Here is a 138178-nt window from a genome sequence, read left to right as displayed (position 1 = left end):
AAACGTAAATATTAACTTGTAATGTATATATTTATTTAAAGTAAGAGTATGCTCCATTCTTGAATAAATAGACAGTTGATTTGATAATTTGGCACTAACAGTTTTTAAATTTAGAAGTGATATGAACTGCGACAAGTTTTATGTTAACTTTATAATAACGAAAAATGCTCTTGAAACTATAAATAGATTCATATCTTGGTAAGGCACTTACGATTTCGGATAAGTTATAAAATTGTGTTACTTAGTAATATAAATTTTGTACCCATTAGAACATGAATGTTCTAACTATGCCTCACGGAGCCCTTGGGCCCCACCATAGTTATCTGGGGCTTCGCGAGGAAATATCAGAATATTAATATTTTTCCTAAAATTAGAAAATTGAATCAGAATACGTTGTACAAAAAAGTAAAGTATATCTTTAATATAACACGTTTACCGCGTATTGGGCCTTTTAGTATTTTATTCTGCCTAACGCCAGATGATTTTATTTAACTTAAGGGGAGTTTTCGCGGTGAAAGTGTTAATACAATCTCAATTAATTTTAATAGTGGCACCACTGGTTGCTAGTAGATATGGAACCATTTCAAGATCACATGCGTCATTGGAGATGCAAGATTGCCTGGTAATTTTAGTACGAAACATCGGTCAATCCTGGAGAGCGATGCTGTCTTTTAAAAGCCCGATCTGGATTAGCGGCTAAATCCCGAACGAAATGAAACATGATGTCATAGCTGAAACTTGTCCAAATTTGAAACATTGTGATGAAATTAAATGCAGTATCAATTGTTTCAATTTCAAAGTATATTTATATGAAGTATAATTATATTTATGACAATTATAATTGGTAATTGTCAGGTGAGATTCGTTGTAGTTTCAGAAGACAAAACTTTGAACCAATGAGCTCTATGACGTCACATGCTTGTATCACGTCTTCTTTAATTTCGTTCAAGATTTAGATGCACGTCGGATCTGGCTTAAATTTTTCTGTTAAAAAACAAAATTGTAAAAATTAGAGGTTACCTTGTTCCTTTAGGAAAACATATTATTATAGCGGCCTAGCCTTTTTCCACAAATCTTTATTTCTGACTTCGTTATGGTAACACTGATCTTAGGTCAGCATGTCATTGTATGGTGATAAAACCCAAGTGCTCTAACGACTTTTCATTAAGAAGCTAATTTGTGTGTGTGAAAATTCCTTTGAACTTCCAAATATATAAAATACGTTTTGGACAAATTAATAATTAGTTGTCACCCCATAATGGATAAGTGGTTGAATATCAGTGATAAATCTGATACGAGTAAAAATCTTTCTAGGCCTAGGCCTAATACGAATTCATCGGCATGATCGTCGTGTGCAAGCATGTCAACGCAGGATGATGCAAGAAGTAGTGAAACAATAAAGAAAATAAAGTTTGTTTGGTTTTTTTTTAATTTCGCTCAAAGCTACTCGAGGGCTATCTGTGCTAGCCGTCCCTAATTTAGTAGTGTAAGACTAGAGGGAAGGCAGATAGTCATCACCACCCACCGCCAACTTTTGGGCTACTCTTTTACCAATGAATAGTGGGATTGACCGCACATTATAACGCCTTCACGACTGAAATGGCAAGCATGTTTGGTGCGACCGGGATTCGAACCTGTTCATGGCTTTTAGTAACTTATATGGTAAGGGTAAACGTGTTTAATTATTATTACATTAGTGAGAAAACCTGTAAATAAGTTAGTTTGTGAGCCAGGTATACATTAATATTATATTTAGGTAGAACAGTTTCTTCTCTCTCAACCCCTACTCCAGACTTGTTCCAAAGCCAACAATTATCTCTAAATTTAAAGCCAATAAACTTTAGGTATAATCTTACTCTCTGGTCGAGGAATGTTTTCTCCTGCCCCTGAAAACACATATATACAGCATGGGTGGCACAACCTTGAAAGAAAATGTTTTTATACATCAGCACAAAAATAAAAACAAAAACGCTTTAAGAAATAATTCAGTACTATATTTGTTCTTTATCAGTCATATAATTACACTTGACAAAAGTTCTCTTTAGCATTAATATACCATAGGTGTAGAAAAAATCCACTGTAAAAACATTTAACAAAAATGCATGACAGAAAATAAATGAAGCTATTTAACACTAATGAAACACATAACAATGACTTTCAACATAGAAATGGCCATATCATTTAAAACCACACACAATATCATTTGACGAAAATAAACGCATGAGTCAAGCATACTACATAACATTAAAACACCAGTACTTAATAAATGAAAAATAACCAATAACATAATGCATTAAATAAAAACACTTCAACATAGGTTAACCTGAATCAGTACAAACTGAGATATAAAGCAAACTAAAAAGAATCGATGTTACACGCATACATGAATACAAAAGTTACACAAGAGGCACAACGTCCGTTCAATTGAGTTTATGAGCTCCTAGATATCATCTCTAGTTTTACAAATTGGTTATATACTATGAATTTCATTTACTGACACCAGTTGTCCAAGTTTCATAATGATTGAGCTTAATCCTAGTGAGAGTAACCAGGAGACTATCAATAGCAGTGCAACAGATTCGTTGTGTTGTCTCTTGCTTTCAGATGTAGTTCTTCCTCGTATGATTCATCCTCAATATCTAGATAAATACCTCAGCTTTTTTCTCTTCCTCTTTATGGTTGGAGTTGTTATTTCATGTGCATTAAGTTGGGATTTTGTACACAATGGAGATAAGCCTTAAGCAAAGTAACGCTGTTATTTCAGATTTATCAGGTAATAATTTTGTATGCAAATAAATTAATCCTTAAATGAAAAACAAAACAAGAAAAAGAAAACTTATATTTCAGGTTATTTTATATTTTGTGTATTCGTTTTTAGTGTACAGTAAAACATTTATTCGAAACCTAAGATGTCATAATGGCAAACGATTGATATCAGATGTCTTACATGCAATTTAGTGTTTTGATATTACAAACGTGAAGTATCAAAGAAAAGCAAATTATTAGGAAAATAAACGAAGTTTCAATAAACAATTTAAAATATTCTCTACAATGCATATTTAATGGATCTAATGTTCATTATTTTGTATAATATTTATTAGCCTAATATACGTTATTCTGCATTATATTTCGTCAGTGAGATATTATGAAGTAGTTTATTTTGTCAATAAATATTTTATTATCGTTTATTTTCATTATGAGAGAGTTAAAAGTTGGGAGTTGGATTAGCAATTGATTTATGCTGAGAATATAGCGAACAGACGATTTAGTGGCAAACCTATAGATAATATGAGATGAGTGTGAAACAGCAGACAAAAGCTATAACAGAAGAGAGACATCCAGTGGCACAGAAGTGTGTTTTCGAACTTACAACGCTAGAGACTGGATTTCGAAACTCACGATGGGCAGAGCATACTAGCCCATTGTGTAGCTTTGTACTTAATTGTAAACAAATGAAGCAAAAGAGAGCACAGTCACGTCCAAGGAAAAGTTCGGCGTGAAGTTAATTACCGTAAAAGTGTTAGGCCTAATGATTACCATGAGTTAAGAGTAAAACTTACAGTTTTATAGGTACAAGAAGTATAGCTCATTCTGTCAAAGCGAATTCAAAGTAATTTAACCAAATTGAGTGCACTTTAACAAAAGGAACAGACGATATATGTAAGTATGAAGACCGGACAAATTATATATATATAATTATTGGAAGAACAGGGTAGGGCTGTGGTATCAGCGTAGGTGAATTTACAGACGGAATACTGTTACGATATTGCTTTAGAAGTAAGGTAGATGAAAATATCAAGATAGCTTTTGTTTGTTTGGAATTTCGCACAAAGCTACTCGAGGGCTATCTGTGCTAGCCGTCCCTAATTTAGCAGTGTAAGACTAGAGGGAAGGCAGCTAGTCATCACCACCCACCGCCAACTCTTGGGCTACTCTTTTACCAACGAAAAGTGGGATTGACCGTCACATTATAACGCCCCCACGGCTGGGACTCAGGCGCGAACCCGCGACCCTCAGATTACGAAGCGCACGCCTTAACGCGCTAGGCCATGCCAGGCCCATCAAGATAGCAGGAACAAAAGATAAAATCATATATGACTAAAACATTGTACATGTATTAATTAATCTGCTAAATAATTATATATAAATAAATGAATTAACACGCAAGGTCAACCACGATAAACTAAATTAAGATTAGTATATTTATGATGATTCCTGGAGAGAAGTGTTATTTTGTCTTTAAGAAGAAGCTTTTTTATTACTAACATGAATCTTGGAGTCATTGTCATTAGTGCATTATAAGGGTGACAGCAAATCTCCTTGCTCGATCACACAAGAATAGCCCACAAGGTCGCGGTTGGTCCTGCTGTACAAATTTCTTCCCAATAGAATAACAGTTTTAAATCAAGGTAGGCAATGAGAACATAGCTTTTATGAAGTTTTGCATGAAATACTGAAACAAATAAAAAAAACACCAAAACAACTTATCTGTATCCGTTATCGCCAGGACTGTGGTGAAATGTTAGTAATAATAATAAAAGATGGGTTTTTGTTAAAGGTGAATTTTCAACAAAATTAATGATTGCCTAAGAAACTGTACTTTGGTTAGGTATAATTCCTGTGTGGTTGCCATATTTTTAAACACTTTAGTTTTTGAGTAAAAAATGAAACAAAATATGCGGGTTCTCGAACTCAAGTTTCTCTCGGTTGTTCGGCTGTTTCCGTGACGTTTTACAACTATAACATAATAGTTGCCAAACACGCTTCGTTGCGCGCCGACCAATTTGTTCCTTTCAGTGCTGGTGTTTTATGTAAGTCTATCTACACCTTGCACAAACTTACAGAATATGTCATATAAATTATACATTTATGGTAAATATTAAATTAACTATTCAGATTGCTACATCTAGTTTGATTTCATAGACAGAATTATGACGTATAATTGAAATTCATTTTGTCACGAGTCATAAATACCCGGTACAATGATTGTGGAAGGGCCGAGTATTAGTTACCATAGTCGGCAAAGTATAAACAAATAAAACCCAGTCTGTATACCAATAATTTATAAACACCGGACAGGTTTCGAGATGCTTAAAATTGCACGTGAAATAATACAGACCATATTTGTTGTCATGACTTAGGCTTACCATTCTTCCACTGGAGGTATGAAACGACTAGCAACCGCCCTGGGCGCTATCAGTATCAATCACTGTTCCGCTACTCTAACTCGTGGAACTGTCCTCATCATTAGAACTTGTCAGATCTGTATCAAAAGTAACTGTTCTAGGTTCGTTCAGAGTAGGTTCGAATTGATATGGCGCTAATCGACACTGTTGAGAACACAAAGTCAAAACAAACTCCGCCTCTTTTTCTCCGTATGCACTGGCCATTTTTATTTACATTCAACACTGGCATTGGCGGTTTGTTTGGCAACTGTTACGTCACAGTACTTTTCCTAGCGGCAAACGTAAAAACTAAAACGTTCGGATTGCCGCTCGGAATGGGCTCTTTCTGCACCTATTGTATGTTTCATTTATTAGCACATATTTTTTTATAAAAATGTGAACCTGCAAAATTAATCAGTATGGGTAGTTCTTTTAACTGCAAAGTTTTCTTTTTTCTGTAAAATTCACCTTTAAAACAGAACATTACAATTTCCTTCCTCCTCCCAATCGGTAAAGGGTAGTCGAGCTATTATTCTATCCTTTCATCAATAAAAACAACATCTAACAGTGTTTTCCTGTTGCCTCAAATCACGTGTACTTATAAACATCACTTGTAAAAATAATGCCGTTCATTTATTATTCGTCATTTTATTTACGCACCTCAAGAGACTATGTCTTTAAACTCCTATATTTTTATTTAAAATTATCTTTCAGGTTTTTTACATTTTGTATTCATGAATTAATTTTGAATTTTTTCATCATTTGACAAGAATATTTCTATTTCTTACTTAGCAAACAAAACAAACATTAATAATATTATTATTTTCCTACAACTTAGAAAAAGTTGAATATAAAATAATTGTGTGAAAATTACTTTCCCTAGAAGCATAAACATTTCTATATTGTAACTTGTATACAGTATTATGTATCAGTTTTCTCTGTTCTCTATTATAACACTGAGTTTTGATTGTATTCTGTAACACAATAGTGACTCATATGACAATAGTATCATGTATCTGTTCTCACTGTTCTATACTGTAACTTGTATAATACTTTACTACAGTAAAGTTTGGTTGTATTCTGTAACACAAAAGTGACCTATATCTCAACAGTATTATGTATCACTTTTCACTGTTCTATACTGTAACTTGTATAATACTTTATTATGGTAAAGTTTGGTTGTATTCTGTAACACAAAAGTGACCTATATCACAATAGTATTATGTATCACTTCTCACTGTTCTATAATACAACTTTTTTACTACTTTATTGCAATAAGCTTTGGTTCTATTCTCTCACACAATAGTGACCTGTATGTCAAATGTATTATGTTTCATTTCTCACTGTTCTATACTGTAACTTGTATACAACTTTACTACACTAAGCTTTGTTTTTATTCACTCACAAAGTAGTGAACTGTATATCAACAGTATTATGTCTCATTTCTCACTGTTCTATACTGTAATTTGTATACTGCTTTACTACACTAAGCTTTGTTTTTATTCACTCTTCTACAAAGTAGTTTGAACTGTATATCAACAGTATTATGTCTCATATCTCACTCTTCTATACTATAACTTGTATACTGCTTTACTACACTAAGCTTTGGTTCTATTCTGTAACACAAAAGTAAGGTATATATCAACAGTTTTATGTATATCATCTCACTCTTCTATACTATAACTTGTATACTGCTTTACTACACTAAGGTTTGGTTCTATTCTGTAACACAAAAGTAAAGTATATATCAACAGTTTTATGTATATCAGTTCTCACTCTTCTATACTATAACTTGTATACTGCTTTACTACACTAAGCTTTGGTTCTATTCTGTAACACAAAAGTAAGGTATATATCAACAGTTTTATGTATATCAGTTCTCACTCTTCTATACTATAACTTGTATACTGCTTTACTACACTAAGCTTTGGTTCTATTCTGTAACACAAAAGTAAGGTATATATCAACAGTTTTATGTATCAGTTCTCACTCTTCTATACTATAACTTGTATACTGCTTTACTACACTAAGCTTTGGTTTTATTCTGTAACACAAAAGTAAGGTATATATCAACAGTTTTATGTATATCAGTTCTCACTGATCTATACTATAACTTGTATACTGCTTTACTACACTAAGCTTTGGTTCTATTCTGTAACACAAAAGTAAGGTATATATCAACAGTTTTATGTATATCAGTTCTCACTCTTCTATACTATAACTTGTATACTGCTTTACTACACTAAGCTTTGGTTCTATTCTGTAACACAAAAGTAAGGTATATATCAACAGTTTTATGTATCAGTTCTCACTCTTCTGTACTATAACTTGTATACTACTTTACTACACTAAGCTTTGGTTCTATTCTGTAACACAAAAGTAAGGTATATATCAACAGTTTTATGTATCAGTTCTCACTCTTCTATACTATAACTTGTATACTACTTTACTACACTAAGCTTTGGTTCTATTCTCTCACATGATATTGTTCTATATGACAACAGTATTATGTATCAGTTCTCCTTGTTTTATATTATAAGTTGTATAAACTTTACATTATTGTGTATTTTAACAGAATGATGTATCAGTTCTCACTGTTTTATAGCTTGTAATTTATATTGAATTGGCTATTTTTAATTCATCATTTTCATGTTCTCTCATGTAACACAACATGTTTGGTCATCTGTGTAGTTTTTGTGTTGCATTTCTCTTGTGTGACTTGTGGTATTTGATTATTATTATTAAGATAAAAAATGTTTTAATATTATTATTTTATATAATGAAGTTTTAGTATATACATTTGGAAAATGAAAATAGGCAAATTGGATTTATTTGACTTTAAAATAATCATAAGGTGTTACAAATATTTTAAAAGTCTTTTTCCTAAAATGAAAGTTTAAACGTATTACGGTAAGTACAAGTCATGAAATACCTTTTTATTTGTTGTTTTTGTATCCAATTACTATTTCATTGTACAGTCAGATTGTTGGGGAAATATTGTAAAAGTCATTTTTGGAATGTCTGATTCCAAAAACAGAATTTATTTTTCTAATTCATAAAAAGAAAGATGGTCGGCGTTGATTTATTAATTGAGGAATTATTTGAAATACTCTATGTCTAATATTAGACAGTATTTATTACAAACCCATCTGTGTTCCTTATGTGTCGACGGATTCCTTGTAACACACAAGGAATGTTGTTTTCATCTGGATTACAAAAAAAAACAAAAAAACTTCTTAAGTCATTCGTACGATTTGAACTGTGAATGCAGACTCAAACCACTCGAACCGAGTGATTAAAATATACAGTAGTGTGCAGGTGCTAACTTCTCTTAAGCCTTTCTACTCAGCAGGAATAAAAATAAGAGCTTTACCTGAGTTCATGATTATAAAGTCTTGGTTCTCCGCCAGAGCGGCGTTCTTTGAACCAACGTTGCCGGTGAAAATATTTCTGTAAGATGGCCTGGCAAGATTCTGTGATGTAATAACTTTTCGGCAGACGGAATGCTTGGAAGTGTCGTCTTGGTGACTGGTGGTTGTCAAGGCAGCTATAAAATACTCTATCTTTCATCACAAAACTGTCATACTGCAACATAAAGTTATCTCTGTCTTTTATTTTTCTTTAGAAACGCTTGGAACTTTTAAAATGCTATGAAATCAATACAACGTAAAACGTAATATGAGATCTGGCGAAAGGTTGAGTAATCCCACCTTTTTCCTAGTTCGGAAGGTATAGGTGGTTTATGCACCTAGGTTTTCGTGTTCTTCTTGACCTGTGTTGGATTCGAAAACATTTTACTGGCTACATTTCTCAGATAATTTACATAAAACATATAACAAGTTAAGTATCAAAATTTGAAAGTTTTCCTCTTCTCCAACATTTTATAGCGTTACTTCGTACTGGATGAGTCATACTTAAGAAAGCATACACCCGATGGTGACGAATGTGGCTTTGATAAGCATCTCCTCAGAGCACAACACACGATACTCGCGACGACCATGTTGGGTTTTCTACATATGCTTGCCACGGCAGCAACGGTTTACTCGTGCGAACCTGTGGAGATTCCCATGTGCCTGAACATGCCTTACAATATGACTCGTATGCCTAATCTGATGCATCACAGCACCCAAGAAAATGCCATGTTAGCATCAGAGCAGTTTGAAGTTCTGGTCAAGACACGATGCTCTCCGTACCTCCCGTTCTTCTTGTGTTCTCTCTACGCCCCCATCTGTACCATGGAGTTCTCCATTGAGGCAATTCCTCCTTGTCGCAGTGTTTGTGAGCGAGCACGTAAGGGATGCGAACCCTTGCTAAACAGATTCAATGTTTCTTGGCCCGACTATTTGGACTGCACAGAATTTCCAATCTATGAAAGAAGTGTTTGTATAACTCCAGAAGCTATATTTAATAACGGTAAGTTTTATCTGAAATAAAGTAACTGATTCAGAGCTATAACAACGCTATTGTAACTGTGATGTATGTGCAGTAGGATGGAAGGACTGCATAATACATGGTGGCCCAAACATTAGAAATGTTCCGTAAAATATAAACAGTAAATAAGTCGTTCAAACGTATTCCAACAACTAAATATTCTATTAATTAAATATTTTTAACAACAAAAAGATTGTAACAACTAAAATATATTGTAGCAATTTTAAATATTGTAACAACTACATATTCTAAAAACTAAAATATATTGTAGCAATTTTAAATATTCTAACAACTAAACTATTCTAACGACTAAAACATTGTATCAACTAAAATATTCTAAGAACTAAAATATTCTAACAACTGAACTATTGTAAAACTAAAATATTCTTAAACCTAAAATATTGTAACAACTAAATATTCTAATAACTAAAATATTGAACTAATCACCGAGTTGACAAAAATATATACCAAAAAGTAGGAACAATATAAAGAAATATATATGTAAAAACGGCTCGTTTGGGTTGAGAAAATTTTTTTACGAAGAAGAGTGAACAACGTTTCGACCTTCTTCGGTCACCGTCAAATTCACAAAGAAAGAAATAGGTAACTGACCGGAAGCTGACCACATGTTTCAAAGGGGTTGTGTAACTAAGTGTCGGAACGTAGAGGGTGGGCTTAGATGTTTGAATATATAATTTTATATTATTTATTTTTATTATTTATATTATTTTTTAATATAGGTATAAAGGTGTTCCTTTGTATTGGTTTATTTTGGGCTTAAGTTGTCGTATAAGTAAGGCTTCTTTAATTTTGCATTTCTTTATGTTTGTTTTTTTATTTACTATTTGAGTGTTTTCTATGGTTATGTTGTGTTTATTTGACTTGCAGTGTTCGAAAACGTGTGAAGGTGACTTTTTATGTTCTTTAAATCTGGTTTCCATTTTTCTGCTTGTTTCTCAATATACTCCATCAGTTATACTCTTTCTTTCTTTGTGAACCTGACGATGACCGAAGAAGGTCGAAACATTGTTCACTCTTCTATGTAAAATATTTTCTCAACGCAAACGAGCCCTTTTTACATATATATTTCTCTACAAGTGGGTTTTCTCGACATCACTGATGAAACATATATCAAAAAGTAAAAACTGTATAAACGAAACACCGTGTTAAGATATATATATGAAAAAGTTAAAACTCTATAAATGAAACACCGAGTTGAAAAACATATGTCAAAAAGTAAGAACACTATAAACAAAAACACCCAGTTGAAAAACATATATCAAAAGTAAAACTGTATAAAGAAAACATCGAGTTGAAAAACATACATGAAGAAGTAAAATTATAAACAAAACATTGAGTTCAGGCCCGGTATGGCCAGGTAGGTTAAGGCGATCGACTCGTAACCCGAGGGTCACTGGTTCGAATCCCGATCGCACCAAACCTGCTTGCCTTTTCAGCCGTGGGGGCATTGTAATGTGACGGTCAGTCTTACTATTTATTGATAAAAGAGTATCCCAAGAGCTGGCGGTGGATAGTAATGACTAGCTGCCTTCCTTCTAGTCTTACACTGCTAAATTAGGGACAGCTAGCGCAGATAGCCCTTGAATAGCTTTGCGCGAAATTCAAAACATATACCAAAAAGTAAAAATTATATAAACAGAACACCGAGGTCAGAAAACATATATCAAAAGACAAAACACTATAAAGAGAACACCCAGTTGAGAAAACTTATATGAAAATTAAAAACACTATAAACGAAACATCGTGTTGAAAAACATATATCAAAAATTGAAAACTCTATAAACAAAACGCCTAGTTGAAAACATGTATGAAAAAGTAAAATCTCTATAAAGAAAACATTGAGTTGAAAAAACATATATAAACAAGTAAAAACACTATAAACAAAACATGGAGTTGAGAAAACATATATCAAAACTTAAAAACTGTAAACAGAACAAAGTGTTGAAAACACATATCAAAAATCGAGTAAAAACACCATAAAGAAAAGATCGAGTTGAAAAACCATATATCAAAAGAAAACTCTATAAACAAAACATCGAGTTCAGAAAACATATATCGAAAATTAGAAACACTATAAACAAAACATGGAGTGGAAAAAAGATATATAAAGACTAAAAACTCTATAAACAAAACATCGAGTTCAGAAAACATATATCGAAAATTAGAAACACTATAAACAAAACATGGAGTGGAAAAAAGATATATAAAAGACTAAAAACTCTATAAACAAAACATCGAGTTCAGAAAACATATATCGAAAATTAGAAACACTATAAACAAAACATGGAGTGGAAAAAAGATATATAAAAGACTAAAACTCTATAAACAAAACATCGAGTTCAGAAAACATATATCGAAAATTAGAAACACTATAAACAAAACATGGAGTGGAAAAAATGATATATAAAAGACTAAAAACTCTATAAACAAAACATCGAGTTCAGAAAACATATATCGAAAATTAGAAACACTATAAACAAAACATGGAGTGGAAAAAAGATATATAAAAGACTAAAAACTCTATAAACAAAACATCGAGTTCAGAAAACATATATCGAAAATTAGAAACACTATAAACAAAACATGGAGTGGAAAAAGATATATAAAAGACTAAAAACTCTATAAACAAAACATCGAGTTCAGAAAACATATATCGAAAATTAGAAACACTATAAACAAAACATGGAGTGGAAAAAAAGATATATAAAAGACTAAAAACTCTATAAACAAAACATCGAGTTCAGAAAACATATATCGAAAATTAGAAACACTATAAACAAAACATGGAGTGGAAAAAAGATATATAAAGACTAAAAACTCTATAAACAAAACATCGAGTTCAGAAAACATATATCGAAAATTAGAAACACTATAAACAAAACATGGAGTGGAAAAAAGATATATAAAAGACTAAAAACTCTATAAACAAAACATCGAGTTCAGAAAACATATATCGAAAATTAGAAACACTATAAACAAAACATGGAGTGGAAAAAAGATATATAAAAGACTAAAAACTCTATAAACAAAACATAGAGTTCAGAAAAGATATATCGAAAAGTAGAAATTATAAACGAAACACCGTATTGAGAAACATATAACAAAAAGGAGAAACTCTATAAAGAAAATATCGACTTAAAAAACACATATCAAAAAATAAAAACACAATAAACGAAACATCAAATTGAAGGAACAAGAATAACAAAGTAAAAACACAATAAACAAAACATCAAATTGAAGGAAGAAGAATAACAAAGTAAAAACACAATAAACAAAACATAAAATTGAAGGAAGAAGAATAACAAAGTAAAAACACAATAAACAAAACATCAAACTGAAGGGAGAAAAATAACAAAGTAAAAACACAATAAACAAGACATCAAATTGAAGGAAGAAGAATAACAAAGTAAAAACACAATAAACAAGACATGAAATTGAAGGTTGAAAAATAACAAAGTAAAAACACAATAAACAAAACATCAAATTGAAGGAAGAAAAATAACAAAGTAAAAATACAATAAACAAAACATCAATTTGAAGGAAGAAGAATAACAAAGTAAAAACACAATAAACAAAACATCAAATTGAAGGAAGAAGAATAACAAAGTAAAAACACAATAAACAAAACATCAAACTGAAGGAAGAAAAATAACAAAGTAAAAATACAATAAACAAAACATCAAATTGAAGGAACAAGAATAACAAAGTAAAAACACAATAAACAAAACATCAAATTGAAGGAACAAGAATAATAAAGTAAAAACACAATAAACAAGACATCAAATTGAAGGAAGAAGAATAACAAAGTAAAAACACAATAAACAAAACATCAAATTGAAGGAACAAGAATAATAAAGTAAAAAACACAATAAACAAGACATCAAATTGAAGGAAGAAGAATAACAAAGTAAAACACAATAAACAAAACATCAAATTGAAGGAAGAAAAATAACAAAGTAAAAATACAATAAACAAAACATCAAATTGAAGGAAGAAGAATAACAAAGTAAAAACAATAAACAAGACATCAAATTGAAGGAAGAAGAATAACAAAGTAAAAACACAATAAACAAGACATCAAATTGAAGGAAGAAAAATAACAAAGTAAAAATACAATAAACAAAACATCAAATTGAAGGAACAAGAATAACAAAGTAAAAACACAATAAGCAAAATATCAAATTGAAGGAACAAGAATAATAAAGTAAAAAACACAATAAACAAGACATCAAATTGAAGGAAGAAGAATAACAAAGTAAAAACACAATAAACAAAACATCAAATTGAAGGAACAAGAATAACAAAGTAAAAACAACAAACAAGACATCAAATTGAAGGAAGAAGAATAACAAAGTAGAAACACTATAAACAAAACTCCGAGTTGAATAAACATATATTAAATAGTACAAACTCTGCAAACAACACATCGAGTTGAAGAAACATATATAAAGAGTAAAACTTTTTAAAGAAAACATCGAATTTACAAAGCACATATCAAAAAATAAAAAACACTATACACAAAACATCGAGTTCAGATAACATATATTAAAAATCAAAACACTATAAATAGAACACCGAGTTGAGAAAACATATCAAAAAGTAAAAACTATAAGCAAAACATCCAGTTGAAAAATCATATGTCAAAAAGTAAATATCCAATAAACAAAACATGGAGTCGAAAATCATATATCAAAGAGTAAAAATCTATAATAAAACATCAATTTGAAAAACATATATGAAAAAGTGAAACCACTCTAAACAAAACATCCAGTTCAAAAACATATATTAAAAAGTAGAAACGCTATAAACAACACAACATGTTGAAAAACATATCAAAAAGTAAAAACTCTATAAAGAAAACATCGAGTTGAAAAACAAGAATCAAAAAGTAAAAACTGTAAAAAATCCGTGTTGAAAAACATGTATCAAAAGTAAAAACTCTATAAACAAAACATCGAGTTGAGAAAACATAATTTAAAATTAAAAGCTCTATAAACAGAACATCGAATTGAAAAACATATATCAAAAGGTAAAAACTCTATAATCAAAACATCGAGTTGAAAAAACATAATTTAAAATGTAAAAACTCTATAAACAAAATATAGAGTTGAAAAAACATATTTTAAAATGTAAAAACTCTATAAACAAAACTTTGAGTTTAGAAAACATATATCAAAAATTAAAAACACTATAAACGAAACACCCTGTTCAAAAACATATGTCCAAAAGTAGAAACTCTATAAAAAACATCGAGTTGAACAACATACATCAAAAAGTAAAAACACTATAAAGAAAACACCGTATTGAGAAGCATATACCAAAATGTAAAAACTCCATAAACAAAAGATCAAGTTCACAAATCACATATCAGAAAGTAAAAACTCTACACGCAAAACTTCGAGATCTCAAAACACCTATAAAAAGTAAAAACACTATAAACAAAACACCGGTTTGAGAAAACATATATCAAAAATTGAAAACACCGTAAACGAAACACTGTGTTCAAAAACATATATCAAAAAGTAAAAACTATAAACCTAACACCGAGTTGAGAAAATATATATCAATAAGTAAAAACTGTATAAACTAAACACTGTGCAGAAAAACATATATCAAAAGTAAAAACTATAAACAAAACATCGAATTCAAAAAACATAAATCAAAAGTGAAATCCTATAAACAAAATATCGAGTTGAGAAAAACATATAACAAAAAGTAAAAACTCTGTGAAATAAAACACCAGTTGAAAAACATATAGCAAAAAGTGAAAACACTATAAGCAAAACATCGAGTTGAGAAAACATAAATCAAAAAGTAAAAACTTTTTTATACAATGATAAACCAATATTTACCTGGTAATGATAATATAGTAGTCACTTTTGTGTATGAAGTTAAACTAATATTTAGAAATGATAAACTATAATACACGTTTTTGTATAATGATAAAACTAATATTTACCTGGTAATAATAAACTAGTAATCACTTTTCTGTGTGATAGCCCTCGTGTAGCTTTGTGCGAAATTCCAAAACAACAAACAAACAAACTTTTATGTGTAATCATAAACTAACATTTCCCTGATATTGGTAAACTAATATAAACTTTTCTGTGTAATCATAAACTAACATTTCTCTGATATTGGAAAACTAATATAAACTTTTCTGTATAATGATAAACTAATATTTCCCTGATATTGGTAAATTAATATAAACTTTTCTGTATAATCATAAACTAACATTTCCCGATATTGGAAAACTAATATAAACTTTTCTGTATAATGATAAACTAATATTTCCCTGATATTGGTAAATTAATATAAACTTTTCTGTATAATGATAAACTAATATTTCCCTGATATTGGAAAACTAATATAAACTTTTCTGTGTAATCATAAACTAACATTTCCTGATATTGGAAAACTAATATAAACTTTTCTGTATAATGATAAACTAACATTTCCTTGATATTGGTAAACTAATTTAAACTTTTCTGTATAATGATAAACTAATATTTCCCTGATATTGGTAAACTAATATAAATTTTCTGTATAATGATAAACTAATATTTCCCTGATATTGGTAAACTAATGTAAACTTTTCTGTATAATGATAAACTAATATTTCCCTGATATTGGTAAACTAATATAAACTTTTCTGTATAATGATAAACTAATATTTCCCTGATATTGGTAAACTAATATAAACTTTTCTGTATAATGATAAACTAATATTTCCCTGATTGTGGTAAACTAATTTAAACTTTTCTGTATAATGATAAACTAACATTTCCCTGATATTGGTAAACTAATATAACCTTTTCTGTATAATGATAAACTAATATTTCCCTGATATTGGTAAACTAATGTAAACTTTTCTGTATAATGATAAACTAATATTTCCCTGATATTGGTAAACTAATATAAACTTTTCTGTATAATGACAAACTAACATTTCCCTGATATTGGTAAACTAATATAAACTTTTCTGTATAATGACAAACTAACATTTCCCTGATATTGGTAAACTAATGTAATCTTTTCAGTATAATGATAAACTAATATTTCCCTGATATTGGTAAACTAATATAAACTTTTCTGTAGAATGATAAACTAACATTTCCCTGATTGTGGTAAACTAATATAAACTTTTCTGTAGAATGATAAACTAACATTTCCCTGATTGTGGTAAACTAATGTAATCTTTTCAGTATAATGATAAACTAATATTTCCCTGATATTGGTAAACTAATATAAACTTTTCTGTTGAATGATAAACTAACATTTCCCTGATTGTGGTAAACTAATGTAATCTTTTCAGTATAATGATAAACTAACATTTCCCTGATATTGGTAAACTAATATAAACTTTTCTGTATAATGACAAACTAACATTTCCCTGATTGTGGTAAACTAATGTAATCTTTTCAGTATAATGATAAACTAATATTTCCCTGATATTGGAAAACTAATATAAACTTTTCTGTATAATGATAAACTAATATTTCCCTGATATTGGTAAACTAATATAAACTTTTCTGTAGAATGATAAACTAACATTTCCCTGATTGTGGTAAACTAATGTAATCTTTTCAGTATAATGATAAACTAATATTTCCCTGATTGTGGTAAACTAATATAATATTTTCTGTATAATGATAAACTAACATTTCCCTGATTGTGGTAAACTAATATAAACTTTTCTGTAGAATGATAAACTAACATTTCCCTGATTGTGGTAAACTAATGTAATCTTTTCAGTATAATGATAAACTAATATTTCCCTGATATTGGAAAACTAATATAAACTTTTCTGTATAATGATAAACTAATATTTCCCTGATATTGGTAAACTAATATAAACTTTTCTGTAGAATGATAAACTAACATTTCCCTGATTGTGGTAAACTAATATAATATTTTCTGTATAATGATAAACTAACATTTCCCTGATTGTGGTAAACTAATGTAAACTTTTCTGTATAATGATAAACTAATATTTCCCTGATATTGGTAAACTAATATAAACTTTTCTGTAGAATGATAAACTAACATTTCCCTGATTGTGGTAAACTAATATAATATTTTCTGTATAATGATAAACTAACATTTCCCTGATTGTGGTAAACTAATGTAAACTTTTCTGTATAATGGTAAACTAATATTTACCTTACTTTTATTCTGTTTAGAACAGGCTGATTGAACTACGTCATTCGTGTTTGTTTTTTTAAAACTTTTCGTCACGTGAGTGTCATGTAGGAATTAATGTCTAGACATTTTCTTTAGTCTTACATGCTTTCCAAACATAGACGTGGTTTCCATAGCAACCGATTTAGCAGGACTCTGAAGCATATTTCGTATAAATACCAATTTGTAAACTAATTCCGGAATGAGCAAGTTTCTCATATTTTCCAGTCTGTTTAGTGATTAATGAAGTTCCTGGTTAGACCACGCTCATGACTTTATCCTTTATTTTGTTCTCTATAAAGTTGGACGAATTACTTTAATACAATCTAGTTTAGTAAATATTACAGTCTTGCTTCAAATATATCCTATAAATTAGTTATACGGAATTTTGTTGTTTTTACATTCAATTCTTATATTCACTCCATATTTATCATACGTAACAGAGATATTACGAAATTAGTGTATGCAATAGTCAGCTATACAACATTAAGGACATTATAATATGTAATTTGTTGTATTCTAGGAACATTTAAATGAATAATAACTATGCTTAATTTTGTTCAGCTTTAATTTAAATTAAAACATTCTTATTATGGCTGTGTTAATCGTAATTACCTGTGTTATGTTACCACCAACCTTATATGTTGTTATGGTAACTCTTACATGTTGATATAGTCACTTTAGCCTTATGTAATTTTACGGTAACTAACCTTTTTTGTTGTTATGACGATAGTTAATTCGTTTGTTGTTATGGTGACTGTTTTATTACTTTGGTTTAACATCATAGAGATATTTTTATAAATTATAATTTTAAACTTATAATATTTCCTATTTGTTAGTGCAGTATTTATTTGCATTTATTGCATAACTAAACGCTCTGACATAGCCGAATGGTTACCATGGCTGTAATCAGAATTCAATCATTTCGGGTTAGCCTCACGTGCTTATCAGAATTATCGAGCAAAGTGACAGAAGAGCTGTCTGTCATAACTAAACGCTCTGACATAGCCGAATGGTTACCATGGCTGTAATCAGAATTCAATCATTTCGGGTTAGCCTCACGTGCTTATCTGAATTATCGAGCAAAGTGACAGAAGAACTGTCTGTTCACTGACGTCTATAATTTTTAACTGATCAACTGAACTTAATTAATAACACCCGCAGCCATTTCCTGAGCTATTTCAATCAGACCGAAGTGAAAAGAAAATACGTCTATGTGCCTTCAATATCTGGAAACATAAGCCACTAAGCCTTATCCAGCTCAGAAACATTTGACATACGTGCTTGTTATCTTCCCAGTATTAATTCTACATGTTGGTATACTTATAACGTTAATATTTCTTTTATATGTCTAACATTAGTTTTATTTCGGATCTTAACATTATATGTTTGTTGTAGTATTAATATAAATAAATTATACCATATACATATTATAAAGTACGTATTGTTTTAACGTATTCTATTTTTATAAAACGCTCTGCCGTTGTAACGAGTTCTTTTGTTATAACCTGCTCCAATGTTGTAACGAGTTCTTTTGTTATAACCTGCTCCAATGTTGTAACGAGTTCTTTTGTTATAACCTGCTCCAATGTTGTAACGTGATCTATCATTATAATGAGTTTTGCTCTTGTAACCCTCCTCTGTTATCGTAACGTGTTGTATCTTTGCAATCAGTTTTATCGTTTTTACGTGCTATATTGTTGCAACGTGAACTCTTGATGTAACTTGTTTTATCGTTGTAAGGTGCTCTACTGTTGTAACTTGTTCTGTTGGGTATTTCTTTTGATTGTTCGGTAGAAGTAATGTGAAATCTAGTCCACATAACAATAACAACTTGGTTTTAATTAATCACTTTTATATATTGCTAGACCTAACTACATAAACGTTTCAATAGAAACGTCTAGATCTGATTAATTCTAACTCACAAATACACTTCATAAATCGCTTACAAAATACCCTCTCTAATTGTAACAATAAATTATTGATTAGATCATACACAAAGAGACATTACTGTTTTCAATACAAACGTGCAGGTTTGTCATTCATACATTGGATGTGTGTTTGTAAAATGTCCAACATAAACGTACATGTTTGTTATGTCTTCAGTATTAACGCGCGTGTTTGCTATTCTGTAATATATTAAAATGTGTGTTTACCATGTCTTTAATATTAACGTACATGTTTGTTATGTCTTCAGTATTAACGCGCGTGTTTGCTATTCTGTAATATATTAAAATGTGTGTTTACCATGTCTTTAATATTAACGTACATGTTTGTTATGTCTTCGGTATTAACGCGCGTGTTTGCTATTCTGTAATATATTAAAATGTGTGTTTACCATGTCTTTAATATTAACGTACATGCTTCTTATTCCACAATGTATTGACATATGTGTTTCTTATGTGTTGAATATACTTGTTCACGCTATGCAATGTTAATGCATATTTTGTTATATTTACAGAGCAAAAGAAACAACAACACAAGAAAACCCAAACAGAAGTAAGTTCCTGTTTTTCTTCAAACAACCTTCGGTTTTAACAACACAAGGAAAGATTCAAACTTTAATTCTAGCTAAGTAATTTTGATTAGCGGAGACAACTCTTAAACTATTAGATGGAACATTGGTAGTTAAGTAGGATATTAGTTGTTACAATAGCAGAGAAAGGTTTGGATCTCAATTTAGATAGATAGGATATCGGTTCTCATGACAGCTAAGAAATACTTCGGTTTTTGCGGATCAAGATGTAATATTGGTTGTCACGATAACCAGATAAATATTTGTTTTCACGCTAGTTACACAGGATACCAGTTCTTACAGTACCAGACAGAATATTTTAACGCTACTTTAGGATATTTGTTTTAACAATAGTTATATATGATATCAGTTGTTATGGTACTACGTAGGATATTTGTTTTAACAATAGTTATATATGATATCAGTTGTTATGGTACTAGGTAGGATATTTGTTTTAACAATAATTTTATATGATATCAGTTGTTATGGTACCAGGTAGGATATTTGTTTTAACAATAGTTATATATGATATCAGTTATGGTACTAGGAAGGATATTTGTTTTAACAATAGTTATATATGATATCAGTTGTTATGGTACTAGGTAGGATATTTGTTTTAACACTACTTAAGTAGGATATCAGTTCTTACGGTACTAGATAAGATATTTCTTTACATTAGTTATGTGGGATATCAGTTCTTACGATACTAGATAGGATATTTCTTTTCACGTTTTTAGAATGGTATCAGTTTCTAGTTAGTAGATAGGATATTTTTTCACTCTAGTTATATAGGATTCCAATTTTTAGGGTACTAGATATGATATTTGTTTTCACACTAGTTATTAAGGTATCAGTTCTTACGGTACTAAAGATGATATTTGGTTTTACTCCAGATGTGTGGAAGATCAGTTCTTATGGTACTGGAGAGGTTACTTGTTTTCACGGTCTTTATGTAGGTTATCAGTTGTTACGGTTCTTGATAGGGTATCTGTTTTAACGCTAGTAATGTAGGGTATCAGCTCTTATGTTACTGGAGGAGATATTTTTCTAACGTTACTTATGTATTACTTCATTTCTTATGGTACTAGACAGGATATTTGTTTTCACGTCAGTTATTAAGGTATCAGTTCTTGTGGTACCAGATAGTATATTTGTTTTCACGTTAGTTATGTAGGATATCAGTTCTAACTGTACTAGATAGGATATTTATTTTAATTCTTGTAATGTATTGTATCAGTTCTTACGGTACTAGATGGGATATCGTATTAATGCTAATTATGTAGGATATCAGTTCTTACGGTACTAAATACCGCATTTGATTTCAAGCTAGTGATGTAGGATATCACTTGCTAGTGTACTACGTAGGATATTTGTTTTCACGCTCGTTATATACGATATCAGTTCTTATGGTGCTATATATGATATTTGTTATGACGTTAGTGATATAGGATATTAATTGTTACAGTACTACATAGGATATTTTTTTCATGTTAGTTATGTAGGATATCACTTCTAACGGTACTGGGTAGGATATTTGTTTTAACGCTAGTTATGTAAGATATCAGTTGTTACTGTACCAGATAGGATATTTGTTTTAACACCAATAATGTAGGGTATCAGTTCTTACTTTACAGGATTACATATTATTTTAATGCTAGTTATATAGGATATCAGTTCTTACGGTACTAGATAAGATATTTGTTTACACGCTTGTTATGTAGGATATCAGCTAGGTAGGATATTTGTTTTAACGCTTGTAATGTAGAATATCAGCTCGGTAGGATATTTGTTTTAACGCTAGTTATGAAGATATCAGTTGTTACTGTACTACATAGGATATTTGTTTTCACGCTAGTCACATAGGATATCAGTTCTGACGGTACAAGATAGGATATTTGTCTTCACGTTTGTTATGTAGAATATGTGTTGTTATGGTACTAGATATGATATTTGTTTCACGCTAGTTGTATAGGATATTTGTTTTCACTCTGGTTATGTGGAATATCAGTTGTTATGGTACTAGATAGGATATTGATTTTCACGCAAGTTAAGTGGGATATCAGTTCTTACGGTACTAGATATTAGTTTGTGTTAATGCTAGTTTTGTAGGATCATAGTTCTTAAGGTACTGAGTAGGATCATTGTTTTCGCGCTAGTTATGTGTGATATCAGTTCTTACGGTAGTACTAGATATTATTTTGTGTTAATGCTAGTTTTGTAGGATCATAGTTCTTAAGGTACTGAGTAGAATCATTGTTTTCACGCTAGTTATGTGTGATATCAGTTCTTACGGTAGTACTAGATATTATTTTGTGTTAATGCTAGTTTTGTAGGATCATAGTTCTTAAGGTACTGAGTAGGATCATTGATTTTCACGCAAGTTAAGTGGGATATCAGTTCTTACGGTACTAGATATTAGTTTGTGTTAATGCTAGTTTTGTAGGATCATAGTTCTTAAGGTACTGAGTAGGATCATTGTTTTCGCGCTAGTTATGTGTGATATCAGTTCTTACGGTAGTACTAGATATTATTTTGTGTTAATGCTAGTTTTGTAGGATCATAGTTCTTAAGGTACTGAGTAGAATCATTGTTTTCACGCTAGTTATGTGTGATATCAGTTCTTACGGTAGTACTAGATATTATTTTGTGTTAATGCTAGTTTTGTAGGATCATAGTTCTTAAGGTACTGAGTAGGATCATTGTTTTCACGCTAGTTATGTGTGATATCAGTTCTTACGGTAGTACTAGATATTATTTTGTGTTAATGCTAGTTTTGTAGGATCATAGTTCTTAAGGTACTGAGTAGGATCATTGTTTTCGCGCTAGTTATGTGTGATATCAGTTCTTACGGTAGTACTAGATATTATTTTGTGTTAATGCTAGTTTTGTAGGATCATAGTTCTTAAGGTACTGAGTAGGATCATTGTTTTCACGCTAGTTATGTGTGATATCAGTTCTTACGGTAGTACTAGATATTATTTTGTGTTAATGCTAGTTTTGTAGGATCATAGTTCTTAAGGTACTGAGTAGGATCATTGTTTTCGCGCTAGTTATGTGTGATATCAGTTCTTACGGTAGTACTAGATATTATTTTGTGTTAATGCTAGTTTTGTAGGATCAGTTCTTAAGGTACTGAGTAGGATCATTGTTTTCACGCTAGTTATGTGTGATATCAGTTCTTACGGTAGTACTAGATATTATTTTATGTTAATGCTAGTTTTGTAGGATCAGTTCTTAAGGTACTGAGTAGGATCATTGTTTTCATGCTAGTTATGTGTGATATCAGTTCTTACGGTAGTTCTAGATATTATTTTGTGTTAATGCTAGTTTTGTAGGATCATAGTTCTTAAGGTACTGAGTAGAATCATTGTTTTCACGCTAGTTATGTGTGATATCAGTTCTTACGGTAGTACTAGATATTATTTTGTGTTAATGCTAGTTTTGTGGGATCATAGTTCTTAAGGTACTGAGTAGGATCATTGTTTTAACGCTAGTTATGTGTGATATTAGTAGTTTCTTTTCCACATACGATGTTTAACGTTATCTGGGTGTCAGGTCTTATGGTACCAGAGGGGATATTGTGTTCATGCTTGCTATGCAGAATGCCAGTTGTTACGGTACTAAATAGGAAAATTATTTTCTCGCTAGTTATGTAGGATATCAGTAATTACTGTACTATATAGGACATTTGTTTTAATGCTAATTATATAGGATATAAGTTCTTACAGTACTAGATATGATATTTGTGTTAACGCTAGTTATGTAGGATATCAGTTCTAACGTTTGCTAGGAACGGTATTTATTTTGTACTTGTATAGTTATAACGCAGTTACACAACCGGTTCTGTTGTATAATTGACCTAAAATCATAGAAGTGGTGTTGTTGTTCAGTAATAAGCATTCCTCAGAACCACAGCTGATGTATAGTTAATAAATATCCGCAGAACCACTGTTCTTGTACATTTAATACGAAATCATTGAACTGGTGTTGTTGTGTGGATAATATATAATCTTAGACCTAGTCTTATCGTATATTTATTACATAATCTGAGAACTTTTGTTATTGTGTAGTTAATAGGTAATCATAGAGCCACAGTTTCTGTTTAGTTAATCATAGAACTAGTCTTGCGTAGTTAATACATACATGCTGTATTTTTAAGTGCTTTGTTTTAATAAAAGGTCTTTGTGGGCAGTTATCGAATCGCGATACTCACCAACATGTTTGTTTTATTTTTTAATTACAACCAGAATAATTATCATTGAATTTCCAGATATAAACAAATGATTGAAAAGCCAGAATAAGAAAATATTAAACGAAACTGATTCGTTAAAGTGATTTTTATTCTTCGTTTAAAAATTGGTTTTGAAAATTTGTTCTAAATATAACACAGGAAATTGAAAATGGTGAAGCGCCCTCTACTGAGAAGAAACTCTTGTCAAGCTTTTTGTTCTTTTTCGCAACATCAGTGAAAAGATTTCTCAAGTGTTATAAATATCTCAGAACTGTATAAGCTGACACTCGGCGTTCATATTGTAAATTTCTTCATTTATGAACTTGGCAAACATGTAATGTAAATTTTAGACGCTTGATACGATAAGTAAAGTCAACAAACTTAACATTCCAAACACCCACTAAGGTATTGACTTCAAACTCGACCGCTAGAGATGAATATGAATCTATACAAACCTTAACCACTAAAATGAAACAGCGGTATCTTTCAAGGTATTTTTATTTGTGATTTGAATGACATGTACAAAAGTAAAATAACATGTCTGTAGTTTCTGAGGTATTGGAGGATCCTGGAGTCGAATGGACGTCTATCTTCTGCAACGTCAAAGATACAATAACCAGAATAGAAACATTTCAACCATATTTTTATTAACATTCTCTCTTGTGGAAATTATTCTGTTCATCAACATACTAAAACTGTTTTGTATGTCGAGAATAAGGTATTACTTGTATGTATCACATTAAAGAGATTACTCTGTACCTTAAAATAACGAAATTGTTGGGTCAAATTAACGTATTCGTGTGTATCAAATTAAGATAAATCATGTGTGTCAAGTTCAGGAAGTTGATTTTTATCAACTTGCCAACATGTTTTGTCTGTGTCAACTGAAGGAGATTCCTATAAGTATGAATTTAACGTAGTTTTGTGTATCACTTTAGAAAATTGTTGTGTAGCCTTAAAAAGACTTGAGTATAACAATTTACGATGTATGTATCAACTTGAGTTGTACGTATATAAAGTGTTTATAGTTCCTCAACTGTTATTGCTAACATTTAAATATTAAACCTTTCTCGAGTACTTCCATATATATTTAAAATTTGAGTATCTCTTGATTATTATATTTTTAATACAACTTGACCCTTCCTTAGACAACTTAATAAAGCCTGTAGTTTTTATAAATATTAAATTTACAATTGACTTACCTAGTTTCTACTTCTCAGTAATTGAATCAGTATTATGTGTTATTTTATCCTAGATAAAACAACCACATTGACTGGTGACTTTATTACGACTTCTATACTTATTACCTGGTTATAGTGCACTGACTGGTGAATTTATCAAAACTACCATATACTAAACATCTGGTTAGATCATTGACTACTGACCTTATTATAACCACCATACTTATTATCTGGTTGGAGTGCACTGACTGGTGAATTTATTACAACCACCATATACAAAACATCTGGTTAGAACATTGACTGGTGACTTTATTATAACCACCATACGTATTATCTGGTTAGAGTGCACTGACTGGTGAATTTATTACAACCACTATATACTAAACATCTGGTTAGAACATTGACTTTATTATAACTATTATATCTATCATCAGATTAAACCACACTTATTTATTATGTGGTTAGACCACAATATCTGTTAACTTCGTTACCACTTTGACATTTATCAAATGAATAAGCCACACTGCGATTTCTTTATTAACTCCCTACATTTATTCTTCTTGAACTGCCTTTCTTCACACTAAAGTCTCTTCGTCGTGTTCCAGAGACTGTTGAAGACACCACCAAAATATTTTTTGAACTTAAGCCCATTTATTAAGAATAATGATATATTAATAACACCCTCTGATGTCAACTGGTGGTTGTTTACAAACAAATAGAATTTTCTTGATCAATCAACATGATGTCTAACAAAACAGTTTGGCTGTAAATAAATATGTTTAATCATCTTAAAAAATCTACTTAATGTGATAACCAGGATATATTACATAAGTCACAATGTTCTCACTAGTATGAAGGCCGCGACAGACTTTACAAGTCACAACATTAGTTAGAACATCGTAAATTGTGTAGTTTTATCCTGACCAGAATACATTACATATCTTACGATGTTTTAGTAAGTGTGATAGCCAGGAGAGACTACACAAGTCACGAAATTGTAACTAGTGTGATACCCAGGACAGATTACAGAAGTCACGATTTTCTAATTATTGTGATATTCAGGACAGAGTACACAAGTAACGATGCTCTAACTAGTCTCAGAGCAAGAATAGATTATTCAAGTGATGATGTTTTAACATCTGCGATACCTCGAAAAGATTGCACAAGCCACGAAATTCTAACTAGTGTGATAGCCAGGATAGACTACACAACCCACGATGTTCTAACTAGTGTGAGAGCCAGGATAGACTACACTACCCACGATGTTCTAACTAGTGTGATGGCTGGATCCACTACACAAGTCACTATGTTCTAACTTTTCTGATGATCAGGATAAACTACACAAGTCACTATGTTATAAGTACTGTGATAATCAGGATGGATTACACAAGTCACAATGTTCAAACCAGTGTAATGGCCAGTATAGATTCCACAAGTAACAATGTTCTAACTAGTGTGATAGCAAAAGCAAACTATACACCGTAAGATGTTCTACCTGCTGTGATGGCTAGGATAAACTACACAACCCACGATGTTCTAACTAGTGTGATAGCAAGAGCAAACTACACACTTTAAGATGTTCTACCTGCTGTGATGGCTAGGATAAACTACACAACCCACGATGTTTTAACTAGTGTGATAGCAAGAGCAAACTACACACTTTAAGATGTTCTACCTGCTGTGATGGCTAGGATAAACTACACAACCCACGATGTTTTAACTAGTGTGATAGCAAGAGCAAACTACACACCGTAAGATGTTCTACCTGCTGTGATGGCTAGGATAAACTACACAACCCACGATGTTCTAACTAGTGTGATGGCGAGAGCAAACTACACACTTTAAGATGTTCTACCTGCTGTGATGGCTAGGATAAACTACACAACCCACGATGTTCTAATAAGTGTGATAGCAAGAGCAAACTACACACTTTAAGATGTTCTACCTGCTGTGATGGCTAGGATAAACTACACAATTCACAATGTTCTAATTAGTGTGATAGCCAGAACAGACAACACAAGTCACGATGTTCTAACTAGTTGAAGGACAGGACAAACTACAGAAGTCACGATGTTCTAGCTGGTGTGATGGCCATGACAGACTACAGAAGTCACGATGTTCTAACTGAAGTCATGGCCAGGATAAGATTACACACCTAACGACGTTCTATCTAGGGTGATGGCCGGGACAGACTTCACAAGTCACAACGTTAAAACCAGTGTGATAGTCAGGATAAACTACACAAATTACAATGTTTTAAGTAGTACGAAAGCCAGGATAAATTACACAAGTCACGATGTACTAACTAGTCTGATAGATAGGGCAACCTACACACCTCAGGATGTTCTAACTAGTGTGATAGACAGAATAGATTACACAAGTCACGATGTTCTATCTAGTGTGATAGCTGGGATAGACTACACAAGTCACGTAGTGTGATAGCCATATAGATTACACAAGTCACGATGTACTAACTAGTCTGATAGATAGGGCAACCTACACACCTCAGGATGTTCTAACTAGTGTGATAGACAGAATAGATTACACAAGTCACGATGTTCTATCTAGTGTGATAGCTGGGATAGACTACACAAGTCACGTAGTGTGATAGCCATATAGATTACACAAGTCACGATGTACTAACTAGTCTGATAGACAGGGCAACCTACACACCTCAGGATGTTCTAACTAGTGTGATAGACAGAATAGATTACACAAATCACGATGTTCTATCTAGTGTGATAGCCGGGACAGACTACACAAGTCACAATGTTTTAAGTAGTACGAAATCCAGGATAAATTACACAAGTCACGATGTACTAACTAGTCTGATAGATAGGGCAACCTACACACCTCAGGATGTTCTAACTAGTGTGATAGACAGAATAGATTACACAAGTCACGATGTTCTATCTAGTGTTATAGCTGGGATAGACTACACAAGTCACGTAGTGTGATAGCCATATAGATTACACACGTCACGTAGTGTAATAGCCATATAGATTACACAAGTCACGATGTTTTAACTAGAGTGATGGCCGGGACAGTCTTAATTAGTCTCAACATTCTAAGTAATGTGAAGGCCAGGATAAATTACACAAGTCGCAATGTTCTAACTAGTGTGACGGTCAAGATAAAGTACACAACTCACAACGTTGTAACTAATGTAATGAACAGAATGGATTACACAAGTCACAATGTTCTAACTAGTGTCATGGACAGGATATATTACACAAGCCACGATGTTCTAATTAGTGTGATGAATAGGATAGATCACAAAAGCATTATGTTCTAACTAGTGTGATGGCCAGAACATATTACAAAAGTCATGATGTTCTAACTAGTGTAATAGCTAGGAAAGACAACATAGGTCACGATATTCTAACTAGTGTGTTAGGTAGGATAGGCTACACACATCACATTGTTCTAGCTATTGCGAAGACTAGGACAGATTACTCAAGTAACGATGTTCTAACTAGATTGATAACTAGGATAAACTGCACAAGCCACGATGATCCAATCAGATTGATAGCCAGGATATACTACACAAGTAACGATGTTCTAACTAGTGTTATAGGTAAGATTACTCAAGTGAGGATGTTCTAACTAGTGTGATAGCCAGGATATATTACACATGTCAAGACGTTTAAACTAGGGTAACGGCCAGGATAAACTACGCAAGTCACGATGTTTTAATTAATATGTCAACCAGGACAGACTGCAGAAGACACGATGTTCTAACTAATGTCATGGCCAGGATAGATTACACACCTTACGATGTTCTAACTAGTGTGTTAGCCAGGATAGACTACACAAGTCAGATCGTTCTAATTGCTGTGATGGCCAGGATAAATTACACAAGTCACAATGTTGTAACTAGTGTCATGGCCATTATAAACTAAATACGTCACAATATTCAAACTAGTGGGACGGTCAGAATAACCCACACGAGTAACAATGTTCTAACTAGTGAGATAGCCAGGATAGATTGCGGAAGTCACGATGTTCTAACTTTTCTGATGGTCATGACAGATAACATAAGTCACAACGTTTTAACTACTGTGACGGCCAGGATAAATTACATAAGTCACAATGTGCTAACTAGTGCGATGGCCAGTATAAACTACACAAGACACAATACTCAAACTGGTGTGATAGCCAGGGCAAACTACACACCTCAGGATGTTCTAACAAGTATGATAGCCAAGACAGACTACACGAGTCACGATGTTCTAACTTGTGTTATAATCATTATAAACCACAAAACTCGCGATGTTCTAACTAGTGTTATAGCCATTATAAACTACACAAGTCATGATATTCTAACTAGTGTGATGTTCAGGATAGATTACACAAGTCATGATGTTCTAACTAGTGTGATGGCCAGGATAGATTACACAAGTCACGATGTCCTAACTAGTGTGATGGCTAGGACAGACAACACAGGTCACGATGTTCAAACTAGTGTGATGGCCAGGATAGATTACACAAGTCATGATGTTCTAACTAATGTGATGGCTAGGACAGACAACACAGGTCACGATGTTCTAACTAGCGTGAGAGCCAGGGAAAACTACACACCTCAGGATGTTCTAACTAGCCTCATAGCCAGGATAAACTACACAAGTCACGATGGTCTAATTAATGTAACAACCAGGCATAAGTCACAATGTTTAAACAAGTGCAATATCTAGAATGTTCTAACTATTGTTATATCCATGACAGACTAAACAAGTTACAAAGTTCTAACTACTGTAATGGCTAGGATAAATTACAAGAGTCATAATATTTTAACTAGTGTGTTTCCCAGGAAAAACTACACAAGCCACAGTATTCTAACTTGTGTGATAGCCACTTTAGTTTACATAAGTAACGACATTCTAACCAGTGTGGTGGCCAGGATAAAACTACACAAGTTACGATGTTCTAACTTGTGTGATAGCCATTTTAGTTTACATAAGTAACGACATTCTAACCAGTGTGTTTCCCAGGAAAAACTACACAAGCCACAGTATTCTAACTTGTGTGATAGCCACTTTAGTTTACATAAGTAACGACATTCTAACCAGTGTGGTGGCCAGGATAAAACTACACAAGCCACAGTATTCTAACTTGTGTGATAGCCACTTTAGTTTACATAAGTAACGACATTCTAACCAGTGTGTTTCCAGGAAAAAACTACACAAGCCACAGTATTCTAACTTGTGTGATAGCCATTTTAGTTTACATTAGTAACGACATTCTAACCAGTGTGGTGGCCAGGATAAAACTACACAAGCCACAGTATTCTAACTTGTGTGATAGCCACTTTAGTTTACATAAGTAACGACATTCTAACCAGTGTGTTTCCCAGGAAAAACTACACAAGCCACAGTATTCTAACTTGTGTGATAGCCATTTTAGTTTACATTAGTATCGACATTCTAACCAGTGTGGTGGCCAGGATAAAACTACACAAGCCACAGTATTCTAACTTGTGTGATAGCCACTTTAGTTTACATAAGTAACGACATTCTAACCAGTGTGGTGGCCAGAATAAAACTACACAAGCCACAGTATTCTAACTAGTGTGATAGCCACTTTAGTTTACATAAGTAACGACATTCTAACCAGTGTGATGGCCAGGATAAAACTACACAAGCCACAGTATTCTAACTTGTGTGATAGCCACTTTAGTTTACATAAGTAACGACATTCTAACCAGTGTGGTGGCCAGGATAAAACTACACAAGCCACAGTATTCTAACTTGTGTGATAGCCATTTTAGTTTACATAAGTAACGACATTCTAACCAGTGTGTTTCCCAGGAAAAACTACACAAGCCACAGTATTCTAACTTGTGTGATAGCCATTTTAGTTTACATAAGTAACGACATTCTAACCAGTGTGTTTCCCAGGAAAAACTACACAAGCCACAGTATTCTAACTTGTGTGATAGCCACTTTAGTTTACATAAGTAACGACATTCTAACCAGTGTGTTTCCCAGGAAAAACTACACAAGCCACAGTATTCTAACTTGTGTGATAGCCATTTTAGTTTACATAAGTAACGACATTCTAACCAGTGTGTTTCCCAGGAAAAACTACACAAGCCACAGTATTCTAACTTGTGTGATAGCCATTTTAGTTTACATAAGTAACGACATTCTAACCAGTGTGTTTCCCAGGAAAAACTACACAAGCCACAGTATTCTAACTTGTGTGATAGCCACTTTAGTTTACATAAGTAACGACATTCTAACCAGTGTGTTTCCCAGGAAAAACTACACAAGCCACAGTATTCTAACTTGTGTGATAGCCATTTTAGTTTACATTAGTAACGACATTCTAACCAGTGTGATGGCCAGGATAAAACTACACAAGCCACAGTATTCTAATTTGTGTGATAGCCACTTTAGTTTACATAAGTAACGACATTCTAACCAGTGTAGTGGCCAGGATAAAACTACACAAGCTACAGTATTCTAACTTGTGTGATAGCCACTTTAGTTTACATAAGTAACGACATTCTAACCAGTGTGTTTCCAGGAAAAACTACACAAGCCACAGTATTCTAACTTGTGTGATAGCCACTTTAGTTTACATAAGTAGCGACATTCTAACCAGTGTGGTGGCCAGGATAAAACTACACAAGCCACAGTATTCTAACTTGTGTGATAGCCACTTTAGTTTACATATGTAACGACATTCTAACCAGTGTGGTGGCCAGGATAAAACTACACAAGCCACAGTATTCTAACTAGTGTGATAGCCATTTTAGTTTACATTAGTAACGACATTCTAAACTGTGTGTTTCCCATGAAAAACTACACAAGCCACAGTATTCTAACTTGTGTGATAGCCATTTTAGTTTACATTAGTAACGACATTCTAACCAGTGTGTTTCCCAGGAAAAAACTACACAAGCCACAGTATTCTAACTTGTGTGATAGCCATTTTAGTTTACATTAGTAACGACATTCTAACCAGTGTGGTGGCCAGGATAAAACTACACAAGCCACAGTATTCTAACTTGTGTGATAGCCACTTTAGTTTACATAAGTAACGACATTCTAACCAGTGTGGTGGCCAGGATAAAACTACACAAGCCACAGTATTCTAACTAGTGTGATAGCCATTTTAGTTTACATTAGTAACGACATTCTAACCTGTGTATTTCCCATGAAAAACTACACAAGCCACAGTATTCTAACTTGTGTGATAGCCACTTTAGTTTACATTAGTAACGACATTCTAACCAGTGTGTTTCCCAGGAAAAACTACACAAGCCACAGTATTCTAACTTGTGTGATAGCCACTTTAGTTTACATAAGTAACGACATTCTAACCAGTGTGGTGGCCAGGATAAAACTACACAAGTTACGATGTTCTAACTTGTGTGATAGCCCGGATAGACTACACAAGCTTCGATGCTCTAAATAAAGTTATGGCCGTGATAGACTTCACAAGACACAACTTTTTAACTAGTGCGATAGCAAGGATAACTTTACAAGTCACGATGTTGTATGCAACAAGTGTGTTGGTCCGGACAGTCTTCACAAGTCACGATCTTGTAAGAAGTGTGTTGGTCAGGACAGTCTTCACAAGTCACGATGTTGTAACAAGTGTGTTGGTCGGGACAGTCTTCACAAGTCACGATGTTGTAACAAGTGTGTTGGTCGGGACAGTCTTCACAAGTCACGATGTTGTAACAAGTGTGTTGGTCGGGACAGTTTTCACAAGTCACGATGTTGTAACAAGTGTGTTGGTCGGGACAGTCTTCACAAGTCACGATGTTGTAACAAGTGTGTTGGTCGGGACAGTTTTCACAAGTCACGACATTCCAACTACTGTGTTAGCCAGGATAAACTACACAAGTCACGATTTTCTAACTAGTCGGATAGCCTGGACATACTACACAAGTCACGATGTTTTATCTAGTTTCATGACCAGGATAGCCTATACAAACCACGATGTTCTAATTAGTGTGATGGCCAAGTCCACTAAAGAAGTCACAGTGTTCTAACTTTTCTAATGGTGAGGTTACCCTACACGAGTCATGACGTTCTAACTAGTGTGATGACCAGAACAGACTACTCAAGTCACGATGTTCTAAAAAGTCTGATAGACTAGAGAGTTACACAAGTCATGATGTTCTAACTAGTGTAATAGTCAGGGCAAACGACACACCCACTATGTCCTCACTTGTCTAGTCATGATGTTCTAACTAGTGTAATAGTCAGGGCAAACGACACACCTCACTATGTCCTCACTTGTCTAGTCATGATGTTCTAGCTAGTGTAATAGTCAGGGCAAACGACACACCTCACTATGTCCTCACTTGTCTAGTCATGATGTTCTAACTAGTGTAATAGTCAGGGCAAACGACACACCTCACTATGTCCTCTCTTGTCTAATGGCCAGTATGAACTACACAATTTACAATACTCTAATTAGTGTGATAGTCAGGATAGATTACACAAGTCAAACAAGATGTTATAACTATTGTGATAGCCAGGACATTGTAAACAATTCACGATTTTCCAGCTAGACTCATAGCCGGAATAGATTACTCAACTCACAATGTTCTAGATAGTATGATGGCCGGGACACACTTCACAAGTCACAACCTTCTAACTACTGTGATGGACAGGATAAATTACACAAGTCACATGATAAATTACACGAGTTACGATGTTTTAACTAGTGTGGTAGCCCGGGTAGATTATACAAGTCACAATGTTCTTACTAAAGTGATAGCCAAGGCAAATTACACACGGCAGGATGTTCTAACAAGTGTGATGGCCAGGATCAACTATACAAGTCACAATATTCTAATTAGTGTGATAATCACAACAGAGTATACAAGTCACGAGGTTTTAACTAATGTCATGATGAGGATAGATTACACACCTCAAGATGTTCTAACTAGTGTTATAGCCAGTACAGACTATACAAGTCACAATGTTCTAACTAGTGTTATAGCCAGTACAGACTACACAATATTCTAATGAGTGTGATAATCACAACAGAGTACACAAGTCACGAGGTTTTAACTAATGTCATGATGAGGATACATTACACACCTCAAGATGTTCTAACTAGTGTTATAGCCAGTACAGACTACACAATATTCTAATGAGTGTGATAATCACAACAGAGTACACAAGTCACGAAGTTTTAACTAATGTCATGATGAGGATAGATTACACACCTCAAGATGTTCTAACTAGTGTTATAGCCAGTACAGACTACACAATATTCTAATGAATGTGATAATAACAACATAGTACACAAGTCACGAGGTTTTAACTAATGTCATGATGAGGATAGATTACACACCTCAAGATGTTCTAACTAGTGTTATAGCCAGTACAGACAATACAAGTCACAATGTTCTAACTAGTGTGATAACCAGGATAAACTACACAAGTCACAATATTCTAATGAGTGTGATAATCACAACAGAGTACACAAGTCACGATGTTTTAACTAATGTCATGATGAAGATAGATTACACACCTCAAGATGTTCTAACTAGTGTTATAGCCAGTACAGACTATACAAGTCACAATATTCTAATGAGTGTGATAATCACAACAGAGTACACAAGTCACGATGTTTTAACTAATGTCATGATGAAGATAGATTACACACCTCAAGATGTTCTAACTAGTGTTATAGCCAGTACAGACTACACAATATTCTAATGAATGTGATAATCACAACAGAGTACACAAGTCACGAGGTTTTAACTAATGTCATGATGAGGATAGATTACACACCTCAAGATGTTCTAACTAGTGTTATAGCCAGTACAGACAATACAAGTCACAATGTTCTAACTAGTGTGATAACCAGGATAAACTACACAAGTCACAATATTCTAATGGGTGTGATAATCACAACAGAGTACACAAGTCACGATGTTTTAACTAATGTCATGATGAGGATAGATTACACACCTCAAGATGTTCTAACTAGTGTTATAGCCAGTAGAGACTATACAAATCACAATATTCTAATGAGTGTGATAATTACAACAGAGTACACAAGTCACTATGTTTTAACTAATGTCATGATGAAGATAGATTACACACCTCAAGATGTTCTAACTAGTGTTATAGCCAGTACAGACTACACAATATTCTAATGAATGTGATAATCACAACAGAGTACACAAGTCACGAGGTTTTAACTAATGTCATGATGAGGATAAATTACACACTTCAAGATGTTCTAACTGGTGTTATAGCCAGTACAGACTACACAATATTCTAATGAATGTGATAATCACAACAGAGTACACAAGTCACGAGGTTTTAACTAATGTCATGATGAGGATAGATTACACACCTCAAGATGTTCTAACTAATGTTATAGCCAGTACAGACTATACAAGTCACAATGTTCTAACTAGTGTGATAACCAGGATAAACTACACAAGTCACAATATTCTAATGAGTGTGATAATCACAACAGAGTACACAAGAAACGATGTTTTAACTAATGTCATGATGAGGATACATTACACACCTCAAGATGTTCCAACTAGTGTTATAGCCAGTACAGACTATACAAGTCACAATGTTCTAACTAGTGTGATAGCCACTTTAGTTTACATAAGTAACGACATTCTAACCAGTGTGGTGGCCAGGATAAAACTACACAAGCCACAGTATTCTAACTAGTGTGATAGCCACTTTAGTTTACATAAGTAACGACATTCTAACCAGTGTGATGGCCAGGATAAAACTACACAAGCCACAGTATTCTAACTTGTGTGATAGCCACTTTAGTTTACATAAGTAACGACATTCTAACCAGTGTGGTGGCCAGGATAAAACTACACAAGCCACAGTATTCTAACTTGTGTGATAGCCATTTTAGTTTACATAAGTAACGACATTCTAACCAGTGTGTTTCCCAGGAAAAAACTACACAAGCCACAGTATTCTAACTTGTGTGATAGCCATTTTAGTTTACATAAGTAACGACATTCTAACCAGTGTGTTTCCCAGGAAAAACTACACAAGCCACAGTATTCTAACTTGTGTGATAGCCACTTTAGTTTACATAAGTAACGACATTCTAACCAGTGTGTTTCCCAGGAAAAACTACACAAGCCACAGTATTCTAACTTGTGTGATAGCCATTTTAGTTTACATAAGTAACGACATTCTAACCAGTGTGTTTCCCAGGAAAAACTACACAAGCCACAGTATTCTAACTTGTGTGATAGCCATTTTAGTTTACATAAGTAACGACATTCTAACCAGTGTGTTTCCCAGGAAAAAACTACACAAGCCACAGTATTCTAACTTGTGTGATAGCCACTTTAGTTTACATAAGTAACGACATTCTAACCAGTGTGTTTCCCAGGAAAAACTACACAAGCCACAGTATTCTAACTTGTGTGATAGCCATTTTAGTTTACATTAGTAACGACATTCTAACCAGTGTGATGGCCAGGATAAAACTACACAAGCCACAGTATTCTAATTTGTGTGATAGCCACTTTAGTTTACATAAGTAACGACATTCTAACCAGTGTAGTGGCCAGGATAAAACTACACAAGCTACAGTATTCTAACTTGTGTGATAGCCACTTTAGTTTACATAAGTAACGACATTCTAACCAGTGTGTTTCCCAGGAAAAACTACACAAGCCACAGTATTCTAACTTGTGTGATAGCCACTTTAGTTTACATAAGTAGCGACATTCTAACCAGTGTGGTGGCCAGGATAAAACTACACAAGCCACAGTATTCTAACTTGTGTGATAGCCACTTTAGTTTACATATGTAACGACATTCTAACCAGTGTGGTGGCCAGGATAAAACTACACAGGCCACAGTATTCTAACTAGTGTGATAGCCACTTTAGTTTACATAAGTAACGACTTTCTAACCAGTGTGGTGGCCAGGATAAAACTACACAAGCCACAGTATTCTAACTTGTGTGATAGCCACTTTAGTTTACATAAGTAACGACATTCTAACCAGTGTGGTGGCCAGGATAAAACTACACAAGCCACAGTATTCTAACTAGTGTGATAGCCATTTTAGTTTACATTAGTAACGACATTCTAACCTGTGTGTTTCCCATGAAAAACTACACAAGCCACAGTATTCTAACTTGTGTGATAGCCATTTTAGTTTACATTAGTAACGACATTCTAACCAGTGTGTTTCCCAGGAAAAAACTACACAAGCCACAGTATTCTAACTTGTGTGATAGCCATTTTAGTTTACATTAGTAACGACATTCTAACCAGTGTGGTGGCCAGGATAAAACTACACAAGCCACAGTATTCTAACTTGTGTGATAGCCACTTTAGTTTACATAAGTAACGACATTCTAACCAGTGTGGTGGCCAGGATAAAACTACACAAGCCACAGTATTCTAACTAGTGTGATAGCCATTTTAGTTTACATTAGTAACGACATTCTAACCTGTGTATTTCCCATGAAAAACTACACAAGCCACAGTATTCTAACTTGTGTGATAGCCACTTTAGTTTACATTAGTAACGACATTCTAACCAGTGTGTTTCCCAGGAAAAACTACACAAGCCACAGTATTCTAACTTGTGTGATAGCCACTTTAGTTTACATAAGTAACGACATTCTAACCAGTGTGGTGGCCAGGATAAAACTACACAAGTTACGATGTTCTAACTTGTGTGATAGCCCGGATAGACTACACAAGCTTCGATGCTCTAAATAAAGTTATGGCCGTGATAGACTTCACAAGACACAACTTTTTTAACTAGTGCGATAGCAAGGATAACTTTACAAGTCACGATGTTGTATGCAACAAGTGTGTTGGTCCGGACAGTCTTCACAAGTCACGATCTTGTAAGAAGTGTGTTGGTCAGGACAGTCTTCACAAGTCACGATGTTGTAACAAGTGTGTTGGTCGGGACAGTCTTCACAAGTCACGATGTTGTAACAAGTGTGTTGGTCGGGACAGTCTTCACAAGTCACGATGTTGTAACAAGTGTGTTGGTCGGGACAGTTTTCACAAGTCACGATGTTGTAACAAGTGTGTTGGTCGGGACAGTCTTCACAAGTCACGATGTTGTAACAAGTGTGTTGGTCGGGACAGTTTTCACAAGTCACGACATTCCAACTACTGTGTTAGCCAGGATAAACTACACAAGTCACGATTTTCTAACTAGTCGGATAGCCTGGACATACTACACAAGTCACGATGTTTTATCTAGTTTCATGACCAGGATAGCCTATACAAACCACGATGTTCTAATTAGTGTGATGGCCAAGTCCACTAAAGAAGTCACAGTGTTCTAACTTTTCTAATGGTGAGGTTACCCTACACGAGTCATGACGTTCTAACTAGTGTGATGACCAGAACAGACTACTCAAGTCACGATGTTCTAAAAAGTCTGATAGACTAGAGAGTTACACAAGTCATGATGTTCTAACTAGTGTAATAGTCAGGGCAAACGACACACCCCACTATGTCCTCACTTGTCTAGTCATGATGTTCTAACTAGTGTAATAGTCAGGGCAAACGACACACCTCACTATGTCCTCACTTGTCTAGTCATGATGTTCTAGCTAGTGTAATAGTCAGGGCAAACGACACACCTCACTATGTCCTCACTTGTCTAGTCATGATGTTCTAACTAGTGTAATAGTCAGGGCAAACGACACACCTCACTATGTCCTCTCTTGTCTAATGGCCAGTATGAACTACACAATTTACAATACTCTAATTAGTGTGATAGTCAGGATAGATTACACAAGTCAAACAAGATGTTATAACTATTGTGATAGCCAGGACATTGTAAACAATTCACGATTTTCCAGCTAGACTCATAGCCGGAATAGATTACTCAACTCACAATGTTCTAGATAGTATGATGGCCGGGACACACTTCACAAGTCACAACCTTCTAACTACTGTGATGGACAGGATAAATTACACAAGTCACATGATAAATTACACGAGTTACGATGTTTTAACTAGTGTGGTAGCCCGGGTAGATTATACAAGTCACAATGTTCTTACTAAAGTGATAGCCAAGGCAAATTACACACGGCAGGATGTTCTAACAAGTGTGATGGCCAGGATCAACTACACAAGTCACAATATTCTAATTAGTGTGATAATCACAACAGAGTATACAAGTCACGAGGTTTTAACTAATGTCATGATGAGGATAGATTACACACCTCAAGATGTTCTAACTAGTGTTATAGCCAGTACAGACTATACAAGTCACAATGTTCTAACTAGTGTTATAGCCAGTACAGACTACACAATATTCTAATGAGTGTGATAATCACAACAGAGTACACAAGTCACGAGGTTTTAACTAATGTCATGATGAGGATACATTACACACCTCAAGATGTTCTAACTAGTGTTATAGCCAGTACAGACTACACAATATTCTAATGAGTGTGATAATCACAACAGAGTACACAAGTCACGAAGTTTTAACTAATGTCATGATGAGGATAGATTACACACCTCAAGATGTTCTAACTAGTGTTATAGCCAGTACAGACTACACAATATTCTAATGAATGTGATAATAACAACATAGTACACAAGTCACGAGGTTTTAACTAATGTCATGATGAGGATAGATTACACACCTCAAGATGTTCTAACTAGTGTTATAGCCAGTACAGACAATACAAGTCACAATGTTCTAACTAGTGTGATAACCAGGATAAACTACACAAGTCACAATATTCTAATGAGTGTGATAATCACAACAGAGTACACAAGTCACGATGTTTTAACTAATGTCATGATGAAGATAGATTACACACCTCAAGATGTTCTAACTAGTGTTATAGCCAGTACAGACTATACAAGTCACAATATTCTAATGAGTGTGATAATCACAACAGAGTACACAAGTCACGATGTTTTAACTAATGTCATGATGAAGATAGATTACACACCTCAAGATGTTCTAACTAGTGTTATAGCCAGTACAGACTACACAATATTCTAATGAATGTGATAATCACAACAGAGTACACAAGTCACGAGGTTTTAACTAATGTCATGATGAGGATAGATTACACACCTCAAGATGTTCTAACTAGTGTTATAGCCAGTACAGACAATACAAGTCACAATGTTCTAACTAGTGTGATAACCAGGATAAACTACACAAGTCACAATATTCTAATGGGTGTGATAATCACAACAGAGTACACAAGTCACGATGTTTTAACTAATGTCATGATGAGGATAGATTACACACCTCAAGATGTTCTAACTAGTGTTATAGCCAGTAAAGACTATACAAATCACAATATTCTAATGAGTGTGATAATTACAACAGAGTACACAAGTCACTATGTTTTAACTAATGTCATGATGAAGATAGATTACACACCTCAAGATGTTCTAACTAGTGTTATAGCCAGTACAGACTACACAATATTCTAATGAATGTGATAATCACAACAGAGTACACAAGTCACGAGGTTTTAACTAATGTCATGATGAGGATAAATTACACACTTCAAGATGTTCTAACTGGTGTTATAGCCAGTACAGACTACACAATATTCTAATGAATGTGATAATCACAACAGAGTACACAAGTCACGAGGTTTTAACTAATGTCATGATGAGGATAGATTACACACCTCAAGATGTTCTAACTAATGTTATAGCCAGTACAGACTATACAAGTCACAATGTTCTAACTAGTGTGATAACCAGGATAAACTACACAAGTCACAATATTCTAATGAGTGTGATAATCACAACAGAGTACACAAGAAACGATGTTTTAACTAATGTCATGATGAGGATACATTACACACCTCAAGATGTTCCAACTAGTGTTATAGCCAGTACAGACTATACAAGTCACAATGTTCTAACTAGTGTTATAGCCAATACAGACTATACAAGTCACAATATTCTAATGAATGTGATAATCACAACAGAGTACACAAGTCACGATGCTTTAACTAATGTCATGATGAGGATAGATTACACACCTCAAGATGTGCTAACTAGTGTTATAGCCAGTACAGACTATACAAGTTACAATGTTCTAACTAGTGGGATAACCAGGATAAACTACACAAGTCACAATGTTCTAATGGGTGTTATAATCACAACAGAGTACACAAGTCACGATGTTTTAACTACTGTCATGATGAGGATAGATTACACACCTCAAGATGTTCTAACTAGTGTTATAGCCAGTACAGACTATACAAGTCACAATGTTCTAACTAGTGTGATAACCAGGATAAACTACACAAGTCACAATATTCTAATGAGTGTGATAATCACAACAGAGTATACAAGTCACGATGTTTTAACTAATGTCATGATGAGGACAGATTACACACCTCAAGATGTGCTAACTAGTGTTATAGCCAGTACAGACTATACAAGTCACAATGTTCTAACTAGTGGGATAACCAGGATAAATTACACAAGTCACAATGTTCTAATGAGTGTGATAATCACAACAGAGTACACAAGTCACGATGTTTTAACTAATGTCATGATGAGGATAGATTACACACCTCAAGATGTTCTAACTAGTGTTATAGCCAGTACAGACTACACAATATTCTAATGAATGTGATAATCACAACAGAGTACACAAGTCACGATGTTTTAACTAATGTCATGATGAGGATAGATTACATACCTCAAGATGTTCTAACTAGTGTTATAGCCAGTACAGACTATACAAGTCACAATGTTCTAACTATTGGGATAAACAGGATAGAGTACACAAGTCACGAGGTTTTAATTAATGTCATGATGAGGATAGATTACACGTCTCAAGATGTTCTAACTAGTGTTATAGCCAGTACAGACTATAGAAGTCACAATGTTCTAACTAGTGTTATAGCCAGTACAGACTATACAAGTCACAATGTTCTAATGAGTGTGATAATCACAACAGAGTACACAAGTCACGAGGTTTTAACTAATGTCATGATGAGGATAGATTACATACCTCAAGATGTTCTAACAAGTGTTATAGCCAGTACAGGCCATACAAGTCACAGTGTTCTAACTAGTGGGATAACCAGGATAGAGTACACAAGTCACGATGTTCTAACTAGTGTGATGGTTGGGACAAACGACACAAGTCACGACGTTATATCTAATGCAAGGGACAGGATAGATTACACAACTTACGATGTATTAACTAGTGGGATAGCCAAAAGAGATTACACATGCCACAATGTTCTAACTAGTGTGATTGCCGGGATAGATTACACAAGTCATGATGCTCTAACTAGTGTGAGAGGCAGGATGGATTATATAATTCACGACGTTCTAACTAGTGTCATTGACAGTAGAGATTACACAAGTCAGAGTGTTCTAACAGAGTGTTATAGCCGGGATAGGCTACCCAAATCACGATGTTGTAACTAATGTCACGTCCAGGAGAGATTACACATCTCACGATGTTCTAATTAGTGTAATAGCCAGGATATATGACACATCTCACGATGTTCTAATTAGTGTAATAGCCAGGATATATGACACACCTTACTATGTTCTAGCTAGTGTGATAGTTAGGACACATTAAACATGTCAGGATGTTCTAACTAGTGTGATGACCAGGATACACTACACACGTTACGACGTTCTATCTAGTGTGATAGACAGAATAGATTACGCAATTCACTATGTTCTAACTAGTGTGATGTCCAGGACAGACTACACAAATCACGATGCTCTAACTAATATGATAGCCAAGATAGAAGATATAAGTCACGAATTTTAAGTAGTGTGATATCCGTGACAAACATAGAAGTCATGACTTTCTAACTAGTGTGATTGCCAGTGTGGATTACCCAAGTCATGATGTTTTAACCAGTGTGATGGCCTGGAGAGACTACAGAAGTCACGATGTTTTAACTTGTATTATCACCAGGAGAGACTGTACAAGTTACGTTTTTCTAACTTATGTAATGGCCCGATTAATCTATAAAATTATGTTATAACCATATGTTTGATAAAGTGTATTGAATATGTTTAGGTGGCTTATAAGATTACGGTAAACTCCAATGTTAAGCATTGTTATAAGAAAACTAAATAGCCCGACCTCTAGAAGGGAGATTTTCCCTACACCATTACACTTCCTCTCGCAGTTTGAAGTGGTGGAATAACATAACTGAATCATATGCTTGACGTAGTGTATTCCTTTATTTTTGAAATAATCAAAAGAAGAAACACGATTTATCAGATACCTTTTGGTATTTCACTGTCCACAGTTTCTACTCTAATCATCACTGAATATCTACATTGTTGTTTGCACTTGAGTTAAATTACTTTCGGACTGATTTAGAACTTCTGTGTGGTAATTTTTGTTACGTTCATCGCATAATAATTGTTAACTCAGTCAATCAATATTTTGTCTTTTACCAGTTTGTATATTCATCGGACTACATCAGCTCTCAAAAAACACAATGTTATCTATAATGACAGCCGCTTATCTTTCGATTGCTTATGTTTATATACTCTAATTATGGAAAAAATATTTTATCCCATCACTCTAAATGTCGACAAGTTCCTTGTTTTTATTTATTATCTCGTAAACTTATCATAATATAGTTGTTTAGAAGGAAATAATATTATACTTGTATAATAATAAATTAACAAACAAGGATTTGTTGAAACAAAAATATTTATTGAAGAAAACGTACATGTTTAGACAGTACCTTAGACTTTCATCTCTGAACTTATAGAAGTCAACAGTCGTCTGACACATGAAACAAATTAGTCAGGTTTCCACACGTAAATAAAATTGTTCTACAAATTTGTCTGTGTGTGTGGTTTTAACGAAGCAGTGAGGGAGCTTTTCTTTGGACTAGGAAAATCTGTTTATTATCAGTTTATTGCTGTTTGATTAATAATATAAGTTTTGTAAACTTCATGTTTTTTAGAAACCAACTGTGAACTGATCAGGATGTAGTACAGTGGTTAGTAATCAGGATGTTACACAATGGTTAGTAATCAGGATGTGATACAGTGGTTAGTAATCATGATGTGACACAGTGGTTAGTATTCCAGGATGTGGTACAGTGAACAGTAGTCAGGATATTGCACAGTGGTTAGTAATCATTATGTGACACAGTGGTTAGTAGTCACTATGTGGCACAGTAGTTAGTTATTGGCATGTGACACAGTGGTTGGTATCCCAGGATGTGACATAGTGATTATTAATCAGGATGTGGTGCAGTGGTTACTAATCAGAATGTGGCACAGTAAATACTGGTCAGGATGTGGCACAGTGGTTAGTAATCAGTATGTGGCACAGTGGTCAGTAATCAGGACGTGGCACAGTAGATAGTAATCAAGATGTGGCACAGTAGTTAGTATCTCATGTGACGATATAGTGATTAGTAATCGGAATGTGGCGCAGTGATTAGTATCTCATGATATGATATAGTGATTAGTAATTGGGATGTGGCACAGTGGTTACTAATCAGGATGTAGTACAGTGGCTAATAAACAGGATGTGACACTGATTAGTAATCAGGATGTGGCACAGTGGTTACTAATCAGAATGTAGCACAGTGGCTAATAAACAGGATGTGGCACAGTGGTTAGTAGTCAGGATGTGGCACAGTATTTAATAATCAGAATTTGACAAAGGGTGGGATTTTTAATTGGGTTTCTTTGTTCTTTTATACCAAATGAACTGTTTGAATATGAAAATAAACTGGGTATCAAAATTTATAAAATGATGTATGTTTTCGTAGGAATCTAATTAGTCGAGGCAATTAATATTTCTACCATTGGGTATAGGATATCGAATTTTTTTCACGAAAATGCATAAAAATATTATTCCACAATGTACAAACCTTAAAATATAATATGTATAATTTCTTTCAGGAATATGCAAATGTGGAAAAAGAAGAAAATTAAAAAGAAAGACGTTCATGAAGAAACGTTTTCAATACGGTGGGTATCTTTAAAAATAGTGGAGAGACTACAGGAGAGACTATAGGAGAGAACAAGTATCTCTAAAAATAGTGGAGAGACTACAGGAGAAACTATAGGAGAGACTATAGAACAGGAGAAACTACAGGACAAACAATAAATATACTACAAGAGAGACTACAGGAGAAACTACAGGACAAACAACAAATATACTACAAGAGAGACTACAGGAGAAACTATAGGACAGCAGAGACTATAAGAGAAAGTGTGGGAAAGATTACAAGACAGACTATAGCAGAGAGTACAGAACAAACTATAGGAGAGACTATTCACTTACCGTCACTTTTATATTTTACATATTTTTGTTTGTTACAACTATCAAGAGAGACCATTTACTTACTGTGACTTTTATTATTTTCATATTTAGGTTGGTTACCAGCAACAGGAGCAACTATTCACTTATTGTGACTTTTATACTTTTCATATTTTTCTTGTTTACCAGCTTATGGAGAGACTATTCACTTACCGTGCCTTTAAAGTTTATATATTTGTCTTGGTTACCAGCACCAGTAGAGACTCTTTGCTTACTGTGCCTTTTATATTTTATATATTTGTATTGGATAGCAGCACCAATAGAGATTGTTTACTTACTGTGAGTTTTATATTTTACATATTTTTGTTGATTATCAGCATCATGAGAGACTATTCACTTTCTATGAACCTTATACTTTTCATATTTATGTTGATTATCAGCATCACGAGAGACTATTCACTTACCGTCACTTTTATATTTTACATATTTTTGTTTGTTACAACTATCAGGAGAGACCATTTACTTACCGTGACTTTTATACTTTTCATATTTAGGTTGGTTACCAGCAACAGGAGAGACTATTCACTTATTGTGACTTTTATACTTTTCATATTTAGGTTGGTTACCAGCAACAGGAGCAACTATTCACTTATTGTGACTTTTATACTTTTCATATTTAGGTTGGTTACCAGCAACAGGAGCAACTATTCACTTATTGTGACTTTTATACTTTTCATATTTAGGTTGGTTACCAGCAACAGGAGAGACTATTCACTTATTGTGACTTTTATACTTTTCATATTTAGGTTGGTTACCAGCAACAGGAGAGACTATTCACTTATTGTGACTTTTATACTTTTCATATTTAGGTTGGTTACCAGCAACAGGAGAGACTATTCACTTATTGTGACTTTTATACTTTTCATATTTAGGTTGGTTACCAGCAACAGGAGCAACTATTCACTTATTGTGACTTTTATACTTTTCATATTTAGGTTGGTTACCAGCAACAGGAGAGACTATTCACTTATTGTGACTTTTATACTTTTCATATTTAGGTTGGTTACCAGCAACAGGAGCAACTATTCACTTATTGTGACTTTTATACTTTTCATATTTAGGTTGGTTACCAGCAACAGGAGCAACTATTCACTTATTGTGACTTTTATACTTTTCATATTTAGGTTGGTTACCAGCAACAGGAGCAACTATTCACTTATTGTGACTTTTATACTTTTTCATATTTAGGTTGGTTACCAGCAACAGGAGAGACTATTCACTTATTGTGACTTTTATACTTTTCATATTTAGGTTGGTTACCAGCAACAGGAGCAACTATTCACTTATTGTGACTTTTATACTTTTCCTATTTTTCTTGTTTACCAGCTTATGGAGAGACTATTCACTTACCGTGCCTTTAAATTTTATATATTTGTCTTGATTACCAGCACCAGTAGAGACTCTTTGCCCACTGTGCCTTTTATATTTTATATATTTGTATTGGATAGCAGCACCAATAGAGATTGTTTACTTACTGTGAGTTTTATATTTTACATATTTATGTTGGTTATCAGCATCATGAGAGACCATTTACATACTGTGACTTTATATTCTACATATTTTCATTTGTTATGAGTTTCATGAAATTTACTGTGATTTTGATATGTTACATATTCCTTGTGGTTATCAACACCAGGAGACACTATTCACTTACTGTTACTTTTATATTTTACATGTTTATGTTACTTACCAGCATCAGGAGTGACTATTCACTTACTTTGAATTTCATATTTTACATATTTGCTTTGGTTACTAGCATGAGGAAACACATCACTTATTGTGACTTTTATATTTTACATATAATTATGTTGGTTACCAGCGTCAGGAGAAACTATTCACTTTTTGTGACTTTTATACTATTCATATTTCTGATGGTTACCAGCATCAAGAGAAACTTGTAACTTACTGTAACTTTTACATTTTACATATTTGTTTTGGTTACTAGCATCAGGAAACACTATTCATTTACAATGAATTTTATAATTTACATATTTATATTGGTTACCAGCATTAGGAGAGACTATTCACTTACAATGAATTTTATAATTTACATATTTATATTGGTTACCAGCATTAGGAGAGACTATTCACTTACAATGAATTTTATAATTTACATATTTATATTGGTTACCAGCATTAGGAGAGACTATTCACTTACAATGAATTTTATAATTTACATATTTATATTGGTTACCAGCATTAGGAGAGACTATTCACTTACAATGAATTTTATACTTTACATATTTATATTGGTTACCAGCATTAGGAGAGACTATTCACTTACAATGAATTTTATAATTTACATATTTATATTGGTTACCAGCATTAGGAGAGACTATTCACTTACAATGAATTTTATAATTTACATATTTATATTGGTTACCAGCATTAGGAGAGACTATTCACTTACAATGAATTTTATAATTTACATATTTATATTGGTTACCAGCATTAGGAGAGACTATTCACTTATTGGGACTTATACTTTTGATATTTATCTTGATTACCACCATGAGGAAAGACTATTTACTTAGAGCGACTTATATATTTGACATATTTATATTGGTTACCAACAACATTAGAGACCATTCAATTCTTCTGATTTTTATACTATACATATTTCTGTTGGTTACCAGCATCAAGAGAAACTTTTCACTTACAATGACTTGTAGATTTTACATATTTTTGTTTGTTACAAGCATCAAGAGAAACTTTTCACTTACAATGACTTGTAGATTTTACATATTTTTGTTTGTTACAAGCATCAGGAGAAATTTTTCACTTTTTGTGATTTTGATATGTTACATATTTCTGTTGGTTACCAGCATCAGGAGAGACTATTCACTTACTGTGACTTTTATACTTTTCATATTTTTGTTGGTTACCAGCGTCAGGAGAGACTATTCACCTTCTGTGATTTTTATGTTACATATTTTTGATGGTTACTTCCATCTCGAGAGACAATTCACTTTCTCTGCCCTTTATATTTGATATATTTGTCTTGGTTACCAGCATGAGTGGAGACTGTTCACTTACTGTAACTTTTATATTTTACATATTTTTGGCTAGAAGCATCAGTAGAATCTATTCAATTTCTGTGACTTTTATATTTTACATATTTCTTTTGGTTACCAGCATCAGGATAGACCATTGACCTACTGTTATTTTTATATTTTACATATTTATTTTGGTTACAAGCATCAGGAGAGATTATTCAATTTCTATGACTTTTATAAATTACATATTTATGTTGGTTACCAGCATCAAGAAAGACAGTTCAGTTATTTTGACTTTTGTATTTTACATGTTTATGTTGGTTATTAATATCAGGAGAGACTATTCACTTTCTGTGACTTTTATATTTTACATATTTCTTTTGATTATCAGCATCATGTGAGACTATTCATTTACTGTGACTTTTATATTTTATATATTGATGTTGGTTACCAGCATCAGGAGAGACTATTCACTTTGTGTGAATTACATATTTTGTTTGGTTACTAGCATTATGAGAGACTATTCACTTTGTGTGAATTACATATTTTGTTTGGTTGCAAGCATTATGAGAGACTATTCACTTTGTGTGAATTACATATTTTGTTTGGTTGCCAGCATTATGAGAGACTATTCTCTTAATTCCTATATGATTTATAGGTCATCACATCATCCGAAAATTTAATGCAGGAAGTGCATCATCATTTCTGTCTTTGTTAAAGGCTTTAATGACTAAAATATGTAGTAGGACGTGTATAAAAATGTTCAGACAAATAAAAGAAAGTAACCCAACTCCACCTTTTCAGATTATTAATGAAATAAATCCTTATGAAGATGGATGTATCTGAGGTGCTCATTACGCATATAATGCTTCATGAAAAAGGTAATAGTGCAGCAGAAACTACACGAAACATTCTAGGTATTTAAGGTGCAGGGGCTCTCAATGAATGAAAGTGTCGAAGGTGGTTTTAGAAGTTCAGATCAGGTGACTACAGCTTAAGTGATGTGCCATGTTCAGGTTGGCCTGTTGAGTTTAATGATAACTTGCTGCTTGCTTTACTTGATGAAGATTGTGCTGTAGCAGTTGAAGAACTAGCATAGAAGCTTATTTCAACCTATTCAACAGTTCACTGTCATCTGAAAGAGCTTGGAAAAGTGTCACGTCTTTTGCACAGGTTAATGACTGAAGATGAAAGTGGATATATTATAAAAGTATTAAGCGCCGCAAACAATGGCTCAATGCAGATACACTGGCTAAAGCACAGCCCAAAATGGATCTCCATCCCAGAAAAATCTTTTTAAGTGTTTGGTGGGATATTGTTGGTGTGATCCACTTTGTAATGTGACGATCACATCAGACTTCTATTGTCAACCATTAGAGCGCTTGAATGTTGCTCTGAAAGAAAAGAGCCCTGATTTGATCAATCGCAAAGTTGTTGTGTTACACCAGGATAATTCACGGTCTCATACAGCAAGGATCACATCTGCAAAGATTGAAGAGCTAGACTGGGAGAAACTTCCACATCCTCCTTATTCTCCAGACCTTGCCCCATCTGATTATCATTTATTCTGAAGTTTACAGAACTATCTTGGTGGAAAAAAGCTTGGAACACAGGAAGATGTCAAAACTACCTTCCCTACATTCTTTTCCTCCAAACCCCAAGAATTTTATAGAAGTGACATTCAGAAGCTTATGAATCGTTGCTAGGAAGTAATCGATAATAATGAAACATACATTATTTATTAAATAACATTAAAAGTGTTTGAAATTCTTTCGCTTCTTCTAAACTTAAAATCGGACTTTACTTAAGGGATGACCTGATACATTGATTTTTATTTCTTTGTTATCTTTAGTTTTGTACCTGTTGTATTCCTGTTGTTTTTTGTTCCATTCTGTCCCTGTTATACATAGTGTCTTTTTCCTTTCTATTTTTGTTTCACATCTTCATCTTGTCCTCTTCTGTCTATCATATATTTATATTATTGGCCTTCTTTCTTTTATCCCTTCTATTTCTCTTCTATGTTCGCTTTAGTTTTTATTTGTTTCACTTCTGGATTTTCTCATATCCATTCTCAGTCTCATTTATTTATATTACAAACTTAGCTCTCTGTTGTATGTCTTTGTATTTCATCACATTTCATTCGGTATCATAACTTTACGTAAAATATTTCTTTCTAATTACTATATTCAATGTGATACAGTCAAATTCACGAAGTAAACAACTGTTTTGTTGTTGTGTTTTATCTGATGAATTCACAAAGTAAATATATATAGGGAGACAGATCTTACGACTTTACTGATGCTGGTCGTAACACTGATCAATGTGTGTCACCTCTAATTATAATATTGACCAATAGGTGTCACTACTAAGTATCACCAGCTGTCTCCTGATTCGTGTTCCTTTTCTGATCAATGTCTATATATGTGAAAACGGCTGGTATGTATAGAGAAAACTATGTAGAGGGCGGTGTTAGATATTTGAATATGTAATTTTATATTATTTATTATATTATTTTTAATATAGGTATAAAGGTGTTCCTTTGTAACTGGTTTCCATTTTTCTACTTGTTTCTCCAATATAAAAGTCATGGCAATTATCACGTTGTATTTTATAAATAATGTTGGTATGGTGTTTGTCAGTGTAGATTTTACATTGTATAGACCTCAGTTTCGTGCCTGGTTTTTGAATAAATTTCGTATTAATTGGAATGTCATATTTTGTTACTAGTTTTTGCCAAATGTTGGTTATTTTTCTGTTGATGTTGGGAATATATGGTATGCAGCAGTATATGGTTTCGTGATTTTTTGATTCGTGAGATATATATATTTACTTTTGTTGGTTGATTTTGCTTTCTGTCTAGGTGTGTGCGTATAATGTTTTCTACGGTTTGTGGAGGAAACTTATTGATGTTGATGAAGTATTAGATTCAAAGAACATAAAAAGTCACCTTCACACGTTTTCGAACACTGCAAGTCAATTAAACACAACATAACCATAGAAAACACTCAAATACTAAATAAAGAAACAAACATAAACAAAGGCAAAATTAAAGAAGCCTTACTTATACAACAACTCAAAATAAACCAATACAAAGGAACACCTTTATACCTATATTAAACATAATATAATAAATAATGTAAAATTATATATTCAAACACCTAAGCATGTCCTCTACATTCCTACACTCAGTTACCCAACCCCTTCAAACATGTGGTCAGCTGTCAGTCAATTACCTCTTCCTTTCTTTGTGAACCTGACGATGACCGAAGAAGGTATAAACGTTGTTCGCTCCTCTACATAGAGTTTTCTCTATTCAAACCAGCCGTTTTTACATATATATATTTCTTTACAAGTGGGTTTTCTCGTCATCACGGATTAATCAATGTCTACGTTTTACATCAGTATCATTGTAACGAGAAGGAAACATTTATAAACGACGCCTGTGTCTAAGATCTGTTTACAATTAAAAGTAATAAAACGTTAAAATGTTACCCAATAAATAATTATTAAAAACAGAAATTTGCCCTAAGATTATCTATATATGTTTCAGTGTCTATATGACACTACCTTAAGGAGTAATGTTAGAAGTAAGGATGGGACTTATATACCCACATAATTATTTGCATATTAAAGCGCCGTCTATATCCAAACTATCCAGAGTTATAACACATCTGTTCACTAGTTTATGATTTCCAACACCTTGACCAGTTTAATATCTTCGTTGTTTTGTGTTTTTCATTTCTGTAGTTTCGCATATATTTAGTTCTAATTGAAATTCTACTTGTCTTATTAAATTAATATTGTTCCAGTCTATTACATGATAAGTTTGTTCCATATTTTTTACTGATATCCATTCATTCACCTTCATTACCCGGTTTTTTACTTCTTGTTTCTACATTTCTACACGTTTGGCCAATTTGAACTTTAGGTATAATTATTTTTATTCTAAGTTTTGTACTCAGGAGACTATTTGACTGAAAACACACGGATAATGGTACACAACATTATATTCATGTCGATAAAAAAACTGAACACGACAAACAAATACTCAAGTTATTTATCTTACTTTTCTCTTCTAGCCTTCTAAATGTTAACATTATTACTTTATTGACATGTTTGTCAATAATTTCGAATGTATATCGTGTTTCTTTGGGTACGTCTTTCAAAAAACTTAACAGCTTTCACATCACAATCATAAGTACATATGATAGTATTTGTGTCCATGAGTGAGACGATCTATTGTATGCAGGCACCAATATGAATTACTTTCAATAGAGGTTGAGAGCCGACTGTTGTCCAGGATAACGATCATGTCTAAAGTATGTAGTAGATAGGACAATTTGCTATTTTTAACAATTATTTATTGTGTAAGATTTTGACCTTGTGTTGCTTCTAATTGTTAATACAACATGAAATGTTAAAACACTAAGTTATAAATGAATAATATTGGTTTATGTTTAGTAACTAGATCGTTGAATAGAAGGAAATACAATAAAAATTATTTAATGAAAACTTTTAGTGTGCTCACCACACTGTGTAACCAAATCTGACTCATCAACGTGGTGAAAAGGCTAGCTACCCTGACCGTGGCTCTCACCAAGTCAATAACAACAAAAGGAATAACAGCTCTGCAACTTGGGCCGTGTGTGCGATATAAAAATAGCTATCAGATTATGAAGCTCAGAAACAAGCGATAGACGCTGTTAACTACCTGTCTTTCCTGTCGTCTCTGAGTATATAATTAGTTGCAGATATGTTTTGTATACTTCTCTTCCAAACAACACCTTCTATCTAATAAGTACTACGCACTTTTCACTCTAACAATTGTTTCATCATTAATAAATGTCACTGTTTCATTCTCAGCCATTGTGGCAAGCATGCTGTTCTCAGAGGTCATTGGAGAGTTAACCCTAACTAAAGTGAGAATCCAGAATGTCATAAAGTACACCAAAGTACCTATCCAGCCTCACACTGAAACCTTGCTGTGGACAAACAGTTCTTGTGCATGCCCGAAACTAAAACATAACGAATATATCATTATCGGATGGGAAGATTCCGCAATGAGCAGATTACTGTATGTGGATGGAACTATTGTTGTCCGAAGTCGAAAGTCTTACATAACTAGGATAAAGGTAAGACAGTACCTGTTATCGTGTCTACAGGATCAAGATAAGACAGTGCCTGTTATCGTGTCTACATGATCAAGGTAAGACAGTGCCTGTTATCGTGTCTACAGGATCAAGGTAAGACAGTGCATGTTATCGTGTATTCTCTACAGGATCAAGGTAAGACAGTGCATGTTATCGTGTCTACCGAATCAAGGTAAGACAGTACCTGTTATCGTGTATTATCTACAGTATCAAGGTAAGACAGTGCACGTTATCGTGTATTGTCTACAGGATCAAGGTAAGACAGTGCCTGTTATCGTGTATTATCTACAGGATCAAGGTAAGACAGTACCTGTTATCGTGTATTATCTACAGGATCAAGGTAAGACAGTGCACGTTATCGTGTATTGTCTACAGGATAAAGGTAAGACAGTGCATGTTATCGTGTATTGTCTACAGGATCAAGGTAAGACAGCGCCTGTTATCGTGTCTACAGGATCAAGGTAAGACAGTACCTGTTATCGTGTATTATCTACAGGATCAAGGTAAGACAGTGCACGTTATCGTGTATTGTCTACAGGATCAAGGTAAAACAGTGCATGTTATCGTGTCTACAGGATCAAGGTAAGACAGTACCTGTTATCGTGTTTACATGATCAAGGTAAGACAGTACCTGTTATCGTGTATTATCTACAGGATCAAGGTAAGACAGTACCTGTTATCGTGTCTACATGATCAAGGTAAGACAGTACCTGTTATCGTGTCTACATGATCAAGGTAAGACAGTGCCTGTTATCGTGTATTATCTACAGGATCAAGGTAAGACAGTGCATGTTATCGTGTCTACAGGATCAAGGTAAGACAGTACCTGTTATTGTGTATTGTCTACAGGATCAAGGTAAGACAGTGCATGTTATCCTGCATTATCTACAGGATCAAGGTAAGACAGTGCATGTTATCGTGTATTATCTACAGGATCAAGGTAAGACAGTGCCTGTTATTGTGTATTGTCTACAGGATCAAGGTAAGACAATGCATGCTATCGTGTATTATCTACAGGATTAAGGTAAGACAGTGCATGTTATCGTGTCTACAGGATCAAGGTAAGACAGTGCATGTTATCCTGCATTATCTACAGGATCAAGGTAAGACAGTGCATGTTATCGTGTATTATCTACAGGATCAAGGTAAGACAGTGCCTGTTGTTGTGTATTGTCTACAGGATCAAGGTAAGACAGTGCATGCTATCGTGTATTATCTACAGGATTAAGGTAAGACAGTGCATGTTATCGTGTCTACAGGATCAAGGTAAGACAGTGCATGTTATCCTGCATTATCTACAGGATCAAGGTAAGACAGTGCATGTTATCGTGTATTATCTACAGGATCAAGGTAAGACAGTGCCTGTTGTTGTGTATTGTCTACAGGATCAAGGTAAGACAGTGCATGTTATCGTGTCTACAGGATCAAGGTAAGACAGTGCATGTTATCGTGTCTACAGGATCAAGGTAAGACAGTACCTGTTATCGTGTATTATCTACAGGATCAAGGTAAGACAGTGCATGTTATCGTGTACTGTCTACAGGATCAAGGTAAGACAGTACCTGTTATCGTGTATTATCTACAGGATCAAGGTAAGACAATGCATGTTATCGTGCATTATCTACAGGATCAAGGTAAGAAAGTGCATGTTATCGTGTATTATCTACAGGATCAAGGTAAGACAGTGCATGTTATCGTGTATTGTCTACAGGATCAAGGTAAGACAGTGCATGTTATCGTGTACTGTCTACAGGATCAAGGTAAGACAGTACCTGTTATCGTGTATTATCTACAGGATCAAGGTAAGACAATGCATGTTATCGTGCATTATCTACAGGATCAAGGTAAGAAAGTGCATGTTATCGTGTATTATCTACAGGATCAAGGTAAGACAGTGCATGTTATCGTGTATTGTCTACAGGATCAAGGTAAGACAGTGCATGTTATCGTGTCTACAGGATCAAAGTAAGACAGTACCTGTTATCGTGTATTATCTACAGGAGCAAGGTAAGACAGTGCATGTTATCGTGTATTGTCTACAGGATCAAGGTAACACAGTACCTGCTATCGTGTATTGTCTACAGGATCAAAGTAAGACAGTACATGTTATCGTGTATTATCTACAGGATCAAGGTAAGACAGTGCCTGTCATCGTGTCTGCGGGATCAAGGTAAGACAGTGCCTGTTATCGTGTCTACAGGATCAAGGTAAGACAGTGCCTGTTATCGTGTATTGTCTAAGGATCAAGGTAAGACAGTGCATGTTATCGTGTCTACAGGATCAACGTAGGACAGTGCCTGTTATCGTGTATTGTCTACAGGATCAAGGTAAGACAGTGCATGGTATCGTGTATTGTCTACAGGTTCAAGGTAAGACAGTACCTGTTATCGTGTATTGTCTACAGGATCAAGGTAAGACAGTGCGTGTTATCGTGTATTATCTACAGGATCAAGGTAAGACAGTGCATGTTATCGTGTATTATCTACAGGATCAAGGTAAGACAGTACCTGTTATCGTGTATTGTCTACAGGATCAAGGTAAGACAGTGCCTGTTATCGTGTATTGTCTACAGGATCAAGGTAAGACAGTGCATGTTATCGTGTATTGTCTACAGGATCAAGGTAAGACAGTGCATGTTATCGTGTCTACAGGATCAACGTAGGACAGTGCCTGTTATCGTGTATTGTCTACAGGATCAAGGTAAGACAGTGCATGGTATCGTGTATTGTCTACAGGTTCAAGGTAAGACAGTACCTGTTATCGTGTATTGTCTACAGGATCAAGGTAAGACAGTGCGTGTTATCGTGTATTATCTACAGGATCAAGGTAAGACAGTGCATGTTATCGTGTATTATCTACAGGATCAAGGTAAGACAGTACCTGTTATCGTGTATTGTCTACAGGATCAAGGTAAGACAGTGCATGGTATCGTGTATTGTCTACAGGTTCAAGGTAAGACAGTACCTGTTATCGTGTATTGTCTACAGGATCAAGGTAAGACAGTGCATGTTATCGTGTATTATCTACAGGATCAAGGTAAGACAGTGCATGTTATCGTGTATTGTCTACAGGATCAAGGTAAGACAGCGCCTGTTATCGTGTCTACAGGATCAAGGTAAGACAGTACCTGTTATCGTGTATTATCTACAGGATCAAGGTAAGACAGTGCACGTTATCGTGTATTGTCTACAGGATCAAGGTAAAACAGTGCATGTTATCGTGTCTACAGGATCAAGGTAAGACAGTACCTGTTATCGTGTTTACATGATCAAGGTAAGACAGTACCTGTTATCGTGTATTATCTACAGGATCAAGGTAAGACAGTACCTGTTATCGTGTCTACATGATCAAGGTAAGACAGTACCTGTTATCGTGTCTACATGATCAAGGTAAGACAGTGCCTGTTATCGTGTATTATCTACAGGATCAAGGTAAGACAGTGCATGTTATCGTGTCTACAGGATCAAGGTAAGACAGTGGATGTTATCGTGTATTGTCTACAGGGTCAAGGTAAGACAGTGCATGTTATCGTGTCTACAGGATCAAGGTAAGACAGTACCTGTTATTGTGTATTGTCTACAGGATCAAGGTAAGACAGTGCATGTTATCCTGCATTATCTACAGGATCAAGGTAAGACAGTGCATGTTATCGTGCATTATCTACAGGATCAAGGTAAGACAGTGCCTGTTGTTGTGTATTGTCTACAGGATCAAGGTAAGACAGTGCATGCTATCGTGTATTATCTACAGGATTAAGGTAAGACAGTGCATGTTATCGTGTCTACAGGATCAAGGTAAGACAGTGCATGTTATCCTGCATTATCTACAGGATCAAGGTAAGACAGTGCATGTTATCGTGTATTATCTACAGGATCAAGGTAAGACAGTGCCTGTTGTTGTGTATTGTCTACAGGATCAAGGTAAGACAGTGCATGTTATCGTGTCTACAGGATCAAGGTAAGACAGTGCATGTTATCGTGTCTACAGGATCAAGGTAAGACAGTACCTGTTATCGTGTATTATCTACAGGATCAAGGTAAGACAGTGCATGTTATCGTGTACTGTCTACAGGATCAAGGTAAGACAGTACCTGTTATCGTGTATTATCTACAGGATCAAGGTAAGACAATGCATGTTATCGTGCATTATCTACAGGATCAAGGTACGAAAGTGCATGTTATCGTGTATTATCTACAGGATCAAGGTAAGACAGTGCATGTTATCGTGTATTGTCTACAGGATCAAGGTAAGACAGTGCATGTTATCGTGTCTACAGGATCAAAGTAAGACAGTACCTGTTATCGTGTATTATCTACAGGAGCAAGGTAAGACAGTGCATGTTATCGTGTATTGTCTACAGGATCAAGGTAACACAGTACCTGCTATCGTGTATTGTCTACAGGATCAAAGTAAGACAGTACATGTTATCGTGTATTATCTACAGGATCAAGGTAAGACAGTGCCTGTCATCGTGTCTGCAGGATCAAGGTAAGACAGTGCCTGTTATCGTGTCTACAGGATCAAGGTAAGACAGTGCCTGTTATCGTGTATTGTCTAAGGATCAAGGTAAGACAGTGCATGTTATCGTGTATTGTCTACAGGATCAAGGTAAGACAGTGCATGTTATCGTGTCTACAGGATCAAGGTACGAAAGTGCATGTTATCGTGTATTATCTACAGGATCAAGGTAAGACAGTGCGTGTTATCGTGTATTATCTACAGGATCAAGGTAAGACAGTGCATGTTATCGTGTATTATCTACAGGATCAAGGTAAGACAGTACCTGTTATCGTGTATTGTCTACAGGATCAAGGTAAGACAGTGCCTGTTATCGTGTATTGTCTACAGGATCAAGGTAAGACAGTGCATGTTATCGTGTATTGTCTACAGGATCAAGGTAAGACAGTGCATGTTATCGTGTCTACAGGATCAACGTAGGACAGTGCCTGTTATCGTGTATTGTCTACAGGATCAAGGTAAGACAGTGCATGGTATCGTGTATTGTCTACAGGTTCAAGGTAAGACAGTACCTGTTATCGTGTATTGTCTACAGGATCAAGGTAAGACAGTGCGTGTTATCGTGTATTATCTACAGGATCAAGGTAAGACAGTGCATGTTATCGTGTATTATCTACAGGATCAAGGTAAGACAGTACCTGTTATCGTGTATTGTCTACAGGATCAAGGTAAGACAGTGCATGGTATCGTGTATTGTCTACAGGTTCAAGGTAAGACAGTACCTGTTATCGTGTATTGTCTACAGGATCAAGGTAAGACAGTGCATGTTATCGTGTATTATCTACAGGATCAAGGTAAGACAGTGCATGTTATCGTGTATTATCTACAGGATCAAGGTAAGACAGTGCCTGTTATCGTGTATTGTCTACAGGATCAAGGTAAGACAGTGCATGTTATCGTGTATTATCTACAGGATCAAGGTAAGACAGTGCCTGTTATCGTGCATTGTCTACAGGATCAAGGTAAGACAGTGCATGTTATCGTGTATTGTCTGCAGGATCAAGGTAAGACAGTGCATGTTATCGTGTCTACAGGATCAAGGTAAGACAGTGCCTGTTATCGTGTATTATCTACAGGATCAAGGTAAGACAGTGCATGTTATCGTGTATTGTCTACAGGATCAAGGTAAGACAGTGCATGTTATCGTATATTGTTCACAGGATCAATAAAAGACAGTAACTCTTTTCGTGTATTATTGACAGGAGAAAGATAAGACAATACCTGATATTGTGTATTGTCCACAGGATCAATGTAAGACAATACCTTATATCGTGTATTGTCCACAGGATCAATGTAACCCAATATCTCATATCGTGTATTGTCCACGGGATCAATGTAAGACAATACCTGATATAGTGTATTGTCCACAGGATCAATGTAAGACAATACCTTATATCGTGTATTGTCCACAGGATCAATGTAACCCAATATCTCATATCTTGTATTGTCCACAGGATCAATGTAAGACAATATCTCATATCGTGTATTGTCCACAGGATCAATGTAACCCAATACTTGTTATCGTGTATTGTCCACAGGATCAATGTAACCCAATACTTGTTATCGTGTATTGTCCACAGGATCAATGTAACCCAATAACTCATATCGTGTATCGTCTACAGTATCAATGCAACACAATACTTGTTATCGTGTATTGTCTACAGGATCAATGTAAGACAACACCTGTTATCATATATTATCTGCAGGATAAAGATAAGACAATACCTGTTATAGTGTATCATCGATAGGATCAATGTGAGAAAATATCTCAAGTAAGGTTATTATTAATTATAGTCTAGTGTGACATTCACTTATAGTTACGACAAAAAGTGTTCGTACCCCTGCGTCCCGAGTGGTTTTTTGCTCATAACTTAAAAAGTATCACGTGTAGGCTAATAGAAGTATAATATATTATAAATAGTATACTAACACACATCTACATAAATTTGTATTTACATTAAACGACAAATAAACTGTTTATAAACCTATAACCAAAAATAGGAGGGGCAGAAAGTGTTCGTGCGTCTAATTTAATGGTCAGTTGTGTAGCCTTTCAGGTGAATTACTTGGCGCAATCTCTCCTCATAGTCCTCCATGATCGTTTGACAGTACTCGACTGGTATTTTCTTCCATTCTTCTTTACAGAAGGCCTCCAACTCTTGCAAGTTTTTCGGATCACGCTGATGAACCCTGTCAACTCATGCCAAACGTTTTTAATTGGGTTGAGATCGGGTGACTGCGATGGCTACTCCAGAACGCTTATATTTTTCCTCTGCAATCAGGATTGCACATATTTCGATGTGTGCTTAGGGTCATTGTTGTGCTGGAAGATCCAACGACGCCCAAGCCACAAGTTCCGAGCATCATTTTTGATATAAGTGCCTAATATATCAACGTACTCTTCTTTTTTCATGATTCCGTTGACGAAGTGAAGACTGCTACACCAGAAGAGCTGAAGGATCCCCATAGCATGATCGAGCCACCTCCGTGTTTAACTCTAGGGACGGTATTCTTTGGAAGATTTTTCATTTCCCCTTCTTATGGAAAATATTGCGAACATCATTGTGGCCGAAAAGCTCGATTTTAGTCTCGTCTAACCAAAGAATACTCTTCCAATAGGTAAAGGGTTTATCTACATGCTTTCTTGCATACCTCAATCATTCTTCTAAATGAACAGGTTTTAAATATGGAGTTCTACGAGGACGGCATGCTTTGAACCTAGAAGAGCGTAACATGTTCGTAACTGTAGAGGTGCTTACTTCAACCCCAGTTTGCCTTACTAGTTTCTGTATGTCATTACGTGTTAAACGAGGGTTCCTACTAACTTCTCTGAGAACCTTCCTCTTGGTTTTCTCTGGAATTTTGGTGGGGCATCCAGAATGAGGGAGGTTAGCAGTTGATCCTGTGAGCTTAAACTTGGCAATTATGTTTTGTACAGTAGATTTCAGCACATTACGTTGTATAGCAATGCCGGAAAGAGACACACGAGACTTGTATTTTACAATAATTCGGTTTTTAAATCACAGGACAGTTGTTTCCTGTTCACCATGATGACCAAGCAGATAATGACGGAGACGGCGCTAAATTGCCGGAAGTACATTTTTTGCTGGTTAAATTCCAATAATTATGAACCCAGTGCCTAGTTCTGGAATTGTATAATGTAGTTTATTCGCCAAACTAAATAAACTTTTTACGAGAATATCAGTTTTTTCACACGTTCTGAAATGTACGAACACTTTCTGCTATTTTTAGTTATTCGTTTATAAACAGTTTATTTGTCGTTTAATCTACATAGAAATGTATGTAGATGTGTGTTAGTATAATATTTATAATATAATATACGTCCATTTGCCTAATTGTGATACTTTTTATGTTATGAGCAAAAAAACTACTCTGGACGCAGGGGTACGAACATTTTCTGTCGTAACTGTAAGTAAGTTTGTTGGGTAAACTTAGTTAAGAGTGTGTCTTTATTTATTAACAATGTTCAATAACTGTAGTGTATTATGTTTATTTTATCTAAATAAAATAGTTCATTAAAGTGTACTATAGTGTGTACCTCTGTTCAAGTAAGATTCTTATTAAATTATAGTCTAGTGTGTTTCTTTGTTCAATTAAAATTGTTAATAAACTATAGTCTGGTGTGCGTTTTTCTCCAAGTAATAGTGTTAATGAACTGAACTCTAGTGTGTATATTTGTTGAATTAATAGCTTTAATAGACTTTATTCCAGTGTGTACCTATGTTGAATTAATAGTGTGTTTTAGTGTCAGTAAACTGTGGTCTAGCGTGTACCTATGTTGAATTAATAGTGTGTTTTAGTGTTAGTAAACTGTAGTCTAGTGTGTATTTTTATTGAATTAATAGTGTGTGTTAGTGTTAGTAAACTGTAGTCTAGTGTGTACCTATGTTGAATTAATAGTGTTTTCGTGTTAGTAAACTGTAGTCTAGTGTGTACCTATGTTGAATTAATAGTGTGTTTTAGTGTTAGTAAACTGTAGTCTAGCGTGTACCTATGTTGAATTAATAGTGTGTTTTAGTGTTAGTAAACTGTAGTCTAGTGTGTATTTTTATTGAATTAATAGTGTGTTTAGTGTTAGTAAACTGTAGTCTAGTGTGTACCTATGTTGAATTAATAGTGTTTTTAGTGTTAGTAAACTGTAGTCTAGTGTGTACCTATGTTGAATTAATAGTGTTTTCGTTTAGTAAACTGTAGTGTGTGTACCTATGTTGAATTACCTGTTTTAGTGTTAGTAAACTGTAGTCTAGTGTGTACCTATGTTGAATTAATAGTGTGTTTTAGTGTTAGTAAACTGTAGTCTAGCGTGTACATTTGTTGAATTAATAGCTTCAATAGACTTTATTCCAGCGTGTACCTATGTTGAATTAATAGTGTGTTTTAGTGTCAGTAAACTGTGGTCTAGCGTGTACCTATGTTGAATTAATAGTGTGTTTTAGTGTTAGTAAACTGTAGTCTAGTGTGTATTTTTATTGAATTAATAGTGTGTGTTAGTGTTAGTAAACTGTAGTCTAGTGTGTACCTAGGTTGAATTAATAGTGTTTTCGTGTTAGTAAACTGTAGTCTAGTGTGTACCTATGTAGAATTAATAGTGTGTTTTAGTGTTAGTAAACTGTAGTCTAGTGTGTACCTATGTTGAATTAATAGTGTGTTTTAGTGTTAGTAAACTGTAGTCTAGTGTGTATATTTGTTGAATTAATAGTGTGTTTTAGTGTTAGTAAACTGTAGTCTAGTGTGTACCTTTGTTGAATTAATAGTGTGTTTTAGTGTTAGTAAACTGTAGTCTAGTGTGTACCTATGTTGAATTAATAGTGTGTTTTAGTGTTAGTAAACTGTAGTCTAGTGTGTACCTATGTTGAATTAATAGTGTGTTTTAGTGTTAGTAAACTGTAGTCTAGTGTGTACCTATGTTGAATTAATAGTGTGTTTTAGTGTTAGTAAACTGTAGTCTAGCGTGTACATTTGTTGAATTAATAGCTTCAGTAGACTTTATTCCAGCGTGTACCTATGTTGAATTAATAGTGTGTTTTAGTGTCAGTAAACTGTGGTCTAGCGTGTACCTATGTTGAATTAATAGTGTGTTTTAGTGTTAGTAAACTGTAGTCTAGTGTGTATTTTTATTGAATTAATAGTGTGTGTTAGTGTTAGTAAACTGTAGTCTAGTGTGTACCTATGTTGAATTAATAGTGTTTTCGTGTTAGTAAACTGTAGTCTAGTGTGTACCTATGTTGAATTAATAGTGTGTTTTAGTGTTAGTAAACTGTAGTCTAGTGTGTACCTATGTTGAATTAATAGTGTGTTTTAGTGTTAGTAAACTGTAGTCTAGTGTGTATATTTGTTGAATTAATAGTGTGTTTTAGTGTTAGTAAACTGTAGTCTAGTGTGTACCTTTGTTGAATTAATAGTGTGTTTTAGTGTTAGTAAACTGTAGTCTAGTGTGTACCTATGTTGAATTAATAGTGTGTTTTAGTGTTAGTAAACTGTAGTCTAGTGTGTACCTATGTTGAATTAATAGTGTGTTTTAGTGTTAGTAAACTGTAGTCTAGTGTGTATTTGTTGAATTAATAGTGTGTTTTAGTGTTAGTAAACCGTAGTCTAGTGTGTACCTATGTTGAATGTTGAATTAATAGTGTGTTTTAGTGTTAGTAAACTGTAGTCTAGTGTGTACCTATGTTGAATTAATAGTGTGTTTTAGTGTTAGTAAACTGCAGTCTAGTGTGTATTTTTATTGAATTAATAGTGTGTTTTCGTGTTAGTAAACTGTAGTCTAGTGTGTACCTATGTTGAATTAATAGTGTGTTTTAGTGTTAGTAAACTGTAGTCTAACGTGTACCTATGTTGAATTAATAGTGTGTTTTAGTGTTAGTAAACTGTAGTCTAGCGTGTACCTATGTTGAATTAATAGTGTGTTTTAGTGGTAGTAAACTGTAGTCTAGCGTGTACCTATGTTGAATTAATAGTGTGTTTTAGTGTTAGTAAACTGTAGTCTAGTGTGAACCTATGTTGAATTAATAGTGTGTTTTGGCGTTAGTAAACTGTAGTCTAGTGTGTATTTTTATTGAATTAATAGTGTGTGTTAGTGTTAGTAAACTGTAGTCTAGTGTGTACCTATGTTGAATTAATAGTGTGTTTTAATGTTAGTAAACTGTAGTCTAGTGTGTATATTTGTTGAATTAATAGTGTGTTTTAGTGTTAGTAAACTGTAGTCTAGTGTGTACCTATGTTGAATTAATAGTGTGTTTTAGTGTTAGTAAACTGTAGTCTAGTGTGTATATTTGTTGAATTAATAGTGTGTTTTAATTAATAGTGTGTTTTAGTGTTAGTAAACTGTAGTCTAGTGTGTTTTACCTTTGTTGAATTAATAGTGTGTTTTAGTGTTAGTAAACTGTAGTCTAGTGTGTACCTGTAGTCTATGTTGAATTAATAGTGTGTTTTAGTGTTAGTAAACTGTAGTCTAGTGTGTACCTATGTTGAATTAATAGTGTGTTTTAGTGTTAGTAAACTGTAGTCTAGTGTGTACCTATGTTGAATTAATAGTGTGTTTTAGTGTTAGTAAACTGTAGTCTAGTGTGTACCTGTGTTGAATTAATAGTGTGTTTTAATGTTAGTAAACTGTAGTCTAGTGTGTACCTATGTTGAATTAATAGTGTGTTTTAGTGTTAGTAAACTGTAGTCTAGTGTGTATATTTGTTGAATTAATAGTGTGTTTTAGTGTCAGTAAACTGTAGTCTAGTGTGTACCTATGTTGAATTAATAGTGTGTTTTAGTGTTAGTAAACTGTAGTTTAGTGTGTATTTTTATTGAATTAATAGTGTGTTTTAGTGTTAGTAAACTGTAGTTTAGTGTGTATTTTTATTGAATTAATAGTGTGTTTTAGTGTTAGTAAACTGTAGTTTAGTGTGTACCTATGTTGAATTAATAGTGTGTTTTAGTGTTAGTAAAGTGTAGTCTAGTGTGTACCTATGTTGAATTAATAGTGTTTTTAGTGTTAGTAAAGTGTAGTCTAGTGTGTACCTATGTTGAATTAATAGTGTGTTTTAGTGTTAGTAAAGTGTAGTCTAGTGTGTACCTATGTTGAATTAATAGTGTTTTCGTGTTAGTAAACTGTAGTCTAGTGTGTACCTATGTTGAATTAATAGTGTGTGTTAGTGTCACTAAACTGTAGTCTAGTGTGTGCATTTGTTAAAATTAAACGGATTTTGTGGTTATTTTTTTTAAGTTCAGTTCATCAAAACTGCTTATTGTTTAATAAAATTGATAAATGTTTCGTAGAACTTTGAGTAAACGTTCAAAATACATTTCGTTTTTCAACTAAAAGAAGTGGAATACAAAACTACTTAAACGAGAGAAGAAACGACGCAGGAAAAGAAAGAAAATTCAAAGATCTGGTGGTCGCTTGAAAACCATCAGAAGAGAAGACTTGTTACGGAGAAGACGACGTCTGAGGAGAAGACGCTGGAAGCTCCAACAGAGACCCGCCCGTGAGATTAAAGACAGTTACTTGTGACGAACTATAATACCCGGCTCTTAAACAGGCGTGAGAACTGTTTAACCGAACGTTTCTACGTCTAATTTACATTTGTTAGTTGCTTTATTAATTCTGTGATACTTTAATATTATTTAACTCGTGAGTTTAAATAGGTCTTTGATATAAGCAAAACTGTTTTAATATTCGTACAAATAACGTTTTTTATGCTTACATAAACAATTAGTTTTGGACTGAAAGCTGTGTTGTTCATTCAAAGAGAAATATGTTTAAATTGGACCTAAAATGTGTTATTTGTGGACTTTTTAAACTACGAATTTTTAACTCAGAAAGGTGTTAATCTTGTAGGTATAAGTTTGATAACGTTGTTTTTAAAGTAACTTTATATTCTGTGTTTTAAGAACATTTCATTTGAACTCTAATAAAGAAAATTCAAACTTTCTCCTCAAATATCAAAGACAAAATCCTTCTATACATCCTACAACAGATTTCACTGGTAAATATGAGCCATTTAGAATAAAATGAACTTTTACATTTCATTTGGAAAAAGTACACTTTTTTAAAGGTCATTACAACTAAAGTCATGTGCTGTAACATTGCTACATGTGTATTATATGTGTCAATAAAATGTTACTGTACTTAAAAAAACTGACACAAGTTATGTCATAAGTACCTGTCTTTCACATATAATACACGACTGTCACAGAGAAATATTTGTCAATAAACACATAATCCAAACAAAACTGGCTGTCCAAATACCAAAAGAAATTCGAATCAGCTTTAGTTTGAATTTCATCATCTTCCAGAAGTTCATATCAAGTCGTAGTTAATATATTCATTCTATATCACTACCAGTATCACCTTATCTTCTTGACAACCGTAGTTCATACCTTCATTTTCTATCATTAAGAGTAACTTACATCATCTTATCTTAGAGATCAAACGTAGTTCATATCTTCCTTCTTTATAATTAGCAGTAACTTGCATCATGGTATCTTCCAGATCACCCGTAGTTTATACCTTCCTTCTCTATCACTAACAGTAACTTATATCATCTCTTATTCCAGATCAGCCGTAGTTCATAACTTCATTCTCCATCATTAAGAGTTACTTAAATAAATTCGAGATCAGCCGTAGTTCATACCTTTCTCTGTGTAATTAGCAGTAATTCACATCATCACCTCTTCTATATCAGACGTAATTCATATTTTCCTTCTCTATAGCTGGCAGTAACGTACATCATATCATCTTTCAGATCAGATGTTTCTCATACCTTTGTTTTTTATCATTAACAGTAACTTACATAATCTCATTCTCCAGATCATCATCAGTTCATATCTTCATTCTCTATAATTAGTAGTAATTTAAATAATTTCATCTTCCTGAACAGTCGTAGTTCATACCTTCCTTCTCTATAATTAGCAGTAACGTACATGATCACATCTACCAGATCAGCCATAGTTCATACCTTCTTTCTTTATAATTAGAAGTAACGTACATGATCACATCTACCAGATCAGCCGTAGTTCATACCTTCTTTCTTTATAATTAGAAGTAACGTACATGATCACATCTACCAGATCAGCCATAGTTCGTACCTTCCTTCTCTATAATTAGCAGTCACGTACATCACATCTACCAGATCAGCCATAGTTCATACCTTCTTTCTTTATAATTAACAGTAACGTACAGGATCACATCTACCAGATCAGCCATAGTTCATACCTTCTTTCTTTATAATTAACAGTAACGTACAGGATCACATCTACCAGATCAGCCATAGTTCATACCTTCATTCTCTATAATTAGTAGTAATTTAAATAATTTCATCTTCCTGAACAGTCGTAGTTCATATCTTCCTTCTGTATTATTAAGAGTAACTTACATCATCTCATCTTCGAGATCAGCCATAGTTCATACCTTACTTATCTATAATTAGCAGTAACTTACATTATCTCATCTTCCAGCTTAACCGTATCTCATATCTTCCTTCTCTCTCATTAACAGTAAGTTATGTTATCACATCTTCTCTATCATTAACAGTAGTTTACATCATCTTATTTTCCAGATTAGTCGTAGTTCATACCTTCCTTCTCTATAATTAGCAGTAACGTACATGATCACATCTACCAGATCAGCCATAGTTCATACCTTCTTTCTTTATAATTAGCATTAACGTACATGATCTCATCTTCCAGATCAGCCGTAGTTTATACTTTCCTTCTCTATAATTAGCAGTAATTTAAATAATTTCATCTTTCAAATAAGCCGTAGTTCATATCTTCCTTCTGTATCATTGACAGTAACTTACGTCATCTCATCTTCCTGAACAGGTGTAGTTCATACCTCCATTACATTTACGTAATTTAATCAGTTGTGGTTAATTGTCTAGAGTAGTTAAACTTTAATATATTATAATAATTCTCTTCCATACATTTATGATAATCTAATCAAAGTTGTTTGTTTATTTTTAACACAAACATCCTATGGCGATTTAAAATCAACATAAAATTCTTTAACCCGATGTATTTATGTTGTTTAGTGAGGTTTTGTTTTACGTTACTGAAGGAGTTTATTGTTCTCAACACCTAAAGTATCCCTAAATGCATTTCACGGTACACTTACTGACGATATGAGGAAACAGCTTATTCACTATATTTTAAATAAACATGAAAGAATATGTCTTTCCTTGCTGAGCCCATCGCTGTTTTACAAAGAAGAATTTCGCACAAAGCTACTCGAGGGCTATCTGTCCTTAAATTTGTAGTGCAAGACTAGAGGGAAGGCAGCTAGTCATCACCACCCACTCTTGGGCTACTGTTTTACCGGGCCTATGACAATTTCAAAATTCATTCTAGAATTGTTTAGAAATATTATTTAGTCAGTTAACATGTAAGGTTATTATCTAATCATAAGTATAACATTAATTGGATTGTAAGTCACAATTTTAAATGTATGCCACAATCATCAGTACAATTTAGATGGCTGATACACAATGCAAAATGATCCGAGAGGACACAACACTGTTGCTTCATAGTTTTGACCTATACACAATACACTTATATATGCATACTGTTTTACTTTTCAAAAAAATAAATGAAATTAATGGGTAAATCTCTGTGAAACCTTTGGTTTATTAAGTAAAATCCCTGATGATCCGTTGTAACTTGAAATCAACGTGGTTGTCTAATCTTCGTCAAAGCTCAAGATAGAATGGCATTACACAGGGAGCAGCAATACGACACGAGTTTCAGTGCATTTAGTACGTTGCTATGGGACGCATGACACATACTTCCGTCTCAATGAAGACGTTGAGTTCTACAGATCTATGTCTCTGATGTTAATTGTTAAGCAACAACGACGATTGTGTTTTCCATATTTTATGAATATACATAGGTAACAATATTGGGGGGCTCAAGCCTAGAGAAACGTCTACCAGCGATTAAACACCATCTCAGTTGTACACGTATAACCCTCAGAAAAGACTTGATGTTTGGACAACTTAGTATACTGTTTTATTCGAATTATGGCCAACTTAAAGAATTTATTCCGTAAAATTTATTTAAGTAATAAAGACTATGTTAAACGAAGTTATTGGTCCACAGATTGTACTTGTTATAATGTTATAAAGAACATGACAACGACCTGCATGACGACTATAAATGTTAAGTGTCTCTAATTTACAAGTAACATTATGCGCAATCAGTAACAATAACTACTAACTCTTGTCAGATGAAATAGTGGCTCTTGACAGACATTATTATAATGCATTTAAAATCGCAACATGATCTATTTTCGGGTACAAACCAGTTTTATCACCTTCACTGACCACTGTGTTCAGAACTTTTCCATAGGTGTCTACGTTTAACACATCTACAACTGTCACACAGTTGTTCTATACAGGTACTCCAGTGTTTAACACATCTACAACTGTCACACAGTTGTTCTATACAGGTACTCCAGTGTTTAACATGTATACAACTATAACAGTTGTTCTATACAGTTCTCAGTTACAATTTAATAGCATATAACACAGTGTACCTGTATTAATATTGAACAGTATCACTGTTCCTAATATAAGAATAAATACAAATTAATCACATAAAAGGTACTTAGTTCACGCTGTGTGTACTACACATTGTTAATTTAACAAACTTCACACCACTAATCAGGTACTACACATTGTTAGTTTAACAAACTTCACACCACTAATCAGGTACTACACATTGTTAGTTTAACAAACTTCACACCACTAATCAGGTACTACACATTGTTAGTTTAACAAACTTCACACCACTAATCAGGTACTACACATTGTTAGTTTAACAAACTTCACACCACTAATCAGGTACTACACATTGTTAGTTTAACAAACTTCACACCACTAATCAGGTACTACACATTGTTAGTTTAACAAACTTCACACCACTAATCAGGTACTACACATTGTTAGTTTAACAAACTTCACACCACTAATCAGGTACTACACATTGTTAGTTTAACAAACTTCACACCACTAATCAGGTACTACACATTGTTAGTTTAACAAACTTCACACCACTAATCAGGTACTACACATTGTTAGTTTAACAAACTTCACACCACTAATCAGGTACTACACATTGTTAGTTTAACAAACTTCACACCACTAATCAGGTACTACACATTGTTAGTTTAACAAACTTCACACCACTAATCAGGTACTACACATTGTTAGTTTAACAAACTTCACACCACTAATCAGGTACTACACATTGTTAGTTTAACAAACTTCACACCACTAATCAGGTACTACACATTGTTAGTTTAACAAACTTCACACCACTAATCAGGTACTACACATTGTTAATTTAACAAACTTCACACCACTAATCAGGTACTACACATTGTTAATTTAACAAACTTCACACCACTAATCAGGTACTACACATTGTTAATTTAACAAACTTCACACCACTAATCCACTTACAAAACCTCCATAGTTATACTTGGATATTTAGTAATGTTTTATTTCATATGGTTTAGTGTAGACATGGTAAAACCAGTATACACTTCTCATTGCTAATACTTGATTATTTGTTTACTCTTCTTCTAAATCAGTGCACAGAAAACAAGGCTAAAGACTTTCTTTTATTATGGATCTCTGGTTACATAAACATTACATCATTCTCAGCAACAACAAGACAAAATTACCAATGAAAACTTCTCAAAATCAAGTTACAGGGAGAAATATGTCACATTTTTGGAATCATGGTTGCATTTCACAAATTTCAATGGCAAGAATGATAAGTATTTGAATTGTAATGTAAAAATGGAAATGATGCGAGTGAAAAACTGGATGTTTACTTTAAGGACATGTACAAGTTTCACATATCTTTATTCAGAAAGAATACACACATAGATGTGTGAAATATGTTCTACACGTCTTCTCACCACCACAGTTACTTCCCAAATTGGTGATCTTAACCTCAGTTTACAAATAGCAAATATCAGCTGGAATCATAATGACTTGATTAATTCTATGGGTACAAATGATCAGTCTTCAGGGAAGTCGCTCAAGCTTCAATTGAACAGCTTTAAAATCTGAACTTAGAGCCTGGACACTGGGGTCAGCACTATTGCATGACTGAAGGTCCACTAGGTAGCCAGCCACTGCATCAAGACATTTTGTAGTGAAGGCTCGTCTATGAAAGATAAAAAATTTAACTAGAAACCATCTTTAATGTTGAGTTATTTAGTGACATCTGTAACTTGTCAAACTTCAGCACAACTAAACAAGTAGATTACAGTGAATTATAGACCTTTACTTGTGTTTCCTGTATCCAGGAGCAGATGAGACAATATATCAAAACAGCACACTAAACAACAAACCCAAGATTAAAGATGACACAAGTCTAACCACCTGAGGAGACACAAGTTGAAACAGAAGTCAAAAGAAGCAGAAGACAACAAGCCTCACATAAAGTTATCGAACAAAGCACGTGTTAACAGCATCATACTAAAATGTGTTAACAGGTTTAACTTGTCAGTAGAATAATTTGATTGTATGGGAAAGCGAAATGACGTGAAACAAACCCAAAATCATCCTTAAAAAGGAGTGACCATGTTGGATTTGAAGATACGAGAAAAACAATAAAACATTAAGTGAAGTATTGTGATTACTACTGTAAAGTTTCTAACAGTTTTGAAAGAGACAAGTAAGTTTACCATTACACAAAACAATTACCTTTCATTCAGATGAACAAGAGATGGCCTTTCAACAAAAGCTGCTATTAAAGAAACAATAACTTTTAGTAAATGGAAAGGCTTCCTAGCTGTCTTCCAGCACAGATCTTTTGAACGATACAGCTTATAGTAAGTTTCATGCAGCTGGGGAAGATCCACTCCCACTTCCAGCAATGTTGAGAAGAGCCAATTTTGAGTGAAATCCTCATTACATGTCTTCAGTTCCAGGTATTTCACCAGAAATGCTTTTATACAAAACATGTCAGCACATTTTATCAACTTTCACATTCAAAATGTCCAAGGTAAAGCAAACTAAAATAATTCAAGGATGTAATAAATAACAAAACCACATCTAACCATTATTTTAATTACTAAATAACTTATGACATTATGTAAATTATTGGTTATCATAGTTTACTTTGCATACAAATGTTTTTCAGAAATGGCATAGCTGGGTGACTGTTTCATATTTTATTCAGTCTAACCTACAGAAGAAAGCTTTCTCAGTTTATTGAATACACAGAAATAATTCATGGTAATGAGAAACCCACTTGCAGTAAATATATAGTAGAGACAGCTGATATGGGTACATAAAATTTATATTTACAACAAATAACATTTCAACCTCCTTAGACCATCATCAGGTCAAGAATAAATGTTCAATAAGTGACCACTGTTGATGACGTCAAGGATAGGACAGTAACTATAGATATAATATTGTAGGGGTGCTGTATATACTTAATCTATTATATATGGTAATTAGTTGTCTCATTTTGTGGGAGCATATTCAAGGTAATAATTTTAGTGTTTCTATGGTAATACTGTTTTTATTTGAAACATTCCATTCAAAAACACAGGAGGGTGTTCTATCTTGAACACTGTATCACAAATAAATACAGTGTGATCATAAAAACACTGCAATGTTATACAAACAACTATTAAATAACTCATCTAACTTACTAAACCAATACCAAGGTACACTTCTCAACCTGTATAAATTATTTCCATGCAATATTAAACTGTTAATCACCACATAATAGATTAAATGTACACAAATCCCTTATGATTTTACACCTGTCACTGTTTGTTCCTCTAACATATGGTAAATTAGGGTCATTTCTCTGGAAGCTATTCTTAGTGTGATGACCCGAGGTGGTCAAAATGTTACTTGTTTTTAGTTCACAAACCAACCATCTCTACTGTACATACAAATAACATCCACAAAGATAAACAATTATTAAATACAATTTTAATGCATCATCTACATGTTTTATGAACAAATAGTGGAATGTATAATCTCAATGATGTCACTCAGGCTTAAAAAAAGAGGAAAAAAAAAATCAAAGAAATTTATTTAATTCAGAGCTAAGTCACACTTACTTAATGGGAAGTATTTCTGAGCACTGATGTACAATTTCCCTAAACTTTTCACTTTGATACTCAAGCTAGCCATCCTTGTGGCAGGTGAAGCTCTGGCCATACAAGACAGTTCTATAAAAGAAAAAAATCAAGTGTTAAAAAACAAACGTTTTGTGACTTGCACAGGTTTATACAATTTCTCCTCACCTGGCTGAAGAAAATCTCATGAAAATTCATGATTATTGAACTTGCATTGTTGAAATAAGAGCAGTTTCTTACATAATGAAGTTGGTAATATATTTTGTAAGTTAACTATTAATTAAACCACTTTGGTTTACAAACATATCTGAACTATGTTCCACACAATTATCAACTCTATTAATAACAAGTTTTGATGTGATAATAGTGTTAGTGCAGTGGGTTAAACACAAGTCAGGTTTCTTCCATTATTACAGAGCAGATGTTCTCTCTATATATAGATAAAGTTTCTAGTGATGGCTGTATTATAATAAGAACAAGTGATCTAATATTTAATAAGAAAAAATAATCATTGCTAAACCACATTTAAATCATAAAGAGCTGTCACTTACTTTACATAAACTAACCATCTATTAACTAATGTTAAACATGTCAACTGTTAATTAACAATGAACACATCATTCATTAGCTATTACTAAAACATGTCAGCCGTTCATTAAACACATCAGCAATTAACAAATACTAAACACATCTTTTAACATTATCAATATGGGTCAAAGGCCATGTCATTGAGTTTGTTGGCTCACATTCAAAAGTTTATCAACCTACTGTTTTATCAATAAGTTTGAAATCAAACTGTAGATATAATTTTAAACGTTAGTACTATACATTGGATTTTTTAATTCAAAAGTAGATATTAAAAAACCCTAAATATGGAAAGTTTGGTCCAGATGTTTGCTAGTTCAGTATAAAGTAATTTTCATATTAAAGTTAAAAATAATTTTCTTCATCTAAAAATTGATAAGTTTAATTTGCATAGTCTATAAAATCTTCTAATAAAACAAACATTTATAACAGTAAAACTTTATATTTTATCTGTAATTTACTTTATCTAACTATACACATTTAGCCAATTTGATCATACTCAACCACAATAAAAGATGTGAATCTAAATGAACATTTTTTCTTCCTAAAATGATTGTAAATTGTTAGGGGAAGCTGCATTTGTTTATCCTAAATCGTTTAAGGATAGAGGCAGTATACACCTGTTTCTACTTAAAGTTTAGTAATTTATTACCCTTTTGAACTGAATTTAACTACTAACCCTGGTCACAAATTATAGACAACTTAGTGAACTCGTGTCCATTACCATTTCAAATTACATAATGTACAAGTTACCTTGTGAAAATTTATAATTATTATCACAATTTCATTATTCATCTTACCTAATCATACCAATAAAGTTAAACATTTTTAAATTTTACTTTTATAATAATAAATAAAGAATGCATATGAACATGAGTTGTCAACTATCAATGTAACTTAAAGATTACTATTTTATTCCAAATGGTACTACTACATTAAAAATTTTATTTAATTAAATAATGCACTAAGTAATAACACTCAAAAGATAAACAATGTGCTACACCTATTATAAACTTTGTGGCTTTCTAACAATGATAATAACAGTCTTTATAAAAATTCAGATCAATACAGTTTCAACAAGAACAAAGTAGGCAGTGTTCTTTACAAATAATACATTGTTTATCTACTGGTTGTAAATAATATTAAACATCAGAAACATGTACTGACATGGAAAGAGAGGATGTGACAGGTGGGTCTGATTTTCTGTTATTACTTCATAAACAGGTTGTAAATAATATTAAACATCAGAAACATGTACTGACATGGAAAGAGAGGATGTGACAGGTGGGTCTGATTTTCTGTTATTACTTCATAAACTGGTTGTAAATAATATTAAACATCAGAAACATGTACTGACATGGAAAGAGAGGATGTGACAGGTGGGTCTGATTTTCTGTTATTACTTCATAAACTGGTTGTAAATAATATTAAACATCAGAAACATGTACTGACATGGAAAGAGAGGATGTGACAGGTGGGTCTGATTTTCTGTTATTACTTCATAAACTGGTTGTAAATAATATTAAACATCAGAAACATGTACTGACATGGAAAGAGAGGATGTGACAAGTGGGTCTGATTTTCTGTTATTACTTCATAAACAAACAAGACTAAAGAAATTACACCTGTCTTTAGTAATACCTATATTATAACAAGTAATTTACATTAAATTACATATTTCTTGGAAGTGTGGTTAATAAATTAGAGATGATGGAACCTAGAAAACAAACATCAGAATTCTCATACTAGAAGAGATTGAAGAACCTAAAACTTGTATTAAAATGTGATTTATTAGCTAGTTTTGTTTGTAAATTATTAGAATAAAATAGTTTAATTAAATGTTCAATGTAACTCTGAAATGTTATGACATGACCTTTGACCTGCTCATGGTGAGAGGGTTGTCATATTTTCTTGGTTTATTGATTCCTTCTAGTTATGGATTCAGGTTCCATAAACATCAATTGAAACTGAATAACATGTTATTTTATATACACACAAAAATATTACCTCACGAGTCCATGCACTGATCAAATGGTCTGTTCACCACTGGACATACATGTGTATATGTATACACATATACACACATCTGACAAGTGGTCTGTTTACCATTGGATATATGTTATATTCCACAACATTACCTTTATCCATTACATTCCACAACATTATACCCTTATGTATTATATTCCACAATCTTACCTTTATCTATTATATTCTGCCACAAACTTTCAATCAAGGTGGGATCATAATGACCAGCACAATGTACAATAGCTAGTTTACACTCGGGCAGGTCATAAACTTCAGCAAAATCTTCATACAGCTAAATGAAAATAACATTATGTCATATACAGAAATTACTTAGGTTATATTAATTTAACAAAACCTTCAAATTTCAATTAATACACTAGAATACCAGTCACAGTTAATATTCAACAGAGGCAAATAAAGTATAAAAAATTAATAATTATTACCCAGTATTTTTATATTTAAGAACTGAATAAACTTATCTATATCTATGTTCATATCCAACAAAAGAGAACCTTTGATACCACCCTTTCTTCTATCCACGTTCTTTATATTAGGTACTGACACCACCCTTTCTTCTGTCCACGTTCTTTATATTAGGTACTGACACCACCCTTTCTTCTGTCCACGTTCTTTATATTAGGTACTGACACCACCCTTTCTTCTGTCCACGTTCTTTATATTAGGTACTGATACCACCCTTTCTTCTGTCCACGTTCTTTATATTAGGTACTGATACCACCCTTTCTTCTATCCACGTTCTTTATATTAGGTACTGATACCACCCTTTCTTCTATCCACGTTCTTTATATTAGGTACTGATACCACCCTTTCTTCTATCCACGTTCTTTATATTAGGTACTGATACCACCCTTTCTTCTATCCACGTTCTTTATATTAGGTACTGATACCACCCTTTCTTCTATCCACGTTCTTTATATTAGGTACTGATACCACCCTTTCTTCTATCCACGTTCTTTATAGTAAAGTACTGGGACCTTTGTCTCCTCTTTAATAAATGTACTAACCTGTTCAGTGCCGTAGACGAGATAACTCGTCCAATCCAATCGGTAACATAGTGCCACGGACAAGTTAATTCATTCTCAATAATACCCAACTTCAACATTAGATGTCAGCATCATACATGCATTTGACCTACTTACAAATGGTTTCACTTTTGATCCAAAATGAAGAAGCATTAGAGTTGTATTTTGAACTTTTCGCAGTTTGAAGATAGCAGTGGCGATTCAGAAGATTCGAATTTTGAAGATTCTTTGAAAAATACAGAAATACAACGCTCAGATGTTAGTGAAGATGATAACTGGCCATCAACCAGCACTGGTAAACAAGCAATAGCACCAGGGAGTAAACGTAAAATTGCAAGTCGTGGTAAGAACAGTTCCAAGAAAAAGTGCCCTAATGACAATGATTAAAATGCTGAATCCTTTGCTGCTCCAGTTATAAACCCCTTCTCAGGAAATCATGGTGTCCAGTACGACAATTTGAGCCAATATTCAAAGCCCTTTCATTGTTTTCAAAAGTTCTTCCCTCCCACAATTGTTAACCATATTGTAACGGAGACAATAAATATGCAGAAACTATGATGGCCTGCACTGATTTGAAGGAACATTCTAGAGTAAAATCATGGAAGCCAACTAATGAGAAGGAAATGTATGAATTTATGGGTCTGATAATGCTAATGGACATAGAAAACTATTTCCATGTACTGACCCTGTGCTTGCCACACCCATTTCTGGTCAGTGCATGTCATAAAACCGGTTTCTTTTGCTGCTATCGATGCTACTCTTTGCTGACAATACCCTGGAAAATATTGTTGACCAACGATAGCACAAGATACAGCCCATTACTGACCATTTATGGGAAAAATTTAGAACCTCACATGTTTGTATTGACGAATCTTTGATACTATGGAAGGGTCAACTGGTATTTTGACAGTACATTCCATCTAAAAGGGCTAGGTTTGGAGTCAAAAGTTGTGAGCTATGTGAAAGTGTAACAGGCTATGTTTGGGACTTTTTCATCTACATTGGTGCTACAACACAGTACAGCACTACAGAGGGCAGACAGGGCAAACGTGCTGTATGCACATTGATGGAACCATTGTTTGGACAAAATTATAAGCTTTATTTGGATTGTTTTTTTGTTGTTGTTGTTGTTTTTTTTTTACAAGTCCCACTTTAGCAAAGTCACTGCTTGATAGTGACACCTATTTGTGTGGGACAGTAATGAAAAGTTGAATTGGGATGCCAAAATGTTTCACAAATATCCAAAAGGGGAGAAATGGACATGACACAAAAAGACAGCATTGGTGTTTTTCACTAGAAGGATAAGAGGGACATTTTCATGTTGAGTACAATACATGACAATACCATGCAAAACATTGGAAAGGTCAACAGTGCTACTGGTGCAGCTATTGTAAAACTAAAATGTGTCCTTGATTACAATCGTTATATGGTTGACTTGTGTGTGTTGCATGCTTATCCGAGTATGAGCAAGGCTGTCAAGTGGCACAAAAAAGTATTTTTTCACATGATTGATGTACCAGTGTACAATGCTTCGGTAGTTTACAAATCACTGGGAAACAACCCGTCTTTCCTGGAGTTTAGACTCGGTGTCATCCATACCCCGGTTGAAGATTACCACGCCCAGCACCCAAAATCCACTGGAGGCCTACCTTCCTTGGAAAACCCCCTTCACCTCACAGAATGTCACTTCCCAACACTTATTTCCCAAACAGAAAAGAAAAAGTACCACACTAGAAAGTGTAAAGTGTGCTCTCACAAATACATGAGGATGGAAAGCAGATATGAATGTACTGATTGCAAAATGGCTGTTCGTGTTGACTCCTGCTTCAAAACCTTTCACACAAAAGTGAATTATTAAATGTGTCATGTATTTCAACACCCAAAAATGACATTTTGTGCATTGTTGTATCATGTTTTGTACATATTTCTTCATTTTGTGCACTACTGTAAGTTTGGCTTAGAGAAAAAATAGTATTTGTTGCTTATTTGTTTTAAAAATTACTCAATTTTGCTGAAAGAAACCCGGCATAGGAGCTGCCATAGCAGCTGAAACACTTGGCAGTCGACAGGTTACAACAGCTGACATATTGTTTTTCAACTATTAGAAACTATGTTCAATGTAACAGAATAAGTAGTTTCAGGTTAGAGGAAGATAAAATACAGAAAATTACAAAAATGGTTATTTTTCTTCTTCACAGCATCAGTTTTATTTGAATATTAGGAAAACACAGCCTTATCTACTCTAAGTTTCCATTACAAACTCAGACAAGTTGTAAAAGAAGAATCCACTGCTTGACAGCAGGGCCATCAGCAGATTTGAAACACATTAAGCCATGTTCTATTAATGTCAGTCAGTAGAGACTGCATCTGTAATTTGTTTAACTGCTTCTTAATTATTATTATTTTTTTAATGAGCTCATGAGACATTTTTTCATTTAGCTCTTTAATACCTACATTTAGATATCAATTAAAACAAAGTTATTATAAGAGCTGTTATTTTATTTCTGTATTTATCCATGACTTACATTATTTCAATAAACTACATTAAAGAATAGGAATGCTTCTGATATAGAGTTCAGAATAAATACAATAGAGGTCAGCACAAACAATATTTACAATACTATCTTCCATCAATCATTTATTATTTGGGCAAATAAAAACAATATGGTCCAAACTAGTTTGCCCAAATTAACTTAAAGATATTTTTGAAACATACAGAGTGTCTAAATCGTGGAAGTTATTAAAGACCACACAACTTTTTTAGTTAAATTATAAATGTAGAAGGTTCAATTTTACATAATACAGCTAAATAAATCCTTTCACAATAGAGTAAGTATAATATACACAAGTTTGTATACACGTTAAGTATCTACAAAATAAAACTTTCAATGCAGTGTGTACCTTCATAAAATTTGGTAGGTTTTTTTTTTTATTTATTTATTAAAGATTGTAAATTTTTTGTATACAAAAAATCACATTTTTATGAAGTATTTTTAATAAATATTTGCTTGTGAAAATAGTGTTTCGTTATTTGTCTGTGTGCGATTTCATGCCACGTTTGAAAAAAAAATATTCTTCACCCCAAAAAATCTCGTTATTTGTGTAACCTCTAAAATCTAAATACATTTCAAATGTTTGTTTTCAGTAAGACTTATCTTGTTTGTTGTTTTATCTACCGTAACTGTATAGGGTCTGTAAATTTGACCAACCTTGTAACCACAATAAACAAATTACAAAATAAATATAAATTACGCTTTTTTTGTTCTAGAATGGCTACACAAGAACACCAGTGTTTAGACTAAATAGATTAAATCTTAAATATTACATGTTTATGTATATACAGATATTTTATTTTTTAAATCACACTGACCTTGTGTCTGGCTAACATTATTAACTTGCATTGATGCAGTGCATATACAATCATGTTACCATATCCAGTAATATAAAGCGGATCTATAATCTTTATAAAGTGACCTGATGTGTTTTAGTGAACTAGTAATGTTTTGTGATATTTCAATTATTATACATTACATACGCAAATAGATTATTATTTAGAAATAAGCTATTAAAAACGTATTTTTCTTAAAATACAGAACAGTAAAACAAAATTCTCTTCTAGCTACAACCTTTCCACCATGTTGATGCTTGACGTAGGTTCTTAAACCTTTTAAAATTTTGAAGATATGAAATATATTGTTTTATATATGAAGTTGAAAAACCAAACAATCATCACTTACTATGTTGATACTATAGGATTCCACTATAATCTTTCAAACTTAGTAAGTGATGATTGTTTGGTTTTTATAGCTTAGTTACTATGTTGATACTATAGGATTCCACTATAATCTTTCAAACTTAGTAAGTAAGCTATAATTACGTCTACAAAATTAAATTTTGAGCAGACTAAAGACACAACCTACCTTCTTGAAAACTTAGTTCACAAGAAAGTAGTCTTTTCACAGATTAAAATGACAAAAAAAACACTAGGGGACATTCAAAAGGTGTTGAATGTCCCCTACATATCATACATTGAATATATAAGGAATTGTTTTGAAAACTGGGGACAGCTATGTTGGATTCAGTACATAAGCCATATCTAAGCAAAACATCAGGTTCTTATTTTATATTATAGCTTGTCAATATTGGTAATTTGAGTTCATAATTTATATGAAACTATAGACTTAGTATTTTATCATCACAAACATCTAATTTAAACAAGTGCTCCATTCAATGTACAGCTCAAAAAACAAAATCAATATTTGCATGTTTTAATATTTATTTTTAAATTAATAAATTATCTAATATACAATTCTAAAATTTGTATTATAATATACAATTTGACACCAAACTTATTTACATAAATTCATAAAATAGTTCAATTAAAATTTGATTGCAAGTCAACAAACACGAGAACATGGCCGAGATAATAGGTTAAAAGAGCACAACTGAGTGTTTCTGTCATAAAGTTCATGTTACAATGTTTCCTAGAATATAGATTAATTGCACGTACCTGTGTTATATCCAGAAGATCAGAATTCAACCTAGATATAGCATCTTGTATGGCTGGTACTTGAACTGACTTTTTTGTTAACGCCTCTAAAACTTGTAACTGAATCCGTGCAACCTGAATAAAACATTGTATTGAAGATTAGGCTGTTTGATTAAGTTTTAATTCAGTATGTAACTTGTGAATCTACAAAGATCTCTCTGCTTCATGCACTCCCCAAGATGCTGAAGTGTTTCGAATTAACATTTACATTGCAGTCCTGTAATCAGTGATGAATAATAAATAACTGATTACATACAGTATGTGCATGATCTTTTGAGCTCAAACTACATAGTGTAGAGCCCATGCAGCCAAAGATACACTTTAGAGATGTAAACATATGTGATACAAGTGTAATGCACAATTGGGATTCTGTCTTTATATTTCAAATAATTACTTCAATGAAAACTACGGTTTAAACACTACACTTAATGTGAGACTATGATATTATTCAACATGGATAACTACGGTTTAAACACTATTCTACACTTAATGTGAGACTATGATATTATTCAACATGGATAACTACGGTTTAAACACTATTCTACACTTAATGTGAGACTATGATATTATTCAGCATGGATAACTACGGTTTAAACACTATTCTACACTTAATGTGAGACTATGATATTATTCAACATGGATTTGATATTTTTATTTCATTCTACTTCATTTTCTGTTTGTTTACTAGTCTGAATAATCAAAATAAAAATATTAGATTTGCAGTCAAAGAACAGACAGATGACAGTTTAGACTAGCAAGACTGTTAATTCACATTGATGTTTGGACACTATGAGCTATCATAAGGCAACCTTTCACATGTCAATATTTTCATTTTTACGTTTTCACCTTTTGAATTTAACAAGAGCCTACTTTGTAACTTTATTCATTGAGCTTATAACACAGTGAGTAATCTTTGTTCTTTGGAAGAAGAAATATTAAACTTAAAGGTTGTTTTACAAACAAAATAGTTTTTCTATACAATTAGTTGACAGTGTTATTAAAAGTTTTGTACATTACAAAACTTAATAAACACACCGTGCACATAATAAAAGGTACAAATTAAAGTTTGTGGATTCACAAGACCTCATGCGAGTAAAACACAAACAATAAATATTTTCTGTTCGGTATGTAGATCTGGTGTTCATGTGGCCCATGAGACTTGTGTTTGGGTAACAAGTGACTAAATACTTCATCTATTATTCACTTGTCTTGTTTGAAAGTGATGTTGATGGATAACAGTAATAGCTTCAGGTGTTTGTAGTAAAACCGTTAACTGTTTATATTTCCCACACCATTACACCTACTTCCATCTTCTCTTCCAGATCATGCAGAAATTCTCCTTCTCCTGCTGTTGTTATTCTCAGTTCCGAACTTTTACACATATGATAGCTCGAGATAAATACTCCAGCCTCTGGTGAAGATTTATGTCATTTCTGAAGTAAAAACCAAAATACAAATGTAGATATACCCACCATTTAGCACACATTACAATATCAACCACAAGAACTATTTACAATTTACTGTTGAAAGAAAAGAAAATTATATCTTAATCCACAAACCTGATGACAATAATACTGTATTCACACTATTCAAGTTCTCATCTTTAATAATCTATAAAAGTTACTTCTTTTGACAGATAACATTTAGATTAAAGTCTAGTCTATAATTAGAATGGAACTAATATGCATTATACGTTTATTATAGGTTTTCACTATAATTTAGTCTGCCCATAATACTAGTTATGTCAGCCAATATGGCCCAATGTAAACACAGCCCAACAAACAGTGGCACTGTCAGGCCCAACTTGCCCGTGTCGATCAGAGAGTTTTGCTAGAATCCTGGCAGCTGCAGAATAATTCTGATTCTTTTCGTAGAACTTCCACATCAGTTCCACCGATGATAAGTTGTCCGACTTCCACATCAGTTCCACAGATGATAGGTTATCTGACTGTGCTGTGGTACACTGTTTCAGGTAGTTCTCCAAAAATGGTGATTTGATCTGAGTGAGATTTAAAAAAGAATACCAAACATATCATGTGTCCTAGCTACATGAAGCTTTGATTATATCTGATAATGTACTATCTTTGTGGAGAAATGTCTGACATATACTACACTTCCATAAAGATGGGAGCATACCTAACAAATCAATGCATTAACTATAGACTGAGGAGTTAATAGTTCTATCACCCAACATAGTCAGACAATTTTAGGTGAAACCCAACTTTCCTCTCTGACAGACTACATATTTTATGGACTATGTACAATTTTTTTTCTTCTTAATCCAAGATACCCAGTTATATAAGATTTCCTTACAATGACCCACATTAACTTGGTGAGGCCTAGAACATACAAATATATCTTTTAAAATCAAAACCTGTTTGTTAATATTTAAAATGTTTTAGCTTCTAGTAACATTGGAGATCACATGGCAATTCCAAAACATACATTCAGTTTTCTCTAATTCAACTGTAAACACACGAGGAGAAACATAGAACAATTACTTAGTTTCAGAAAACATCACTAACATTTTCAAAAACGTACTTTCTCAAAACAAATTTTTAAGACCAGTTAATCTATAAAACTGGTCCTTCCATATGACATACAGAAAAAAGAATTATTGATATCCAATTAATTTCTTACCAAATAATAATAACAAAATCCATTGAAATAATAAACTAATCAAAATTAATGTTTTTTATTATCCCAACTGTTCGTGAAACTGGAATATTTCAATTATATTCAAGAAATTCAAGTTTATTTTGCTTCATTAATTAGTTTTATAATTCACAAAAATAATAGATTATTCAAAATCACTATCTTTGATTATTTGAACTATCCAAGTTCACGTGAGAACCAATTTATTGAATGTACACATTCAATGAGTTGGCAATTAACCAATCACCATATTCTGCTAACTGTTCATGTCTAAAAGTTAATGTAGTTTTTCTTCCAAGTAGGTCCGATAAACTGTGGTATGTTGTACACATCACAAAAAAAGCACAAACTTAATGTAATTTCCCTCCACAATATTCAGTAACTAAAAAACCAGATCACTGTTACATACATCTAACAGCCTTTCCGTCTGATGTTGTTCTGTAAGCCAGTCATACAAAGCTACGTGGAAAAGTTCATCATCAGACTTAAGAGCCAGCTGAAACATCTGCTCAAACTGAAACAAAGAACAAGTTATTCAGAAAATAACACAAATTACCAACTTAACAGGTTCTACTACTGAAACAGTCAGATCTTCAGAGCCAATGTAACAGGTTTTATAGTCAAAGCAAAATACTATAACGTTATTAAGTATAATGTAAAACAAACTGATATCTTCTATATCAAGGAAAATCACAAAGGAAGTGACCTAACATGGATATGTTAAACATTAACATGGTTAAACCTGTTAGATTACATATGTTGGAAAACTTCATAGCTTTAAGTTTGATAGAAATGTGAGAATTGTTAGTGTATAGCTAGAAAGACTCACATAAACTCTAGCTTCTTCCTGCGACAATAAGTTGGGATCTCGAGTTGGTGGTGGACCAGGAACTCTTGGAATGCTGGGAGACTGTGGGAGGGAGGTGCTGAGGGTTAGCAAGTGATTTAAGTTCTCCATGACCGTTCTATAGCATTCCATTCTAGAGAAAAACAATACAGTTCTTGACATCTTAAAACAACTGCTGGTTAAACTTCAACATAAAAAACAAATTAAATAAGTACATGAATATTAGAATAACATTTCTTTATTGTAAATTAATTACCTGAAGCTATAAATATGTGTAAGATAATATGACTGTCTTACTGAATCCTATCAATGTGTGCTACAATGTCTAATCTTACCAATGCATGTTGCACAATCTGATGGTATCAATGTAGACAAAAAAGGATTGGATGTGCAACTTAGAGGAATTCAATCAAATGTGGCAGCCAAACTGGTAGCTACATTTTATAACACTGAAACAATCATAACTTAACTAAACCACATTTTGTTTTAGCTACCATCGTGCTCTGAAGTGAACAAAAACAGATCAAAGTATATATATATATTTTATATATTATAAAACTTTTTAGGTGCGGTTGTTGTGAAATGAAGAAATTCAATGAATTTTTTAATGAACTTTATTGAATATAGTACGTGTATTTGATAGTTGGATTAATGAACTTTATTGAATATAGTACGTGTATTTGATAGTTGGATACAGAAAGTAGAAAATTATTAAACCATCACTCCTGTTAATAACAGTTTATTTGGCAGGTGTCTATTTACACCTACATATACCTCTTTTAAAAATGTATACAACTTTACAGGTGTTAATAGGTTCCTTTAAAGTAATTCCACAGAATCTAGATTAACAGTTTCATCCACATCCACTCAGTACAGCTGTATCAAGCATCATTATTTATGTAAAATGCACAAATTAATATCACATGACTAAATGTTCTTTAATTAGGAAATGTTCAGGGTAATCTGTGCTTAAAAGTTGGCAATGAATAAAACCCATCCACCCCCCTCCCCATGATTCCTGAACTAGAAATTACTAATCTAGTTTGTTTGGTTTGATCAATCTCTGAACATCTTATCAGTTTTGTTTTTAAAACAGTGCAACTCAAATGACAAAAAAATTTTAAAAAAAGGTAAACTTAATCTCTGTTGAAACAATTGTAAAAAGTTCAGACCAGTAGCTCTCACAGACACACATATAAACTATTAAATTGGAACAATACTGTAACCCTTGCTGCTGCTGACCACACTCACCTACTAGAACAATACTGTAACCCTTGCTGCTGCTGACCACACTCACCTACTAGAACAATACTGTAACCCTTGCTGCTGCTGACCACACTCACCTACTAGAACAATACTGTAACCTTTGCTGCTGCTGACCACACTCACCTACTAGAACAATACTGTAACCCTTGCTGCTGTTGACCACACTTACCTACTAGAATAATACTGTAACCCCTGCTGGTCCTCTGGTGGCTCTCCATTCTTGTAGAAATGTAGGGCTAAACCTTGTGGATCTCTTCGCTGAGCTGCAGACAGAGACAAGTCGAGGATTCCTCTGTAGTAATGGGCTTGTTGAAACAAGGTGCACACAGATTGTAGATTTAACTGGGAACTGACTTGCATACAGAGCTGTGGAAGAACAAAACTCATATTACACAAGAGGATTTGGTATACCCTCCTAGAGAACTTGAAAGAAGTTTTGGTATACCCTCCTGTAAAGCTTGAACAAAACTGGTATTACACAAAAGAATTTGGAATACCCTCCTTTAGAACTTGAGAAAACTACTATAGTAAACCCTGTGTAAACTAGAAAATTTTGCAGCATTATCTTAAGAATTCTCTTACAAAAGGCTTTGTATAATAATTTTATTCAAACATTTTACTTCTCGAGTCAAGCAAGTATAACGTTCTGCCCAAAAATTATATATAATTAAGGAAATGCATGTTTAATGTCTAAGCCTGATATTTTACTCGATCCTGTGCAATTCCACCCGAGACAGGTTTTACTGTATTTATATTTTACAGAGATATGGTTTATGTACTGAATCAAACACTGTTCACTTACACATAACATGTAAATAACCTATCTAAAACTCACAAACATCTCCAAAGTACTTTTCTCAACCATTTTCATTCTTTTGAAATGAGATTTCAAGTACATTAGTTTCATAGTTAGCTCAGTATTTCACATTTCTTAGACCTAAATTCAGCTTAGTTACTAAACTTGATACTTTAATGTGTACATATATAATACTAATATAGTTACGATGTTTTTGGTTACTTCAAATGTATATATAAAACAAAAATAGAAATATTTAGTTTCAAATACTCCACATGTAAGAATTTATAAAAGTTCAGCAATCTACAGTGAACACCAAACAAGTACAAACATTGTAACTAGAAAATTGTTTGTTACAATTCTTTATTGACTGGCTTAATAAATAATAGTTTAGGAACTTATTTGTAAATAATAATGTATTATAACTGAAGTGTGAGTGTACATTACAAAATACTAGCACATTAAAAACCTCTAAGACAGGTCACTTTGTAAAGGTCAGTTTTATATTACTAGATACAGTAACATGAGTGGTGAATGTGTGCTGTGTTATTGTAACTTCTGTAATGTTAGCCAAGTGTGGCTGAAAGGTCAACTAATGTAAAAAATATATACTAATGTATAATGTTATGACACAAGTCTATTTAGGCTAAACATTTGCATTTCCATGTTATAATCTGTAGTTATTCTAGAATGAAAAAAGCATAACTCGTATTTATTTCCTTTATGGTAGTGCTGTGATTGGTTGAATCGACCAAACCCATACTGTGGGTTGTTAGTGACAATAACAAAGTTCTTTTCTTAAGAAAGGTTTGATAACTGTCTGAACATTATAATATTTTCTGATTCATAAAAGTATTCTTAATCTTAAAATAAAAATTATATTCCATGTTGGATAGACAACATGCACAAGAAAAAAAGACACAAGAGAAACATTACCTAACCCTTAAAACTTAATTAAAAAAAAAAAAATCTGATATTTTCTATATACAAACAGTGTAATGTTTGACAAATTCTAAACATACACCTAATTTAGATATATCAGGAAAACTCTTACATGTACAGAATGATTATAAGGTCAGTCTCAGGGACCAAGCTACAGGCTCAGTTTAATATACACAAGTCTCTCTATACACTTGCACACATCAAGTGTTTCCACTATAACTTTTGATACATAAAATGTGGTAGACTTTTAACATAGATTATAAAATATTTTGTATACAAAAAATACGATGTTTTAATGAAATATTTTTACGAAAGATATGTTTGTTAAAAGTCTTTTTTTATTACTAGTCTGAGTACAAAGTGATTTCATTTAAAAAATTTTTGTTGTCCCAAAAATTTCAAATATTGTTTGCAGGACTATAGAACTTCTAAATACATTTCAAACATTTGTATTCAGTAAGACTATACTTTACGTTATTTATTATAGTCTAATTATGCGAGGTCTATCACATCATCAATCTCAACCATGCTACTTGTCCAGTAAATGTGAAACTGACCTTAAGTCTTCCCCATCTTGTCTGTGTTTTAGTGAACTGTATTTTGTAACATAAAGTCCCACTTTAATTATTATAATACATATATTTTAGAAAAATTAAATAACTACATTTAAATGAAGTTAAATAAGTAAACATGGATACATTTTATAATCCCATGTTGTAGCTTGTACTCTATGATCATTTTTTTAGAAAATGTGCAGTATATTTGTTTTGGGCTTGAATATTTTAGGGTTATAATGCAATTAATCAGAGGATTAGATTTTCCGTTTTTAACGCAGTTCTTCCTCAAGATTTTGTTTATTCATTAAACTTCATTTAAATATAATTATTTAATTTCAATATATGTGCAGTTAAATAACCAAAAAATTGTAAATAGCTATATAAATACCATAGAATTACACTATAATTTACTAAGCTCCTTAACTAAGATGTATTTAGACTTTAAAATACATAAAACCTCAAGCAGACTCAAAAACAAACAATACTTACCTCATTGAAACCTTGGATTGAGAGAGTAGTGTTGTATTTTGAAAGATAAAAATGGCAGAGAAACTATCTAGGGACATTCTAAGCTGTTGATTAATTGGTTATTCACATGCCATATATTGAAGTAAGTATATATAAGGGACTGTTTAAAAAATGGAGAGTTGAAAGGAGGCCACTATGTATGATTCAGTACATAAGCCATATATCAACAAAATAAAAATATATTAGGTTCTAATTTTATATTCTAGCTGATAATACTAGTAATCCGAGTCCCTAGTTTGTACAAAACTATAGACTTAGTATCTTAACATCACAAACATCTAATTTTAAAACACTGCTACATTCAACAAACCAGGTAACTCACTAAAATTTATATTAAAGGCATGTTCTTTTAATATTTATTTTAAGAAATTAACTCATAATATTAAAGTTTGAATTATAATCTACAATTTGGTTCCAAACTTATTGACATAAATTCATAAAATAATACTTCAATAAACTTTAGGATGCAAGTCAACAAACTTACCCATAGAAAAAGATTAGGAGTTAATACATGACCAGAACCTAATCACATCAACATATCATTGATTATATAAACAGATACATGGAAAGTAATCAAACAACAACAAGGGTAGTTAATAACTAGTGTTCTACTGGTGCTCACCTGCAAAGCTTCCCGTAACAGCTTTTCCTTCTCTTGTTTACTCTGGATGTTTCTTGCATTCACTAACATTTCATGTGCCTGTAACCCACAAGTGTTCTGTTATTAAAAAAACACTGTCATAGTTCAGACACCAAGAACTAATTAGTAAAATGTTTGTTAAGTACACGTGTGTCTAAACTCTGGACGGCAGTAATTATATAACATACATTCCTATTACTTACAACTAGCTGCAACACAAAACTATCACCCATCAGTTGTTACACCCTCAAAAACAACACAACACACAGATAGATAATTATGTAACAAACATTAGTAGAACATGCATATGCAATACACATTACCAACAATAGACTCAAAACACACAGATAAGTATATAACAAACATTAACAGAACATGACCCACACAATACAGGAATATTTATATAAAAACATTTCATCCATCACTAGATATTACTAACACAAAGAAACAAGCATATGGCACAATTTATTCCCCACAAGATGTCATCTGTCCACCAAATGAAGGATAAGAAATACGACAAATAGTATCACACTCATGCACAGACTAAGTAGAACTTTTGGGTGATACATGGATAGTACAGACTAATAGGAAGTGTTCAGCACTTCCAGCTGGTACAGAACAACAAAGTAAGTGGGTTTATCTTACCTTAGAAAATACAGCATCCTCTACTTTGAAAATTGTAGGACAAACTTCTCTGAGACGGCCACTGATAGCATCTGTTGTAGCATTGTCATCCAAGTATCTGTTGATCAGAGCAGTGACCAAAGCTCCAGCAACCTGTACCAGAAGAAACCATAACCAAGTTCATGAACAGTACCTTACCCCATCTACACACTTAAACAATGAAATGCTAATTCAAAATTGACATTTGAAAAGGAGAAATTCACAAATTTCTCATGTAACTGAAGAAATGTAAAAACCCACTATTTCTTTATATTTCATAGCAGTCTGACAGTAAAATATCAACAAATAATATTGTTTTGGAGCAACATGGGATCTATGGATCAATCTCAGCTGTTCCATTTTATAAACTAAAACTATCATGAAATAAATGTAAATGAAAAATGTTAAAGGCAACCCTTAACATTTGTATACTTGTCAAGCCTTTTCTTAAATTTACTGTTTCCACAACTTCTGATGATAACCCATTCCACTTTGGTACAAAAATAAAACTGTCTTTAGTGAAGATCACTCATCCATATCAAACTTCATACTCATGTCTCCTAGTCCTAATATTCTTACTGTTAAATAAGAGAAATGATGTATCGGTAACATTTGACAAGTTGTCTGGCAAGATACCAGCTAATTGTCAAACCAGATTAAGGCTCTTTCAGGCCTTAATATGCAGCTCAAAAACAACAAGATGGCATGTATGAGAGAAAGGCTTCAAAAACCATAAACATCTTCAAAGGTCATGCCTCCTTCCACACCACGAAACAGCTTGGTTAAACTTTGCTGAAAAGCACCAAATATGGGATGTAGAAAAGTGGACGAAGGTTTTGTTCTCTGATGAGAAAAAATTTAACCTGGATGGTCCAGATGGCTTCTAACATTACTGGCACAATAAGGATATCCCACTGGAGACATTTTCTACACAACACAGTGGAGGAGGTTCCATCATGAACTGGGGTGCTTTCTCCTTCCATAGAACAATGGAGCTTCATGTTATAGAGGGCAAATGTTTGAAGTTATTTGCAATGATGGCTGTGCAACTCACTACCAAGACCTCTTGCTAAGCATTTCCTACCCTGTTTAGGACTTCTTTTTTGGTATGGTCTTAAACTTTTGACCAACTAGTATTTAGGATAATTTCACAGTGTTCACATTTTTCCTATTAAATGCTACAAAATTTTTTTTTAAACCTTTTCTTATTTTCATCTTTCGAAGCTCTACTCAAGTGGTTGAGTCTAACAATACAAAATGCATATTTTTTCTTTATGTTCATTGGCTTTAAGATTTTGGCCAGCAGTATATTCATTATTTTTTAATAACTGACCTTTCAGCAATGCCTGGCTGACCTTACAGAAGTTACAATAACACAGCACACATGTTACTGTATCCAATAATATAAAACTGATCTTTCAAAGTGATCTGTCTTAGTGGTTTTAATATACTAGTATTTAGTAATGTACAGTCATATTTTGTTTATAATACATTAAACACATTTATACATTATTACTTATAAATAAGGTTTTATGCTTACAGTGTAATGTTTTGTAAAATACAGTCACATTTCAGTTTTAATACATTACACATGTTTATACATTATCAGTGAACTATCAGTTGGTAAAAACAGGAATTGTTTCATTTCTTGTTTGAAGCAAAGTTATACTCCAAATGCATAAAAAAGGTGAAAAACAAAAACAAAAAATAGCAACAAGTAGGCAAAGGTTAAAAAGTAAACAAAGCACACAAAAATATAGGATTTGTGTTTTTTGTAGCTGAATTCCCATTAAAAGGTAAAACAAATAAAATTTAAAAGACCAATAGTACAGTGAAAACGTTCTTTAAAAACAATGGTAAGTTGTGAATGTAAATACATCTAAAATGATGCTGTTGCTCACGGTAGTAACAATGGCATGGCAATAAAATGTGGACTATTATGACACAATGGTGCATCAGTGCTGAACAAAGGAAAAAGATGGATTAAAGAGTTGTGACCAATGCAGAGCCTTGTTAATACAACTGCTTCATTATGAACCCTGCAGAAACTAGATGGCCAAAGAACAACAGTAGGTTTTATCTGGAAAACCTTGTTGGAACATTCTTCACCCCAAGCCAGCTGTCAACTGGTGAGAAGAAAATGGTAGTATAATGGTCTGGCAACAAGCATGACGAAAGATTCCTCCTGTCTCATCTGGTTGTTTAAAATGGTGCAGCATTTTATAATGAATACTGTTGAGTCTGACAGAGGTACAGCAAGACTGATGAAGAGTGATCTTCAGTTACAGCATGGTGAACAGGTAATTGTCAGTTAAATCCACCTCCTGAGAAGAAAGCAGCAATCTTGATGCCAAGAAAGCTGAGGAGGAGGCAGAAGAGGGGAAAATATAAGACTATGGGAGGCGTACAACACACTGACCACCCAATTCTGGTCACACACAACTTTGGAGCTGGTGGAACTAGAGTTGCTGAAAGTGATCTTAATCCAAGATTCCTTCTGTATTCAATGCTTGACCTGCCACACATGGGCACAAGCCTGCTGATAAACAATGCAGTTAGAAAAAGAAAAATAACTTTTTAAGTTCTCCCAGGCTCATTTTTGAGCCTTCCATATCTCCTGGCAGACTATACAGTATAACTACTGATCCTACACAATTGTCAATTGATGGCAGAATCAAGTTCTGAGAGAGAGGCAGTTGGTCTGCTTCAAACTTCCACTGTGGCATGCAAAGAGGGTTCCTGATATAGGGCCAAACATTACAACATGGGTAACCTTACATAACAGATGTAGGGAGACATGGAGAAGCGAATGTCAAAAACGAGAAGGCCAGTAGCCCAAAGTACTCCATCTTTGGGAGTGGAGATATGTAGCATGGACAAAACATCTTAACTCGAGAGACTGGCAAGAATCTCCAATTTAAGGATGTTAAGAAGATCCCTTTCAGCAATAACTCCTCAACATCTATTCAGGGTAGCATTGGGATTAATATGAATAGACAAATCCACAAAAGTCTTGGATTTCCTAGGAGTTTTGTATGTTCTGATTTCAATATTTCAATGCAAACATCTACAGACCTTAATTTTTGGACAGATTTTGGAGAGTCAGCAAAACCTTCCAATTCCTTCTGAATAAAAAAATGGTGACATCTGTCCAAAGGGCTTTTCAGATAGCAACAGTAAAATGAGGAATCAAGGTAGGTTTTCAACTGTAACTTAGGACTAAGTGTTACAGCCCTACAAATTTACCAATCAAGGGTGAGAAATGTGAGAAGCCACAGGATTAGAGAAACATGATGTCCACTAACATCACCCACCATGAAGCCCTAAGAGAGGACACACCACAGAGCTAAAAGCATAATGCTCACTTGTAATGCCAGGGTTTTGTAGACACTTTACCCAAATACCACCATCTGATAAAATTCACAATTCTGTTTAGAATGTCTAGTACTGGTACTCAGTTGATTCTAGCCCCAGAGGACCAGATGATTCACGTGGGTGGACATTCAGATCCCAAAAGAGGTAAACTGAAAAGAACCTTCCTTTGGAGGTGACCTCTCACTGAGGGACAGTCAGTAAAGAAGAAAAAAACAAAGTTATTTCGTCTTACATTCTTTGTAGTTAAATTTTTTAGTTTTATATGTACATCATGAAATAACCAAAAATCAATATAGTGTAAGGATACCACAGAATTACACCATTGTTTATCAAGTGTAGTAATTAAGATATATTCAGGTTTAAAAATGTAAAATTTGGAGCAGTAGACTCAACTTACCTACTTGAAATTTTGTATCACAAGAAAGAAATGTCACAATACTTGAAAATGGCTGAGAAAACCATTAATGGGACTTCTGAGCTTTCGACTGGTTATTCAAGTCATACACAAAAGTGTATATACGAGTGTTTTTAAAAATAAAAAAGAAGTGGCAATAACTTCACAAATAGAAGAGATAGGTGGTTCTTATTTTAGATTACAATTTCTTAGTATGGATAATTTGGAGTTCCTAATTCATACAAAAACTACACTTTATATTTTGATATCACATACGTCTAATTTGAGCCACTGCTGCATTCAACATAATATATGGCAAACAAAATTGATATTTTAGGTGTGTTTTTTTAATACATATCTTTAAATTAATAAATTAACTAATGTATAGTAATAAAATCTAAATTACAATCTACAACTTGATACAATACTTAACACTGATATATAATTCATAAACTAGTAGTTATGATAAAAGTTTGGATGAAAGTCAACAAATCAATAATGTGGCCTTTGATCAGTGTAAGCAGGGTTAGTAGGTGTAGCAAATAAGCCAGCCCTATCTTGTTTGAATGTAAACACTCCATTGTAAAATGCTTCCTTCTTCCACTGAAACAATCCAACAAGTCCAACCTGCTCATTTTTACATACCAACCTTAGCCTAACATTTAGTCCTAGTGATCCACTTATAATTTCATCCTACAGTAAATTCCGGCAGAAGTGTACAACATAACTTGCAGTGAAGTACTAACACAACAAACCTAAGCCTAACATTTAGTCCCACTGACCCACTTATAATTTCATCCTACAGTAAATTGTGGCAGTAGTGTACAACATAACTTACAGTGAAGTACTAACACAAGACTTGAAGAAGACAAGTTAAGCCTACAATACTTCTCAAATCTTCATGTTCCATATGTATTAACTGACTTGTTGCTTTTGCAAAATAATGTAAGGATTAGACAAAACTTAGAGTACTTTACACTAATTTTTAGGATGGTGAGTAATAAAAATTATTTAACTTAAAATATGTTTAAAAATTACATGTCAAGATTGTATAGTAAACTTTCTACTAACCTCTCTTCCATTACATACAAAGTCTCTGCATGTTATAACTTTCATCTGGTTTTGAAAGTCCTGAAATAAAATTTAAAATTTTCATAATGCTACATATAAATCTAAAAAATAAAGACATTTTTAAAATTCTGCAATTTTTATTCTGTGTCTAAATCAAACGAACCTCTTGTTAAGTTTTGTATGAAACAAATTAGATTTTTTGTTATTACAGCTACTTAAAATGGCTTTAATCATCAATAAACCCACATTAAAGAGTTTATAAACAGAACTCTGCTTACACACATATACTATATATGTAGTAGATTAAAGAAAGTATTCTAGCAATCAACATTACTTGTCATACCTTTGACAACATTCCTGTTATAATATGAAACTGGTGGTCACAAAGCACTTTCCAAAGACCTAGGACTTCACAAGTGTAATTCAGAAGTTGTTGTAGGTTGAGGAGAGAAGACCTTTCTTGTAGCTGAGCTTCGGCTGAAACATAACACACACCCTTACTAGTGAAAAACAAAATTCAAACACAATATGTATGTAGCATTACATCCTGATTAATGGAGAACAAAAGGAGTTACACACACAATGTGTATGTGCCCTTACATCCTTATTAATGAAAAACAAAGACAGCCATACATATCATGCAACTTCATACATTGGGCATTAGAAAACAAAACAGCCACACACAATACATTATTAATGCTGGGAGTCAAAAACAATTATAGAATGTTCATATTATCTAATACATGTAAAGTTTATTTATTAAAACAATATTACATCTCATGAAACCAGATCACTAGTATAGAATCAGTTCTCCTACTCACTTCTGTATAATACCATATTGGAGATCTCAAAATATGAAGTACAGAAAAGTTTATAAAAATACTGTATTTGGTTCAAAGGTTCTGGTTCCATGGAGCACCGATCCAAATGAATCAAGCAACTCCCGAGTTCTTGATGCTTACCTTGAGACTTCCTCGAAAGCTGCTGCTGCATCTGTGTCATCTCACCGGGGGTCAGAGTCTCTGGACGCAGGAAGTTGAGGACTTGTGACACATTCTGGCCAAGACTTACACTGGACAAATAAAAACCTGCAATACTTAGTCACAAGCTGTAAAAACAAGTAGGAACAAAAACAAATCCTACATAACCTTGTTACACAAGTTATCTATAAATAACTTCAAGTATCATAATGAAATGCATTTCAAAATCATTAGTTTTAAAAGTTTATTCACATCAAAAGACAAAATATCCAACATGAATTCTTCACTTATTGTCTGGTACGTTGATAATTATAAAAAGGCATTTCAAACATCCAGCAAAAAGTTAGAAACTTAGATCCACTGACAATTATTTGTTTATTGAAATGAATCACTTCCATAATCTTAACAAGGCTGTCAATAAATAGAAACTAGACACAAAAGAAACCCTCACCATCCTTGATGTTAGATTAGAAGAAAATTCAAAACATTTAAAACCTTCAACATATGCATAGAGATTGTGTCATCCAATAAACTGGACACAAACCAGACAATGAAAAGAAAGGAAAACCAGTAACTTACTATTTTAATCAACAGGTTATTTAAAGATTCAAAAATGTTTTTTTTTCTCTATTTCTGCAGGTGCATGTTGTTCTTTAGCCACAAAAAACTTCCAAAAAACAACCAAAACAAGAACAACCAACTATGCACTCACTTGTACAAGAGGTTCCATCATTACTTCTATTTTGTGGAACAATAAGAAATGAACCAGAAAATTCTCAAGATTTCTCTCACATTAGAGTACCGACTGTCCATCAAACATACACTGCAAGTTCTTATGTCAAGATGAAAATATTATTTAACCAACAGAAGTGAATTCTAAAAATTTTGTGCAAATGATCTGGATTGTTTTAGAAAATGACAACATAATTTAAAACTCCAAATTCACTTGTAGTAACAACCATGAGCTGTCAGAGCTTAGGTCATCTTCTGTAAAAAATTAAACTGCTGGTGAGACATTTTTAATTGTTGGAAAAAAAAAATCAGTAAATTAAACTACAATACTTTACTCAACTAAATAAACACAAACAATAGAAGTCTTTTAAAGATGTGAAAATAATCTTTTACAAAAAATGGCACAAGGTGTAAAATTCAATATTCAATAAAAAGGTTTCAAATTTGACGACTTTCTTTAGAAGTTTGAACACTCAACAACAGTAGACGTCAAAACAAAAAAACTTTCTATGAATAGCAATTAATCTAGTAACAATATCAGAAGTATTAACATCAGGTAGTGCGAGTATAAAACAGGGAAACAGTATAATAAAATATATAAAAATAATATAACACAATATAATAAGGCCAATCATATTAGTCAAGTTTAAAACACTTTTAAACAACAGAACTAAATTTTTAAAGTTAGATAAATTTCCTATTAAAACTCAATAGCATAAATTACAGCTATTTACTAAAACTAATAAAAGTATTTGACTGAAAACAAATATCAAAATAAAACCAACTGGCTTTCAATAATGGATTAATATATGGTTTATAAAGTTAAATGTAATTTTCTTGTGTAATAATAAAAGCATGTCATTGTTACAGTGTATTTTGGTAAAGTTATTAGAAATACAAGTCACTGTATATTGAGAAATCTCTGAACTTTCTTTAATACTAAGATCATTTGTGAGGTCATTGTGTATATCCTTGTGTGGAAGCGACAAGTGTTGTAAGTTACTTAAATTAGGTCATCCTCTATATCCTTCTGTGAAAGTAAGAAGTGTTGTTATCAGTTACTTCAGTTAGGTTGTGTATTAGAATTTTTATGTCGTACAATTTGTTTGAACACAAAATGAGCTAATTTAACCTGAAATCTTGTGTTTTGTATTACAGCACATGTAGTCTCATCACTTAACTTACCCGTTAGCACCTGTTGCCAGACTGAACTGTGAATTATTCTGCACAAAATCTTTAAGTGCATGGAGTTGTTCTAGGTATCGACTCAGATCTTCACTCGACACACTGCTTGCTAGCTAAGTATTAAAAAAAGAAAGAAATTCCAGAAGGTAAAATGTAATCTGGAATTAGTCAAAAACAATGTGGTTTCACACAAATCAGGATTTTTAGGCAATCAGCTATAAATGTTTTTACGTATATAACAACATTCAAAGTTATTATCAAAAATCTGTGTAATATATTAAAAAATTTTTCTTTAAAATATACAATGGTTTAATTATGTTTCCATACTACTTGTACTTCAAATTGTGTCTGATTTCTTATTAAACATACCTATACTACTTGTACTTCAGATTGTGTCTGATTTCTTATTAAACATACCTATACTATTTGTACTTCAGATTGTGTTAGATTTCTTATTAAACATACCTATACTACTTGTACTTCAGATTGTGTTAGATTTCTTATTAAACATACCTATACTATTTGTACTTCAGATTGTGTTAGATTTCTTATTAAACATACCTATACTATTTGTACTTCAGATTGTGTTAGATTTCTTATTAAACATACCTATACTATTTGTACTTCAGATTGTGTTAGATTTCTTATTAAACATACCTATACTATTTGTACTTCAGATTGTGTTAGATTTCTTATTAAACATACCTATACTACTTGTACTTCAGATTGTGTCTGATTTAAATTCTGATTTCTTATTAAACATACTGACACATGAAAACACTATACTCACATAATCCACATCACCTTTCTTTGATTTATATGGAATATCTGATACAACTTTTAAATTCCAGATGGGTCTGAATATTTAAAAAAATATCAGAGTAAGGAAAAAAACACAAAATAAAATGAAAATACAATATACAAATAGAAAATTCCATTTTTCAATATTTTAATTGTTGAATCACTACTAACGATTATATACTGTTGGCAACGTACATTACAAAAGTATTGAGTCGCTATTAACAAGTATAGTGTTAATGATGTACGTTATAAGAGTGTTAAACTATTATTACAGCTAATCATTACATTAAACTATTATTATAGTTTGTTATTACCTTAATATCCTTGACAGGTAAAGATATAGACCATTATGTTTACCAGAGTAAATCATCTCTGGGCCACCACTTGGTAGCTGTTGTTGTGTTAACACTGACTGTTGTTCCTGAGAAGGAATACCATACGTTTGGTTCAGAGAGACTACTGGACTGTATGGAATGCCTGGTTGTATACCAATCAGTTTCAGTTCATTATATTGTCGTAAAAACTAATGATAAAAAATGTGAAGAATTTTACCAATATTTACCAAATTAATTAAATTACTTCTTCAAACATAAAACAACTCTCACAGAATAACTGGATATTTTTATCCAATCAATGGTGTAAAAGTTTCTACTTTTCTTCAAACAAAAAAAACAGTGTAATTAATCATGCTCTTCATTTATATAAATTCTGATAAGCAACAGAAGTAGACATCATCAGCTTCATGGTCTTACTTCATGTATCATTCATGGATAACTGGCAACAGAAAGTTTGCCATGACGATCAAGATAATAAAGCAGCAAGAAATTGAAAATCAGTAAACCACCAAATCATGGCTTAAAACATTGGAGAATAAACTTACCTGAACCAGGGACAGAAAAGGTTGTACCAGGATGGTGACCTACTGCAGGAGTGCTTGACCAAGCTGTAAACAACATCAAAACTACATTTAACAGGATGGTAGCTTTCTGACCAAGCTATAAACATTATATTTGACTCAATGGTACCTTTCTGACCAAGCTGTAAACAACATTAAATTATGTTTCATAGGACAGTAGCTTTCTGTTAAATTGTGTGACCAGTAGATAACATCAGTAGAATGACGGCCTATTTACCAGAATGTCCGATTACAAAACTGAAACAGCATCATACTATATTATTAATTACATGTACTACTATTAAAATAATGAGCAGTGTGTTTTATATAATTAGTTACAACTGTTTTCTAGGACAAGCAACAGAACATTATACAACAACCAAAACTGAATACATGAAACACAGTACTGATCATTAACATTAGATAAAGATGGACATGCGGTGGTTGAAATACCATTATACACACTACTTCTGAGAAAACCCACAAGGGAACAAATAAGAAATATAGTCTTTACAAATACATTAAGCTTAATGTTATTGTCTTGTGACAGAGATATAATCATACTTCATCAACAAATCACAACCAACATTACGTGCAAGACTGGATCACAGTGGAATAGAAATATAAACAAGAATATAAAGTTTCCTGGCAGCAGTTACACCCTGAGGAAATGAACCTGTGAACTCTATAGGTAGTTGATTTCCAGTTACACAAAACATGAAAAGGAATAAGGTATGTATTAAAGCAAACTTCACAAGAACCTTATTTTGGTACTTCTACAAAACAATGGCTGACATAGGAAGCACCAAAACCCACAGAAATAATCATTTATGATGATGACAGATTAGAACAAGGTCTTCACACTCACATACTTAACCAATATAATCATGGGGAAACAAACAGAACAAAAGACTAGCATCATAACTGTCCAAACTACCAGTAGCAGCCATCTTCAGCTACAAACTCATAACTGTCACTAAGGATGGAACTCTAGTTTCAAATAGCTTTATAATATTCATCTTTAAGAAATGTACAAAAGACAATTTCTTAAAATTACTACCAGAATATCGAAGTAGCTGTACAACTGCTAGCATCCCTGAAATATGGATTAGTAACTTTTTCAAATTGTTAATTGAATCCACAATGACAAGCATTGATTTTCAACTAACTGGTGACAGTGTCAATTGGATTAGTGAACTTGTAGGATATTAATGTATTCTAAAGACACCTAATGTGGGTATTAAACTTAAAATTCACAACCTTTCGGCTTTAAGTCATCTTCATGTTAGCAAAGAAAGTTTGCAATTGACTGTTGCCAGGTGCATCTTAGGGATGAGAGAGTAACCAAGTACAAGATTGTAGGGGGCGTTGCAGTTAAATGTTAGGTTGTTAATAAGTATAGATATAAAGGTGTTCCTTTATATTGGTTTAATTTTGGGTTTAGTTGTTGTACAAGTAGGGATTCTTTGATTTTGTTTGTTTATATTTGTTTTCCTACTTATGTTTTCTATGGTTATGTTGTGCTTATTTGATCTGCACTGTTCAAATTGTGCAAAAGTGTTTGTGTTTTTTTAATCTGGTTTTCATATTTCTGCTTGTTTCTCCAATACAAAAGTTGTGACAGTCGTTGCATTGTGTTTTATTAATGATGTTTTTGTTTTGTTTCATGCGCTGAGTCCCAGGGAATATATAATCCAGGATGGGCAATATTTATGTGGATTTCTGTTTTGAATTGTGTATTGACTCTCGTGATCTTGATGTTAAGAAATGCTATTTGGTTATGTTTTTCCTGTTCACACATGAACTTAATGTTGGGGTGTATTGAGTTAACACAATTGAAAAACACTGTGTGTTATGTAGATGTGAATACAGCAATTGTATCATCAACATAGCTGTACCAGTATAGTGGTGAGTGTAAGGCTGAATGGATCCCCTGCAATTCAATCTGTGTCATAAAAATGTTGGCTAGAACTGGTGACACGGGATTCCCCATACTTAAGCCATTTATTTGTAGGTAGTTTTGGTTATTGAACATTAAGTTAGTTATGGTGGTAGTGAATTCTATAAGGGTTGCTGGGGATGTGTATCAATGGGTTACGGTTTTTGATATAAAGTCCTAAAGTTGTCTTATAGGTTTCAGTAGTGAGACTTCTATGAAGAGGGAGATTACATCAAAACTGGCCATTAAGACTATGATTTAGTTGATCAAAAATATATTTAAAAATTGGCACACTATGTATTTACCAAGGTTATAGTTGCATGATTCATAGGTCAACATTATGGGTCATAGTGAACCATCTGGTTTAAGAGATTTGGGGGTGTTGTATAGTTGTGGTGTGTATGATTTAGTCTTATGTGGGAAAGAATAAACATTTTCTGAAACTGTGTGGGTTTTTCATTTGTAATAGGATTTTGTTCAGTTGGTTTACATGCGTTTTTGAAGGATATTAATAGCTACTGACAAGACTGTAATAATGAAATCCAAGAAACATTATGGAGTTACACAGAATAATATATTTCAACCTAGGATAAGAATCTAATTAACAAGATTAGAACTAAGAGTTGTCTTTCTTAGCGACAGTTTTTATACAAATAATATTACCAATCACTTTGTCAGACAGACTAAAGACAACAAATCACTTTGTCAGACAGACTAAAGACAACAAATCACTTTGTCAGACAGACTAAAGACAACAAATCACTTTGTCAGACAGACTAAAGACAACCAATCACTTTGTCAGACAGACTAAAGACAACCAATCACTTTGTCAGACAGACTAAAGACAACCAATCACTTTGTCAGACAGACTAAAGACAACCAATCACTTTGTCAGACAGACTAAAGACAAAATACGATACTTATCTCCATTACAATAATTTCAAAATGTTTCCGTAAAACCATCAATAGTTCAAATAAGGCTAAACAAATATAAACTAACTTATATTTTGCACCTTTTATTAATTTATTTTGTGAAAAATGTGGTTCGTACACTTACAAGTAGAAGTAGGCATAAAACCATTAAAAAAAGTTTTTAGCATCATTCACCAAATATTATAAAAAATATTTAATTTTCAAAAATTCATACAACTTTATACATAAAATTCCAATCCAAAAAATACCACACTTCTTAATTTAAAATACATGACTTTTAAATGTCAGGGTTGGATGCGAGTTGTTTTAAATGGATGGACATACTCAGTGGACTGAAATCCATTACAATCAATGTAAACATTTATCAAGTCTTTTCTCAAACACATTTGAGAAATCTACCATATGCAAAAGCAAAAACAACTTCCACATACCAACCTGTATGCTAGAAAAATAAAACTGCAAGTTTAAGATGTCTTTTACATTGCCAAAATTTATATTTGTGTCCACTTGTTTTATCACTCACAAATAAATACAAAAATGATCCATGGAAAATATCAGCTCCCTTACCAATCTTGAACAATCTAAGGAGATCCAGTGATTTTCTTCAAGACTTCACCCAATGTAAGACATATAATTGAAGTTAACATTCCAAATGTGAAACACATCTAGTAATGGTTGAAGTCACTGTCTGAACAATGCAAGACATTATTTAATTGTGGGTGAAATCACTGAACAGTGCAAGTTGGTGAGCTATAAACAACAATAAAGTCTAGCTCTTAATTTGTGGTTTAGGTCATACAAATATTACAAAAATTAAAAGAATAGCACAAAATCCAATCATAAAAGTTGTGACAAAAACGTAACTGGTTCTCCTTAAGGCAGCCAGAAAAGAATACATTACATATACTTTTATGGATTTAGAAGAAACAAAATCAATTATTACTACTGGTTTACACTGTGTTACCAACTTGACGAGTTTTGAAACTCAAACTACGAGATCATTTAAATATAAATACCTGGAACAGTTGATGGACCAAATGTAGGTGCAGGAGAGCTGGGAGAAACCATTAAGGAACTAGGGTTACTGGGCACAGGAAATGATATACAAGGTTCCCCCCCATACAACAGGAAGGCTCGAGTAGCCCATTCTGCCACCTAAACCATAAATGACAAGTTAAGTAACACCGTTATTTACGTTAAACCTTATATCTGCTAGTGGTTACTTAAGCCATTCAATGTGTGCGAGTTCTTTACTTGATACTTGTTCTTAAAAATTAATTTTTATTTATGGTAAATATGATCTCTACCAACATTTCCATATTTAAACATAACTGTTTTCACAGTATACAAACATGCAGTTGCTAGTCATCAACATACAAAAAAATTAAGGTTGCTACAAGAAGGAAACAAAGAAAACAGAAAGACCTTTTGTTGGGTGACAGTCTATCTGATGTTTTATTACAACACCTTCATACTGCTTAAATACATTATTTCTGAAAAATGAAAATTTTGTTCTACAATGTTTAAAATTATATAATTAATTATTCATTAGGCTCTCCAATCAATTATTCTCATGGTATTTATATAACCAAAATAACTGGAAACAACAATAATTCAATACACTAATTTCAGTCAGTGTACTACTTTCATGACAACATTCTGATTACTTAGAAACTCAAAAACAGTAATGTCTGAAAACATTAATTTTCAGGTGATTATTTTAATAACATATACAGAGTTAATCATTATATTAAATTACTTAAAGTGACATCACTGTTGTAATCAGTTATTTGACTTCATCACTCACACAGTAAACGCAGTTATTTTATATCAAATCAGATGTTATCCTTTTGATCTGGCTAGCCCTTCTAAGGTATATAATACAAAAATATGGAAATTAATAAACTACAGTATTATACAAGATCTATTATACAAACTGTATTCAGTATTCAAATCACTTACACTGAAATTGGTTTTTTTTCAGGCTGATAAATTGTACATATTTTTTGTAAATCACACAAGGATATCACAGAAGAGACTTCTCTAGCATAGCTATGGAGCATGTGCAGAAAGTACAGAGTAGACACAAACCTAGATATTTACAGGGTGTCCACATACTAATATCTAGACCACATTCTTGCTAGATTTGTGGGATTTTTTTTTTTTTTACAAGAGTTGTAAATCTTTTATTCTTTTTGTGAAAGATAAACATTATTTACTGCTTCATTTAATTATGCAGAAAATTAAAACTACTAGAATAAACCAACAGAACAGTTCAAACATTTAACAGTTTAGTGAACCGTGCATGTCCCAACTTGTGTCAACTGTCTACGAACACTGTTGCCGGTCAGTACCGTGCATGTCCCGACTTGTGTTGAAAGATCTTTTAAAAGACACAGTTTACAAACTATTGTTACATTTCTTTAATAACTTTGCAATGTTTAAGCTGAGCAATGTCAAACTGGTATTACAATTATAACCACAACAATAAATATTAATATTACCTGTTCCTCCTGAGTCATTCTAGAGCATGCTAGGATGAGACACATAGCACAAGCTTGGGTTTGCTAAAAAGAAATTAACATAGTTAATACAAAGTAACAAGAAAGTAGAAATGAAGTTTACGGTTTTTATTAGAAAGCCAGTTCAGGAGGACCTCTGATGCCGAAAGTTTCCAAATTAAATCTTGTTCCCTTCATATAGATTAAATAGTGTCTCAATAACACACACCTTCTGGTACATAGCAATGAATCAAACCAAGTCAATACCATTAAGACTTTCCAGATGTGACAAGATATTGAATATATTTAAAGTTAAGATTTATTATAATGGTTTATGCTTTGAGATTCATAAACATAATATAAAAACACAACTAATACCTTTAAACTAAACAGTTTCACATCTAACACAAACAACATACCTTATGAAGAACAGAGAAAGCTTTGACAGGTTCATATATGACACAAACAACATACCTTATGAAGAACAGAGAAAGCTTTGACAGGTTCATATATGACACAAACAACATACCTTATGAAGAACAGAGAAAGCTTTGACAGGTTCATATATGACACAAACAACATACCTTATGAAGAACAGAGAAAGCTTTGACAGGTTCATATATGACACAAACAACATACCTTATGAAGAACAGAGAAAGCTTTGACAGGTTCATATATGACACAAACAACATACCTTATGAAGAACAGAGAAAGCTTTGACAGGTTCATATATGACACAAACAACATACCTTATGAAGAACAGAGAAAGCTTTGACAGGTTCATATATGACACAAACAACATACCTTATGAAGAACAGAGAAAGCTTTGACAGGTTCATATATGACACAAACAACATACCTTATGAAGAACAGAGAAAGCTTTGACAGGTTCATATATGACACAAACAACATACCTTATGAAGAACAGAGAAAGCTTTGACAGGTTCATATATGACACAAACAACATACCTTATGAAGAACAGAGAAACCTTTGACAGGTTCATATATGACACAAACAACATACCTTATGAAGAACAGAGAAACCTTTGACAGGTTCATATATGACAAACAACATACCTTATGAAGAACAGAGAAAGCTTTGACAGGTTCATATATGACACAAATAACATACCTTATGAAGAATAAAGAAAGCTTTAACAGGTTCACAATCTGGACCATTATTAGCAAGTAACAAATGACGGAGTTGGTCAATGGGCCTTAGTTTGGTCACTATCTGGCTGCCCTATCAAAATTATGTAAAGAAACAGAAGGGTCAATTTTATATACAATTTTGTAATTGTGTGGATAAAAGTTTAAGTTAATCTGTAGAGCTACAATACACTATCTATTAAATAAAAGGTTCTGAGTCAGTCTAAACATTTATTTTCATTAACACAACAATTTTGTGTTTGGTAAACCAAGTAGCTAATTTAAGATCAATCCACTTTCTATTTATGCTTATTTTGGTTAAATTCAGATTCTCAGAAAAGTAGATAATTAATTATCAACAACCGAGACTCGCTAGTTATACTATGGTAACGAGAAATAACGTGTTTAACATTGGATATCAACAACCGAGACTCGCTAGTTATACTATGGTAACGAGAAATAATATTTTTAACATTGGATATCAACACCTGATACTTTTAAACTGTACTATGGTAATAAGAAATATTTTTAAATAGAGGGTTTTACTGTTAGAAATCTGTTATTGAAATGTTTCAGGATACTAGTTCTTTTAAGAGGTCAGTGGAGTACTCCATAATGTTCCAATACATTAATTGTTAAGGGGTCCTCTGTCATATATATTCCTAGAAGATAAGGGTTTTTTCATTCATCTAATCCATGAAATGTTTGTTTCTATTATTAAAGTGGTTAAAACATCTTGTAGTTTGTTTGTTTCTATTATTAAAGTGGTTAAAACATCTTATAGTTACTCCTTGTCAGTTATTCTCTGTATTGAAAACATTTCTTTTTGTTCTGTGATCTGCAGTAACGGATGTTTTTGTTTTCATTCGTCCTCCACTACTTTTGTTTTTTTCAACTGTTTTCCTTATGTCTACCAACATTTTGTGAATTATGCTCTATTTTGTTTGTCCATTGAGAAAACAGTTTACGTAAGTTTTAATATAAAAAAGACATTTTATAATCTTTCTTATGAAAAGAAGAAACTCGTTTATTTCTAAAGGAACTCTTTTCTTAAATATTGAAATATTAAGGAATGCATGAAAGCTTCACAAAGCTGTTCTTAATGCACCTCACCAACCAGAAGGAACATTACATGTGCTACAGTGCCGTGTTAATACAATATTGAAGGTAAAATGTCCAACAAGCCTTCAAGATTATTCCCTCTTGTTAATCATTTCTCAAAGAATGTTTTACCTGTGCTGACAAGACAACAAACTTGCGGGGAAGTTCTGCATGCTGACTGACCACCAGTGGAGGCTCTGATGGCAGGATCACATTGTTGATGTTCAGGGTACAGAGTGGCTTGGGGGGTTGGAGCTGAAGAACCTCGGTCATGCACCAGGTTTTACCATCCACAGGAATCACAGTCTGCAAATATAAAATTAAGGTGAATTTCAACATACAACTATTTTATAGAATTCTAGGTACAACTGTTTGATTCAACTATTGAACAAGAATGAATGCATCTTACCCCAAAAGGTAAAAACTGCATCTCTGAATTAAGAAATAAACTTGTACTTTTATTTACCAAAAAATCTTCAGACTTGAAATTCATTCAATTAAAAACTGTTATATAGAAAAATAAAAATAGATATGTAATTATTGCAGCAAACTGTAAAACATTATTACTTGTAAATTATTTTTGAGTGTAATATGGCCCTAATATCTTGTTATAGGGAAAGCTGAAACAATTTTGAACAAATTATTATTATTTGAACCTTGTAACTTCCATGGAAATTAGTTTTAGCCAATCACTGTTTCTCAACTTGGTTGTTATTGTGATTTTGATGTATTTCATCTATATTGTAATAAATGTCTGTTTATTGTATTTATATAAGCTGGTATGGCTTCCAGGTCACTGGAGATTTGTGTAGGTTGAAATGTAATGATTATCTCAGTGATATATTGCTAGAAGAGGAGATTTATTTGAAACTTCTGACACGTTTATAGTCCTAGGCTTTAAGGTTAATCTAATGCTTCATTCATGATTTTATATTTTTCTTTGAATTATGGTGTTACAATAGGACAGGAAATCAAATAATTTTCATGGAAGAAGATGAGGAACATTAAGGTAAATCATTGTGTATTTCACTATTCGTGTTTTGCCAAGAAAGCCACTGTGTTAGGATGAGTTTACATGAAGCTGTATCATGCTAAGAAATTGTTTGAATTAAATGTAAAAAATGAGATATACTATTTGCAGAATCTCAATAGTATTTAGAAGGCTGAAATGATATTTTATCCAGTATTTTAATTTTTATAAATGGAATAATACAAGCTATGCAATACATACATCAAATAACATCACCAGATATTCTTAAGTGTTAAAATCTTTTATTATTGCACAACTAACAGTTCAATAGTTATTAAACCAACAAATGTTTTTACTTTTTTTTCCCACGAAAATTAGAGATTAAACACTATACTATTCTAATCAGAATCAGATATTTCAATTCACAAAAACATACCAATTCAGATGTGAAAGTGAAACATTCAGGCTTAATAACAACTTCTAGGTGTCATTCTGCCAGGATCACATCATTAAAACCTGACTGTCATCTTGACACATCATGCTTTTAAAACTACTACTTACTAGCTAGACAACAACAATTATTGGGAAGAATTAACCTAAAAACACTTCTCAAACAAATAAGTGTCATTCAAACAACTTCGTGATCAGTGTAACAAAGCTCACTCATATTAAAGATGAATGTCATTCACATTTTAATATCACTCATATTAAAGATACATTCTTAAAGATGAATGTCATTCACATTTTAATATACATTTGATTTACCAAATTATGCCTAAAATAACCAGGTGACTGTGACAGGTATTCATATAAAACTCGAAACTTCTACCAACAACAGATGAATTACTTACATAAAAGACAGTCTGCTTATCAACATACTGAGGTTGTTACGTCTATTACGTCATACCAATTGACGCATGTTATTGAAACAATATCATCCTGTTTTAATAAATTAACAGACCTAGAATCCCATAATATACTCCTGAATCATTTAAAACAGTGTTTCTCTTACTTTACTACAGCCACAGGCTTCAATGTAACTCATGGATTCAGCAATACTTCAACTAAGGAAATGTAAAATATAAAAACATACCTTCTTGATTATTTCTGTTGGAACTTTTTCAGAAAAACAACAAAGTGTTAGAAAATTTGAAAATCTGATGATGTACATGTCTGTATTTTCATAGTTTAAATACATATTAAGTCAGTTAATAACACAACATATAAATTGAGATAACATAACAGCTCACATGAAGTTCCATCAGTTGCGACTGAAACGGAAAGGAGTCGTTACTCATGGTCCATATTACATCACTGTCTTCAGTCTGAGATGATGCCAATAATGCACAACCTGTTCAAAAAGAACAGATTAATATGATAACAAACAAAATTAGAACTAGAAATATCAGTCATTTACTCGAAGCTGAAATCAACTGGCCGAGAACTCGAAGCTGAAACTAACTTGCTGAAAGCTTAATGTTGTTGAGACATTTCATAATTTATAACTATTACAATCTTCAGTTTCTATAATAGTGAATGTTTAATAACCTCACAAGACAGTAGTACAATCTTCAGTATGGTAAGTATTCTAGAGAAATATAAAGTCACCACCTCTCACAAAAAGAAACAAGTTAATGGCGACCTCTCATGAACTATGTATGAAAACTCAGTTCTCACCAACAGTCCACCTTCAGTTTCATGCAACTTTTACCTATAAAGCTGTAAAGTTACAAAATGCACTTAAACTCATTCTAAGAATACTTTAAAGTGTGAACAATTTTATTAAACTACTTTATTTTAATAATTCACAAACAAAACTAGCTAATAATTCAAATTTTAAAATAAGTTTTAGGTTCTTCAATACATATGTAAAAACAGCTCGTTTGGGTTGAGAAAACTTTTACGTAGAGGAGCAAACAACGTTTCGACCTTTTTCAGTCATCGCCAGGTTCGCAAAGAAAAAAAGAGGTAACTGACCGATAGCTGACCACATGTTTCAAAGGGGCTGTGTAATTGAGTGTAGGAATGTAGAGGGCATGCTTAGATGTTGGAAGATATAATTTTATATTATTTATTTTATTATATTTAATATAGGTATAAAGGCGTTCCTTTATATTGGTTTATTTTGGGTTTAAGTTGTTGCATAAGTAAGGCTTCTTTAATTTTGCCTTTGTTTATGTTTGTTTCTTTATTTAGTATTTGAGTGTTTTCTATGGTTATGTTGTGTTTATTTCACTTGCAGTGTTCAAAAATGTGTGAAGGTGACTTTTTATGTTCTTTGAATCTGGTTCCCATTTTTTCTACTTGTTTCTCCAACATAGAGGTCGTGGCAGTTATGTTTCTTGTTTGTCATGTCTATTTTTGTTTGTTTGTTGTTATAGGTGTAAGTAAAATGTAAAAATACAAAACAGATTACATTAGATAATAAAAAAATAATGCTTCACAAGGTATGTTCTTGAGTAGTCCCTATACTATGTAATTCAATACAGTACCTTGAGCAATGCTGTTGTTGAGTGATTTACAACTTGTGTTGCATGATCATAAGTTAGACAGTTCAAAGGGCAATAAAACAATAAAACTACAAATATACACTGCTATAAGTTTCATGTTAATTAAAATAAATAAATGTCATGTCCTGTTACAACTAGCAGCCATTTTAGAAAGAAAAGAAAGCAACTTTTTTTCATGGTGGTTACAAGGTCAGTCAAACTGACCAAGTCCAGTTAAATTAGGGTATGGGAAATAACAGGTAAAATACAAAGTTTAATTAAAGAAGTTTAATATTTTAGGGTTTTAGAGGTTACACACTAATGAAGTTTGAGATTTTCAGATGATGAAGAGTATTTGGTCTTCACATAACAACCCCTTTGCACTCAAACCAGTTAATACTTTAACTATATATTCATAGACAAACATCTTCAAAAATACATAACTAAAATACCTAATTCATTGTGTACAAAGAATTTGTAATACTTACAAAAAGATTACCAAATTTGGTAAAAATAGCATGGAAACTGATAGTTAGTTTGTGGTTACAAGGTTGGTATAATCCACTGACCACATATACAAAATTAAAATACAAAATATCAAAAATACCTTTTCTGTAATGGGCCATGTGAACGTGACTTGGCCGTTGTAATGGAGCATTTGCTGAGAACCCGGGAGGAAGACGAACATGCAAGAGCAATAAGGTAAAAGGCCTAGCTTCAGGATGGATCAGTGATGTGGTAGTGAAATAAAATCTCACCCTTAAAAAATTACAGAAGTTTCTCAACCAAAAATAAATTACACAAAATTGCAACTTAAGAAAGTTACATCTAAATTACGATACTACAGCACTCAAGCAGAAAAAGCTGACAAAAGCATTTTATATATCCAAAATTTACTTGTATTTTTAAAAAATATATTTGGTTTAAAAGTAAAATATGTTATAATAACAGACACAAAGAAGATTCACAATCAGATAAAATATGTTACGATATCTGACACTAATGTTATTACATAGGTCACTAACAACAATACCATAATTTAAAGTGAAATATGTTCTATACAATTAAAGATCTCTTATCAACATGAATGAAAGTTTTAAACAGTTAGATTATTATAATATATATTTGGAAATATCCAAACTATATTTAAAATAACAGTTTATCATTATTATCATGAAACAATTTTATCAGTATTGTCTTCTGTAATCAAACATGGTTTGAACTAAGCTTTAAACATCTTCTAACAAGTAGGTTATTGGTAAAAAAGGTAATTGTTTTTATAGTGGTTACAATGTTGGTTAAATCACCAACATTCATGCAATTAAGGTAAACAAAGTATCAGATTAAATATAAAAGTTTTACTCAAACAAATTTTACTTACAGCAGTTCATAGGTTAAGAACAAAATTAGAAAAATTTCATATGGAATAAGTATATTTAATCTTAACATGAAAATCAACTTGCACTTGGAGCACCGAATTCTCCAACTCTACATTCTATAATCTGGAAATCATGATGGTTTTGTGTTTAAAAGATTAGTCACATCAACTGACCTCACATGGAAAGTGTTAAGCAGAATATTTTTGACATACCTGATGATGTCAGGTTCATCTGGTGAAACACTGTACCCATAAAAATAATACTGTTTACCCAACAACAAAGTTTTTCAAAACTTGGTTTCATAAACACAATAATATTATTATAAAGTCAATAAAGAATAAATAAACAACATGGACATATCAATGTTTTCTTGGGAATGCATTTTTTTTTTTTTTCTTTACCCGATTGTGTGACTGCCACCAAATTGATGTGAACTGACTCTACAATGTCCAGGGCACTGATATGAACCACTGGTCGAAAATTGGACCTATCAATTGTTCTGCAAAAGAAAAACAAATTTCAAACTTTTTATGATTATTACATCAGTTACTTGTCTAAGAAGTTTTGATATGGATAAAAATAATAGTACTAAATGACACTGAGGAATATTCTAGTATTAAAATAACTTGTAAAAACTCAACATTAAAAAAATACAAAATAAAATGACAAGATACCTTACTTAACACTGATACAGACTTCTTACTGCAGTAGTAATGTTTATGTAAAGTTACTGTGGGAAATATAAAACATAAACCAACATAATCATAATTTAATCAAGGTGTTAAATGATTTTATGTAATTGAAACAATGTTACTTTATTCAAGAACTGCTGTAATAGGACTTGTTAATTTATTTATATAAAGCCCAATAATTACCACAGGTGGCAGGACATAACTAGAAATTACACCAGAACTTCTACGTTTGAATAACAAAACAATGATACACATTTTTGGAAATTTTATGGCTTGTTAAATAATAAAATGTGAATTAGAACATGACTACATTTGTCATGTATTAATTGCATATCAATAAATCAAACACTACTAAGATATAAAAAAACATACTTAGCTATGTTGACAGCCTGCTGAACAATGGAGTTTTGAGAGACAGCTATTACTTTAGTCAACTGCTTTCCGTCAGCACCAAGATCAAAAACCTTTAACAGTATTTAAGTTAAAAATTCAAAAGAAGAAACAAGTTAACTAATATAGTAAACACTATTTCAACTTTATTAAGCATGAAAATATTGTATTAACTACTAGCAATAACCAAAGCAGCATTAAGTCATTACATGCTTCCCAGCACAGAAGTCTATTAAAATAATCTGTGATGAACAAACTTACTTGTATTGTTCCTTTATCAGACCGTGTATAAAGTATGTGTCTACTGTCATCAATCTCTATCTGAACAATGGGATCTGGTAATGAAGAAAAGAGTACCAGATTTAACAGCTTATCAAGGAAACAGATAACTAGGGATGTTGACAAATAATATATGGTTACTTATGACTGTCCTGACATGACCCAACAATGACACAGATAACTAGTGATGTCAACAAATAATATAGTGTTTCTTGACATGACCCAACAATGACACAGATTACTATTAATGTCAACAAATAATATACAGAGTTTCTTGACATGACCCAACAATGACACAGATTACTATTAATGTCAACAAATAATATACAGAGTTTCTTGACATGACCCAACAATGACACAGATTACTATTAATGTCAACAAATAATATACAGAGTTTCTTGACATGACCCAACAATGACACAGATTACTATTAATGTCAACAAATAATATAGAGTTTCTTGACATGACCCAACAATGACACAGATTACTATTAATGTCAACAAATAATATACAGAGTTTCTTGACATGACCCAACAATGACACAGATTACTATTAATGTCAACAAATAATATACAGAGTTTCTTGACATGACCCAACAATGACACAGATTACTATTAATGTCAACAAATAATATACAGAGTTTCTTGACATGACCCAACAATGACACAGATTACTATTAATGTCAACAAATAATATACTGTTACGAGTTTCTTGACATGACCCAACAATGACACAGATTACTATTAATGTCAACAAATAATATACTGTTACGAGTTTCTTGACATGACCCAACAATGACACAGATTACTATTAATGTCAACAAATAATATAGAGTTTCTTGACATGACCCAACAATGACACAGATTACTATTAATGTCAACAAATAATATACTGTGATATCTAAAAGTTCCTTAACTTTTAAAACACAGGTTTGGTCAATTTGACCAACCACATGACCTCTTTCTACATGTTTAGTCTTTACAGATTTAATAGTTTAAATTTTTAATGTAGTTTGTGTATATCTTTACAATATATGACAGTCTTTCAGTTAACATTAGTAGTCTTACACATACTAAAAATTCATGTTTTTAGTGAAGTATGTTTAACAAACTAAAGATTTGTCCATTAATATATTGAGTGTTAGTGTTTAGTAGTTTGTGTGAAAAGCTAGTTTCATGTTAAGATTAAAAATGTTTATTCTCGTCTCAAATTTCCTTGTGTAATCCCTAAAGCACCCTAAATACATTTCAAATGTGTTTTTTCTTCAATAAAACTGTTTATCTGTTATTTTCTCTATCCTAACTTAAAATGGAATTGGTCAATTTAACAAACTTTGTAACCACCAAAATAAACTTAAAATTTCTAGAATGACTTCAAACTGTAACATGAAACTACATTCATGTAGCCAGAGTAGTTGTAAGTTCATAACATCTATTTATAATTACTTTGAATTGTTTTAGTCTTTTGAATGGTGTCTAATTACTATAATTGTAAATCACTCAGGAAACATGTAACTAACGTTACACTAATGAATTATATTACCCACGAACTCCTACAAGATGCTCACATATGTACCTCTTGGTATTATTATAATATTTATTTTACCTTATCTAACCTTAAGTAATTTACAAAGATCCACATATTTGCATTTTCATTACTTGTATAGTAACACAAAGTGATAAAGAGTTAACCCTATTTTGTTTTGTTTATATTAATAGTAGTACTGCACTTAATTTAATTAAATAATGCACCAAACAATACAGACTCGTAATATACAAAAAGTATTAACATCATTCTCATTAAAAAGTTAACTAGTTTGGACAAATTTCTAATGACTCTTGTCAATTGTGAGAAGTAATGAAATGTTGTCTACTTTTAGCATGTTATTAGCCTATATTGTTCGGTGCATTATTTAATTAATTAAAATTAAGTAAATGTTGATTGCATTTAGAGTATCAACTTTCTCATAAAAATGATGTTGATGCTCTGAATGAAATTGACTTTTAAAGTCATTTGCTAAATAAAAACCTTGACTCTCTATTGGTTAATATATAATTAAATGGAAGAAAGAAGTATTAACAAATGTTGAGAGAACAGATGTGACAGGCATGTAACAGGTCTGATTTTCTATTTGTTTGCTCTGTAACCAAACAAAATTGACAACTATAAAAATATGATGTCTGAGCAACGATGATTCTACATAGATATTTGCATTTAATTTTTTACTTTTTTGAAGGATGGATAAAGCAGGTAAAAGGTAAAATAACATGCTCAAAGAAAGTTACTCACAAGTCACACTAGAGAAAATTCTGGAGTTCTTCAAATATTGCCTTAGAGTTGTGTATTATCAAAATATTGTTAAAATCGTTTACCATGATAGATCATTTATCAAAAATGCTTGAATGAAGGAAAAACACAGTTCTGTGGGAAGTACAGACTAAATACAAGGACAAACATTTTGAAGCTAATTACGATATAAAAACATTTTTATCTGTAATTCTTAATAATGAAAAATGCACTTGAAATAAAAACATTTCTCAGAACAGCTGGTATGGGTATTAGAAACACTTTTACTGATAAAGAGGGAACAATGTTTCAACCTCATCTTCAGGTAAAGAAAGAGATAGTTCACAAGCAACCATTGCCAGAAATGTCTTAGGAACATAGTACCCGTTTATACTCTCATTCCTAAGACATGTGTCCGGGAACGGTCACTTCCAAACTATCTTTCTTAACCTGAAGATGACCTAGGAAGGTTGAAATGTTCTCTCCTTATCAGTAAAAGTGTTAATACCCATACCAGTTGTTCGGATATACATTTTTATCTGTAGTTGCAGACACAGAACAAACTACCACAAATTTAAGATATTAATATAATAAGAATCTGTAAACCTAAACCTTATCATAGAAAATTAAATAAGGAAAAAATTATTTAATGAGTTGTATTAAAAATAACCTTTAAAAGGTTTATAAAGAATCAGGTAGGAAAATGTTAAATATTTTTGTAACAAATTATCATTTCAAACAATAAAGAAATATTTTAAATGAGATAAAACCTTCTTCAGAAAAAGCAAAATTGAGAAACGATGGTACTAAGAATGAGAGAGAACTGCTTGAGTGATTCACTTTCTTGCATTTCCTCCTGAACCAGCCATCTTCAGCCTGAAAAGTTAACATCTCCATATCAGGTTAATGTCTGGACACAGTAAATACCAAATTTTGTAAAATACAAACAATCAGTTAAGCAACTATATTTTTTACAGGTGAATCTCATTGAACATGAACACCAGTGAAAAACACTTTAGGGAATCCTTCTGAATGATATAAACTGATTTAAATGTTAAATTAAATAGTTAATGATCAAGTAGGACTGTGACACTACACTTAAAATTTAAGTAAATGTAACAAAACATATGAACCATATCAATATGTAAATAATAATATTTATAAAAACAAGTTAAAATCACTAAATTATTGTTATTATACAGAGTTGAAGATATAACCAGAAAAATCAATATTTGACAATTAGAACTGTAACAACAGTATGTATCTGGGGAAAAACAACATTCAACTTCTGTATTCCAGACTGATAACTATAGCAGGAACAGTAAGTATAGAAACAACCATTTACCTGGTAAACCAGCTCATGCAAGCATCCATCTTTCCCACCCAAGAAAATACGCCCATTATCTGCTCCAGCAATTGTCTGGATGAGGGTGTTGTCTGTGGGAAGGGTATACAGTGGTTCTGGAAGTAGGTGCATCTCATCAAAAGGTGAGGAAGCTGAGAATAAAAAATAAATCTTTAACGTTTATACAACCCAACTATAAAATATGTATAAACACTTATTAAATAAAATCTAGGAAAAATAAATACATAATCAAATGAAGAAGATACAAACATATATTAACTCTTTCAACCCACGAATACTTTATTATATAACAAACTTTTAGTGTCTTACATTCAACATTCCAACAAATTACTTCATGTTTATGTTACATCAATTAGTATAACATCTCTGATAATAATCCATATTTTAATAGTATAAAAAGTTCATGTTACTTGTTCTACAAGGAAATAGTTTAAAGAATTCTGAATTTCCCCTAGTATGGAACACGTGGCATTCTCTATTCTTCCACTACTACTTGAAAGAGCAAGAAATTAACTGTATATTAGTCACTGTGAAATCATCATTGTGCAGACAAACCATAATTTTTATAGCCTTCAGTTCTGTTTGGTTACAGAGTTATCAAACCTCCTTTCCTTGTCACATCCTCTCTTTCAGGATATAGCCTTCAGTTCTGTTTGGTTACAGAGTTATCAAACCTCCTTTCCTTGTCACATCCTCTCTTTCAGGATATAGCCTTCAGTTCTGTTTGGTTACAGAGTTATCAAACCTCCTTTCCTTGTCACATCCTCTCTTTCAGGATATAGCCTTCAGTTCTGTTTGGTTACAGAGTTATCAAACCTCCTTTCCTTGTCACATCCTCTCTTTCAGGATATAGCCTTCAGTTCTGTTTGGTTACAGAGTTATCAAACCTCCTTTCCTTGTCACATCCTCTCTTTCAGGATATAGCCTTCAGTTCTGTTTGGTTACAGAGTTATCAAACCTCCTTTCCTTGTCACATCCTCTCTTTCAGGATATAGCCTTCAGTTCTGTTTGGTTACAGAGTTATCAAACCTCCTTTCCTTGTCACATCCTCTCTTTCAGGATATAGCCTTCAGTTCTGTTTGGTTACAGAGTTATCAAACCTCCTTTCCTTGTCACATCCTCTCTTTCAGGATATAGCCTTCAGTTCTGTTTGGTTACAGAGTTATCAAACCTCCTTTCCTTGTCACATCCTCTCTTTCAGGATATAGCCTTCAGTTCTGTTTGGTTACAGAGTTATCAAACCTCCTTTCCTTGTCACATCCTCTCTTTCAGGATATAGTCACAGTTCTCTCTTGCATTATATATAACTAACAAGGTTTCACCTGTCCAATGATGTACTGCATACTGCTGTGTTCTGAACACATACTCAATTTCTTTCAGAATAGAAGCAATGTTACATTGAAAAACTTAATGACTAGCTCGGATGGATTTGTAATGATTTTTGTTGAATAGTTAAAAAGCCAGAAAAATTGTGCGAGGTAAGGGAAACCGTCTACTTTTTGCATGTTGTTAGTCATGTTTTTTGGCATATTATTTAATTAAACTGAAATTACTTAGTGAATTACTACCATTAATATAAAAAAGTAGGCTTAAGTGTCCACAATAAGTGACAGCAAGAATAAAGATTAGGTAAGCACCTATTTTCATGTTTGTTTGTTATAAAAGTAATGAAAATGTTTTTTAGGTTAATTAACATTTGATTTGGTAGATGAAATAATACAATAAAAATGCTTCATGAGGCAAGCATGCAAGTAGTAAGAGGGTAACGTAATTCAGTAGTGTAAAACATGTTTCACAGGGACCAAGTGATATACAACTTAAAATAGTGTGGATAGAAGTTAAACATGGGTCACATTATCATCAAAATAACAATAAAATTTAATTATAAGTAGATGTATACCGTTAGTAGCTTAAAGCTACACTTAACAAACAAGTGTAGTTTCACGTTACAATATGAAATCATTCTAGAAAGAAAAAATTGGTCATTTAGAGTTTTGTTTCATTAATTACCAGTTCAGTCAAACCTCACATGGAGTTAAATAGAGAAAATAAATAAAACAAAGTTTTACTGAAAAAGAGTTTAAAATATATAGAAACTTTTAGGGATTATAAAAAGTAAATTTGAGATAAGAATAAATATATTTTAATCTTAACATGAAACTTACTTTTCACACAAAACTACTAAAACTAAACACTCGATATATTAATGGACAAATCATTAGTTTATTATAAATACTTCACTAAAAATATTAATTTTTAGTATGTGAAAGACTTGTAATGTTAACTGAAAGACTGCCAAATATTTGGTAGGTTAGAAGTATTAAACCTGAAAAATACTTTAAACAAGTACAAGGAAGTTGCACGGTCTGTCAAATTGACCAATCCTGTATTGAAAGAAGATATATAAACACAATCAAATTTAGGTACTATAAACATCAAACTAATATTCAACAAAACATGTTCACATAACTGTCACCTCTCTAGATCTGTCCAGCACACTGATATACATTGAGAGCTATCTACATTTGTTACTATCATAATATTAAAATATTGGAGTGCATTTTAGGACTTCTTCACAAAAATCCCCAAGCTACTACAAACATATTCATGTCATGTTTACTTACTTTCATGTCTCCGACTAAAACTGACTCCAAGAAGTACTATCTCTACAGGAGTCGTCAGACATAAGAGGAACTGAATATGGTTTTGAAATATACCTACAAAAGTAATTTAAATATTCATTATTGTAAGTAATTTTATCATGAAACCTCTTATCTTTATTATTTGTTTATAACAAACCTAGAATTTTTTTAAATGAAATACTGTCATCAAAACTGAGTGTAAATTTAAAACTGCATAAATCAACATTACTTTAACTATTAGATTTACAAATCAACAACTATCATTACTTTAACTATTAGATTTACAAATACGCTTCAACTGGAATTCTGTTAGGTCATACATGATGAAAGTGCATTTTTTGTTTCAGTTTTTTTTAAAGAAATGTCAAACAAGTCACTTGTTAAAATACTTTTATTTTCTATACCCATTAATTTTTAACTACTACGTTATGAATGTATGTTACAAAAATTAAATTCTATAGTTTACTGACAGTCAGATACTCAAGTTACTAATATTAATAAGCTAGAATGTAAAACAAGAACCTGCTATATTTTGTATTTTATGACACTAATATATTTATTAAATCAATCAAGGTGTCCCAACCATATCTTCAATTTTTGGTAAATAAATCCTTACGTACACCTGTTTTGTCCAATGATGTGTTTATAACAAACTGAAAGTTTAAAATGTTCCCTTAGTGGTTTTCTTAGCCTCAGCTAAATATTTGTATGGCAAACTATTTATTTTCATTCTAGATTCCAAGCAGTAAGCTAAAACATCAATAAGGTCAAATTTAATATTTTTTTAGACCTAAATACAGCTGAGTTACTAAGTTTGATAAATAATAGTGAAATTCTATGGTATCCTTATAGTAATTGTAACTTTCTGATTATTTCATAATGTATCTATAAAAACTAAAAAAATTATTTTGTTTCATATACTGCACATTTGAAATTCAATGAGGTTTAGAAACTTAGAGAAAGCAGCAAACAAGTACAAAAGTTCATAACTAGAACTTAGATGAGAATTGTTTGCTACACTGTTCTATATTTTAAGAAACACAAGTTAATAAATTTATTTGTAAATAGTAATAATCTATAAACATATATAATGTATTATTACTAAAATGTGACTATTTAATAAAACACTAGTCCACTAAAACACAGCCAACAGGAGTCACTTTGTAAAGGTCAAATTTTATGTTATCAGATATGGTAACGAAGTTCAAATCTGCTACATCATTGTAACTTCTGTTACGTTAGTCAATGTGACTGAAATGTCAGTATAATAAATATACTGCTGTATAATGTTATGATATTTATGGTACATAGACCAAACATTTGCATTTTCACGTAATGATCTGTTACCAGTCTAGACAAAAACCAATATGATTTGTATTTATTTCCTAATTCTTTATGGTGGTTATAACAGTTGTTCAAGTCGACCTAACCCAGATAACAGTAAAAATAACAGATAAAATAAACTTATTTTGAAAAAAGTTTGATAATTATCCGAAAGTTAAAGATTTTGCATGTGAATCATAAAAATATTCTGGATTCCTAAAATGAAAAACACTTTGTATCTAGGACAATCAACATTTAAACAGAAAAACCATGTTTAACAAACCTGAAGATATAAAAAATAATTTGATATCTTGTGTAAGAAAGCCTGGTAAGATTTACTGATAATCCACAAAGTTTTATGGTGGTTTAAAAGTTAGAGCATAAAAACTAAATCATTAAATGGTTGTGAGGAACCAAACCCACACTGAAATAATTAAATGTGTTTCTCATTATTTTGAGTTTTGTTCTTGAAGGGGAATTTATCAATGGATCACATTTCATATTCAGTGATTGAAATTACAGAGCAAAACATTAGTTTCTATGTACAGAATAAGTCAGTGAATTCATGTAAACTATGAATCAAATTGTTAGAAAAACATACCTGGTTTTGGCTTTACCAAACCTACACCCAAAATTGTCTCACTCAGTCCATCAAAATAAGCTAGGTCATCTCTAGCAAAACAAAACAATAAATACATTTAGAAATTATGAACTATGGAAAGGGACATGTTCATGACTTCTATTAAATTTTAATAAAATGCATATATTCAAAACAACATATTAACTTATTTCAAACTGTAAAAAATACACATTATTAGGTCATTTCGGTTGTTTTATAAAGGACAATTTGATTTAGGTTTCCACACAAACTTGTCAATTAAAAAAACAAAACAAATATCTTTAACAGGTTTCCTGTTCTATTTTAAAATAATTTATTGTTGATACAATAAAATCAACATAACCAAGAAACAAATCCAAGAGTACTAACTGTTAAACTTACCCATCTTCATACATCCAGACAAAGATATCACTGTCAATGGTTAGCCAGGCCCTTCCTATCTGAGGAAACAGCCCCATCTGACAGTTACTCTGCATATCTGAACACACTCAGTTAAGGAATGAAAATTTTATAACAAGATACAGACTTCTGTACCATCAAGTTAAGCACTGACTACCTGAGAACTATATCAAAACCCACATTAATTAAAAAAAAACAACATTATTTAGACAGAAATTGATGTGAAATGCATAAATTTGCATAATGTGTGAAATTATTCACCCTACATTCAGCAGTTTTCTACCACTTATAGCTTTAGTCAGTGACTTTCTTTATCATTCACATAGCTGAAAAGTTGAGAGCTGAAACATACTCAAGCAACTGGTCAGCACCTCATTCTACTGGGAAATAAACATTTTAGGATCTCTACCCTTAGTTAATTTCCTTGAACAACTGGATATTTCAACTTCATACTATTAACTAGATATAAACTACACTAATATTATACTTCAACCACCCATACCACTCCCACAACCTGTATGATAAAGGCTTTGTAGCAGCATGTTATATGAACCCTTCCAGAGACAGAATAATTCCTTTTATAAAAGCTAAACCAATAATATACAAATTTAAATATGCTGAATTCTACACAGACAAAAAATGCTCTCTGTTAACAAGCACAAAATTAATGTACTTTCATAACCTGCATTCTCATCACCTGACAAAAGAGTTAAAGTTTCATAATTCTATGGATCTGGTTTGTAAAGGATACGTCCAAACTGCTCCACCAACTCGGCAGGAAGAGGTGCCTTATTGACTAAACTAAGCTGACTCAGTAACTGAAGACTGCTGCTGAGTTCTTTCAAAGCAGGGTAGTCATGATCACTAAGTCCACTAACACTTGGATAACCTACAAAAACAAAGTGAACCAACAAAAACTATCGAACAATAACATTTAAGACAAATACATCAGTATTCTGTTTCATAAAACTATTTGTATCCTTTTGTAAAGCATCTAAGTTTGCACAGTACTTGCATAGTTTAATAGTAAACAACATATTACATTCTTAGCTAAAATAATAACATTTTAAAATATGCATAACAAACAGGCTGAGATCAGTGAACCTTCTGATGGCATTCATACAGTTACATGCTTGTTTGTCTAGTAACACCAATTACACTGCACAACAAAGTTTTTGCTTCTTGAACACTATTGGGTGTTCCTTATAGATTTTTGGCTGCTGATCACGAAAACCACATCCAAATTTGCCCATCATGTACCGTTTAATCGAAATCTTCAGTTTCACCAGGACATTGCTACAATGGAAAAACGATATCAGGGCAACTGGAATCCATTAACTCTTGCCGACTACTACTGTTGAACACTGCAACGTGATGCACCGGACATTGAATACAAATGAAAATCAGGAGCAAAACACTTAATAGCGTATTAGAAACATAAACGTAATTAAATACATTATTGCCGGTAAACAGTTAACTGTCTATTTCTCAGAGTTCCTACGTGATGAAGCAAAACCAAAAACTATATTTGTGCATACCCACTAGATACCTGTCACAATCAGCAAAACCTTTTCAGGAAGCAAAACTTTTCATAAAAATTGTTATGCAGAATTATTAAATTAAAGTAGGTACGTCTGTCATTTCAAATATTCTAAAATTGAAACTTGGCATATGAATAACCACATATCTTACAACATCTTATACACGGTTTGGACCATACAAGAAGTATTAACTTTAAAAAGTGTTCAGGCTTTGATTACAACACATTTAAACAAAATATACTGCAAAGAAGAAAGTAACTTTAGATTATAGTTGTGATTCAAACCATTTTCACCTGGGGTGTTTAAAGATCACTCAATTGTCCTACACCAGGGATATTTGATTGAGACACAATTGTGGGAATTTATATTGTTATAGTCTTGCATGAGGTCATGACAGATCGATAGAGGTCCACAGGTCACGTCCAAAAGAGGAGTGAGCACACTGAATCAAAGAGTGGCCAAGTTTAATAACAACAAGATTCAACAAGTTGAAAAACTGACAAAAGCAGGAAAGAATCTTGAAACATCTCAGAGGAAGTACAGCCTGCAGCAATGTGTTGCAGATAAAATCAGCTTATAGCAATGCATCTTACAGAGAAAAATAGCTTGAAGCAACACATTAAAGATAAATTCATCTTGCGTGCATTTTCCAGAACAACAGCTTCTAACAACGAATTACTGAAACATGCTTACCTCCTGATACTTGTAATAGATCTACCAATTGAGGGTATGAGCTATCCATCTGAAGGTGGCTATCAATCAGTTTGGCTGCCATGTCAAGGGCCTCCATGTGGTGACCAGCTCCTGAATACATGGTCTGAGAACTTGGAGCAACAAGAGTAGAAATCATTCTAAAAACAACAATGGAAAATCTTTATACATATATAAATACTGAATTTGAACTCATTTCTGTTGAGAAATATTATAACAGTTGTAACTTATGCAAGGATAATTTGTAAATAAAGGTTAAGAAATGTTTTCTGCTGGTTGTAATAACCTAAAACATGATAGAAATTTTTGGGGCTAAACCATCTCTGACCAACATTCTGTACCCATCAACCAACAGCTAGGGGGACAAACAACATTTGATTTAATTTACATTTAAGGCGAGTGATACAACCAAAAAACTGGCAGTATATCAAACTGTGCATATGGTCTACCATAAGAAGGACGTCACATCACTGACATCTGCAGAATACCACCACAATACTCTCAAATTGAGTGGAACTGTATACACTGAAGATCAGGCTACCACGATCTACAACCACAGAGACAAGGAATTGGTAACTGATGTTATTATTTCAAAGACTGATTGTTATTTAGTTGATGTTCAAACAGCACTTGTTACAGACCTATGTTACTTGTACAGAAATCACTGCTTGGACTTCTTATCTAAATCAATGGTACAAATGTAATTAGCAAACTTTGCTTATGACATCACACTTTTGAGTTTTCTTCATAATACTAAGAATGTTAAAGTATTACAGAATGACTTGGATCAACTGGCAACATAGGCAAATAGCTAGAAAAAGTACCTTTACCATTGCCTTCTAATTCAAGAAGACTACAAACATACATAACTAAACATCAACCAAGTAAATATTGTAGTTTGACACGCCTGTCTAGCTAAGAATATTCACAAAACAAGAACTGGTAACAATGTACAAAATAATCAGTTGGGTTCCATTAGTAGTATATTTGGTGCCTATGTGAATTGTTAATGATAGTAAATTAAATATTATTGGGTTATTTACAAAACACACAAAGATCTCTCTCTCTCTCTTTACAAATCAGTAGTTAAGACTCACCTAAAAACAGTGTACAATTTAATTCACCTGAGACTTACAGTGCAAGACAACCAACATAATTCTGGTCGTAGGTTAACATGTTACGACTTACAGTGCAAGACAACCAACATAATTCTGGTCGTAGGTTAACATGTTACTCTTGAAATGGTAGTCATGGTAGTATGCTTTATTCTGTAGACAACATGATAAAATGGAACAAGTTGAATGTTAGGCTTCAGTTGAGACAGTTTTACTTTTCTAATAGGGGTGATTAGTTTATAGAATAAGCTACTATTGGCAGTAGAGGAGACATGAACATTACAAGAGGTTGTAATGGTGTTAGACATGTTTGTAACTGTGTTAGACATGTCACTTTTCCACAAAAGGTATATTAGTAATTTTACAACAACCATAAGCCATGGTATTTATAAATGTTAAAATTACAATATTTTACTTTGAAATAAAAACATTTTAAAACTTTATTAAGACAACTATGGTTAACTAAAAATATGACTGATTTACACTTAAGTCTATATCTAATAAATACTGGAAAATGATGCATTATCTACCAATGTTTTAAAATATGATGAATTACAGCATCATCTTTAAGTAATTACAATGCAATGCTATCAGTAATTTAATATAAATTAATTTTTCTTAATCACAAACATCAAACTACTGGAAGGTGGGACAATTTTCTTTTTTAATTTAGTCTAAAGAATACAGGATTATTCTTGTAAAAATAGAAGATGATTCTGTTTGGTAGGTGGCACAGAGTAACAGAGCGTTAAATAATTGAAAAACAATACATCTACTTTGCTACTTGTGACACTGTAAGTGTGCAGGTTGTATTTAGATTTATTTTATCTACTTACACAGAAGTGGAATTGTAACAAGGGATCATCAGGTCCTTTGAAGATTCTCCAAAAATGCAAGGACGTGAAAAAATTATGAGCTTACATTTTATTTTGAAAGAAATTAGCAATTCTCCTCTTAAACTTCATTTTTTGCCCATGACAAGTCACAAGTCGATCACCCTGTTATAAACTCTTAGCCTTTTTTTTTTTTTATTATTTTAAGTTTGCATTTTCTTTTCAGAACACAGCTCAAAGAAATAAAAACTTATCCTACTGATTTCCCAGGGAGTCTTGTAAACTTCACCTCTTAGAATTTCTCAACAGAAAACAAGACATTAACCCTATAATAATTTCCTATAAGTCACAACATGTTACAATAGTAAAACCCTTGATGGATGATAAAGGGAGGCCAATATCTGTTCCTTGTGAAGAGATGATAGATGAGAGATTGAATAAGATCATTATATTAATTTTGAGATTGTTAAGAGTTGGGAAGTTTAAGAAGTAATTCAGCATCTGGACCAGATGATATTTATCTAAAGTAGAGGATTAGATGTGGAAGCCACTTCCTATTATTTTTTTTATACATCCTTGGATAGTGGGCAGTTACCAGAGGACTAGAAGTTAGCTAATGTTACTCCTTTCTTCAGGTGTCCCACTAATTTATATAAATACAGGCCTATTAGTCTTTAATAAATTATAACAAAAGTTTAAAAACTTAAATATCTGATGAAAGATGATTTGTAAAGCCATTGAACAAAGTTTATTGGACAGTCATCATGGTTTCACTAAAGGACAAATCTTACCTTAAAAATCTTTAGACATTCTTTTAAGATTACTACTAATGTATATGATGTATTCAGATTTTCAGAGAGAATATGACAAACTACCACATAAAAAACTTGTTGAAAAAGTTATTTTTCTAGGTATAGAGGATAGTTTAGCTCATAGGACGGAAAACATGCTAGATTGAAAAAAGTAGAGGGTTGATATAATGGAGTGTAGTCAAACTTTATTCATGTTACAAATGAGGTACCTCAGTGTTAAGACCTTTGCTCTTTTATTTAGATCAATAACATAGATGAAGATCTGCTAAATAAGTAATTTAAATTTGCTGATGACATTAAAGTTTTGGATGTTTCTGGTTAAGAGAACGATGGTACTGACTTTCAAGACAATTTGGATTACTTGGAGAGGTGGGTAAGCAAATGCAAGAAAATAATATATCACAATTTGTAATAAAAATATAATTTTGATTGAAATAACTTTAACCATGTTATGGAAACAAAATAACTTGGTGTAATGGTTGATCAGTCTCTTAAGCTACCCAAGCAGTTTGCTGTTGCTAGTGGTAGAGCAAATATGATTTTAGATTGTATCTATAAAAATACTGAGGCTACATTTAGAGTACTGTGTTCAGCCTTAGAGTCTTTGCTTCAGAAAGAACTTTGAATTGTTGGAATGGATTCAGAAGAGGACTGCTAGGATGGAAAGTTTATATGAAAACAGGGAGAGTAAGAGGTGATGTAATCAAAGTTTTAAGATTCTTAAGGGAACTGATATTGTTCATACATAATATTTTTCTTCAGATAAGAAAGTTTTATTTTTCTAACAGGGTGGTTGGCCCTTGACAGTGGTTCAACTGGGATGTAATAGATGCAATTAATTTAGAGGAAAGCTTGATACATATATGATAAGGACTGGATTATTTAATTTAGTGGAAAGGACAGCCTAAATGATCAGCAAGATCCCATGCTATCTTTTAATATCATATGACTAGCAATGAAAAATCAAAATAATTATTGAACTTTTATGATGTCACAAACCTTCTGTTTAAACTAAATTACCAAATGATTTTTTTGCATTTACAAACTTTACATTTGTGTATCACTATTTAACCCACCTAAACAAGCCTTTCCTGATCTGACATGATTCACAGGTCATATGAAGTGTAGCTTACTTTATACAATAATCATAACAAAGGTTGTTTGTTTTTATATTTATGATTGTTAACTGCATTTAATACAATTTAAGTATAATTAAGATTTAGTAATATTTCAATATCTCGAAATAGGTAAAATATTTCAATACTACAGTACACTACAATTGTTCAAAATTAAAGTTATTACTCACTCAAGCCCCTAAAAATATATGTTCCGACTCTTCATGTTATTAATTACCGAGACACCACAACCTGAATGTATTTTCCAAACCCTAATATTAATATTATTAGCAATAGTAACTTACTTATTTACAACAGAATACTCAGTCACAAATACTGCTAATAATAACATATATTATCTTAATCTTCAACAACAACAAGAAAATTTATTTCCTTTAACTCCAAAGCACTACTATACAGTACTACTAGTAAAATATTGTGAAAACCTAGTTTCATACCCAGGCCTACACAGAATATGCCGATTTTTCTTCGACCGTTTTGTTCCAGGAATCAAATAATGATAATAATAAACTAAAAACCACTTATGTTGCTATTACATCGACACGTTAATTACTACTAGCTTTAAATTTATTTATTTCAAAACCTAAATTATGTTAACTACTTTCCAACACACCTTGTGTTCAAATTCCCTACCCGCTCACAAAATTTTCTATTTTTCAACCGAGAGGTGACCTCATATGATTTTTGATGCAAAAAAAAGGTCAATGATTATACAATAAACCATATTTGCATTTTTCTTTCATTTTTATCGAAATTGAATAAATATATATAATTCAAAAATACCTAGATTTAAAACTTTGACAATGGATAAACATAATTTTAAATTTATTGGTACATTTAAAATATATTTAAATATACAAACACAATTGTTTTTACCTTTATTCTCTTTTACACTTTTAAAGCTAGAGATCAGGTCATTGTGGCCCTCTTGTACTTAATACAAATTTTCAATAAGCAATGGTCTTCATATGCTAATTTTGATACATTTTTTAACTGAGACCGACTGAAAAGTGCTGGATCTGAGACTCCTGCCTCCCGCTTCCTACGCCACCGGAACGTATTATATAGGTAATTAAAGGTAGACCCCCCGCTAGTACAGCGGTAAGCCTTCGGATTTACAACGCTAAAATCAGGGGTTCGATTTCCCTCGGTAGACTCAGCAGATAGTCCGATGTGGCTTTGCTGTAAGAAAACACAACTGAAATACATTTACTTCAAGTGGGTCTCTTGTCATCACAAACTGTAATAACTTCTGCCCTTCATATACACTAGTTAAAGTAACAACACAGCAACAATTCTTCTCGTGCGGGGTGAGGAGAAATTAAAGCTTTGGGGCATTCCAACTTGTCTTTCAGATCCCAAAGGTCCCTTTGAGTCTTGGAAAATACCACATCTAAATAACTGCCACGATGAGATGGATGGACTACCTCCTCTCACAGACAATAGTTAAAGTAATAATAGTGTAAAAACCACACCTCTTACAATCTTAATTTTGTAAATTTATTTTCTAACTTAATGCATCGTCTTCAGGAATTCCTTGAAAAGCCAAATAAGTTTTGTCAGACTGCTGATTCTGTTACAGTTTGTTTTAGAGCAAAATCACATTAAGCTATTTGCTGTGTCCACTGTGACGAACTGAACCATGAATCTTCGCATAGTAAGTGTATATACTTAATGTTGTCCTACTAGGAGAAAATGCATGTATTTAACAAGATGATAAAAGAAAGAATTGACCATTGCTTCTACATTGGCATACCCAGCTCTTTTAAAGCCACTCATTTTAGATGCACCCGCTGGTGATGTTGCAGTGGGAGCGGTGTTATCAAAAATATAACATGGAAAATAATATATGATTACTTAATGTATAAAAACAATAAATCTACATAAAGGACATCTTGTACTGTCCAAAAATAGATACTGACCATTAATGAACTCCAAAAATACAGTTTTAACATCATGTATCACCCGAATGCTTTCAAGAAGAATGTAAACACTGAAAAGAATGAAACACGATATACTAAAGATGGCCAACCTTAAGTACAACAGAGTATACTCCTAGATGTCCACAAGTGATGTTAATGAACTAAAAGATATGAGTTTGAAACTGTTTATACAGTGACAAAGAATAGTGTCAAAAGTCCCTATTGTAAGCAGTTGTATTATACAGCTTGAAGACAAAGATATATCCAGCGTATTGATATTCATTATGCCTACAAAGTGCTTGTTATGTGAAATAGGTAAATTTCAGTGGATAGGTTGGTATTTCCATATTCTTAACATTGTTTAGTACTCCATCATATCTACACACCTTCCACAGCAAAATAGTTAGGTGTTATAAAGACACTAGAAGAAATAACAGAGAACTTCGTACAGGTTTGGATCCAGGTATATGTAAAGAATTGGCATGGGACTTATTTGTTAGTGTAAAGGTCCATGAAAGAAATATTACGGGAAGCCACAGCAGTAGAATGTTGACACACAAACTTCACAGCACTACTGTCAATGTGCTTCTTCTTTTATCCCAGAATAACAGTGGAAATAAGTACATTATTTTTAAGATGAACTATTTACCCAAGAGGCCATCAACTTATACTGATTCTAACAAGAAAATAGAAACTCTAACAAGGCAGTTCGTCAACGAATTCGAGAAGTGTAGAAACTGGAACTCCAGTTAGATTAAAAATGAACTTTTAACTTCGTCTTGGTTATACATGTGTGTCAGATTCTAAGAATAAAACATCCAAACAATAGTCTTTCATTCATCTTCTGATAGCATGCTTTAGAGATGTACAAATCTACACTGCTAAGTGAAACTGTTACTTACCTAAATGAATATTAAAATATGTAGGATCAAATTATTTTATTATTATTTATGATTTATTAAACAACAACAAAACGTAAATTTGAAGGTAACACACCATTACACTGATGTAGGGGAGAGAACTCGAAGTTCTATTGGACCTTCTGTACTCATATCCAGAAAACATTCGATTAGAAAAATCGTACCTAGAATACGTAGATGACTAAAGAGCATCTTTGAAATCATTAGCAACTTTACCTGAGAAAACTTAAATCAGACGGAGATAAAATGAAAAGTTGCTATTATGTTAATTGTGGGTGATAAGACCACATTTCATCCAGATAAGTTTATATGACTATACAATGGCTATTGTAAGTAAGGACGAACTACAAAGTTAAGCAAGTGTTTTAAAGGGTTATATGTTATGCTAAAACAATCAGTGATGTGGTTTACACAGTTTAAAGCGAGAAGTGATCAAAGGTAAAGGTCATGTTCATCGACTATGATCAGGTTTGTGACAGAACAGCTAACTGGCTAATTACAAAAATGAATTTCTCATCAGAAAGTCAACTTGATAAGTTACCCTAGGCTTCTGTCAAGACCACGTCCAGAAAATTAACAAAGACCAAATCATCAGTGTATTCATTCAGTCATGTGCCAAGGGAGAACTTCTCAAGTGACAACTGTGGACAAGACGCCGCACCATCTGTATATCATAACTCTCAGACGAGACAGCTATCCAAAAAGACTTGGCGAGTGAAGAGTTAGTGCAGGTGTTTTGTTCTTATATTGGGCTTGGTCAAGGGACTGTGTTTTCAGTGCGTTAATTTAGACGCTAGCTAAAGGGTTGATGACGTTAAGATCCAGTAAGCTATATTAAGATGTGGATGATTACATTAGTTATAAATAGGAGTAAGCTGTCAGAATATGTTGGATGTTCATCATCATCATCTGCCACTCGATTCCACCAAGGAACATAGGGCCGCAATCACTTACGGATTCTTCAACAGAGTTTTAAGTGAGTAGGTTGTTAGCCCACTGCACCTAGCCGTCCCTAATTTAGTAGTGTAAGACTAGAGGGAAGGCAGCTAATCATCACCACCCACCGTCAACTCTTGGGCTACTCTTTTACCAACGAATAGTGGGATTGACCGTCACATTATAACGCCCCCACGGCTGGGAGGGCGAGCATGTTTGGCGCGACATGGGCGCAAACCCGCGACCCTCGGATTACGAGTCGCACGCCTTAACGCGCTTGGCCATGCCGGATGTTAGTCAAACTGAATTATTTAATGAGAAGTTATCACGTCTCTTCTGTTATTCATTAACTTGCTGAGTTATGTATTTCTCTATCAAACAAAGCCAGCAGAAGTAGGCATACGTTTTAGAATTTATATTAAAACGATGTACTAAATGATAGACCTAAAAGTTGTTACTGTGAATGTAGTCTAGTGTATAAACAGTATAGGTGAAATAATTTTCGTTCTCATTAGGTGGACTGAAATTCCAATTACGTTATTAAAATATTTCTAAATGAACATTCTAACGAAAGAACACGACACAACAATACATGTATATGTTGATATATTGAGAGTGCCTCAATTGCGAAAAACACGGATGTAGCCTCATTAGTCCAATAGGTTCCTGTCTCGCTTCGCTTCTGAGATGAATGGAGGTGTTTTATGACTCAGACCATTCATGCAGATTTCTCAAAGTGACTTCTTACTTACGGGAGGTTTTCTGTTATTCTCGAATTGTTCCAAATGATTCATCGTCATACAAAGTTTAAGTCAAAATTTAATTGATGTTAATAACATCTTTATAGACTATATTTTTAATGTTATAATTTGAATATTAGCTAGAGGAAGCTACAGATTTTAATGAAGACGTTGAGATAAAAATAAAATAAGAGAGACTTAAAACACCTAGGAAAAAGTTCTAAGAACGTGAGGTAAGGTGTTCTAATACATTTGAGGCTAGATTATAAATACGCAGTTAGAGAAAGAGATGAGTTGTTTTAAGAAAATGTTAGGGTAGTTTGTCTTTTAAATATAGGGTAAACCAGCTACAGTATTATCTCTCATGCTTTAGTTTGTACAAGTGAGTTAATTTGTTTTACTTTAGGCAGCATTATTTCTAACGTAGGCCTATACCAAATTTGTGACAAAAGTACAAACTTTCAAGGTGGTGTAAATGTAAAAGTATTATATTATATTTATCTTAGATAAACCGGATGCTTCAACAGGTGATTTAAAATAACAACGCAACAATATATAACTCGTCAAAATACAATGATAGCTATTAACAGATTTTGTTTTTATTACAACACAATAAAACATAGTATTATAGGCCATACAAAATAAAATAAGACAGTGGTATGTATAATCAAACGTTTTCGAATGAAACTAGGCTTACAATTGTGACGTCACGACCATTTTTATGTTTTTTTATGAGCAGATCCAACAAATCAAGAGTGGCCCCTGTAAGTTTGTCTATTAATAAATGCCAACATTATTCAGCCGTGATTATATCAACATTCAGGTTACTACTACACATACACCACGTCACTACTATACATACACCACATCACTATTTACATACACCAGGTAATCACTACTATACACACACCACATCACTATGTACATACACCAGGTAATCACTACTACACATACGCCACGTCACTATATACGTACGACAGGTTGATCGCTGCTAATACGTACGCCGCGTCACTATATACGTACTGACAGTTGATCACTGCTGCACATACGCCGCGTCACTGTATGCATACTGACGGATTGATCACTGCTACGCGTACGCCACGTCACTATATACGTACGACCAGTTGATCGCTGCTATGCGTACGCCGCGTCACTGTATGCGTACTGACGGATTGATCGCTGCTACGCATACGCCGCGTCGCTGTATGCGTACTGACGGATTGATCACTGACTGCACATACGCCGCGTCGCTGTATGCGTACGCCAGTTGATCGCTGCCGTACGTACGCCGCGTCGCTGTAATGCGTACGCCGGTTGATCGCTATGCGTACGCCGCGTCGCTGTATGCGTACGCCGGTTGATCACTATGCGTACGCCGCGTCGCTGTATGCGCGCGCCGGTTGATCCGCTGCTGCACGTACGCCGCGTCACTGTATGCGTACGCCGGTTGATCGCTGCTGCGCATACGCCACGTTGCTATATACGTACTGACGGATTGATCGCTGCTGCGTACGCCGCGTCGCTGTAATGCGTACGACGAGATTGATCGCTGCTGCGCGTACGCCACGTCGCTGTATGCGTACTGACGGATTGATCGCTGCTGCACGTGCGCCCGCGTCGCTGTATGCGTACGACGGATTGATCGCTGCTGCGCATAGACCACGTCGCTGTATGCGTACAGGGATTGATCGCTGCTATGCGTACGCCGCGTCGCTGTATACTGCGTGCGACGGATTGATCGCTGCTGCACGTACGCCGCGTCGCTGTATGCGTACGACAGTTGATCGCTGCTGGCGTGCGCTGCGTCGCTGCTATGCGTACGACGGTTGATCGCTGCTATGCGTACGCCACGTCGCTGTATATGCGTACTGACGGTTGATCGCTGCTGCGCGTACGCCGCGTCGCTGTAATAATGCGTACTGACGGTTGATCGCTGCTGCGCATTGCCTGACACGTCGCTATGCGTACGACGGATTGATCGCTGCCGTACGTACGCCGCGTCGCTGTAATCCGTACCGGATTGATCGCTGCTGCACGTACGCCACGTCGCTGTGTGCGTACGACGGATTGATCGCTGCTATGCGTACGCCCGGTTGATCGCTGTATGCGTACGCCAGATTGATCGCTATGCGTACGCCGCGTCACTGTATGCGTACGCGGAGTTGATCGCTATGCGTACGCCACGTCACTGTACGTACGACGGTTGATCGCTATGCGTACGCCACGTCGCTGTATGCGTACGACGGTTGATCGCTATGCATACGCCGCGTCGCTGTATGCGTACCTGACGGATTGATCGATTATGCGTACGCCACGTCACTGTATGCGTACGCCAGTTGATCACTGCTACGCATGCGCCGCGTCCTTGTATGCGTACGACGGATTGATCGCTGCTATGCGTACGCCGCGTCGCTGTATGCGTACGCGGATTGATCTTTGCTGCGCGTACGCCGGGTCGCTGTATACGTACTGACGGATTGATCGCTGCTGCACGTACGCCACGTTGCTATGTGCGTACAGGGAGTTGATCGCTGCTATGCGTACGCCAGATTGATCTTTGCTGCACGTACGCCAGGTGACTGTATGCGTACCGACAGTTGATCGCTGCTGCGCGTACGCCGATCACTGTGTACGTACTGACAGTTGATCGCTGCTATGCGTACGCCGTGTCGCTATGTGCGTACGACGTTGATCGCTGCTACGCATACGCCGCGTCACTGTATGCGTACTGACGGATGATCGCTGCTGCGCGTACGCCACGTCGCTGTATGCGTACGACGGAGTTGATCGCTGCTATGCGTACGCCGCGTCACTGTATGCGTACTGACGGATTGATCGCTGCTGCACGTACGCCACGTCACTGTATGCGTACGCCAGTTGATCGCTGCTGTGCGTACGCCGCGTCGCTGTATGCGTACGACGGATTGATCCGCGACTGCACGTACGCCGCGTCGCTGTATGCGTACGACGGTTGATCCGCTGCTGCGCATACGCCGTCGCTGTGTGCGTACGACGGTTGATCGCTGCTGCGCGTACGCCGCGTCGCTGTAGCTGCGTACTGACGGATTGATCGCTGCTATGCATGCGCCGCGTCGCTGTATGCGTACCTGACGGATTGATCGCTGCTGCACGTACGCGCGTCGGTGCTATGCGTACGCCGCGTGATCGCTGCTACGCGTACGCCGCGTCGCTGTATGCGTACTGACGGATGATCGTTGCTGCATATGCGCCGCGTCGCTGTAATGCGTGACCGGTTGATCGTTGCTGCACGTACGCCCGCGTCGCTGTATGCGTACGACGGATTGATCGCTGCTGCACGCACACGCCGCGTCGCTGTATGCGTACTGACGGTTGATCGTTGCTGCGTATGCGCCACGTCGCTATATATACGTACGACGGATTGATCGTTACTTTTGCACGTACGCCGCGTCGCTGTATGCGTACGACGGATTGATCGTTACTGCGTACGCCGCGTCGCTGTATGCGTACTGACGGATTGATCCTGACTGCGCACGTACGCCGTATCGCTGTATGCGTACGACGGATTGATCCGCGGCTACGCGTACGCCGCGTCGCTGTATGCGTACGACGGTTGATCGCTGCTACGTATGCCCGCATCGCTACTATGTACGTACGACGATTGATCGCTGCTATGCGCACGCCACGTCACTGTATGCGTACGCCAGATTGATTGCTGCTGCGCATACGCCGCGTCGCTGTATGCGTACGACGGATTGATCGCTGCTGCGCGTACGCCACGTCGCTGTATGCGTACGACGGATTGATCGCTGCTATACGTACGCCAGATTGATCGCTGCTATGCGTACGCCAGTTGATCGCTGTATAGCGTACGCCGGATTGATCGCTGCATACGCCGCGTCGCTGTAATGCGTACGCCAGTTGATCGCTGTACGTACGCCACGTCACTGTATGCGTACGACGGAGTTGATCGCTATGCGTACGCCGCGTCGCTGTAATGCGTACGCCGGATTGATCGCTGTGCGTACGCCACGTCACTGTATACGTACGTGACCAGTTGATCGCTTTATACGTACGCCACGTCGCTGTAATGCGTACGCCGGTTGATCGCTGCTGCACGCGTACGCCGCGTCCGCTGTATGCGTACGAGCGGATTGATCGCTGCTATGCGTACGCCACGTCGCTGTATGCGTACGCCGGATTGATCTTTTGCTGCACGTACGCAGGTCACTGTATGCGTACGACGGATTGATCGCTGCTGCACGTACGCCACGTTGCTGTATGCGTACAGGGAGTTGATCGCTGCTATGCGTACGCCAGATTGATCTTTGCTGCACGTACGCCAGGTCGTATGCGTACTGACAGTTGATCGCTGCTGCACGTACGCCACTCGCTGTATACGTACGACGGATTGATCGCTGCTATGCGTACGCCGTGTCGCTGTATGCGTACGACGGATTGATCGCTGCTGCGCATACGCCGCGTCACTGTGCGTACCTGACGGTTGATCGCTGCTGCGCATACGCCACGTCGCTGTACGTACGGCGAGGATTGATCGCTGCTGCACGTACGCCGGCTCGCTGTATGCGTACGACGGTTGATCGCTGCTATGCGTACGCCGTCGCTGTATGCGTACGGCGGTTGATCGCTGCTGCGCGTACGCCGCGTCGCTGTAATGCGTACTGACGGATTGATCCGCTGCTGCACGTACGCCGCGTCGCTGTATGCGTACGACGGATTGATCGCTGC

At 33.5% G+C, this 138178-nt stretch overlaps 3 protein-coding genes across 3 annotated transcripts; 2 read left to right on the top strand and 1 right to left on the bottom strand.

Moving 5' to 3' along the window:
- Nucleotides 1-9163: 9163 nt before the first annotated feature.
- Nucleotides 9164-9598, top strand: LOC143233774 (secreted frizzled-related protein 3-like). The gene has a single exon (XM_076470419.1). It carries the CDS (start codon nucleotides 9164-9166, stop codon nucleotides 9596-9598), a length of 435 nt encoding a protein of 144 aa, XP_076326534.1.
- Nucleotides 9599-20265: 10667 nt separating this feature from the next.
- Nucleotides 20266-66616, top strand: LOC143231154 (uncharacterized). The gene is made up of 4 exons (XM_076465806.1): nucleotides 20266-20297; nucleotides 45587-45655; nucleotides 53867-54135; nucleotides 66008-66616. Exons 2-4 carry the CDS (start codon nucleotides 45634-45636, stop codon nucleotides 66194-66196), a joined length of 480 nt encoding a protein of 159 aa, XP_076321921.1. The 5' UTR covers nucleotides 20266-20297; nucleotides 45587-45633; the 3' UTR covers nucleotides 66197-66616.
- A 4676-nt stretch (nucleotides 66617-71292) lies between these two features.
- On the bottom strand, nucleotides 71293-126300 carry Nup154 (nuclear pore complex protein Nup154). Its single transcript, XM_076465791.1, is given in 37 exon segments — nucleotides 71293-71859; nucleotides 72402-72645; nucleotides 73781-73891; nucleotides 76580-76700; nucleotides 81962-82075; nucleotides 83305-83381; nucleotides 83384-83433; nucleotides 83809-83999; nucleotides 85065-85169; nucleotides 85485-85635; nucleotides 86938-87134; nucleotides 90214-90291; nucleotides 90877-91008; nucleotides 95735-95794; nucleotides 96078-96211; nucleotides 96697-96806; nucleotides 98632-98744; nucleotides 99422-99488; nucleotides 99747-99909; nucleotides 100313-100375; nucleotides 104216-104354; nucleotides 105704-105766; nucleotides 106833-106943; nucleotides 108083-108256; nucleotides 110171-110271; nucleotides 112017-112169; nucleotides 113190-113287; nucleotides 113853-113944; nucleotides 114132-114205; nucleotides 117206-117311; nucleotides 117781-117932; nucleotides 120426-120518; nucleotides 122368-122438; nucleotides 122767-122863; nucleotides 123536-123673; nucleotides 125019-125176; nucleotides 126225-126300. Coding segments are annotated over 37 exon segments (4284 nt in total). The 5' UTR covers nucleotides 126266-126300; the 3' UTR covers nucleotides 71293-71717.
- Nucleotides 126301-138178: the final 11878 nt, after the last annotated feature.

Source organism: Tachypleus tridentatus, chromosome 1, assembly GCF_004210375.1.
Source record: "Tachypleus tridentatus isolate NWPU-2018 chromosome 1, ASM421037v1, whole genome shotgun sequence".
NCBI lineage: Eukaryota > Metazoa > Arthropoda > Merostomata > Xiphosura > Limulidae > Tachypleus > Tachypleus tridentatus.
Note: the sequence above shows the minus strand (reverse complement) of the source record. Positions and strands in the feature narration are given on the sequence as shown.

Excerpts from the sequence above, each read along its gene's own strand:
- LOC143233774 (XM_076470419.1), top strand. The coding sequence starts at position 9,164 with ATGTTGGGTTTTCTACATATGCTTGCCACGGCAGCAACGGTTTACTCG.
- LOC143231154 (XM_076465806.1), top strand. The coding sequence starts at position 45,634 with ATGAAGAAACGTTTTCAATACG. Across the intron at positions 45,656-53,866 it reads GAAGAAACGTTTTCAATACG|CCATTGTGGCAAGCATGCTG; the intron begins GTGGGTATCTTT and ends TTTCATTCTCAG. Across the intron at positions 54,136-66,007 it reads CTTACATAACTAGGATAAAG|AAGTGGAATACAAAACTACT; the intron begins GTAAGACAGTAC and ends TTCAACTAAAAG.